The 119,530-nt window shown below is 39.8% G+C and overlaps 1 protein-coding gene across 3 annotated transcripts; it reads left to right on the top strand.

Moving 5' to 3' along the window:
- Positions 1–3,903: 3,903 nt before the first annotated feature.
- On the top strand, positions 3,904–116,200 carry pkd1a (polycystic kidney disease 1a). 3 transcript variants are annotated; one of them, XM_057842898.1, is made up of 55 exons: positions 3,904–4,450; positions 37,349–37,420; positions 37,501–37,569; positions 44,533–44,604; positions 44,723–44,886; positions 47,397–47,647; positions 47,741–48,001; positions 48,079–48,247; positions 49,615–49,792; positions 51,482–51,696; positions 54,107–54,228; positions 54,319–54,469; positions 57,003–57,265; positions 59,035–59,409; positions 62,614–63,090; positions 63,202–63,333; positions 64,632–64,807; positions 65,706–65,836; positions 65,919–68,542; positions 68,773–68,970; positions 69,083–69,382; positions 69,481–69,899; positions 70,636–70,786; positions 73,836–73,988; positions 75,765–75,905; positions 76,532–76,850; positions 76,926–77,142; positions 78,115–78,274; positions 78,370–78,522; positions 78,622–78,766; positions 79,231–79,560; positions 79,699–79,787; positions 79,877–80,192; positions 82,069–82,246; positions 82,326–82,590; positions 82,667–82,862; positions 87,472–87,642; positions 87,729–87,872; positions 87,937–88,147; positions 88,879–89,005; positions 89,094–89,204; positions 92,203–92,252; positions 92,338–92,546; positions 93,924–94,002; positions 94,087–94,202; positions 95,352–95,554; positions 98,358–98,552; positions 98,638–98,777; positions 99,218–99,348; positions 99,487–99,643; positions 99,780–99,951; positions 100,038–100,328; positions 105,767–105,901; positions 106,130–106,456; positions 111,994–116,200. In XM_057842898.1, exons 1-55 carry the CDS (start codon positions 4,176–4,178, stop codon positions 112,870–112,872), a joined length of 13,755 nt encoding a protein of 4,584 aa, XP_057698881.1. In that variant the 5' UTR covers positions 3,904–4,175; the 3' UTR covers positions 112,873–116,200. The 3 variants fall into 3 exon arrangements, with proteins under 3 accessions (XP_057698881.1, XP_057698880.1, XP_057698882.1); XM_057842897.1 differs by having other exon boundaries at positions 69,080–69,382; positions 111,994–116,199; XM_057842899.1 differs by lacking the exons at positions 3,904–4,450; positions 37,349–37,420; positions 37,501–37,569; ... (5 more) ...; positions 49,615–49,792; positions 51,482–51,696 and adding an exon at positions 53,311–53,690 and having other exon boundaries at positions 69,080–69,382; positions 111,994–116,199.
- Positions 116,201–119,530: the final 3,330 nt, after the last annotated feature.

The following is a 119,530-nucleotide window of genomic DNA, read 5'->3' on the forward strand; positions in this document are numbered from 1 at the left end:
TCAGAAGTCATGGGTTATACAACATGACAATAACCCAAAAAAATACCTCAAATAGCACCAAGAAATGGTTGGAAACAGGTTGGAGAATTCTGAGGTGGCCATCGATGAGTCCGGATCTAAATCATATTGACCACGAAGGAGAGATCTCGAAATTGCTGTTGCAAGAAGGCACGCTTCAAATCTGTGAGATCTGGAACAGTTTGCAAAAGAAGAGTTGTCCAAAATTCCATCTGATAGGTGCACGAAACTTGTTGATGGTTTTCGGAAGCCATTGCTTTCTGTTATTTCTTCTATAGGATGCGCAACCAAATATTGAGTTTTGGGTGCCAACAATTTTGTCCAGTCTTTTTTTGCATTCTGTGTAAAATTGTGAACATTTTGGCTTTTCTCTTCAGCTTGTTTTGTATTTTTACCATGCACATCCAAGACATGAACACATTGATACTGAAAACATTTGTAATTGCATTCATTTCTGCGAAAAATGCTGTATTTTCTGGAAAAATTCAATGAGTGCTATTAATTTCGTCCATGAATGGAAGTTTTTTCAGTTATCTTTCATTTATTTATTTGGACAGACAATGTTGAGTAGTCTTAAGACAAATGTTCATTTTTTGCATTCCTGGATAGTTAAAGATCATTAACATGTGTGTATTTATTGTGTATGTTCAAATATTGTGATTTAAATTTGCTAATAAAATCCATACATTTATTCTTGTAGTTTTCAAAATGTTTCTTTGGCAGTTTTTGAAAACAAAGGTTTGAATTGAACAGTGTATCACCTGAACCAGTACACATCAAAGTTAGTAAAAGTTACAGATTTATTTTATTTCATCAGTTAATTTGATTCATATTCATGAGAAATGTAGCCCTGACCCCCGTTCACCCAATCTGTTTGGTCTTATTAATGTCCCGTCCCCAGAAAATGTGTACATGCAGGTAGTGCTGTTACATTGTCCCTACCAATGTTGAGACCAAATCTATGCCCTTGATGCAGAGCAGGGGTCGGGAACCTATGGCTCGTAAGCCAGATCTGGCTCTTTTGACGCCTGGCTCGCAGACAAATCTTTATTCATAAAAAAAAAATAATAATAATAATAATAATAATACAAAATACATAACTTATGTAATACTCCTTTGTGCACTCCGCGAAACGGCGAATGTCGCCGGTCATACGCTGGTGTTGTGCAGTAATGAGCAGACGTGACTTTTGCGGCATATGTTAACTTTTTTAATGCGCCGACAACACTCCCACATTTCGCAGTAGATATCATCAAATAGCAACCTAGTGTGCTACGTTAGATCCCCCCAAGTCTCATGCCAGTGGCTGCGTAAGCCCAGTGTTATCAAGGGACACGTAGTTAATATATCACAACCTCCGACTAGAAAGCCGGTTCGCAGTAATTTTAGTGGGAAAGTTGCAAACATACATGTCATTGTGTCTATCTATTTATTTATCTATCTATCAATAGAATAGGCCTCGCAGATGAGGCAGAGACACTGTTCAAGTAGGGTTGCCGTATTTTGCTTTCGAAAATAGCGGCCTATGTGCGCGTGTGCGTGAGATCAGGAATCGTTTTCAGTTTCGTTTTCCGCGTTTTCATCTAATTTTTGAAACCCTTTTAGATGGCAGAAAGAAAAAAAGACAAGGAGTATCATACATTTCAGCAGGACATAAGGACATAAATGCGCGACCATTTTTTCTCTCGCTTTGGATGAGTCAACAGACGTAAGCTAGTTATCACAGTTCAGCGTGATTACAAGTTTTGAAACAAGACTGGTACACAAGACTTTGAAAGGGACAACAAGAGGGGAGGATTTTTTCAAGTCCTTCACGGAGTTCGGTAAAGAAAAAAATCTACCAATGGATAAACTTGTTTCGGTGTGCAGTGATGGTGCGCGGTGCTTAAGTTTCTTAACTCCTGCATGAACCAGACTACAAAGCCATCAGCTAAATCATGCGGCACCAGAAGTCACATTAAAGAACGTATGACACCAAAGAGCATGTTTATTTCATATTTCACACGGTGGTTTGTGCTCCTGAATGCAATAGACCACTTGGATGTGTGTGGAAGCGAGCGTTTTATATGTTCAATTTTTGAATCCCCCGCCACTATAATGAGTGACTTCCGGCTTCAGTCTCGGGTTTAGGACGAATACTAATGTCACGTCACCCGGGTCAGCATCTCACAATACAGCATTGCTTTATAGCATGCAGATGGACTGCGGATTCAGCGGATTTTGCGGATTAATTCGTCTATTTTTCATATCACGCCAGCCAAACGGCTGCAGAAAATTGCTGTTGCACCAGGGAGAGGCGAGTGAGCCTTTTTGGGTTTCAAAAGGTTCCCATTCACCACGGATATTGGCTAAATCAAGCCCTACTACTGTGGGACCATTGGACTTACGAGGAAGTGAGCAAACATCGTACTTTGTATTATGTCAAATACTGGGATCATGGGAAACGTTTCAATACGGAGGTGGATTGCATTTTGTGGCTGACTGTCCACCGGCCGATGACCGGTGGCTTGTCGCACACCCTACTGCCGGGAGAGCACTGTACTCGACTCTTTGTGTGCCCAGTGTTCTGTCAAATTTTCAACCCCATCAGGAATTACAACATTGTGTTAAAAATGGCCCCGAATACAGCGATTACAACGTAAACACTGCAAACTTTCTTTAAATAAAGGACTATTTACTTACGTTTGATCATGGGCTGACATGTAGAGAAGTTTTCCTCAGACATATCCTGCCATGTTAGCTGCAAAGCAACTGCATCTCGCTCTCTGTTATGTCTTCGCCGTGTAGTAAAGCATTATCTTACGCCATATTCGTGTTGACCATGTGGCAGCTTCGCTCTCCTCCGACGTCGGTCGGTTTGTCCGGCGGTACTCTCCAGGTGCTTCCCCAGCGAGCTCTCCGGTCCGTAGCAGGGCAACGAGCCGTAACTTGCTCGGCGCCGGGCGGTTTGCTGATCAGCGAACCCAATCGACAACCCCGCCACCATATGATATAATCCAAGCTAGTTTTGTGTGATTATTTTATTCGAAACGCGAAAATAAGACTTTGAGACGTCACTCGGTTCGGGTTAGCATGTCGGCTAGCTGTCACGCCTCTTGGTTTGTTTACATTCTCCGAAGCCGGGCCACGGAAATGACAAAAGCCTGACTAACTACGGTGGCATAAAATATCGTTTGGGAGGTGCGACAGTAAAGGTGTAGTCGACAGTTATTTGTCATGACCATACCATTTATTTCGCAATTGGGGAAAATACTTCGATAAAAAGAATATTCTGTAAAAATATTGAAGTATAGAGACTGAAACAATGACATTTTGCGGCTCTCTTTGTCGCATTTTCCACGTTCTGAATAATTTCCCCTCAATGGGCTGAATCGTAAATCAGATGAAAACATTACCCTGCCGACGTCATCCACCTGTTGGGGGTGCTAGAGCCCTATAATAGTAGGCGTGGCTAAACGGCGGATTAAAAATCTAATTTCTCGTCATTTTTGCTTTGCCAAATTGTTGTATATAGTCAAATCGTCTCAAAATATGATTTTTATTCATATAATAATGCTATTTAAGACTTTTTTTATCCTGTTGTGCGCACTTTAATTGTAAGAAATAATCATCATTGATTAGCAACAGCATAACTATGTTATTAAAAAGAATTCAGAGATTTATTGTACTTTTAAAGTGTTGATATTACACAAAATGCACACCTTACTTTTAGTTTAATTTTAAACATATTGTATGGCTCTCACGGAATTACACGGAATGGTGTTCGTGGCCAAAAAGGTTCCCGACCCCTGATGTAGAGGCATTCATTAGTAGAGGTACCACTGTACTATACTGTTAGGGTAGCTCAGTGGTCGTTTGCGGAAGTGCATGAAGTTTAAAGAGGAGGAGGAGGAGGAAGAAGAGAGAGGAAGTTCCAAAACTTTCCCCCCCTCTCTTCAAGGAAAATTCGTGGAGGCGCTCCGTTATTTTTCAGAGGAACGGGGAAACTTGAGCAAACTTTGGAGAAATACACGCGCTGATTTACTCGTCCAAAGTCGGATCCTTTTTATCTCTGGGCTGTCCTCACATGAAATCCGAGGGCAAAAAGTGTGTTTGCTTTGGTCCTTCCCAGCCTGAGAGGACTTCAACCATCAGAGGCGATGAGATGTGAGTGAGCTATGCCTTGTGGAAATGGAGCGACTGTAACCAAGCGCAAACATGGCGTCTGCGGGCCAAGCTTCTACTTCTTCTCCAGCCTGTTGGTGGCCCTGTGCTGTCTGGAGCCGTGGAGCCTCGGCTCGCAGACGGCCACCGGCAGGAGCTGCACACCGTGTCCCGTTAACTGCAGCTGCTCGCCGGCGGGGCCCCAGCAGAGCTGCGTGGTCAACTGCTCCAACGTCGGCCTGGATACGGCCCCTGGAGCGGCAGATATCCCGCTGTTCACCACTGTACTGTAAGTCCAATTAACCACACTTTTGTTTAAATGCGGGAATTCACTCGGCACGCCACGCAAAAGCAAACCTATTTCCTTTCCAGGAAGAGCCAAGGTATTACAGTAATTACTTTTGCGTCATCCAGAACTTTTATTCCATTTCATTATTTGTATCATCGTTTTCACACAACATTACAATTTCACTCCTGTCACTGAACTAGTAACATTAACTGTACACTGTAGTTACTTGGTTGGTTAAGCTCCATCACGAAGAAGCCACGCAAGTAACATAGCCGTCGTGGCTAACATCGTCTTTTTTTTCATAGTACAGTCACTTCAACATTATCGTGAGGTCAGTAAGGATATGTATGGCTTTGTATGGCATAGTCATCAAGGGCACTGAAACATTTTCATTCTCTACCAGCCCTCCCAGTTCAATTGAATTACACGTCTGTTGCCGTCAATGGCACTAAAGAGGAAAACTGTTGCACTAATTATGATTTAACTATCAAAAACGCATCCAATTTTGCTCGCATATAGTGACAGACAGATGAAATGATGACAGAAGATACAATTAGTCCGTTTTGCTGCCGTTCAAACAACAGAATTAGTCCATTGGCAATTTAATGGAAATCACCATTTTATGATTTTAATATACGAGTACATTTTTTTGGGTGAAATTTTAGTTTGATATGCTCTAATGTAGAACATTTGTAATGGTTATAAAGCCCATGTTGTCAAATCAAATTAAATTAAATCAAATCAAATTTATTGCTATAGCCGTTTACAAAAACCCTCCTCAAAGTGCTTTACAACAACAACAACAAACATGGTTCATGATAAATAAAAGGCAGGAAAGTACTATACTATGACAGAAATAAAAAAAGAAAAATAAAAGAACAACACAACGTGATAAAAGTCAAAACAGCAATAAAACCGATAAAATCCAAAAACATTAAAACCCTTAAGAAATAAAACCAGGCTACCCTAGTCTGGGGGAAAAAAGTCTAAAAAAAAAAAGTGTGTCTTTAACCGGGATTTTAAAAGGCCTCGATTCGTAATGGTGCGGATTTCAAAGGGTAGGCTATTCCACAACCTGGGAGCAGCAATCGCAAAAGATCTGTCACAGTGTTTAAGTCTCGAACTCGGAACTTGCAAAAGAAGCTGGCCAGTAGAACGAAGAGCCCTGTCAGAGTTACGGAGGGTTAAAATCGCTGATAAATAAGAAGGAGCCTGGCCATTAATAGAATTAAAAACAATCAGTAAGTGTTTGCAATCAATTCTAAAATTGTAACTCTAATACTGTATAATATGTATTCTAGCTCTGGACTGTAGGTTCTGTTAAAATTTCAACGTTTAAACAGATTGGAAAATTGTGGCTTGAAACCGCATGAAATTATAATTCACATTCTTTTCAAGTAATGTTTTGTGAGTGACTGAGCCCTCTATTAGAGGTCATGACGCCAGAGTCTATTTTTTTAGTGTGCATACATGTCTTCTTGTGGTACTTCAGAGTGAAGTTTAGCTAGTCACCAGAAAAGTGAAACTAGACTTTGTGGTGTGGATCAGCTTGCCACTCTCCAGTGCTTCTGCATTAAGAACATTCTGTTCTGAGCAGACGCAAGCCATATGTTGTCAATTATTTATTTCCTTTCGAACCACCTATTCTCATTTAACTTGAACTTTCAGCAATATAAACACAAAGGCTTCATTCAACAAGCACTAGAATAAGCCACATATAAAATTGATTGACTGTAAACACTGTGTGGACTCATCAACCATTAATATCCTGCTTACACCTTGAAGTCAGGCAGCAATATATTAAACATTAAAGTTCATTCGTAATTGAGTTGTACGTGCACACCATGGTCATGCAATGCAAAATTATCCATTTAGGTAATGCATGGCTTTTCTACTGCATAGTTTCAAATAAAAATAAAGAACTTGAGTTAAAACTGTGGCGCTGAAGCAGGTGTTGATGCCTGTTCAAGTAAGCACATTTATTTAATTTTGAAACAATGGCAATTATATGTCATGTCAATGACAAAAATATGTTTTATGTTATTGTGAATCATAAAGATATGCTTAGCCTGCTTCCACCCCCCTAGGGCACCAGTCAGGTCACAGTTTACTTTTTGAATGGTATGAAAAATGAAGTCCAGAGGTGAATACAGTTGAAACAGTCGCTCCACCAGCAGTGAATACGATCCCAACATTTGCTCCGAGTCCATTTATTTCTATACATATACACCCACATTAGAATAGGGCTGAACGATATGGAAAAAACTATCATTGCGATTTTTGGGGTATTGCGATATAATAAGATATAAGCAGGGGTGCACATAAGTGGTCCGCATGCGCGCATGCATACTGGACGTAGACAAACGCGCTGGCCCTCAACGGCTTCCATACGCTTTTGCGTACCGATGGCTGACCACTGTGTTTGCGGCGGACACGAGAAATTCATTTCTCAAAATGTCAAAGAGGCAGGCCCCACTGAGTAATTATTTCCGTGTTCCCACATCCCTGTCAAAAGACAGACAGACGACAGAGACGTCACCGGAGCTACCGAATAAAAGGACTTTTGCTGAGAAGTGGCTGCAGGAGGTACCATGGCTAGAGGCAAATGATGCTTGCACGGAAATGTGGTACAAAATTTGCCGTGAGAATCCCAATGTCACTGATTAGAGCAGCACATTTTATGTAGGGTCAAAGAATTTCAGCCATCCAAACTTTGAAAAGCACGAAAAAAAACTGAGCATGTGGCAATTAAGCAAACTATCGATGTCAGACAGGACCCCGCTCGCTCTATGGACAAGTGGAGGAATAAAGTTAATGAAGACTAGCGCCATGCACTGACAAACGTGTTTTTGCTCGCATTTCACAAAGCTAAACATGCACGTTCAATGAGCTCTTATGAAGAGGACATCCCACTTTTACAAAGGCTTGGAGTTAATGTGGGAGCCGCATAATGCCCTTTATTTTGAATTAGTGCTTTTAAGTTTATTTCTTTACATTTCACTTCAAAGTAATGGCAATTTTGTTATGCCAGTTGATGTTAATCAAGCATTAATTGTTAATATAATTAATTAAAGGTAATTGACTCTAAGTAAAGCTTGTCATAATTTTATCGCATCAGGCGGGTCGGCTCTCAAGCTCAATGAGGACCAAGTCACATCTCCAGGTCCTCCTCTGGGAACTTGGGCAAAAAAATATGTGCACCCCTGGATATAAGATATAAGAATTTTCAGCAGATAACTTGAATATCTGTGTGTGGGATAGGCCTGAATGATATTGGAAAAAAATAACATTGCAATATACAGTATATTGCCAAGGTTCCACATTTACTTTTTGCATTGGTTGCACTGGTGGAACTTTTTTCTTAAGGTGCACCAGCACAATAAAAAAAACAAAAAAAAACAAACACCTTTAACCCCATACTTTTAATAACTCTTTATAACATTCATATAATTCATTTATTCATTCATACTCCTCACGAGGGCTGCGGAGGTGCTGGAGCCTATCACAGCTAACTTCAGGCAGAAGGCAGGGTACATCCTGAACTGGTTGCTAGCCAGTCGCAGGGCACATATAGACACACAACCATTCACGCAAACACTCACACACACGGGCAATTTGGAGTGTTCAATCAGCAAGAACCCCGAGAAAACCCACGCAGGCACAGGAAGAACATGCAAACTCCACACAGGAAGGCCAGAGCCTGGATTGAACCTATGATCCCACAACTTTGAGGTGGACGTGCTAACCACTGCGGCACAAATTATTTTTGAACAAGAATAACTTAGAAAAATGCTTGTCTTTATTAAATGCTTAATTGAGTGAGTTCATTCAACCTCTCACACCTCCCTTCTGCTAAGCTGTGCAACCAAACCGTATTTTTTTTTGTCACCAGTGCAGCTTGCGTTTGGTACTTAAAGTTAACGAAGATTTACAGGTTTGTAGTTTTGATCCGTCCATAGTACCTCTACAATCAAAGACAACTTATTCATTGTGTAAGTGAGAGGCTGTTCTAGGCAGCGTGAGTGAGTGTGAGTGAATTTGTGATGCTGTACGTCATAATGTAGCAGAAAAACGAGTATGCGTGTTAAAAAAAATATATATATATATTGCAAGTCCTTGCAATGTGAGTATTGCACATCTGCACTACACGAAGATGTTCAAACGATATATCGTTCAGGCCTACATATATGTGTATATGTATAAAAATATATACAATATTGTATATACTGGACTGTCTCAGAAAATTAGAATACACAATATTCTAATTTTTTGAGACAGTCCTGTGTATATATACAGGACTGTCTCAGGAAATTAGAATACACAATATTCTAATTTCCTGAGTCAGGAAATACACAATATTCTAATTTCCTGAGTCAGGAAATTAGAATATTGTGTATTCTAATTTCCTGAGACAGTCCTGTATATATACACAGGACTGTCTCAAAAAATTAGAATATTGTGTATTCTAATTTTCTGAGACAGTCCAGTATGTATTGTATGTATTGTATATATTGTACAATAAATACCGGTATATACACTATACAGTGTATCACAAAAGTGAGTACACCCCTCGCATTTCTGCAGATATTTAAGTATATCTTTTCATGGGACAACACTAACAAAATGACACTTTGACACAATGAAAAGTAGTGTGTAGCTTATATAATAGAGTTAATAGAGTTAATTTATTTTCCCCTCCAAATAACTCAAAATATCGCCATTGATATCTAAACCCCTGGCAACAAAAGTGAGTACACCGCATGGGAAATACATACTACATTTTCCCTCCAAAAAGTCATGTGACTCATTACAGGAGTGCTGTCAGCATTGCTGCAGAGATTGAAGAGGTGGGGGGGGCATTCCCACCACCATGCTTGACTGTAGGCATGACACACTTATCTTTGTACCCCTCACCTGGTTGACTCCACACATGCTTGAGACCATCGGAACCAAACAAATTAATTTTCATCTCATCAGACCATAGGACATGGTTCCAGTAATCCACATGCTTTGTTGACATGTCTTCAGCAAACTGTTTGCGGGCTTTCATGTGTACTGTCTTCAGAAGAGGCTTCCTCCTGGGGTGACAGCCGTCTACACCAATTCGATGTACAGTACGGCGTATGGTCTGAGCACTAACAGGCTGACCCTGAGTGTTTGGATATGAATGGCTATATTTTGAGTTATTTTGAGGGGAAAATAAATTAACTCTATTATATATGCTGCACACAGACTACTTTTCATTGTGTCAAAGTGTCATTTTGTCAGTTTTGTCCCATGAAAAAATATACTTAAATATCTGCAGAAATGCGAGGGGTATACTCACTTTTGTGATACACTGTCTATATTATATATATATATATATATATATATATATATATATATATATATATATATATATATATATATATATATATATAGAGAGAGAGAGAGAGAGAGAGAGAGAGAGAGAGAGAGAGAGAGAGAGAGAGAGAGAGAGAGAGAGAGAGAGAGAGAGAGAGATATTAGGGGTGTAACGGTACACAAAAATCTCGGTTCGGTACGTACCTTGGATTTGAGGTCACGGATCGGTTCATTTTCGGTACAGTAAGAAAACAAAATGCAAAATATAAATGTGCTAGTTGTTTATTACCACACCCTTCAACAATAGGAACAGTAGCCTATACAAAGCTAGAATTCTGCTCAAAAAGTAGCGGGTATTTAAAGATAGTCCAACAACAATTTGCCTTTCAAACCCCGCGTATTGGTCAGCTTTCTTTCTGAAAGAAAGAAGAAAAAAGAAGTCCTGTGCTAAAGAGAAAAGCAATCCCAATGACAAAGATTTTAACATGTATTTTACAAATGAAATGTCTCAATGAACCATTTTTTTTGTCTTATGAACGGTTTTCAAAAGCTTTATAGTTGGAGTTTCTCAAGTTGAAGCGCCACACAGAAATTAATAAATTTAATTGTGTAAGCAGGATCTGTGTATTATTCTTATTATTTAATTACAGGTGTTTTGGCTCATTTCAATTTATTTTATTTTAATGGGCTATTATTTATTTTATTATGTGTTTATATTTTACAAATGTGATGTAGTATTCATTTATATTGTATATTTTATGTTGTATAACTTTAGTTCCTATATGAATATTAGTTCCTACATGTTTTGTTGTGGTAGGAGGGTTTTGTATTGAACACGGGGCTGTGTTGGTTACTATTATAGCAGAGAAGACAGCAGTAAATCAACAAAGACAAGTCAACTGTGCTCCGATCTACCACTCAAGAGATCTGATGGACTCAAAAAGTAGGTTACGATTGCATATTAGTTTGAAAATCGACCGGATCCACCGTATTTTTACACGACTGACTTCCGGTCCTAGCTACCGGTGGGAGTATTGACGCAGGCGGGTCGCATCTCGCGTCAAATACTAAACTCTGCCGTTGTTTTCGCGTGCTTCATGTTGAGTTGTTTCTGGGACGCGTCTAACATACGGCCGCACTGCGACTGGTGTGCACTGGCTGATTGACGTTAATGCCCGCGTTTCACTGCGTTGTCGCGGCGGCCACGTTGTCGCGCCGTTTACGTTTCTGGGTTATACTGTCCTACCGTGTTGGTCCTCATTATAGTAGAGAAGACGGAGTAAATACAATCTACTCAAAGACACTGTAACCCGATCGATTCACAGCCTCAAAAAGTAAGGGTTACGTTACGTCAGGAACTCGTTCGGTACGCCTCCGTTCCGAACCGAGCACCACGTACCGAAATGGTTCAATACAATGACAGTGGGGAGAACAAGTATTTGATACACTGCCGATTTTGCTGATTTTCCCACTTGCAAGCCATGTAGAGGTCTGTAATTTGTATCATAAGTTCTCTTCAATTGTGCGGGACGGAATCTAATACAAAAATGAAGAAAACCACGTATAATTTTTAAATAATTAATTTGTATTTAACTGCATGAAATAAGTATTTGATACATTACCAGCTAGTAAATATTTCGTCTCTTAGTTCTTTTTTAAGAACCCTTCCTGTTCTCCACTCATTACCGGAAGTAACTGCACCTGTTTGAACTTGTCACTTGTAAAAAAGACACCTGTTCACATGCTCAAACTAACAAACTCCAACCTCTCCATAATGGCCAAGACCAAATAGCTGTGTAAGGACATCAGGGATAAAATAATAGACCTGCACAAGGCTGGGATGGGCTACAGGAAAATAAGCAAGCAGCTTGGTGAGAAGGTAACAACTGTTGGAGCGATTATTAGAAAATGGAAGAAGTTCAAGTTGATGGTCAATCTGCCTCGTTCTGGGGCTCCATGCAAGATCTCACCTCGTATGGCATCACTGATCATGAGGAAGGTGAGGGATCAGGCCAGAACTACACGGCAGGACCTGGTCAATGACCTGAAGAGAGCTGGAACCACAGTCTCGAAGAAAACCACCGGAAACACATTACGCCGTCATGGATTAAAATCCTACAAGGTCCCGCTGCTGAAGCCAGTGCATGTCCAGACACGTCTGAAGTTGGCCACTGACCATCTGGATGATCCAGAGGAGCAATGGGAGAAGGTCATGTGGTTGGATGAGACCAAAATTGAAGTTTTTGGTCTAAACTCGGCTCGTCGTGTTTGGTTGAAAAAGAAGGATGAGTACAACCCCAAGAACACCATCCCAACCGTGAAACATGGAGGAGGAAACATCTTTTTTTGGGGCTGCTTCTCTGCCAAGGGTACAGGACGTATTGAGGGGAGGATGGATGGGGCTATGTATCGCCAGATCTTGGCTGACAACCTCCTTCCTTCAGTGAGAGCCCTGAAGATGGGTCGTGGCTGGGTCTTCCAGCATGACAACGACTCAAAGCACACAGCCAAGGCAACTAAAGAGTGGCTCCGTAAGAAGCATCTTAAGGTCCTGGAGTGGCCTAGCCAATCACCAGATCTGAACCCGATAGAAAATCTATGGAGGAAGCTGAAAGTCCGTGTTGCCCGGCAGCAGCCCCGAAACCTGAAGGCTCTGGAGAAGATCTGCATGGAGGAGTGGGCCAAAATCCCTGCTGCAGTGTGTGCAAACCTTGTCAAGGACTACAGGAAACGTTTGGTATCTGTAATAGCAAACAAAGGTTTCTGTACCAAATATTAAGTTCGATTTTTGTGATGTATCAAATACTTATTTCATGCAATTAAATGCAAATTTATTATTTAAAAATCATACAATGTGATTTTCTGTTTTTTGCATTAGATTTATTCATTTATTTTTATTTATTTATTTATTTTATTTTCCCTTCAGGCATGACAAATCCAAACAAACATACAGCATTTATATGTGTTTGCAGTTAATTCAACCCGAAAAGAAAAGGGCTGACGGGAGAAGCCGAAGCTTCCGTCCCTCACAGATGAAAAGAATTTATGATACAAATTACAGACCTCTACATGCTTTGCAAGTGGGAAAACCAGCAAAATCGGCAGTGTATCAAATACTTGTTCTCCCCACTGTACATGTACCGTTACACCCGTAATATATATTTATATGGCGGAAAACATTCAGGTGACTTGAAGTTCCGCTCTGAGACCCCCAATTTGGCCAACTTTCAAAATTGTCCGATACGCATGTGTGATACATCATTGGAAAGCTTAAAATCTCAATTTTCTGGGGGAAGAAAAATTTTGAACAGGGGGGCATTTAAAAAAAAAAAAAAGAAATTTAAACAGCGAAGCCCTATTTAGAAGTGAGAGCACGCGAGAGCAGAATTAAAGACGCCATGACTTTAACCGATATTATCGCGTACTTACCTTATTTCAATCCAAAAACTCCATGTAGCATGGATCACTGAGTGAAGACACAGCTGTGAATTAGTGTTGTATCGGTCGCGAACGATTCGTTCTTTTTGAACGAATTGTTTTGGTGAACGAGACCGAACTAATCATCATCTGCACTGATTCGTTCTATGAAGGTGGTGCTTGTTCGCTGCGTGGGAGGGCGTTGAGCAAGCGGCAGCGTCTTCTGACATCGCACACGACCAATCAGACGCCAGCCTCATCGCGGGCAGGGGAGGGAGCGGAAACAGAATCAGGGCGTTTGTCACTCACGTCCACGTGTGGCCAATAAGCAGCCAGCGTGCAGGCAGGGGGGCAAGACTGAGTTTTGTCACTTCCCGTTCAGTGACTCGGTCCTCCGGTTCCTGACCTAGCTTGCTGCTAACTTGATTTTCCAGTAATGACTGCGGTGAACGAATCAGAAAATGAAAGGAAATGACTTTGTCACATATTTGTTAACGTGGAGCCTATCAAATGCTGCTCAAACAGACAAAAACACCACACAAATCTAGCGAGCATTGTTTAGAGTAGTACTTTTCTCAACAAACTCGTGACTGCCTATGACGACATACTGTACTATCAAATTTACAGTAATTTAAAACACGGGTAGCTACGAGGCAAGCAAAAGCTGAGCTGCGGTCGCGTGACGGCAGTGAAGCGGGCAGAGAACTGTCACTATATGGAGGCTTCATGGCAGCGATATTTACCTCATATGTGCACAGAAAAAAATATTTAGTATGATCACCATGATACTGATTTGCAATGAAACTGTACTGTATATACATGTCAATTTTTTCCCGAGTGTTTTATTTTTTTTTTTTTCGTGTCAGCGTGTCGGGTGTTGGTTGGTTTGACAAATTATGTCAATCCGTCCATCATGTACTACTCAAGCGCCCAAAACAACGCACGCAGACACGGGAGATGTCGCAATATGTCTACATTTTTCTTAACAGACTAATGAGAGTAGAAAGGCGACATCGTAAAGAGCTAACAATTATTTCTCGTCAGCATTTGACGATCTGAGATGCGGGGACGACAGGGGAGTTGACCGGATTATTTTTTTTATTAATACCAGTGCAAAAAAACAATATGATCACCATAATACTGATTTGCAATGAAACTGTATATACATGTAATTTTTTTCCGAGTGTTTTTTTTTTTTCGTGTCGGGTGTTGGTTGGTTTGACAAATTATGTCAATCCGTCCATCATGTACTACTCAAGCGCCCAAAACAACGCACGCAGACACGGGAGATGTCGCAATATGTCTACATTTTTCTTAACAGACTAATGAGAGTAGAAAGGCGACATCGTAAAGAGCAAACAATTATTTCTCGTCAGCATTTGACGATCTGAGATGTGGGGACGACAGGGGAGCTGACCGGATTATTTTATTTATTAATACCAGTGCAAAAATTCAACACGATCATCTTAATACTAAAAAACAAAAATACAACAGAGCGACATGTAAATATGATGTGTTGGTCGTTCCATATTCAGGAATTAAACTTTCGATGTATTTTTATTTTCGTGACAGCAAACATGCTGTATATGTGATTGTATGTGTGACCAAGAACCTGCTAAAGAAAGTCCGTGCGCCCCCGCCCCCTACTCCCCTCACAAAAGGAAAATGTTTAACCGTGTCCTAAATCGAAATGCAAGCACGAGCCATGACTTTGAGCCCATAGAACTAGGACAGACGACGCGGAAGTTCTCCCTCGCTTTTGCAGCAGCAGGAGGGAGACGAGGCTGTCTGTGAAAGCAGAATGATACCGCCTGTCACTCATTTCTGAAACTACGACGAGTGGTCAATGTGGAAGAGAGGGAGGGACCAAGCAATGTCACTTCCCGTTCAGTTATACTGCGAAGCGGTCTTTGGTGATTCGTTCGGCAACGTCACTTCCCGTTCAGTAACCGAACGATTCGTTTGGGCGGGGAGGGAGATGAGGGGGCGAACGATTCGTTGAACGATTTGTTTGAACGAATCTTTTTACTGAACGAACCGGAATGGATTCGTTTACTCAAGTGAACGACAAATCTCGTCACTACTGTGAATGGCCACAGCTTGATTCATTTGGGATTTTATGGGTGAAACATGGTAATATAACAAGGGTCGTGATGCAGAAATCGCAGACATCAAGGAGTGGTCGAGAAGAAGACGCAAACCAGTGTTGTTTTTGGCAGCCATTTTAATTTTCCTCTTAGTCTTAGTCTTTTTGACAAAAATACTTATTAGTCTTAGTCATATTTTAGCCATTTATAAATGTGTTCGTCTTCATCTAGTTTTAGTCAACGAAAACTCAGAAGAATTTCATCTAGTTTTAGTCGACAATTTTAAAAATGTTTTCGTCGATAAACTATAAACAAAAGTTTTAGTCCGTGAATAAATCAATAAACACACGGAAGGTTTCCAACAATTTCGAATGAACATTGACAGACGAGCACATAATTGTAGTCTACAAGGACATCAACATCTTCATGATGATAATACATACTCAGCAGCAAAACAGCACATTATTTGCAATTAAACTCACCAGGGCGCCACAAACTGTATTTGAATGTTTTCCTAGAAGTTTAAGAAGACACAGAGTCACCGCGCAAAATGCTAAGGCTAACGCGAACACTATGCTAACTAGAGCTGCAACGATTAATCGATTAACTCGCGTATTTGATTAGAAAAAAAATATTCAAATTAAATTTGGCTGCCTCGAGTATTCTTTTTTTTTTTTTTTTTTTTTTTTAAGTGTTTGCATTTCGTTTTATTGATTTGGGTGGATATACTGCCCTCTGGTCTGCCTCATTTTACATGGCTGAATCCAGCTGCTCCCTGTTAAGACCAACATAAGCTAAGTTTTTGTTTGAGCTAATGTTTTCTAATGCATTCGTACTTTAGTTTAAGGTATATTTAGCCATTTTTTGTAGGAATATGTGTTTTGAACTGTTTGTTGAGAGCATTGTAAAAAAAAAAAAAAAGTTGGCATTTTATAGCATTTAATTTTTCTATGTAAGTTAGCCAATTGTTTTTTTGTTTCACATATAGGCCTATCCTCATTTATTTATTTATTTTAATACCGTTTGAGGCTCAAGTCAGGTATTTTAATTTTTTATGTTCCTTATCCGATTACTCGATTATTCGAACTAACTAGTTCATTGATTAATCGACTACTAAAATAATCGATAGCTGCAGGCCTAATGCTAACGCTACAAGCTAGTTTAGTGTGTGATGATCACTCAGCACAGACCTTAATAGGCTAAAACAACATGGCATAGCCAAGATAAGAAAACAAAACTTACCAAAGGAGCCTGGAATGGGTACACGCTTAAGCCTGTGTGTGGGGCCAGGGGTGTGGGGGTAGCACAAATGAAAACTGGCATCCATCTCGTTATGTTTTTATCTCCCAAAACATGTTTTCAGTACGTCATCGTGATGTCATCGTCGTGAAAATTTTTTCGTTGACGAAATATTTTCGTTATCGTCATCGTTGACGAAAACGGATTCAATTGCGGGGTTTGCTGTGCAACCATATAAATGGAGAGCTCTCTCGCCGATGACATCAGGACTCGCACACGTCACTTTGAGTGTGCGCAGCACTGCTACTAAACATTAAAAACAGCAAACATGGCAGAACTTCAGCTTTAAATTACTATTTTTATAATATTTTTTATTTAAATATGTTTAATGGTTGCATTTTTGTGCCTTCTGGAGCAAAAGAAAAATGCCATTGCGTTGAGTGGGCATGTATGTTGTCTTCCGGCTGAGGAGGTTGTTGGTGTAATAGAAGTGCATCTTTTGCTGTCACCTTGTTAATCTGCACTGCCCCCTAGGGCCTGGTGTCAATACTACATCGTTTTCACACGGAATTGCGATATCGTTCGAATGGAGACGGAAACATATAAATGTACACATGAAATTTGTCATATTCCCGGCGCGTCACCATGTAACCTGCTCCTGACTATACATTTGAGATCTACCAATTCATTGCGATTGACGTATTGGGCATCTCTGCTGTAGACAGGCTATCTGCACCAACTTGTCATTCCTCTGGATGTTCAAGGAGTCTGCATGGCGCAAAGTGGTGTACCAAATCAACAAACATAAAAAACTTAAAAATCAGGAGACCCCGCATTAGTATTTCCTCATACAGGTTTATGAAAATGGAGCACTTGTGTCATCTATATTGTTGAATCTTCTGCTGTCCAGAGCACTTTGGAGGTTGCTATGGCAATCAGATAAGTACACATAAAGACACACACTGTCCCTCCCTCCCCCAAATGAATGTATTATCACAATTACCTTTGAGCACACACGTACCACTCACGCATAATATCACACAGGCACACGCTTAATTCCTTGGCAAAAGTAATAACAACCTCACTCAGTGAAGTGCAGACATTGAAAGGGGAAAAAGTCAGAGGGCCATCATACAATATATTGCCTGGTTTTTATTGCACAAGAACAAAATATCAACCATATACAACACTCATTGTATACTTATTGCTGGGGCTGTGATGTATAGAACTGCTGCCAATATTTGATTACTGTCATAAATATGGAAAGTTGTTAACCAAAATAATAAATCGATAATAATGTATGCACCTACAGTATCAGTATGATGCAGTGCAGCTGTACATCCCTCTAAGTGACTGTATTAATAGTAATACAACTCTGTCATTGTGAAATTGCTTTGTAAAATTTGCATCTACATCTTTTTAATCAAGCCTGTTGGTGTTGATAAATCCACCAATACTTAACGTCAACAGTTATGTCCAGAAGGGCATGAATTATTAAGTGTAATACATGCATTTTTGATTGCTGTCCTTATTTGGAAAGTATTATTTTGAGAAAGAGAATTAATCAAGAGAATTCTTATGTTTGAATAGTGGTATGAGTGAACATTGTGAGTCATCCTTATATTACACATGAAAAATCAATGCACCACAGAAAGGAGGAGAAGTGGGATCTATAATACTATACATTCATTAGTTATCTATATTCTTAATCATCGAATTCAACACGAATACATGTATAGTATTGCACATCCCGCTTCTCCTCCTTTCCGTGGTGCATTGATTTTTCATGTGTAATGTTAGAATGACTCACAATGTTCACTCCCATCCATCCATACATCCATTTCTGGGCGCATAGTGTAGTGATGCAGATGGTTATTCACAAGGACATTGTTGCCAACTGAATCTGAGAACTGAATCCACACTGGCTGCTCAAAAGTCAGCCCAGCTTACCTCTGCACATAGGTCCGCATAAGTGACTTTAATCCATGACGTTATATAGACAAATGTATTACAAAGTGGCAAGTGTTGTGTTAAATATGGACGGATACAAAATACAGTATGTCGTTGTTTCCCAACCTTTTAAGCATGGCACCCATTTTATGTCGGAAACATCTCATGGCTCACCATCCCAAAGAATTCTACTAGTACTACTGAAATAATGATGATTCTGACCTGATTTATTCACAAGTTTAGTGTGAAGTCTTGATCTGAACACAAGCTCACAGGTAGCCATGAATTATTCTGTCGTATGAGTGGCAACATGAGGATACATAGGCCTAGTGTAACATTTGCCATCTAATGTAAGAACATTTATCGAGCTGTGTCCAAATTCAGGGTCAGCACCCTTCTAGGCTGTGTCCTCCTCCGTTGGAGAAGGGTTCTGATCAACCTCGTTCAGCAGGGTCCTCCTCCAACGGCGCAGGAAGAACCTGCTGGACGAGGTTGACGAGGATCCTTCTTTCGGAAGGATCCTACTTCTGGAAAGATCCTCCTTTCTCCTCGGTAACCAAATGGCACGGTCGAGCCCATAGCTGTCAAGTCTCCAGTGTTGGCCAGGAAAACATTGTATTTTACACCTTTTTATGCCTCAGATTCTGATCACTTAACTAGTTAGTAAGATTTTGAGTTGTTTTAAGTTGTTTTTCAGATACCTTGTAAATTGTAAGGGATACTAGAGCTTGGTTGGGGTGGTGGTGCAAATTTCCTTAATTTGGCGGGTATGGTCGAGCCTTCGCTGTATTTCCTTGTTTCATCACGTAAAAATGAAATGAATGATCTTTTACATCAAACAAAGTATGATAAAAATATCTAAACCTATGAAGCAACATCTGAACTGCAAATATTTTATAGTGTCAAGCTGACCATTACTAAGCTTTAATAGTCCAATTTTAGGGGTTTGGTTTAACATACGGTGTACACTACAATAAAAATATTTATGAAAAATTTGACATGTCACCAGTAGATGCCGCAATGTGAGATAATTACTTCCAACCGTGGCAGCAGCACAACAAGCATTCTGGGATATTGCGCTGCATCCTCCAAACTGTGCTCAAATTGGCCTAGGAGGAGGAACCCATATGAATGTGTGTGAGAGGAGCATCCTCCGAGTGTAAATGGATTGGGACAGGTCTTCGAGCAGTTCTGTGACATACTGTAACTGGCTTTGAAATGCAGGTATGTGCAGTAGGGATGCAACGATACAGTTAAGTAACTGTTCGATACGATTTTCGATACGAGGGACAAGATTTGTGATTCGATACATTTAATGACAAAAAAAAAAAATACAAGTGTTTTTTTTAATTTATTTATTTATATATTTTTTTAGTTTATTTTGCTAAAAAGCAAAAATAACAATGCCATCATATAAACATGCATTATAGTCAGGGGTGCACATATTTTTTTGCCCAGGTTCTCAGAGGAGGACCTGGAGATGTGACTTGGTCCTCATTGAGCTTGAGAGCCGACCCGCCTGATGCGATAAAATTATAACAAGCTTTACTTAGAGCCGATTACCTTTAATTAATTATATTAACAATTAATGCTTGATTATCAACTGGCACAACAAAATTGCCATTACTTTGAAGTGAAATGTAAAGAAATAAACTTAAAGCACTAATTCAAAATAAAGGGCATTATGCGGCTCCCACATTAACTCCAAGCCTTTGTAAAAGTGGGATGTCCTCCTCATAAGAGCTCATTGAACGTGCATGTTTAGCTTTGTGATATGCGAGCAAAAACACGCTTGTCAGTGCATGGCGCTGTTCTTAACTTTATTCCGCCACTTGTCCATAGGGCGAGAGGGGTCCTGACATCGATAGTTTGCTTAATTGCCACATGCTCTGTTTTTTTCGTGCTTTTCAAAGTTTGGATGGCTGAAATTCTTTGACCCTGCATAAAATGCGCTGCTCTTATCAGCGACATTGGGATTCTCACGGCAAATTTTGGACTACATTTCCGTGCGAGCATCATTTGCTTCTAGCCATGGTACCTCCTGCAGCCACTTTTCAGCAAAAGTCCTTTTTTTTTTCGGTAGCTCCGGTGACGTCTCTGTCATCTGTCTGTCTTTTGAATAGGGTTGGGGAACACGGAAATAATTGCTCAGTGGGGCCGACCTCTTTGACATTTTGAGAAGTGCTTTTCTCGTGTCCGCCGCGATTACAGTGGTCAGCCATCGGTACGCAAAAGCGCATGGAAGCCGTTGAGGGCCAGCGCGTTTGTCTACGTCCAGTACGCATGCGCGCATGCGGACCACTTATGTGCACCCCTGATTATAGTGCATAATATTTATGTGCTTACTTCTTACTGATCTGAAGAAATTTTGTATAAAATTGCTGTGGGGCACACTGCTGATAGCTATTACTCTCCGATAGAGCTGAAACGAATACTCGATGAACTCGAGTAACTCGCGTTTAAAAACTGATCCGAGTAATTTTATTCACCTCGAGGAATCGTTTAATTTTGCCAGCTCTAAGCATCATGTTTTGCCCGGACTACTTTTAATGCGGGACAACGCGCTGATGTCACGTGCGTAGAGGAAGAAGCAATAAAAAAATATAAAAAACCTTTCTGCAGCCGACAGCCGCTCCAAACTATGCCGACGTTTCTAAAAACTAGCCCGCATGATGTTACGGTGGTAGCAGGTAGCATCTGATGCGTCTCATAGATATCACATGTATGTTGAACTAGATCCGAAATGACAGAGTCAGCGGTGTAAGTAAACAGCCGCCATCTTAAAGCAGTACAATTCTCAGCGCTAATAAATAAGATTAAGTTACTGTCACTCACTCACGTAATGTTAGCCATGCGGAGGGCTAGGTTTCTATTAAGACCACTGTCGATGCATGGCTAACGTGTCTTACATACAGGCTTTATTTAATCTGTGAAAACATAGCGCTGTAGAGTGACGAGGGTGTAAAATGAAAATATGATAAAGCTAACTGTCAATTTTAGCTCAGTAGTCATTGCTGGATAAAACACCAAGTAGCACTGGTCCCTAATGTGCTTCAATACAGCAGGTATCATACTAAACGTTGACAAAGAGTCACCCGCTTCGTTAGGTTGCAATTATTTCTTTTTTGCGAACTTGTGGAACGACAGCAACAACAGGAAGGCACGTCTCTCGATCTCCCGCACCTCCCTCACCCCCGCACGTCACGTGGTGCATTCAGGAACGCATGCAAATATCACCGCCATATTATAACCTGATATGTTACAATATTTATTTTGAACACTGTAAAAACTCAAAATCCTATCAGGACTTACAGTTTAGACTAACTTAAAACTTAACTAGAATTTAAAAATGACTTGACACAAATGGAAATTCAATTGAAACACGTGGGAAAAACACTTAACTTTTAAGTGATGTGTGTTATCAAGCGTAATGGCATTTTTAGGTAAGAAAAATGTGTATATATATTATAAGAGCTAAAGGTTTTTGGAGTGAAAGCAGTGAATTGGTCTTTTTTTTATTCTAGTCACATCTGAGAGGCAATTGTTGGCTGTTTTCAACAATGTACATCGAAAATAAAGACATTGATTGACTGAAAATGGTTCAATATTAGATGAAATGTCTTCTTTTCTCATGTATATTTATAATTGCTCTTTACATAAAAAATATATGTTTTATCCGATTACTCGATTAATCGATAGGATTTTCAGTCGATTACTCGATTACTAAAATATTCGATAGCTGCAGGCCTACTCTCTTAGCAGGTATGTTTACCACATGAGAAAAACATCCTATTTGTGGTTTGAGTCCATCTGTGTTACGTACTGAATTAACAATATTTCCAGCATTATCTTTTGTCACTGGTATGGATTGATTTGGCCTGCTTAACTTCCATTCAGTCATGGCGGTTTTTAATTCATCGATGTAGTATATGGACTACTCGTCCCATGATCACTCTGGGCTCACGCAGCCAATGGCATGGGATCTAACGTAGCGCATCTAGGTTGCTATTTGATTATATCTAGTGTGTGCGCACGAGTGTTGTCGGGCATTAAAAAAAGTTAACAAACGCCACAGAAGTCACGTCTGCTCATTACTGCACACCAGCATTTGACAATCGAATTTCATAAACAGGATGAGTTTGAAGTCCAGCGCTCTTAATTTGCCACTCATTGTTCATCATGTAACCGTGAGTTATCCCTCTTTGACCCACGGTCTTAACCTGTCTGTTGTCAAAGCGGGGTAATTTGTTGCTGCCTAATCAGCAGCAATATAATGGCGGATTTTGTTGAACATATCCGTATAGACAGTCTTTGTATAATACGTTCGAGTGGGGATATCATCTCAGTTCACCCAAAATGTTGCCAAACAACGGAAACAGTGCTGCTGATTGACATAGTTATTCTTGTGGGCAAAGCGCTGCTATAAATTGTGTCAATCACTCATTTCTTTTATGTAAACAAACTACCGGTAAACAACAAAATAGTATAAGAGCCCAAATACACCAGATGCATAATCGTTCCGGTTCCGGTCCGGCTCAGTGTTGACTGCGTTCCACGCAGTACGTCAAAAACAGGCAAATCATACCGGCTGAGCTCGGCTGCAGTCTGCCAACTCCGTTCTCTCTTGAGCGCTCGCGTGATCGCGCGCTATAATGTGCCATTTAAAACAACGAAAAACACACGGAGTCTATACTCATCAGAGAAGCTGAGAGAGAGTACATTTTTTTCTTTGCATATTGATATTTTAGTTATGTATGTCTCTTAATTCCAAATTGACTGCATCATGTTGAGATCAGGGCTCCGTGTGTGTGGGGGAAGGGGCCCGATTATGCCCTTGGTTGTGTCGGTGGGTTTATATCTTTGTGCACATTTAAAATTTATGGCACATAACATCTCATAGAGATGTTATAAACAACTGTTAAATAATCTGTAATATTTATAAAATGGATAGCGAATTATATACTACACGAACTAAAAAACAGCGTACTTGGAATTGGTGTCTCAACACTGCAGATTCCTGTGCCCAGCGCAAACTGTTGGTTTTCCTATGAAAAGTCAAGTAAAATGTAGGAAAGAAAGAGAAACGTCTTGAATAGACCACCAGGTCGAAACTTGTGGGTGTCTCTATTGTCTTTCGTACTTTTCCCCCTCGACTCTGTATACAAACAGACATTGTGTGTGCGCCGGGCACGAGAATTTCTGCAGTGGAACCACTTCCAGATACGCTGCTTTTTTTTTTTTTTACGCTCAAAGTTGTCAGCACGTCGTGTGTTTGATATCATTGCCAGAAAAACACACATGATAGGACACCTTGCAGCTTCGCTTTTAATGCTATCCTTATAATAACGATCTGCTGCATCGTATATCACTTTGTGACTTTCCACCTCCATGATGAAACATTCTTCGTCTATGTTCGCTGGTGTTTAAATCATGAATAAGCAACTGGGCTGTTACGTCCAGGCCCAGCTCCGCCCATTTTGTCGGATGCGTGTCCGGCAAAAATAGAAAATAGCCTATTCCATCTGGCGGGCTGCGGCACGCTGGAGATGGTCCGCAGTCAATCCGGAGCACTGACGCGGCCAGTATACGTTGAACAATAGGATATAATTGGAACGGATTGGCTCCGGCGCTATTTTTTACTGGAGTCGGACCGGAACCACAACGATCATGCATCTGGTGTATTTGGGCCCTAAGGAGGAGGCAGACAGCAATGAAACAGTTTTCTATATCAAACAGTTGTTCATAAATACAATCCAATTTTCAATTTCAAAGCACACTCTCTTTTATGACAATTTACAGTTTGAGTTTGTGTTGAAAGGAGACTAAGCCAGGGGTGGACAAATAAGATTTAGAAGTTTTTTGAGTGAAAGCAGTGAATTAGTCTTTTTTTTATTCTAGTCACATCTGAGATGCAATTGTTGGCTGTTTTCAACAATGTACATCGAAAATAAAGACATTGATTGACTGAAAATGGTTCAATATTGGGTGAAATGTTGCAGCCCTACTCTCGACACTTTGTGATATTATTGATTCAGCAACCCAACAGAAACAGTTGCAGCAGTGATCACGCTCTCTCTCTTGCTCTAATCACTAGCATGCACCCTCATCTTTACATTACACACAAACAAGGACCCAAACGGGACTGCTCATTGCTACCCGTAAAAGTTGATTATCAAATTATTTGGCAACAAATGTATTAATCGATTAGTTGTTGCAGCCTTAGAGGTTAATGTAATATTTGGAGGCAACTAGAGGTCACTTTAAGCATAATTTGATGTGCAATATATTTGGAGAACCGGACACAGCTTCATTTAGCAGGAAAAAGTGTCCAATGAACACATGACAGCAGTGCAGTGTTTTTTTTTTCATTCTTCCTGCACGTGTCGACGACATGGTCATTGTGTGTGCATGCCTGTGTATGTGCATACGCGCGTGTGAGCCTTTATTTGAGTGAGTGTGTTAAACCGCTGCGCACAGCTGCCCTATGTGTTCCAGCTGGATACCAGACAGCGCATGCAGCAGCAGCTGGAAAAATGGACAGAATGTTCTGGAGAGGAACAGAAAGTGTTTGTGACCCAACCAGGCTGTTGAATTAAACATTAAGAAGTTATATTCCAAATGTCTTCATTCAGCTGGCTTATAGTTCTTCCCCATGCAGGTGACAAAACCACATTCCTGGGAGATGGTGTGTGAATGACAGGCATACCAATAAAAGAAACTGAATGAGGTCTGAATTTGAGTTTTCATCTTTCGGTTTTCAGCCTCAGTTTTCTAATAATCGTTTTTTCGGGGATCGGAATTTTCATTTCGCTGCATCCTATTCATCCTTTATGAAACTGAGAAGTAAGGTAAAGTAGAGCTGCAGCTATATAATATTTTAGTAATCAAATATTCCACTGAAAATTCCATCGATTAATCGAATAATCGGATAAATCTTTTTTTTTTTTAGGTAAAGAGCAATTAGAAATATACATGCTATATTTTGAGTTATTTTGAGGGGAAAATAAATTAACTCTATGATATAAGCTGCACACAGACTACTTTTCATTGTGTCAAAGTGTCATTTTGTCAGTGTTGTCCCATTAAAAGATATACTTAAATATCTGCAGAAATGCGAGGGGTGTACTCACTTTTTTATTCACTGTACATGAGAAAACAAGACATTTCACCGAGTATTGAACCATTTTTAGACAATCAATGTCTTTATTTTCGATATACATTATTGAAAACAGCCAACAATTGGATTTCAGATTTGACTATTAAAAAAAAAAAAAAAAAATTTTTTTTTTTTTTTTTTTTAAATTTATTTTCCCTTCAGGCAAATTCACTGCTTTTACTAGAAAAACTTAAGATCTAGGCATCTTAGGCACCAGTGCTACTTGGTGTCTTATCCATCAATGTCTACCAAGCTAAAATTGCCAGTTAGCTTTATTTAGTTTTTATTTTACACTCTTATCACTACAGCACTGTGTTTACAGATTAATTAAAGCCTGCATGTAACACACGTTAGCAACGCATCGACAGTAGTCATAATTAATAGAAAACTAGCCCTCTACAGAGCTAACGTTACGTTTAGGGCTGCAGCTATCGAATATTTTAGTAATCGACTGAAAATTCTATCGATTAATCGAGTAATCGGATAAAACAAATATATTTTTAGGTGAAGAGCAATTATAGATATACATGAGAAAACAAGACATTTTATCATTTTCAGTCAATCAATGTCTTTATTTTTTATGTGTATTGTTGAAAACAGCCAACAATTGCATCTCAGATGTGACTAGAATAAAAAAAAGACCAATTCACTGCTTTCACTCCAAAAACCTTTAGCTCTTATAATATATATACACATTTTTCTTACCTAAAAATGCCATTACGCTTGATAACACACATCACTTAAAAGTTAAGTTATGTGTATTGTTGAAAACAGCCAACAATTGCATCTCAGATGTAACTAGAATTAAAAAAAAAAAAGACTAATTCACTATATATATATATATATACACACACCTAAAAATGCCTTTACGCTTGATAACACACATCGCTTAAAAGTTACGATTTTTTCCCACGTTTTTCAATTGAATTTTTATTTGAGTCAAGCCATTTTTAAGTTCTAGTAAAGTTTTAAGTTAGTCTAAACTGTAAGTCCTGATAGGATTTTGAATTTTTGCAGTGTTCAAAATAAATGTATGATACAGGCTGTATTGGAGCACATTAGGGACTAGTGCTACTTGGTGTTTTATCCAGCAATGACTACTGAGCTAAAATTGATAGTTAGCATTATTGAGTTTTTATTTGACACCCTCATCACTCCACAACGCTATGTTATGTTAAAGCCTGTATGTAAGACACGTTAGCCACGCATCGAAAGTGGTCTTAATTAATAGAAACCTAGCCCTCCGCAGGGCTAACGTTACGTGAGCTAGTAGTGACAGTAACGTTAATCTTATATATTAGCGCTTAGCGCTCTTTGTTAGCGCTTAGCGCTCTACTGCTTTAAGATGGCGGCTGTTTGCTAACACTGCCCAGACGCGGCCTAGTCTGTCATTTTGCATCTAGTTCAACATACATGTGATCTCTATGAGACTCATCAGAGCTAACTGCAACTAACGTAGCATGTGCAGGCTAGTATTTTGCAACGTCGGAGTCGTTTGTAGCGGCTGTCTGCTGCAGTAAGTTTTTTTTTTTTTTTTGCTTCTTCCTCTACGCACGTGACATCAGCGCGTTGTCCCCCATTAAAAGTAGTCCGAGCAAAACGTGATGCTTAGAGCTGTCAAAATAAACGAATACTCGAGGTGAATAAAATCACTCGGATCAGTTTTTAAACTCGAGTTACTCGAGTTGCTCGAGTATTCGTTTCAGCTCTAGTTACGTTAGCAAGGTATAGTGAAGTCAAGCTTATGTATTAGCGCTACGTTAAAATGATTATACCTTGTCCCGAGTATCGCTCCTCCGTTGTGCCTTCGGTGGAGCGCAGGCTATGCGGGCGGGTCATGCGGTGGCTCCCGAAAACTGGGTCATCGTTTGCGGGGTCCAGGGGGTGCGGAAGCGTCGGTGTGGCTGCAGGTAGCTGGGGCCGGGCGGAGGTAGTGTTATGCAAGCGCTGTCTCACAGTGAGTACATGAAACAGTTTTCGCCTTGTTCTCCAACTTAAAATGCTCCCACACTTTTGACATTTTCTGCTTTTTCTTGGTGCCTTGCTCTTCGCTTTCGTCGGCTTCGTCATTGTTACCTCTGTATTCATTCGTGGTTGGAATCAAATATATCCGCCACCTCTCCCTTCTTCCTCTACGCACGTGACGTCAGCATGTTGTGCCGCATTAAAAGTAGTTCGGGCAAAACGTCAGGCTTAGAGCTGGAGAAAATGCCTCAATTAATATTCAAAATCGAGTACTCGAGTAATCGTTTCACCTCTAAGGTAGAGTAATTAAGTTACTGTTTGAATAACGTTACTAGTACAATAAGCTGAGTATTATTTATTATTTTAACAATGAACTTAATTAATGTAATTGATTTCCTCTTTCAAGTACCTACTCCAACGCTTTTATCATAAGAACAGATAATTTGCAAATGTGCTGAATAGCCATTGAAGGCACTAAGGCTGTGTTCAGACCACAGGCATAACTGATTCCAATCGGATTCCTCCTCAAATTTGATTTTTAGGGCTGACAGTTCACACATATTTTAGAAAGTGTCCAAATCAAATCTGGGCCTGTTCAGACTGGACGACATTATTGACACACCTGACAGTTCACTGTGGCAACAAAGGCGTCATCCAGCATAGAGGGACATCACGAACAACCAAATCCCATCTGAGCTTTTCAGACTGAGAAGCATCTTATGCAAATCTGATATGAAACTAGCTCCCGTATGTGGTTTCAATCCGTCTTACAAAAATCAGATTTCTGTGCTTTGTGTCTGTTCATACTAGAAAAGAGCCATCGAGTTTCAATCTGGATGGGCTAAAACTTTTACCTGCCAGTATGAACAAGGCCTAAGTCCTTGTGGGAGAGACATACCAACTGATCAGCAAATCTGAATGACTGACATCTGCCTGTGCATCAGTAGCTTTATTTAGAAATCAATCAATCAATCATTCTAAGACGCTTATCCTCACGGGGGTGCTGTATCCTATTCCAACCAACTATACACAGTAGGCGGGGTAATCAAATCAACATTCCCTATTAAAATGATTAATTTAGGTCATTCTTATGTCAAAATATCAAAATATAGATTAAAAAACAATGGTGTAAAAATCCAAGCTACAGTTGGGGCACAGACTACTAGCCAAATGAAAAGAAAGGGGGGGGGAAGCCTCATAAAATTGCCCTCCAATCCATCATCTTCGAATGTCAAATTCATTAAATGCTTTAAAGCTATACGAACAAGGAAAACAAGGAGAGTGGAAAGAAAGGATGAGGCAGCAGCAAAGGGAAGGATGGATGAAAGCGACCACAGAACAGTCTGTGTTTAGTGGGTTAGTGGAGCGCTGTTCTCCACTCATGGAGACTTTGACCACTCCACCACCCTGATGCAGTAAATCTGATCGCTTACAGTATACGACCAGAACTACTGCACATACTCAAGACTGTGACTTTTTTCTATTCGCGCTCTGTCATTTAACTCCCATTAATATCACCATGAGAATTCTCGCTTTCTTTGGATATGTTTCTTTTCCACGATCCATTTTCTTTCCTTACTGTGTGTATCTGTACACGTGTGTGTCAGCGCTCACGTCCACCAGCTCAGAATAAGTGGCACCAGACAGGCCATATAAGGAGTGGTTAGATCATTGGCCACACCGTTAGAAAAACAGAACCATATGTGTGCTGTGGGTGTTAGTGAGCAGCAGTGTAGCTTGAGTGTGCCTTTGCCGAGTGTGTGTGCACACTTTTAATTAAATCCATGTGTGTCTAAAGGTAGCAGAAAGAACAGGAGTCTGTTGCTAATAGACATGGTGAAGGTCAGATTATAACACTTTCTCGCTTCTTCATGTATCTTCCTACAAGTGTTTTTAATTGACACGAGGTGAGAAAGAGTGTTCCTTATTCGGAGAAAGTTTGAACATGCACACAAGGTGTCTAATGCGCAAACTATCAGCTCGTAGATCAAGCGTCTTTGTGCTCCCTTATTTGATCTGCTGAAGACTTTAGCAGAGGAGAACGCTCTCTCGTTCTCCATCTTTCTTACACAGCCAGTCTGGAATGTACAGATGTTTCCTTCTGGGAATGGGCGTCCCGCTCCTTTCACACACACTAGAAAGAGTGAGTGAGGGATGTGTTCCCATGCACTCAAACTCTCATTTGCAAGTATTTTTTAATACCCCCCTGAGGTAATATTAGTGTCTACTGTGCACACATAATGAGGGTAGAACATATTCGACAGAATGGGCTTTTTATCAGTTAATCATACGTAACTTGAAGCCAGCAGCAACGTGTTGCCATGCATTCACACTTTTGCTTTCTCACGACTGTGTTTTTATCTTTCCTTTAAACACCCCATCTTCCCCTGTCCTCACGTGCAGCGTGGACTTTCACTCTGAAGCCCAAAACAAGCTGAAGTCACTCGACTGTGTTCCACACTGAACCGCCTTGTTTGTGTTGGCAAAGGTCTCCCATTGGGCTCCTTTCACTTCCTTTGTCATGATTAATCTATCACCAGAACCCTAACTTGTGTGACGACATTGTAGCAAAATGTGGTATTGCTACAACTCTATGGAGGTAGATTTGTGTCTTTATTATTCAATCAAAAAAAGTTGCTTCAATCAAATGAAAAGTTGCTCGAAACAAAATATATATTTTCAATCAAAGAAAAAGTCACTTAAAAAAAAAAGTGTTTGAATGCAAAAATAAATTTGAAACTCAAAAAAATGTATTTGAAAACTATTTTTCTTTGATTAATTTTTTTTTTTTTTATAATTTAAGTGAAGTTTTTTTGATTGGAACAACTTTTTTGATTGAAGTAATGTAATTTTGCGTTTGGACCACATTTTGGCTAGGACATTTGTGTTTTTATTATTCAATCAAAAAAGAAGTTGCTTCAAACAAAAAAATATATATTTTCAAAAGAAAAATCACTTCAATCAAAAATTTTAAAAAATTCAACCGTAGAAAAAAAGGTTTGAATGTGAAAAAATATTTGAGACTCAGAAATTCGCATTTGAACACTTCATTTTTCATTGAAACTGTTTTCTTTGATCGTAGCAATCTTTTTTGTGTTTGAGCCATATAATGGGTAGGACATTCGTGTCTCAATCATTCAATCCCAATAAAAAGTGCTTCAATCAAAAAAACCCTCTTTAATCAAAGAAAAAAAATAATTTGAAAAAAAAAAAAAAAAAAAAAAAAATTATTTGAAATATACTTTTTTTAAATTGAAGTGTCACTTTTTTTGAAAAACAAAAAGTTCTACTCTCTTTTTTTACAATGGAAAAAGTTTTGAACGCACTTTTTTTTTTTTTTGAAGTGGAAAAAGTTTTGAAGGCACTTTTTTTCGATTGAAATCATTTTGACACAAAGAGCCAACTTCAACGCTTCTTCCGACATGTTTGAGAGGCAGGTGACTACGCCATTGGCATTGAAGCATGAAGCAAGAATAATGGCCACCAGGGCTCCATCCAGCCATCGGACTCTGCTCGAGTCCAAGCCGAAAATAGGGCACCGGTACGGGGGTGTGACATCGACATCTCACCGGAGTGCCCGCGATGTATATATAAGCAACTTTTTATTTGATTGAAGCAACTTTTTTTTTTTGGGATTGAATAATAAAGACACAAATCTACCTCCATACAACTCTGACTCATGGCACTGATTTTATGTTGAAAAGTATAGTTTTTACTAAAATGACGTGTGCAAAATTTGCTGGTGCATCATAAGCCTTAAGATTGGTACACATTGAGATAGGTATTGTTACGATGATGACCCAAGTCCCAATCATGGCAACATCACGGGCTTTATGAGTCTTAGTTCATTTCATAACTGCCACAAAGCAAAGCAACAAGATAATCCAAAGGTACAAGGATATAGGCAAAAGAAACAAAGGTATATTTACATTTTATCCAATTCAACAATGCAACATTGTACATTGTGGTTGCCTTTGCAGGAAGCTAACGTTAGCTAGCATCACGCAAGAGTTACAATGTCTGCAGTGTCGTGGAATAATTCTTATTACCAAGTCAATTTTATTGTACATGGGAATGCTGTGGTTTAACGTTAAAGAGGAGGCTTGCAATATGCGCAAACTGAGCATTTCACAAGGTGGAAAGGATAGAAGTGCGTTTAACATAACCACTTTAACCCTTTAACACCTAAGCCTATTTTGGCCAAATTTGTATGCATTTGATGTTGCCTTTATATTTCAAAGAAAAAAATGTTCACAATGGCCAAGTTGGGTCCCTTTTTTCAAGACACCTTGAACTTCATGTCCAAATTGTTGTTTTCTTCACTGACCAATTATAATCCACATTTTGGACCCAAAAAGACAAAAAAAATCCCAAAATCTTTTTTCAAAAATTTGTAATGTTGACGCCCCATTGACAACCAACCGTTTTGAAGCTTGATAATATTTATTCAACTTGTCAGGATAAATATTCAATAGAAAAAAATAAAATAGTGAGTAGTGATGAATGAATAATGAAATGAATAGTTTTATGTTTGACAATTCAACACAAACAGCAGGTATGGTCATAGGCGTTTTTGGTCTTTACACATACTATGGTCAAAACAGGTTATATACAGTGCAAAATAGTGAGAAAAAAATATATAAATATATCATCTAACACAAAAAAGGTTTGGAGGATATGTCTTTGTGAAGTTAGGTGCTGTACCCATTACCTTATCAAAAATATATACCTACATGCAATCAAGCTTTTCGAACACACATCTATATAAAAATTTTAAACATTTTAGTGAAGAAAAAAAATATATAACATTGAATAAAAGTATTTTTAAAAATATTGACAAGTAGTTCAGTTGAATGAAAAATTTTCAGGCATGCGAACCAATTTTTTTTTTTTTTTTTTGTGCGCACCCAATAAAGCTTCTTCTTGAACAGGTCACGGACAATGTCACACAGCCTACTCTTGCGCCGTTTGCGTGCTGCTGTCACTTCTACTCGCCGAGACGCCGGCTCATCCGAAGAAAACAACGACAATTACGGCTCACCTTGTTCCTTAAGTTAATGAAATAATGCATTAGCTTGCGCTAAATTTAGTTTTAGATTCATTCTGCACGTTTCAAAGTCGCTCACTCAATTCAACCGGCCGTTGCTTGCTTCACGTCTCCTTTTCCTTAGTTGGCGCCTCGCTCGGAAATTAATTAAAAATGTTCACTTTCGGTTCGTCCTTCCTAACATCACAACGGCTCTTGGGATATGTAGTCTTTTGTGCTGCTTTCAGTTTTGAAAAAGGACAAAAAATGATGGAAATATGGAGATAGATACATGGTCCATGCAGCGTTTTAATGCATATTTATGAGTGCAATAAAACTATCAAACTCAAATGACATAATCTCCCGTTTTACTTCGTCGATTGACTTCAAATAAAAACAGGTGTGGACATCAACTTTCGCACTTTCAAATGAGACCAACCAGCAGCACGTGGGTGACGTAATTACAGCGTGACGAAGCTTCAAAGACGATATGAGTAAACGCGTCGCTGCCGACACGTTCAGTGTTAAAGGGTTAATATGCCACCAAAAAATCAAACATGCAGCAGCAGCAGCACAATACTCCAAGTTAACTATAGCCACTAGAGGTGGGAATCTTGGGGAACCTAACGTTTACGATTCGATTATAAATCGATTATTGATGCCCCCCCCCAGCTATTAGCTGCTTTTAATGTTTTGTACATTAGTTACAAAAATATACAAAATCCTCTCAGGCTTAAATAAACTACTATATCAGTATCAGGTTAACAGTTCAAAACAGTAAATAAAATACACAAGTCCCCATTCTGTATCAAGAGGTTTAAACTACATTCAATTTAATGTTGTGAATCAACAGTTAAAGTTGGTAAAATTGCTCCCGTTATTCCATAATTTCCCTTCAGTTTACTTTTGACATGTAAAAAAGTTTCATCAGTTTCATGTAAACTGTTTCATCATTTGAAGATAGATTCAAGCCAAGATTTAGGAGTATTTTAGATAAAAAGTTAATTGGTTCGCTCGGAAGGTTAGCTACAACAGCCTTCCAGAGAAGTCTACTGCTTTAAGATGGCGGCCGTTTACTAACGCCGGCGAGTCTGTCATTTCGCATCTAGTCCTATATACATGTGAATGATGTGCTACCGTAGCATTGTGTGGCCGTAGTTTATCGGCTGCAGTCAGGTATTATTGTTTTTTTTTATCTAGCGGCATGAGTTGAGCATGATGTTTACTCTCGGGCCGTTTCTCATTGCGTCCTGAAGACCACACTGTCTGTGTTTTAGTTCCGCTTTACTTGGCATATATCAATAATCGAAATTTGGATGTTTGTGAATCGTTATTGAATCTTTCACGGCTGAATCGCGAATAATCTAAGAATTGGAAATTTCGCACACCTCTAGTAGCCACTCAGGTAGACAGTGAGCCAACTTACATATATATAATATTCAAACATAATTTGTTATCAACCTTATTTTAATGTGCACTGATGTAAAAAAGATACATACACACACATATATATATCTATCTTTTTTTTCTTCCTTTTTTGCACTCTGCAGATGCTCAGAATCTCGTACTTGTACGATTCGTACTCAGATTCAGATTCAGATTCAGAGTTTATTTGTCATTGTCAAGATAACAACGAAATTCAGATTGGAGTTCCAACAATAATACTATGAGTTAGTTTCCATTAAAGTGCTTGGTGCAGAGCAATATAAAGGTAAAGTGTCCCCAGTGCCCCCACAATCCCACCATAAATAATAATAAATATTGATAAATTTACATAACCATTCATGCATCCCCCCCCCCCCCCCCCCGCAGTGTCAAGTGCGTATTAATGACAGTATAACCATAGCAGCAATTTCAGTGTACTTGTGAATTCAGCACTCTGGTGCAAAAGTATGTAATCATGACATCACTGATAAAATGCTATATTACTATGATGCTTATCAGCTGGTGAGATTAAGGTGAAAAATAAAACCGGGATCGTACGAAAAATTAGAAAAAGAGTGAAAAGAGGAAAGTCAAAATACGGTCATAAATGAGTCATTAATCAAACTGGGTACGGGAAAAAAACTTACAGAAATTGGTTCTGTGTTGTGTTAATATGAAGTCATTGTGGCAAGATTTCATAGCTCGTAAGTTCAACCCTTAAGTTTCAAACATACTAATCTTTGTGTTGATGTTACAACTTTTTTCATGCTTGTCAAACTGAAAGAATCTCTCATTGGTGGAGATCTTGGCCCGCTCTCTGTTCTGGTGTTCTTCAAACTATCCCATACCAAGATAAGATTGAGCATTTTGGTAATATGCTCTAAGCCACGCTTTACGTCCCACAGCTCATAGTGCGGTAGACCCACCCATTCATTGTACGTGAGTCTTGTGCTCACAAGGTCGGCACAGACCACGTACTAAACATTCCCTAATTAAAAAATATTTTTTTACTATGTGTTTTGGTTGGGTCAGCAGTCAGCACACGTGAGACTTGTCTCTATACAAATGATACACATATAAAGCCTGTAGAGACAACCCCAAAGTCATTAATTGTCACTATTTGGTAGAATGTTCAGCAATCATATCTATAATTTTTCTCGAGTATTTTTACTTTAGATATTTTTGATATATATATACAGTGCTGCTCGAAAGTTTGTGAACCCCACAGCGATGGTCAGATTTTTTGTAAAAAAACCTAAAATAACCTTATTAAATGTTAAGTTATACCCAAATCCACAATACTGACATTCCAAATAATGGACTGAAACAAAAGAAATAGTTATATTGTCATTCTTTATTTAACAAAAGTGGTTGATTTAAGAAAAACTCAGATATCATGTGTGCAAAAGTATGTGAACCCCTTCAGTTAATAGGATATTGCGCCTCCTTTTGCAGAGATTACCTCAACCAAACGGTTTCTGTAGTGACTAATCAGCCTCTCACATCTACTTTGGGGGATTTTTGCCCATTCTTCCTTGCAGAACGCAGTCAGTTGAGAGAGGTTTGATGGGCGTCTGGCACGAACTGCTCGCTTCAGGTCCCGCCACAGCATTTCAATGGGATTTAGGTCAGGACTTTGACTGGGCCAGTCCAGAACACGAATCTTCTTCTTTTTCAGCCATTTCTTGGTTGTATTGCTGGAATGCTTTGGATCATTATCATGTTGCATGATCCACCTTCTGCCAAGCTTTAACTTCAAAACAGATGGCGTCAGGTTATGTTCTAGGATTTGACAATATTCCTCAGAATTCATGATTCCCTGGACTATGTGGAGTTGTCCAGGTCCTGAGGATGAAAAGCAAGCCCAGATCTTGACATTCCCACCTCCATGCTTCACTGTTGGGAGAAGGTTCTTTTGGTGGTATGCAGTGTTGACTTTTCGCCAGACATGGCGGTTTTGGTTGTGACCAAACAGTTCAATTTTGCACCTACATCAGTTGATGAAAACTCTTTTTAATTTAGTCTCGACAACACAACTGTTAAAAAAACACAAAAAAAACTACTGAATTGATTGATTAGGAAATCAGGTTGAAATAATAGAAAATTCCAAAATGTTGAGGGGGTTCACAAACTTTTGAGCAGCACTGTATATATATATATATATATATATATATATATATATATATATATATATATTTTAGTTTAGTCCTCTATTTTTATCTCCCCCTCTGTGCTGTCTTCCCCCCAATACAGAGTAAGCACTATATTAAGAAATAAATGGTAAATGGTGTTATACTTAAGCAAATTTATCATCATGGAATAAACTATTGAATATTTTTTTGCAAGATTTAAATTCTGTCACCTATATAACTATCAGACAGTTGCATTACATTAGAGACTTGAAACCTCTGCTACTATCAGTTTTAAATACTGTACTTTTTTTCCCTCCCCATTTTATAGATGGCTGCCTGAACAGGTTTTGTATTTGCAAACTTTATTGCTTTTCCTGCTGTCACTGTTTTTCCTAACCACAGTATGGATGATGCTCCTTTTGTGGACTGCTCTTGCTTACTTATGCTGGCGTTCACTTGAAATAGCACGGTTTTGTTAGCGACTGACATGGGTGGGGCTGGTGTGTACTCTGTATCTCATGAAGGTGATTGTGGGTAAAACATATATATATATTTTTTAAATTAATTTTTAAATCATCTGCACTAAAATAAAAAGCTCAAATTCATAAAATTTATATATCGCCCAGGCCTACCTATTTTAGTTAAAATCTTATCACACACATGGAAACTGCAATATACCTGAATACTGTATTACCTTTTTTGTTGGTTAATTCAATAGAAAAATGTTATAAATCCCTTTTGAAGCTTGTTTTTGATTCAATGAAAGGGTAATGTTTTGTTTCATTCATCTAATTTATGTGAAAATGGAAATAACTGCCTATATTAGTTCATAATTGTATTGTTTCAAACTAAATTTGAATTGTAATTAAATTGTGTGTTCTGTTCTTTGGTTTTTTTCTTTGGTTTGGTTCTTTGGTCCTACTTGAATTTGTGCATACCCTGCAAAGAGTCAGAAATGCTTCAAAGTTAGTGTGCATAGACACAAAGAAAGCTCAGCTTTTAATATCCAATTTTTCTGTGTCTGTTCTGACCCCATCTCATTTTCCGTACATAAACGCCCCACATAAACATGCTTGATCAATAACAATTACATGTTTTACTGTATATGCACGTGACGAGCCTTACACTACATCTTTTGCTGTTGTTTCTTTTCCGCAGAGATCTCTCCAAGAATCACATCACGTCCCTTGATACAACCTTGCTGAATCGACTCCCTGGCCTTCGGGAGCTGTAAGTATAGACATGTTTTTTTGCCAGATACATGTTATCTCCGCACCATTCAGTCAGTCACATGGCTCTCCATTTTACAGATATCTACAAAGTAACAGGATTGTGATTCTGCCCAGAGGAGTATTCTGCTATGGGCCTTTGACAGTCCTGTGAGTACAATTTCAAGCCTAAAGACAAAATTTGGGATAAGAGGAGATAAAGAGACAGGAACATCCACCTGGGCCTCTATGAAAATGCTTATACACAGGCATGAAAATCTCTCACCTTTCGGCGAAATTCGCCGTTTTGAAGTCAAAAAGGGCGACCTACGTGAATTGCGTAGATCCGAGGAGAAATTCTTTTTGGGAGGAGGGGGGGGGCGGGAGGTTTTATTTAATTATTATTATTATCATCATGTGATTAACTTAGTACGTAAACTGAGCACTTAAGAACACAGTCAGCAAATCCTTCTAGATGCTTCGCTGACGAGAACCAATCATCGGCCCAAGCTGCGTTCCATTATTCCAAACGCGCGCACTCCTTACGCGTGTACATGGAGTGCTCGGAGAGCCTTCGGTTGCATTGCAAAGCTGCGAAAACAAAAAGCAGGCCTTATCCACATCGGGGCAGACCAGAGCGCAGCATACACACTTGCCTGTATTTGCCAGCAGATTGAATTTGGTGAGTAATGGTTTCAATCGTTTTCACGTTTTGCGATATAAAAAAGTTACTGCCATTCGTTGCAGCTTGCGTTGAACACTGCCAGAGCTAGCCAAATCTCCCATGAAAAAAAATAGCTCCCAATAAATTGGCGTCAAGCTTGTGTATTTAGCGGTAATATAAACGAAGAAACACTGTTGAGTCAAATTAAGCGGCATTCTCTCGGATGGAGGGGGCGCCTCACATCGCTCCCGTCGTCCGCCGGAGACACGTTATTTTCGGCTTGGATTTGAGCTGACGGCCGGTGTCGGCACAACACCGGCCCGACGAGTGGTGGGAATGAGTCCTGCTTCTTAAAGCTTTTCAGAAATACAGGGATCCCTCGTTTTTCGCGGTTAATGGGGACCAGAACCCGCCGCAATAAGTGAAAACCGCGAAGTAGCGCCCCAACCCCCCCCCCCCCCATTTTTTTGTGCGTGTTCAATGCATTTATTCAGATTTTACATTGGAAAAAAGAACTTATTTGATTGAATAATAAAGACACAAATGTCCTAGCCAAAATGTGGCCCAAACGCAAAACATTACTTAAATGGAAAAATTTGTTTCAATCAAGAAAAATAGTTTTCAAATGCTTTTTTGTCTCAAATTTATTATTGCAATCAAAAACATTTTTTGTAATTGAAGCTACTTTTTGGGATTAAAAGTATATACTGTATTTTGATTGAAGAAACTTTGTTTTTGATAGAAGTAACTTTGTTTTTTGATTGAATAATAAAAACACAAATCTAACTCCATCGTTATTGAGTGAGAAAGAAATTAAGAAAGCTTTAAAACTAAAAGCCACCGGGGAATCTGTTTGTTTTTTTAAATATTTATATTTCATTACATAGACATGCGTCGTAGGGAAGGGAGATTGAGGGATAAAAAAAGGAGTTAGATGAGGCTGCTAAAGGCAGTGGATACCTCATCAGCTGGGTGAATAGCAGACCTGGTAAGAACAAGTTTGCAAGGATAGTCGGGTATTAAATCCAATTATAAACACAATTACAATGTTGTTTTTCTATAAGATTTTTATGTCATTGCTTTTAATCATTAGGTGCTAGAGTTGTTAAGTATGGATAATAATGAAATAATAGTTTTGAGAAAACTGTGCTGTTGGTGGCTCAGTGACCATCTGATGTGGTTTGTTCTCAGATGAACAAGTTGAGGAAGGAAGTTTTGATGCAGAGGTTGAAGGAAGAAAAGAGGCAGACTGACTGAGTCACAGCCAGAAAGTGTTGATGACAGTTTTGATTTCTATTCACTGTTGCCCCCTCCCAATTAAAGTATGTCGCAGTCGCCAATTATTATCTAAAGCTGGTTAAAATTGAAGTTATGTTGTTTTAAGGTGTATTAAATACTTGTTCATGTGCCCCTTTTGATCTACGAGCACCCACCCCTCCACCGGTCTCTGCATGGCCCTGCTGAAACACAGTGTGGGTCGACAGAGCTCAATATTTTGTTGGGGTGTACAATACAGTGTACTGGAATATATTTCCTCCACACCCTTCTCACCTTTTTAACCCCTGACCCATTTTCTGTATACAGATTCCATGATATGGGAAAATTCTTGGCCAAAACCGAATATTGGAAACACTTGGCCGAAAAACCGAAAGGCCAAAAAGTACACATGCATATAATTTTTTTTTTTTTTAAATAAAAGTATTTTATTTCATTATTTTCCGATGACTGTGCCCTTTGCCTTGGCATTGGTACTGCAACCCCGGAGGCTCGAGAAATTAACTTTGAAAGGTGACAATTCTGATACCCCATGGGAGGGTGCGATGATGGTTCTAGGAATTTTCTGAAACAGTGTCCAAGAAGGGGTCCGTGTAATCCTCCAGGGCCAAGTGTCGCTGCCATCTTTGTTCACTGTTTGTTTTGGTCAACAAGGCAATGCGCAGATTATCCTGCATGAGGCGTTAAAAACATCCGGTAAGAACTACTACTGGTAAAAACCAGTCAAGTTTGTAATAATTTGAATTTAATCATAATGTGTGCAATTAAGGATCAATAATTGGAGCAATAAATTTGATCACTTTTTTGAAAAGCCATTTTAAACACAAAAGTGGCATTAATACTTAACATGCTCTAGAAACAACATTATCTCATTCACTCTCACTTCAGAAAAGAAGGATTTGCCGATTGCCATGCTTTGTAATAAAATGGGAACCGGGGCACTTCAGGGGGGCCAGTGCCTCTGTGCACCCCCCCCCCCCACCCCCTTTGAAACTGCCACTGGGAGAGTGCATTCCCGTTGGCGGCAGTGAGCACTGGCGTCGTCATAGCATTCTGTTCGGTGGTCGTAGACACACACGTCACAGCGAATTTGGGACACCTGAAAAATGGGTCTCACGCCTCCGGATGCTAACCTAAATGAGATCTCGATATGAATTTGTGTGGAACTGTAGTTCACCTCAAAGAGCAATTCCGTTTTCGCCAAAACTAGTTAAGCTCTTTACAAGGCTATTACAATCTCTCCTACTTCCTAAAATAAGACTACTCGCCGTGCTATAAACATATTGTAATAATCGACAACAAATGCACATGTATGCATTTAGATACTACTAAATTGTATACTGTTTGCTTGATTAAACTTCAAACTACTCGCGCACAGGCTCAAATGCACTGTACCCGATGTGACACGGACATCAATGGAAAGCAATTTCAGAACAAGCGTGTAGCAGCGATGAAGCAAATTTATTTCGTTTTCCTTCATTTAATCATTTATATATTTCTTTGATACCTCAAAATACTTCCAAACCGCAGACATGTTGGCTGTGAGCCAGTTATTTTAAGTTCACTAATAGTGTGCTCCAGTCAAGTTTGGTTGCTGAATTAATAATATTAAGTGTCGCACGTTGGATTGTCTTGTTTGTTGTTAGATCCAGTTTGCCTCCATCATAGGTGAGTAAATGATTGTATTCTTTTTTTGATGAGACGCTACTACTTAGCAGTGTGTTAAGTGTCTGTCTGTATTGTGTTTTGGAGAAGCATATTAGCACTTGAGTAATTGTTAAAAGTTGTCTCATTTCTCTTTATAAAGACTCTACACACATAAACCCATTCATATAACAGCTTAACGTTTCAGCACAATATCCCACTCAAACTTGAAATTATCAATATGAGAGTGTGCTTTGAAATTGAATTTGCATTGTATTTATGAACAACTGTTTGTTTGCCATTTTGCATTTCACATACTCTAACAAGAATGGGTAGTTGTGCCATTGGCCAGTACAACAACACAAGAGAACTAAGGTTCTTCACACTTCTTGGTGGTAAACTGTCGGCCTTTTAACAGAAAACCGAAAATGCAACTTTAGCTATTTTCGGCGCCGAATTTTCGGTCACATCTCTAGGAAAAACCTAACCTTCAAGCTTTAAGTTACTACATGAGTTATTTATTATTATTGTTTTTTTAAAGTGTTTGTCAAGGTTTTCCCAAAAAGGAGAATAGTCAGAATACAGGAGAAAAACCTACAACAAGCTGCATTTAAACCAACACTAGATAACATTTCAACCTTAATAAAATATTTTAATAACATTTGTAATTATATGTCGACAGACAACTAGTTGAATGACACATCTTTCATACTGTATCTTTAGGGGGTCTGTATCACTTTTCACTGGCACTAATTAACTTTGAGGAGGGTAGCAAGAACCTTCCCACACAAAAAAACTACAAATGTGCTGACTGCTTTACAGCATAAGTCAATTCGCTCTTTCCCTATTTATTATAAATGCAGAAGTTGACGCGAGCACTTTCGCGCAAAATTTGCAAAGATGGCAGGGCAACAAAAGAGACAAAAAATTTTGTCTCAGGAGGAAAAAAAAGATAAAAGGACGTTCAATAATAAACATTGGCCCAGCTGTCATTCGCTGGCGTGACGCCAAACCCCCCACCGAACTCGTCAGCGTTGACGAGTTTAGGTGGGGGGGGTTAGCCACACGAAGCCACATGGTTGCTAACCTTCACATGTCATCATTTAGCCACAAATGGAGTCATTACTTCATCATTATTCATCCTTCACACAGCCGCTGGAAACAGAAATGTCATTTAAGCCATCTGCAGGCGACTGGGAGATGAAGATTTTATGACACTTTGCGCTTTCTTAAGGCAAAACACTACCACTTTTCTCTACCGGCGTCACTAAAATCGACCAAAACTGAAAAGTTACCAAGTGTTGCTTTAGGAGATACTTTTGGAATTCTTACTTAAGGTACAGGTTTTATTGCTAAGTGAATGACATCCACCCAACCTGCTTTGTGTAATATGTTTTAACGTGCTTATAAATAAGGCAGTGAAGCCAACAAAACTGTTTGGCAGGTAGGAGCTCAAGCACCTGGCAAAAAATTTATCCTACTAAAGTTTTTCTTTTTTTAGAAAAAAAGTTAACCTGGAGAAGTTTGCTTAGGTGTTGTAAAAAAGTTAACTTTTGTTTCAATGTGATATGTTATGTGTAATCTTACAGATTTTATACAAATAATAACATCTTTGCTACTCATCTTAAATCCGACCCTCATGAACGCTGCTTGTGTGTGTGTGTGTGTGGGGGGGGGGGGGGGGAGTGCATGTAGGGGTGTGTCTGCATGTGCGTCCAGACTTGCTTGTGTGTGTGCATGTATAGTGCTAGTATTCTTGTAATGTGGTTTAGTGTGTCAAAACAGCAATCTTTCATGGGCTTGGAAATTTCATGACCACCAATAAATGTTAAAAGTTTAAAAGTCAGCCAATAAATAATGCTCCTTTGAAAAACTTAAAAAGTACACATTTGTATGCACGTAATACTGTGCATGATTTTGTGGGATTGGATAAAATCAAATTGGACGAGCACAAAAAATGAGAGTAATGAAAAAAATATACTTTCAAGGGTGATTTTGGAAGAGCATACTCTAGACAACAGAACATTATACTCAAGAATTTACAGTACAGCAATTACATTCAGCGTAATGATTATTTGTTTTCATTTATTAATCTGTGCGTCAATCAAAATATGTCTTTTTGTCTAACTGGTTTATGGAGCAAAAAGGGTTAGGGCTGCTACAACATGCTGGAACAGAAATCATTAACTCATTTAATTGCTTACACACGCACGCAACCAGGCACACACACTAATCATACAAATTGAACCACAGTTAAGATGAACTACAGCTTACTGCTCCAGGCTGGCTGCACACAGCCATCCATCCATCCATTATATTATTTCTTCCACTTCTTTATTTCTTCCACCAATTTAAACATTTTTGAGTGAATTTGTGCGATGAGGCAGGACTGTGGTGGTTTCCATCGGCTCTGTCCAAAACCACCATAACAATGTCCCCGTTATGTAGCCTGCTGGGCTGAAGGATGGAAAGGAGGAGGTTGTGTAGCAAGAACAAGGAAGGCTGAAAGAAATAAATGTCTGGTGGATTAAGAGAATGGACTTTGCTGCAGATTTTTCTGAATAGTTGTTGATGGAGGTAATTTTATTAGATGCAGGCACATCACTAGGGATGTCCCGATCACCTGATTTTGAGAATCTGCCCATAAAGAGTCCTGATCTGATTCCGGAAAAAAGTTTTGGTTTTTTTTTCTTCTTATTTGAACAAATTATTATAATATATATAATATATAAGAAGCCATTTTTTCTGTATGATTCCCTTAGTTCATACATTGTATCTCAGTAAAGTGGATTGTCACACTTGTTTTCATCGTGGCCAACTTGTAGTTAGGGTTGTCCTCATGTACGAAGCAAAGTTATAAAAAGTGAAACCACATCAATTTCTTATCACTAGGGAGTTAAGGTATGCATTTTCTCTTCATACATTGTTTTGAAGTTCACGGTTCAGTTCACATTTGGTATAGTAAAGGAACACAATGGAAGAAAGCTGCCTGTATTTTTTGCAATTTGGAACATATTTGATGACATTTAACTTCCAATATCAGAATGTTAAATCTTTGCTTTTTAGGAAAGTTCTTGAAAATACTTTGTTTTGTTTTTAGAATTTGATGGTTTGCAGACAAGTGAAACAGTTTGAACAGCGTGAATTATTAGGCTATAAACCACTAAAAACGGCATTTGGTAATCATTTGGCTTCATCTGAAGAGACTTGAGAGGCTGTTTGAATACCATATTAAGTTGCTAGTGTCTTTTTACACTGCACATTTGCCTACCATTTCAAATGAGCGTTCTCCCCACGAAGTATCGCTCGCCATGCCATCTCAAAGCCAGCAAGGTTTTGCGGGCCACATAAAATACTGCGAGTGCCTAAACCTAGTCCACGTGTCTCTGACTGTAGTGTGTTTCCAAAAGGGCATTTCATTTGTGTTTGCGGGCCAAATACGTACACTTATTCTGAGTGTCATGCCCATTAAAAATGATGAGAATAAAGTCGTGGACAGAAACAATTTTACTCCCAACGTCAACATAAATTTTCTGTTTTGTTTCCATTAGGGATCTGAGCAACAACCAAATCACTAAAATAGAAGAAAGAATATGTGACGACCTGTGCAATTTAACACAAATGTAAGTAACCCTACACCTTCTTTATTATTAGTATTACTCAGAAATGCACACACAGGAAGAGTCCTTCAAGTTTTCAAAGCCATGATTGTACCTTTTTATGGCCCTTCTTTTATTGCAGTGACCTAAGCAGCAACCCCTTTGACTGTGACTGTAAACTATTCCACTTGGTGAACTGGCTCCAGGATAAAGGGGTACGAGTTCGAAGGCCTGACGACATGGTCTGTAACCACCCTCCTGAGCTGCGTCACAAACCTCTGCTCAATGTCAGAGTGCTCACCTGTGGTAAGAAAAAAAAAAACCACTCAAATGCAAGATGATCTTCCCAAGGTTCCTGCCGGGTCTTAAAAAATCTTAAAGCATTGAATTTATGTATTGGGAAATAGTATCTTTAAAAGTCTTTAAAAAAGTATTGAATTTTCATATCTTGGACTTAAAATTTATTATATCAAACTTATCCGTGTTCCAAGTGTAATTTGTCATTTTTATTAAATAACGTAGCCCAAATAAATAATAAATAAATAAATATAGATAAATATTTCATTTTGTTTAATTGTCTGTTTTTCTTGTACAGCTGAAACACCTTTTAAGCGCAACGTCCGTCTCGCATTGCTGTGCAGACGGCTCGTGTCTTATTCGCTCTTAAATATCTATCACATGTGATCAACTTAACATATAATTACAAGTATTTGTGATAAACATATTTGACTTATGCACTCTACACACTATTAGAATTCACTCGTCGTCCACTCGCCATTACGATCACATCTGCACTCATACGTAAACACACTCAACGATTAACATACTTTTTAACTATATTAACTCACAATACACATCAAAAAAATAAAGCAATTCACTAATATACACAAAGTTTTTTTTCTCTCTCACCTGAAATACAAGAAAAATACTTTTTTAAACTCAATGTCTGTCTCGAATGGCTGCGCGGATGGCTCATGTCTTACTCGGTCTAAAATGTGAATACTCATTCCCCATGCACGCCAAGTACCCAATGCTGCCCAATGCTAGTTCAAAACCATCAGTACAACATTCTTTCTGACTGAAACTTATGTGTATATTTTCCAAAAACACAACTTAACAAAATGAAACATTTTAAACATAGGTTGAATCAATCTGTGGACACAACAAAATATTAAAATGGGATATTGTGACTTGTTAACCCAAGTCAAAAAAACACTACACGGATGCAATTTTTTTTACACCCCATTTCATATGGGGAGAGATAGGGAAATGTGAATTCAATGAAGCGTGGTTGAGTAAACAATTCTTTCGCCTTTGGCTCAAACCAGTGGATAGCAGTGTGTTCGAGGCTTTTTGTATCGTATGCAAAAAAAAAAAATTCATCTTGGTACAATGGGCATGCAGGCGCTAGAATACCATGCTAAATCGTCCAAGCACATAAACTCCATGAGAGGAAAGAAACAAACTCCCTCCATTGCCGGCGTTTTTAAATCTGCCTGTTTGAGCCAGCCAGCTGCTCACAAGCCTGAAGAGACAGAAGCTAAAGCCAGCCAGGAGGCTGCTAATATAAGCGAAGCGACAGCAGCTAACACTAGCCAGCTAGCTGCTAGTGCTGCAGCCCCGCTATATCCCAGCTCAGCTACGATTGCTAGCGGATTTGCTAGAGTGGATCTACAGACATCGTTTGGGTCAACAGCAGTTTTGTTTTTCTTGGTCGATATGGCTGTGAAACATGTAGCAAGTATTTTTTTTTAATGGTCTTAATTTGGTCTTTAAAAGTCTTAAAATTAACTTGAGGAAACCTGTAGGAACTCTTGTCTTCCTGTCTTTCCAGCCCAAAGATTCGCTTTTAAAAGGATTTAGCTTTATTTGCATATTGGCTTATTTATGCTAATCTATCTAATCAAAATCCAATGAGAATGACTCAAAGCCAACTTGGCTTCTTCAATGTTAAATGTGAGAATTTGCAATGTTCCATTCACATATAACTGCTACATGGCTGTTTATTATTCACACTATGCTTTTTCATGGATTTTTTTGAAGCAATTAATTTTAATGAATTTTTACATCATACTTACTGTAATGCCCTCCATGTGGGAAAGCAGCACAAGAGTCGCCAATGAACTTTGCACATCAGAAAACAATGAGCACACTGATCTAGAAACTATTATAGGACACGACTCACGCCAGGCAAAAAATCACAAACATCATGTGCCACCATACCAGGTTCTTCCTCTTCAAGGCACATAGTCTGTAACTGTGTTTCCAGTCACCGCAATAGTGAACATGAAGTCTTGCCTTGAGCCCCTTTCAGACATACACTGAACTCCTTTATGTATTTCCCGGGTCCACTGATACGGAGATGATAGAGAGATTAACCAGGGTGCGTCCTTGTACAATGTCCGGGATTTACCCGGGACAAGGCACGTGTGAAAGCAGCAGTTGAATTCCCGGGTCACGGCGCGAAGGCTGATGATGTAAATATCATGGCGGGCTGATCGTCATTTCCTCTTTCTTCGCAGTAAGACAAAAAGCGGTAAATATATATCGCAATTATCAACATGACAAACTGGAAATAGCTAAACTAGGAAACATAACGAAATTAAATTGTTATTAGATCTTCGAGCCGAGGAAGAGACAGTTCATCACCCCATCTTTGTTTATTTTGTTGCCGATGCCAACCAAGAATGACATAATCTCCGGGTTATAAAATCCTGCTAAGTATAAAGGGGGAAAAATCCTGGTATAGTTTTTGCAGTGACAAGATTTTTTTTTTAATGCAGGTCAAATTCTGAATTCACTTGTCCTTTTTTCAGGACTTAACTATGCCGCATGTCTTGAGGACAGCAGTAGCGGAGGAGGGGGGCGGAGTGAGCTTGTCATCTTTTCGTCATCTACACCAGGCAACTTTACTCGTGAACAGTGTAACAGCATGTGCTTCGCTGCATCGCACCGCTATGGCGGCCTGGGAGCAAGGCAGGAGTGTCTATGCAGTACAAATTCGGAGCCCAACTTCATCAGTGAATCTCAGTGTTCTGCTGCCTGTAGCAATCCCAGTGTCATGAAGGTACATGCTGACATTTCTTAATTGTAGTTATATTATGTTTTTAGACTAAAACTTATTTTTGCTGTGTCTGGTCGGGTGCCTTGTGGGTTACAGGAATGTGGGTGGACTCTGGCCCATGATGTATTTGCAGTGGACTTCTCCATCTTACTCAAGGCCCTCCCATTGCAAAGTGTTCACGACCGCATCAATTTCTCAGCTGTCTCTTCCGTAATGCCAGTAGCCCTATCCTGGGAGTTTGGTGACCTCTCCCCTCGCGTCAACACCACAGTAACAAAGGTCACCTCAGCAACGCACAAATACGGACTTCCAGGACAGTATGTGGTCAGTTTGATAGCCTGGGCTGGGCACAAAGAGGTGAGATTTACTTTTTGTTAATCTTTTATTTGTTTTGGTTCTACATGTAATTAAACAGAAAATGTATGTATGGTTAGGTAACTACACGAGGCGAGGTATCGGTGGCGTTTCCTTCTAAGCTGGAACTGCACTGCCCCCCTCTTACTGTAGTCAATGGCAGCCTAGAAGTCACACTTTTCAGCTGGGGAGCTCTTGGCCTTGATGTTGACTGGAAGATTTCAAAAGATGATGTGCAGGTCGCTAAAGGTGAGGGGAAAACTCCATCAAATCCATCTAGCTCGTACAGCACAAGCACAGAATGTTAAATATGTACAGCTTGCATTGCCTACAGAAGGCTCTTTAGTTAAATTGTATATGCATGACAGCAGGCTTCAGAGAACAGGATGGACACCCCTGAGAGTTCGTTCTGCCGCATAACACTTCATCTTTATATCATGCTGTTGGCTTGCTCGAAGTAATCTTGGCTTTACAATTATGGAAAGGGTGAGTTGTAGTCAATCGTTTTGAAACAGGCTTGGTTCACATGTACTTTTCCTTCATATGTATAATTCATCCTGGACTCCATTCCAACTGAGATAGAGTGAAAGGCAAGATGAACCATGGACTGCTCACCAGTCAACCACAGGGTTGACGGATATACTAGACAGATGGGCATTAGATAGTCTTTAGTGAAAACCTGAGAGAGTGTGCAAAGGAACAGCTCCCCTCAAATGCAACAACCGAGTGGCTCTGTGTAAAGGCTGGAAATGCATCACAGTTGCATAAAAAGTTTTATTGCCTTCTATTTCGTTGTTCGTTCAAGTTTATGCATTCTAATAATTTCTAGGGTTTCCGTGGGGTGCTAAAATGTCTTAAAAGTCATAATATTATTAATGTTGATAAATTGACTTGAAAAAGCCTAGCATTTTGTCTGGTAGGTGCTGAAATGTGAAAATGTGCTGCTTTGACTGAAATTGGAAGAAGTTTTCACACAATCTAAGAGTTTCTAAGTTTTTAGTGATGTTAGCTATAAAGTCTGCATCAGAAGTGGCATTATTAATTCTGTTCTAAGTGGTCTTAAAAGGGTTTTTAAAAGTTTTAAATTTCACTTGGTTTAAATGGTACACTGTAAAAATAATACTAATAATTTAATAGTTGGCAGATCTAAAAATTTTAAGGCAACCTAATTCACATGAATTTTCAACTTTTGATGGAAAACTTAAAAAAACAACAAAAAAGTGATCACTTAAACAAAATGGTTATCAGTTAAAACTCAGCATTTTAGGTAAACTGGGCTTCAGTTCTGTACTATGAACTCAACATTTTAAACGAATCCTCGAATCAGCAAAATTTGATTTGAAGCTTTTTTCTAATCGAAATACTTGAAAGAGGGAAGTACTGTAAAAAGTACATTACTGTAATATGTTTAGAACTTTTGTTCAAAAAAAAAAAAAAAAAAACTTTGGGGGGGGTTTAGATCGGGACTCGGTATCGCCAGATTCTCAAAATCAGATGACTTGGACTCTGACTCGTGCAAAAATATGCGATCAGGACATCCCTAGTTCATTGTTCACATACTATTTTCTGATCTTTGAACAGAAATAAGCAATAATTTGTTTTTTTCCGTCTGCCAGCTTCTCCGCACTGTCCAAAAGATGGGGTCTACCACATCGAGTCCTCGTGCTGTTTCCAGATTGTTCCAGGGGAGATGAGTTGGACCGATGCTCGCCGACAATGTTTAGACCGCGGTGGGGATCTGGCAATAGTCAGAGGTGACACGCTGCGCAACCTGCTGGCTCATAAAGTCACACAGTGAGTGTTTCTCTCAAGATAAGTGTTTAAGCATTATCTTTGGGATCTATTTTTACATTGGCTCTGGTGTGGAGTATTGGTGTTTGTTTGACTGTCAAATGTGAAGTAGTGTGTTTAAACTTGACTGGCATTGCATTTGTTTGGAAAGTAGATTATATGAAGTGATTAGTACAATATCAGGTGAGTAACACTGGAGTCATCTTGTTACAGTTGAGACTACAACGTTGGTGTTTAGCTTTGAAGGTCAAGACCACCACATCTGGAAAAGCACAGCTGGATAATAACTGATGACACCCTAAGAGGAAGAGACCTCAAGTGTATTAGTGTGTGAGTGTGTGCGTTCGTGTGTGTTTGTATGTGTGTGTTTATTGAGAGATTGTTGCAGAATGAAGTAGAAGAGAGAGGAAAAAGTTTCTGTAATGGATTTTTCCCCACTCAGTCATGCCGCCCCCTTGCTTACATAAGGAAATTTTTTCATTCCTTTTTTTCCTGACTTGTTTTTTACCCTTAAGACCTTTTTTCTCTACTTGCATTTTCATGTCCACTTCAGACGTCTGACAGATGTGAAAAGTGGACGACATATCTGGAAAGAGGCAAAACAATGCAAAGTTATAAAGAAAGAAATGCCTTTCTCAAGACTTGACTATATGCCAAAGAAAATGTATTAAATATTTTACTTTTTACTTTGATTCTTTCAATTTGCCAATGGCAAACTTCAATATACTTGGTTTTATTGACCTTTTTCTCCACAATTAAAGACCAGAAAAAAAATTTTTTTTTTTTTTCAATATATTAAATAAGATTCTACTGGGATGCACATGATACATGTTTTCTTTCCCTTTACCTTTTACTTCATATTGAAATATTAAAGTACCGTATTTTTCGGACTATCAGTTGCAGTTTTTTTTTTTCATAGTTTGGCTGGGGGTGCGACATACTCTGGAGCGACTTATGTGTGAAATTATTAACACATTATTATATCATTTCACATGTTATTTTGGTGTTTTGGAGTGACACTGATGGTTTGGTAAACGTGTTAGCATGTTTTTTATGCTATAGTTATCAGAATAACTCTTAATAGCTATGTTACGTTAACATACCGGCCACGTTCGCATTTCGTTGTCGCATCATGTAACATTATCATACTGTACACTTATTCAGCATGTTGTTCTCTATTGTATTTTTATTTTAAATTGCCTTTCAAGATGACATATCTGTTCTATGTGTTGGATTTTTAAATTTCCCCAAACATGCCACTTATACTCCGGTGCGACTTATGTTTTTTTTTCCTTTTCATTGCGCATTTTTGGGCTGGTGCGATTTATAGTCCGAAAAATACGGTAAATTGAATACGAGGAAAACGTAAAAAAGTAAAACCTTGGTGTGAAAATGCCATGTATTGAAATACAAAGGTCACACTAAGACACCCCACTGGATAGCAATCAAAGCAGACTGTCAAGTGCTGCTCTTAGCCCTGTCATTATTGATTGGACACAAAGTGGCACAATTTGGTGATTGCAAATTGACACTAAACTATCAGCCTGTCGCTATCTATTAGTAATTTTTTTTTACTCTTCAGATGGTATTATTTCCCTTTGTTAACATTTTAACTCTATCTGACACTCACAGCTAAGAATTTGAACATTATTATGTGTTATTCAATATGTAACCTGTCTCTAACATCACCAGGGAACGAGGAGTGTGGCTGGGCTTGAGCAATGTCACTTCCCCGGGCAGACTGCGCTGGGTCAATGGCTCTGAGGCCCAGAATGGAGAGGAAGGCCTGCAGCCTCGTTTCTCCATCTCCCGTGGCAATTTTTGTGTTTCCCTTGATCAGCGAGCTCAAACCAGTCAGCACCCATGCAACACCAAGCGTGCATTTGTCTGTCAGTATAGCCCTCAAGGTATGTTTTCAAATGTTCATACTAGTTCTTAATACATGACATGTTTTTGATTTTTTAAAATTTGAACTTAATACTAAATTACTTCTTACTCACTTGACTGTAAAGTAATTGCTTTCATGGCTCGGTCAGACACTGCTTAGCTCATTGTCTGCCACTGACGGTGCTGGACATCCAATCCCTTTGAAGTGGGAGGGTTAAAAGCTAATGAACAAACGCTCATTCCCTCCCACTTACACTGCGAATGTGCAGCTTAGTCAGAGGAAGAACAAGTTTTATTTTTTATTTCATTGACAGCACTAGATATCAGATCCATTGAAGAGTGCAGGCTGGCAGCAAATAAACCGGCCACCCTCTCACTCAAAACGGATTGGACTAGTGATAAAGTAATTTCAATTCACAACAGAAGGATGACTGACTTCACATGATTGGACTTTCATCTTGGGAAGAGCGATAAGTCGATAAATCGCATATTTTTGCATCTGAGTCCTAGTCACCTGATTTTGAGCGTCCCGATCCGATACGAAAAAAACTTTTTTTTTTTGTTTCTGTTTTTATTGTAACAAAAGTTCCAAACATGTTACAGTACTGTACATTTTACAGTACTTCCTCTTCCGCTTTTTTCCGGGAGTTTTGTGGAGTAAGGCAATGCCATTATATTTCTGGATTATTTTGTTACTTTTTAGCCCTTAAAGAGTTAAAAAAAAAAAAAAAATTGGCCTGAACAATATAGGAAAAAATTAGCATTGTGATATACGTATATTGCCAAGGCTCCACACTTCCTTTTTTGAATCAGTTGCACTCGCGCGCCTAACTTTTTTTCTTAAGGTACACTAGCACAAAATGTAGGCACTAAAGGTGGGATTCTTGGGCCACCAAACGATTCGATTACGATTCAGAAGCAACGATTCGATTATAAATCGATTATTGAGGACCCCCAGCTATTAGCTGCTTTTAATGTTTCGTACATTAGTTACAAAAATTCAGGCTCAAATAAACTACTATTTCAGTATCAAGTTAACAGTTCAAAACAGTAAATAAAATACTAAAGTCCCCATTCTGTATCAGCAGCTTTAAACTACATTCAATTAAATTAATGTTGTGAATCAACCATTAGAGTTGGTAAAATTGCTCCCATTATTCCATAATTTCCCTTCTGTGTACTTTCGACATGTAAAAGTTTTAAAATTGTTTCATCATTTAAAGATAGATTCAAGTAAAGAATTTGCCGATTCAGGAGTATTTTCGATAAAAAGTTCATTAGGTTCGCTCGGAAGGTTCGCTACAACAGCCTTCCAGAGAAGTCTACTGCTTTAAGATGGTGACTGTTTACTAACGCCGGTGACTCTGGCATTTCACATCTAGTTTTCTAAACATGTGCTAACGCCGGCGAGTCTGTCATTTCGCATCTAGTTCTATATACATGTGATATCTATTGTAGCATTATGTGGGCATAGTTTTGAGCAGCTGTCGGCCACAGTCAATTATTATTGTTTTTTTAGCTAGCGGCATGAGTTGAGCATGATGTTTACTCTTGGTCCGTTCCTCATTGCATCTCGAAGACCACGCTGACTTTGTGTTATCGTTCCACTTTACTTGGCATGTTTCAGTAATCGGAATTTGGATGTTTGTGAATCGTTCTTGAATCTTCCACAGCTGAATTGCGAATAATCTAAGAATCCGAAATTTTGCACACCTTTAGTAGGCGCACCCACATTTTTTTATTGCATCACCTTTAACACCATGCTTTTAATCACTCTCTACAACATTCATATAATTCATATGAGTGACTTCACTCAAATTCCTTCACACTGCCGAGAACAGCCTCTCGACATTGATGATTAACTAAACGATGATTAACAAATTTGTGCCTTTGATCGTAGAGCTAACGAGGCTTCACTCCCTAGATCAAAGCCACAAACCTGTCAATCATCATTAACTTTACCAAACTTCAGCTGCACTGGTGACAAGAAAAGAAGCAGGAGACAGGCTGAGAGGTTGTATGTGCATGAAGCAGAAAAATATAAATCATAGACTTCATAATATAATTAATTATGAAGTCTATGCATAAATACATTTTTTAAAACTAAAAACCTGATCCTTTTCACCTGATTCCGATTCTCTGATAAATGGCCTGATCGGAACGATTTCCGTGATCGTATCAGGACATAACTAGTTTAAAGTGCTTTTTCTGTGTTTATTTACACAAAACAAAAAACCCAGAAATTTACCAATTTCCCTACAAAGTAAAAAACACACACTACTCTACCATTTAGAAATTTTTAATTAAATGCAGGCCAACTTTGAAACTTCTTCCGGAGACTTTTCAAATTGAAATTAGTTGTTTATTTTTTCACATTGGTTAAAATTACTAATTTATTATTCACTTTGTTGTTGTTTTTCCCTCTAACAGTCCGAGTTCCAGATGCAGGGGTTTACATGGTTGGCCTGGCGGTATTTCCCTCTCATAATTCGTTGCTTCGAGTGTCTGTTGTTCCATTCTCGACTGCGCAAACAGCCAGCACTAGCATAGAGGTGAGGAGAATTGGTAGTTCTACCCAATTTTAACCCTCAAATCAGTCTCTTCATGACATGTATCTATATTCTTTGTTGTTTCTCCTTTAGTTAATGCTGTTCCCAGCTCTAAGCTTTGTTCAGCCAGGTCGCCTGTCTTCCCTTGAGCTTGTAATGCAGGAGCGCAGCTCACACGTCCATGTCCGATTCCAAGTCTACCGACCACAATGTCATTATGCCGGCCTGCACCTGCTTCTTCCAAGTGAGTCTCACACACAAATGACCCGTAAACAGACAGCCTTACATTCCTGTTGTGCATCAGCGGGCGCTAAAAAAATGCACCTGCGCTCACACCTAGGTACACATGTGTCGTGCTTGTCTTAAGTTGTTATATAGAAAAACAGTAGGGTTGAATGCTTCCTGCCCTTTTTCTTGTGCATCTGGAAAAAGGCACAGACGTGCTGTAGGAAGATCAAAGCTGTGACTGCATGCAAGATTTTTTATGTTCATTCCACATCAGTGACGTGCGGTGAGGTTCGTGGTTGGTGAGGCACTGACTCCTTAAGTGTCAGATTTACAAATATATAACCAAAAAGGATAGCTTATTCAATTAACTACTGGTTATTTCATATCTCATCAGCATTCTTCACAAAACACACACACACGGTACATATTACAGATACGTAAAGGTAGAAAATAACGTGCATTTGCGCTACACTCTCCATGTGTTGGAATTTCCATCGCAAGTCTTTAGTTCATACAACATAAATGAGTACAGAGTGGTGTACAAAACCACAGATTTCAATTTTGACCTTTTGTGAAATATTCAGTTGTTTTTAAAACTTGAATCTGATACTTAAATCAATTTAATACAGATTGCTCAACAAAAAGCATGAAAAGAAAAAGTATATTTTATTTAAGGCCAAAATTTAGTTTTAAAATATTAAGATTAAAATGAAAACTGTGGTCTTACCTTTATTTGTAGATGAAGTCCATGCGCCTGCCCTTCGCCACAAAAACCTCAGTTACTTTGTTGTAAAAGTCCTCCTTATTTTCCTTTAGTTTTAAAAGTCTCTCCGCCTCAATGGAGATGATCGCCAGGGAGGAAAGTTGTCCTGAATCGGTCCTATTCCGACTGTATCACATCACCGATTGCTTCAATTAGATCGTTCTGTATTCTATTTGACAAGCCAGAAAACACAGTGGATGTGTCCAAATGTCTAGCTAACCTCTCATCTTTCTCAGCAAAAGCGTATAAAAGTTCGACATAATTGCCACGATTAGTAGAGCTTGCCCTCTCATCGTTACCACGAAATGCTAACTCCTGCTTAGCTAAGAAGCAGGTTGCATTAATGAGGTCTTTCAAAATCTCGCGGTTCTCCTTTACCCTAGCATTGTGGGTGCTAACGTTGAGCCGCCGCTGTTCGTTCAAAGCCAAATCGATCCTTGAGCTTCCAAAAAATTTTAAAGCAGTCTGGCTTTGAATGTGAGTGTACGATCTCTCATGTTTGCTGAGACTCCGTGGTAAATTTTTCATGTCACAATATCCCGTGTTAGTCCAGACATTGGCACAAGTTGAGAACAAAAGGCATGGGAAGCAGTAAAGGCAGTTTTTCGAAGGACAGCCACACAGCCAGTCTTTTCGGGTGTACCACTCCGTTTGAAAAGAGCGAGTTATCTTAGACTGTCCCGTAGTTTGAAGCAAACCTTTTAGCTCCGGCGTTGGTCTTCCTCTGTTAAGCAGGTCCACTTTTGACTGAAAGTCCAGTTTTGAGAATTTTTAAAGTTTGGATATATAATCCTCTTCCATTTTGGGAGTCCGATGTCGACGTAGTAAACAATACAAAACGGCTCGCCGCAGTGCACTTGATTCGCCTGGTGCCATTACCTGTTGGCTCACGTTCGCCCCCTTTCTGTGCGGCAGCGTACTATCTGCCGCAACCTGTGCCTTTTCACTGCGGTTTTATTTCCCATCAGCAAAACTAAATACGTCGCTAACAAACATTAAACTTTAAGGGTTAAAGACATTAGCCAGACTGTGGAAAATCAGGTCAAATAAACGTATCTGGAAACATTATAATGGCGACATGCAGATGTACGGCAACCAGCATGCTCCAATTCCATGTATCAACCCAGTTTGTTATGGATTGCGCAATCAGAGGTGAGGCTTTACTAGTTGCTGCCGCACCTCTCGTTTCATTTCGTTATTTGAACAGGAAATGGGCAAATTCAGCGATTTTGACTATAAAAAAATGTTTGAAATGAGTCATACATTAAGAGCAATGGACAAATATTAATATAAATTTGATGCTATAATTATTTTTTTGTCATGATGACAGGTGAGGCTCTGCCTCACCTGCCTCCCCTGACCGCACGTCACTGTATATTGTTAACATCATGTGTTGAAGTGTGTAGGCGTTGTAAAACTAAAAAAAAAAAAAAAAAAGCTTACGAGCCGAACCATGGGGGAAAAAATGAATTTATAATCCATAAAATACATTAGTTTGTCCAAATCTTATTTTTTCATCTACATATTATGGTTTGATTCTAGAATGTATCTCTGACAATAGACAAGGGTTCACTGTTACCACCACCATAAAGTACAATAATTATAAACTAATTAAATTTGTTAAATTAGTAGGTGTCAATAAAACTTATAATCATCTTTATAAAGTTGTCTTTATAAAGGTAAGTAGCTTTTGTATTGCAGCACATTTAATCTGACTTAACATAAGGTCATGTGTATACTTTGTAAAAATTACTATGAGTGGTCTACAAATTATGTTGTGCTTTAGGTTGTCACGGTCCAGTTTGCTCACCAGTGGCTATATGTGTTGCGGAGGACACCAAAGACAATAATCCACGCTCTTGCCCCCGACTACAACAGTGGTGTCCATTCCAAAACCGATGCCTGGACCTCTCTAGTCCTTGTCCACCCTCCTCCTGTCCTAATTGCACCTACGCTTTCCACCTTCCACCTGGTGCTCGGAGACCTCAATATATCCTGCAAGATGAGGTGGCTTTCACCCTGCCCGCAGGACCAGCTGCACATGCTCTGGTGAGATAGTTATTTAACCAAGAATCATCATTTTCAGTGATCATCTTTGAATCTGATTTTTTTTTTTTTTTTTTTGTAAAAATATTTAATGACTTCCAGACGTAATTCGACAATGTTTACTGGGAAATTAGATAAACAGCTAAGGGATTGCAGCTGTTTGCTATTCTACTACAGAGTTAAGTTGAGCTGAGTATTAGCTTTTTAATTGAGTGGACACTGAAAACTTGAACACAATCCTTTGGAGGGCACTTTTCTTCCTTTACTTTTTTCACTTTTCTTTGTGATTTTGATTAAATTTTAAACGATGGTAATAATAATAATTAAGAAAGGAATTAATCTGTTGTATTGAACGCCTGGCTTTTTACAGGTAATGCTGTTGAGACATTTCAGTACTTTTCATGTCAGGGTTTCCCCAGTAAATTAGGTACATTAGTACCTGGCGGACCACCAGTAGAGGTGTGAGAAATTTCCGATTCTTAGATTATTCGCGATTTGCCCGTGGAAGATTCGAGAACGATTCAGAAACATCTAAATTCCGATTATTGAAATATGCCAAGTAAAGAGGAAGTAAAACACAGTCAGCGCAGTCTTCAGGACGCAATGAGGAACAGACCGAGAGTAAACATCATGCTCGTCATTACCCGGATAATGACAATGCTCAACTCACAACTCTGGTTCAACTCATGCCGCTAGTTAAAAACAACAATAATGCCTGACTGCTGCCGACAGCCGCTACAAACTACGTGCACATAATGCTACGGTGGATATCACATGTATAAACAACTAGATGCGAAATGATAGACTTGCCGGCGTTAGTAAACAGCTGTCATGTTAAAGCAGGAGACTTCACTGGAAGGCTGTTGTAGCGAACCTTCCGAGGGAACCTAATTAACTTTTTATCTAAAATGCTCCTAAATCGGCAAAATCTTGACTTAAATCCTATCTTTAATTGATGAAACGGTTTCAAAACATTCACATGTCGAAAGTATACAGAAGGGAAATTATGGAATAACGGGAGCAATTTTACCAACTTTAACTGTTGATTCACAACATTAAATTGAATGTAGTTTAAACCTCTTGATACAGAATGGGGACTTGAGTATTTTATTTACTGTTTTGAACTGTAAACCTGATACTGAAATAGTAGTTTATTTAAGCCTGAGAGGTTTTTTTGAAAATATTTGTAACTTATGCACGAAACATTAAAAGCAGCTAATGGCTGGGGGGGGGGGGGGGGGGCATCAATAATCGATTCATAATCGAATCGTAGCTTCTGAATCGTAATCGTAATTGAATCGTTAGGTGCCCAAGGATTCCCACCTCTAGCCACCAGGTTTTTCTTGCCCCCCACAGTCACAGTTCCACAGTCACAACTTTGAATTCTGACTGTGGAACTTGTAAACCGGTTGGCAATAAAACATATAACAATTAAGTGTAGGTAATAAATCATGGCTTTCCCCGAATATTTTAGTTTTTTGTTCAATTATGTTGCCCTGCGATAATTTCTGAATATAAAATGGGTGTCTTGGCTTAGCAAAGGTTGGGAAAAACTAATTTAAGCAATTAACTCTTTGGCTGCGATTGACAGCTATTGTCGTAGGGGGTTTTAAAGTAAATTTTCTTTTACTAACTACCACAACATATTCTGAGAATCTTTTACACATACTTGGACTGGCAGGGAATGAGTTAAATTCAAATATGGGTATTATCTTTTTGACCTTGATGTACATCTACTTTTGAACTTCACTCTCTTCAATTGTGTTCCTCAGGTGCAAGAGCAGTTAGAAGACCTCTTGGTTTTTGCTGGTGACATCATTGGCCTTCAACACGATGCTGGACCAGCATCCCTCCTTCACTGCCAGTCCAGTCCCAATTCACTGTGGCGACAGTCTGTTTTTGTTGTCAACCATTCTGAATGGAACTTGATTAACACCAGCAGAGAGTCAGCAGAAAGTTCAGCTGGCCACGGTCTTGACCCTCAGCCCCATCTCGTCCTGGAATCATTGATGGAGGCTGGTGGAGGAGGCTGGCTGGAGGAAGTGGTATGCCCCATCAGAGTGCTGTATGTGGGACACAGTGAGATCCTGCTGCAGGGTCCAAAGTTATCTGCTGGTCTATCCCAACCAGGACTCTATACTCTGCAGGTAACAACATAAAAATATGTTAGATCCTTGCCTATATTTGACCCATACTGTATCAATCAAGCTCGAGCCCACACACGGAGAGTATCTACTTTTACTCATGGGCCATTCCAGAATTGGGAACATTTGGGCTTCAAAATTATTGAAAAATAAGCCTTCACTTTTCTTATTTTCTGCTCCATAGTCATGATTAAAATTAGGTAATAAACTACCAAAGAATTGATTATCTCATCTTATGACGCAATGGTAGTATGTCAAGTACATGTTTGGGAAAAAAATATATTTATTTGTTTATGTTATTTGTTTGGCCTAAACACAGCAACAGGGTTGCAGAACCGTATTAATGTTAGCTTTTTGTTGTGTAAAAATATGAAAATAAAAGCGAGGATATAAATTTGCTCAACCAATTATTTTGGAAAGCTGTCAAATCCAACGTATCATTGGATTCACTGCTTTCAACTTCTGTCTTGATTATGGTAACACAGTTAAATGCATATTATGGAACAAATGTTCCACAAAGTATTTTTACATTTGAAATATTGTGTTTATTAAAAAACATTTCTTACACAAATTATGAAAACTTAAGTAGGATTCTTTTCTCAAGTGTTTTTATGACTCAATAGTCATGATCTGAAATCATTACAGAAATTCCCTGAAGGGGTTAAAGCAAATGTTCCTTTAAGTCAGTAATTCTCAAATAGTGGGGCGCGCCCCCCCAGGGGGGCGCAGAGCGGTGCCAGGGATGGTGCGTGTGACCTCGGGGAAGATGCTTTTTTTTTTTTTTTTTTTTTTTTTTTTTTTGCGCCGTACTAGAATAAAGTGTACTTGCGCATCCACTCAGTGGGTGGCAGTGGCGCTCTTAATTTTCAAAGTGCGCGCAGTATTTTTGAAGTAAGCAAGAGCACACGGAAGAGACTCATGAAGAGCTGGAGAGCTGTGTGCCGTTTTCGAAAGCCATTTTCCGGCCGGACTCACGCAGCGACCCACCGTCTTCTCCGGTTCTCACGTGTCCGCCCGAGAAGTGCCATTTTCGGCTTGGGATCGTCACGACGACCACCCTCACCTACGGTTCTCCCTCGGCCGCCGAGAATGCGCTTTTTTTGGGTCGTTTGCCTTTGACATTTAATACAGTGGTAGATGAGGAAAGACCACTGTTTGCTGTGTCTAAAAATGATTATAGTGGACAGCCCGAAGCCAAATCAATTAAGACGCCACTTAAAGACATTAGACCCCAATCTCATTGATAAGCCGCTTGGTTGTTTTTCAGCGAAAACGTGCCGAATATTGCCAACAATCGTCCCACTTTGTCAGTGTTATATCAGTAAACCAGTGAGCACTGTTAGCATGCTCAGTGCAAAATAACCCCACACCATTGCAAACTGGAGGTGATACTGTGAGCAGTGAGCAGCGAAAATAAAAACTGTCCTTCTGTCCAAAGACACTATTTTTTTCTTCTTCTTCTATTCAGTTTTGTTTTTTCGGTCAAATTTTTTGGCATATTGTCCTCATGAATTAATGTTTCAAATCAATTTGAATTTGTTATTATTTACATTTTTTTCAGTATCAAATGGTCAAAAATGTACCTTCAGTGTATTTTTACAGTTTGGATGTGACTTTTTTATTTTTTTATTATTTTTTTTAATTCAGGCAAATTGATGCGCGTTAAGTGTTTTCTGTTACAAACAAAATGTTAATAAAGTTATGCTTTATAAGTTGATCTCTTATTTTCTCTAATAGAAAAAAAAAGGATACAATGTGAGGCAGAGGCGTACTTATAATAGTAAAATTATAGACAAATGATACTATTTATAGTGGCGGCAGAGTTTGGGAGGGCGCGAAACATTTACGTCTTCCTTGGGGCTGGCGTAACAGAAAATAATTGAGAAGCACTGCTTTAAGTACAAAAATGACACATTCCATTTAAGCTGTTTTAGTTGAGCTTGTTTGGTCATGAATGGGGATGGGATAAAAGAAAGACCAAAAGAAAATGGCTTATAATATTTTTAATTGATTGAACACACATTTTATTGGGGAATACTCCAGACTTGTTTTTAACAAAATATATATTTTCAAGAGTTCTTTTGTCTTATTTTTTAATATATATATTAGGGCTGTCAAACGATTAAAATTTTTTAATCGAGTTAATTACAGCTTAAAAATTAATTAATCGTAATTAATCGCAATTAATCGCAACTCAAACCATCTATAAAATATGCCATTTTTCTGTAAATTATACATATATTCTGTAAAATAAATTGTTGGAACGGAAAGATAAGACACAAGATGGATATATACATTCAACATACGGTACATAAGGACTGTAGTGGGCATTTCACTCTACTGTCATTTAAATCTGTCTATGCTGTCCTCAATCCGAAGCGTCTACTTTTTCCAAAGCTAGACAGCTAGTGAACAACACCTTAATAATCAGACTTCTTCCTTTTTCATCTGATTTATTAATAAAATGGCCTCAAACCATTGTCCTCTTTAGACCGTCGTAAAACTACAAAAAAAAAGTACACAAGCATTGCATTAGCAACGACGTTAGCTTAGCACGCTATACAGGTTCACTAAACATAAACAAAAAGCGTCTCATACAAAAAATATAACATTTCGCTTGCTAACATAATATGCACATTCTTTACAACAACCATACTTACGGACAAATCTTGTCCAAGGATCATATAAGCACAACATTACAACGTGGGCGTCAGCCCGAGACGTCGTGCAGCCATATTGAACTGTCAAGAAAGCAATAAACCATGTCGCAAAGCGACCACACGAGTTCGCTGTTGGACAGCACAAAAAGCCTTGCTGTAAAACTTACCAAAAGGCAGAATACTGTCTGAGCGGGACATGTGCGTTAATTGCATCAAATATTTTAACGTGATTAATTTAAAAAATTAATTACCGCGCGTTAACGCGAAAATTTTGACAGCCCTAATACATATATATATATATATATATATCTTTAGATTTGGTCTCACAACAAGGGAATTAACCAAAAAGCTACATGTTTCAGTATTTTGTATTTGAATTAGTTAAAAAACATTGAAGGGTGGGATGCAAAATGTCCTCTAATTCTGGAATGACCTTCCTACCAGTGTTGGTGCACACTAAAAGAAAGAATTTGAACTTTGGTTTAAGCGAGCTTTTGTAATAAATTCTAACATAAGTGAACCACTGACTTATTTAACCTTTTTCTAGGTGAGTTCTGCTGAACCATCATATCCAGCTTCAGCATCATGCCCATTGCTTGTGGTTCCTCCTTTGGGCTTAACCATTTTGCACCCACCTCTCTGGAATGGCAGCCTCTATCTTCAGGCTAATAGCACTCGCGTCCTACTCCATGTCCAGTCCCGTTATAGCACGAGGGTATCGCAACGGGGAACTAATCACAGTGTTACCTTTCAGCCAGACTGTCCTTCAATTTTTTTATCCAGCCCCACACTATGCAAGCCGAGGTCACATTCAGGGACAGAGGTCACAGAACCAAGCCTGTATGCAATACTGGATCTAAGCTTGGTTTCTAAGGAGCAAAAGGATCTTATTCATGTGGAGCTGCATGCCTATAATAATATGACAGAATCTAGCTTGGCCGTGGTTGTTCATGTGGAAGTACCACTGAAAGGACTAGTGGTTAAGCCCTATCCTGCTCAAAGGGTGCTGATGGAGTCAGTTGTGGTAAGTTATTGGATTTTTATCTTTACTACTTTCAGTAGTTCGTGTTGTCGTCATCACTTTGCTTTTTTATTGCCCCGTACCTTTTCATATTCCTGCTCATTTCTGTGTTAGAGTTACACAGCCGACGTTCTTGAAGGCTCCAATCCCACATACAGATGGACTGTTGATGACAAGCCCTACTTTACCTATTACAACACAGTCCTTAATGTGATCTATCAACATGCTGCCGTGTACAAGCTCACAGTGAGTTTCTTCTGATTTTTCAAGGCTGAAAAGAATTCAATTGTGGTAATCTGTTCACATATTGTCATTAGTAGTTGCTCCGTGTTGTTTTTGGCAGTCCTTTTTATTTTTGCCTTAGTTTTCGTCTTTTGAACGAAAATACTTATTAGTCTCAGTCATATTTTAGTCATTACAAAATGTGTTAGTCTTCGTCTAGTTTTAGTCGACAATTACTCAAAGTCTTTTCGTCTGTAAACTTCAAAAGTTTTAGTCCACGAATAAATAAATAAATAAATGGTTTCCAACAATTTTGAATGGACATTGACGAACGAGCACATAATTGTCGAGTCTACAAGGAAATCACCTTTTTTGTGATGATCATACACACTCAGCAGGAAAACAGTACATTATTTTCAATTAATTAAACTGGACGCCATGAAATGTATGTAAAAATGATCACTCAGCACATGCCGTTAAACGCTCAAGCCACATGGTATATCTAGCCAAGATGAGAAAACAAAACTTATCAAGCAGCACCTTACATTTGTTTCACAAAAGGCAAATCTGGAGAGGACCGGTGTTCTGCCAAAATATTCGACACCGGAAAAACGTCCTACAAAAGGCGAATTTGACACCCAAAATACTTCTCTGCGCTTCCAGCTTGTTTTGTTTAGATGCACACAGGAAGAACAAACTAAAACATGCCTTAACAAAATACTTAAACATAGTAATATCAAATAGGGGCGTTTAAATACGCTACGTGAGTAATGTGGTCAAGAGATCAACACTGCTTTAAAGCTACCTCAACAAACACAATGCCTGAAAGCATGAGGAAACAATAAAAACTAAAAACAGTAAATCCTCGCCGTTTTTAACCGTTGTGCGCATGGGGGTTGCGCAGCACGTCACACGGGTGACATGTCTAAACACTGCTACAATGCGTGCTAACTATACATACGATAAGAAAACGTCACACATTGTGAACTTATGATGGAAACTATGGCGAATTTTCATCTCATTCTCGTCTCGTCAGACGAAAATTGGTATCCATCTCGTTATGTTTTAGTCTCCCAAAACACGTTTTTAGCTCATCATCGTCACATTGTCATGACAAAATTGTTCATTGACAAAATATTTTCGTTATCGTCATCGTTGACGAAAACCATCATGCAGCTAGCTACACTTATCTGAACTAATTAGATCAATCGATTCATTGGAAACAAATATTGCCATCACAAAAATGCCTAGAAAATTGTGCCATTTGGTATTATAAGTCCTGCCTTACACAGAATTAAAATCCATCGTGGCATTTGTTCCAGGTGACGGCTATGAACCATATCAGCAGCCTTACAGAGCATTTCAACGTCACTGTGGACAGCCTGCAGCCTATGACCAACCTCGCAGTGAGGGGTGTACCACATGTGGTCCCTCAAGGCTCCACTCAGACGCTCACCGCTTCTGTGCTTGTGGACATGTCTGTGTCGGCGACCTTTCGGTATGAGCAGGGGAAAAATGGATGAATGGATCTTTTCTTATCCTCTATTTGTATACATACAATACCGTCCCACTTTCTAGCCACCTTCCGCTTTGCTCTTTTTTTTCCTGCTCTCACTCACAACTTTAGATTTATAACGATGTGGTTAGGGAAGATTGCTGACTCCAATTTTCCCTTCTACTCAGCTCTTTTCCCAGTACAGTTTCCCTGGTTTCTTTCACTTTTTCCGCATTTGCTTTCCTCCGTCTTCAAATAACCACCATCCTCATTGTGGGCTAGTCTTTCTCTTGGTCTCCCATTGCACTGAACTGTCTTGGCCCAATGAGATTTATTAAATTTCCACTTCTCTAAATCCCAACTCTCCATTGCATTGTCAGAGACAGTTCAAATTATATCAAATCAAAATCAAACTTGATTGTATAGCACCTTTCACATGCAACAAATGTGCTCCAGATACAAATAGGTCACGGCCCCAGGAACAATCTAAAGTAGACCCCCCCCCCTTAATATTTAACCCATTGCATGCCATTGGCGATTCTAGACATCTAAATACATTTAAACTGAGAGCACTAGCTGTGAATGCTCATCTTTTAGTGCCATTGACTGTGCTAGACGGCAGCCAGTGAGTTAAATTAATACCCTATAAAGTGAAAATAAAAAAAGTCCGAATTAGTGCATGAACAGAATAGGTTGTTGATATTTTTTTTTCTTTTAATTAAAGCTTTCATTTATTTTTGGTCAAGGATGATGGTTTTCCGATTCTAGTTTTCATAATTTCGCTTGTTTTCGTTAACGGTAAGATTGCCGTGTATGCATGTGCGTTTTTGTGGGCTGCGTGGGTCTAAGTGCTTTTTACCAAATACTGTGTACAAACTTTTATTGTTTTACACTGCTACAGGTGGTCTTTTGGTGATGGGGGATATAAAGAGTTTGAAATGAAGCCTCCCTACGCTCCATCCCTTTTTCAACCAGACTCCCCTCATCAGGTCCTCCTAACCAACAACATCACCTATATCTACTCCCAGCCAGGTATCTTGATGTCCATTGTTTGGAAAGAGACAAATGAGTACTACTCAGTTCACCTTTCCTTTCTTTTTCTTTGACTCTGCAGGAATATACAGTGCACTGGTCTCAGTGTCCAATCGATACGAAAATATCAGTCAAAGCATAAACATGAGTGTCTACAGCATCCTCACTCGTGTTGATATACAAACTGAGCCCCAATTTCTCCTTGCTAGCAAATCAGCATATTTTGAAGCTCATCCTTTGCCCTCACCCTATGGAATTCACTATGATTGGAACTTTGGAGATGATTCTGCTCCGTGTCAAGGTCGGCGTGTGGCGCACACATACACGCGCAGTGGTGCCTTCAATGCCTGCGTGTCTGTAAACAACACCATTAGTTACAACATGGCCTGTGCTGAGATGTTTGTATTTGAAGAGATAGAAAAAATGACAGCCAAGAGCTCCTCACCTTCAGAATTGCATACTCCCACTATAGTGAAAGCAGACACTGTATCTGGCAATAATATCACTTGGATATTTTCTATGGGCGATGGCAGCAATTACACTACTTCCGAACCCCAGGTGTCGCACAGTTATCTTAAAGATGGCAACTACACAGTAAATGTGACGGCTGCTAATGCTGTGAGTTCTGGCTGCATACTTCTCACAGTGCAGGTTTATGTGTTTCAAGTTATCAGGATCGAACCTTCCGGATGTGTCCAAGAAAACAGGCCCATCAACTTTGATGCATGGATGTCTGGCAATGTTTCAGCCAGTCTTTTTGAATGGAGCTTTGGAGACGGAAGCCCTGATGAGATACACCTCGGGAACCCCAGAGTCTTACATACCTACAAGATGTGTGGGAACTACCATCTTTCCCTTAATCTTTCCAGTGGGATCAACAGGGCTTCCAAGGCACACTTCTCCAAATGGGTGTGTGTGGAACCAGCCTTAACCAGCATCCACCTTAACCTTGAGAAAACACACTATGCCGTCGGAGAAGAGATCAGGTTACAGGTCAGAGCAGAGCCGCAGTTTACCTACAGCTATCTGTGGAACTTTGATACAGGTGAAGAACCCTTACTGATTCACGGTTCCGGGAATGTCTTGAGAACATATGAAAATCCAGGTCTGTACAGAGTGACAGTGACTGTCTCCAATAACATCTCCACAAGTAATTCCAGTGTTCTGGTTGAGGTTCAGATGCCTATAGGGCCCATTATTATTCTCCATAATGGCACTGAGTACAATTACCTTAGACTTAGGGAACCCTATTTCTTCACAACCCCGCTCTCTTCTCCTGATGTCAATCACACATGGAACTTTGGAGATGGTAACATTTTTACAGGGCAAAGTGTCCACTACACCTACAACATTTCTGGAAACTACAACATTACACTGACAGCAGCCAACTCTGTCAGCAGGAATCACACTATTTTACCTGTTTCTGCGCTTTCACCAATTCGTAACTTAACTGTCAATTCCAGTCTCATAAATGTTCCTCTCAATGCCTCAGTCCACTTTGAAGCTCAATTTTTGGAGGGAGATGATGTCCGATTTTCCTGGATCTTGTGCGACCACTGCACCTCAATTCCAGGGACCCACACCATGTTCTACACCTTCCGCTCAGTTGGCACTTTCAATATCATTGTGACAGCAGAGAACCACATAGGGACCGCCCAAGCTAATATTTTCCTCTATGTTCAACGTGAATTGGATGGACTCCAGATTGTAGCCAAGGCGGAGGCGAAAGAAGGTGGAGAAACAAGAGTGGATGGTTGCTGCTTTGCTACCAACCGTGTTCTTCACCTTCATGCAGACTTAAAAGAAGGAACCAACATGACTTTTAATTGGAACATCATCAATGAACTACAGCCCATTAACTCCAGGTACAACATCAGTGCCAAGACTACGGAGGTCAGTTTCTCCACACCGGGACCGTGTCTCATAATTCTTGGAGCAGCTAACCTTCTGGGCCAGCTGTCCACCAATAGAACCATTCACTTCTTAGAGCCAGTCGGAAGAGTGTCTCTGCAGATCAGCAACAACCCTATAGCTGTCAATGCTCTTACCAATCTGTCAGTGCCCATTTCGGAGGGCTCAGACCTACAATATCGCTGGTTTGTAAATGGAGATAATATGCAGTGGAAAGAGCCCTGGAGGACTCAAACATTTCCAACTCCTGGTCTATATCTGGTCACTGTGGAGGTCTTTAATGAAGTTAGTTCCAAGCTCATGTCTGAGAGGATAAGCGTCCAGGAAAGAATCTCTGGGACTGACTTCATAGCGATTGATGCCATTGAGCAGAGTTACATAGCAACAGGGGTCCCTGTCACACTCCATGGAAAGGTGGACAAGGGAACCAATGTGACATGGACATGGACAATCGATGGAACAACAGAGATCGGACAGAGCACGACGGTGGTGTTCCTGGAGCCAAAGACAGCTAGTATTACGCTGAATGCCAGCAATGATATCAGTGAGCAAGTAGTTCCAAAGGAGCTCTTTGTTCAGGACAAGATTCAGGGCTTGGAGCTGCGGGCAAGTAAACAGATTGCAGTAGTCGGTGAGAGGGTAGAGTTCACCATTTTAATGGCAGCAGGCTCAAATGTTGAACTGATCCTCAGCATCAGCGGAGATGCCACTGTTTCACCTCAACTTAATCAAACGTATGTGCACGTATTCAGCCGGGTAGATACCTACATGGTCAACCTCACTGCTCATAATCAGGTAAGGGCATTTTGTTGAAATCACACCTTTGCAATAATGTTTGATTTTGACTTTTCTGATCTCTTATTATGCAAGGTCTGTAGAGTGTGAGAGATTTCAAAGCTGTCCATTAAGTCTGTCATGGGAGCCCTTCACTCTTTTAAAGATCTTAGCCCTCTTTTGTTCTTCCTAAAAATTCATTGATGTCTAGGCATTTCAACTGAATTCAAATGCGTTTTGTATTAACCCAGGTAAGCTCCAAGAGGCGACACCTCCAGGTTGAAGTGATGGAGCCAGTACGTGGATTGTCTATCCACGGAATCGCAGCAGCGATCCCTGTTGGTGTAAAGAGATTATTTACCGCCAGCATCAAAACGGGCAAGCCCGTTGGTTATCTGTGGACTTTTGACCTGCACCACCTCCACAAGACATCACATTTTGGACAAGAGGTAAGAGTGCCCCAAAACTGAATCTACATCGTAATGGCTGCATTCTGTCATCACGTCTTGAGCTCAGACATTTTCAAATGGTAATTTTTCGCAATGTTATCACAAAAAGCAGGTGTCCTACATCCCAGAGGAGGCAGGTTTATTGACCATTTACCTGAGGGCCTTCAATGCATTACATGGTCAGAACATCACTGAGCACATCCTTGTCCAGAACCTATTAAAGGCTGCAGTCCTAAATGCAACACCTCAGGACACTTTGGTCAATAAGACTGTCACTTTGGTGGCTTCTGTCACACCCAAATCAAATCCTCTAGAATGCTTCTGGGACTTCAATGATGGCTCTACTCCAGTTCACACCAGTACTACAAATGTGGGCCATGTGTTCCAGAACCCAGGAAACTACATAGTCCAAGTATGTTTAATAAATGGCCTATGGATTTGTCTTTGTAAATGATTGCAGTCTGCTAGGTATTTGCACTCACCCGGTGTTTTTTCCCCCCTCTCTGCCAGGTCAACTGTAGTAATCTGGTGAGCTGGGTGTGGGGTCAGGTTGAAGTAAACATCAGTGTCCTAGAGTGTGAGGAACCAGAAGTACAAGTCATTCAAGCCCCCCGTCTCGCCATCTGGCGATCCCAGCCCACTTTTGTCGAGGCCACTGTGGACCTGAAAGGCTGTGTTATTTATGGAGCACAATATTTATGGCAAGTCGTCACAACACCATCCTGTGACAGTAGTGACCACCTTCCCTCTCAGCCATTACCTCAGACAGAAATCCTTCTCCCAGTGGAGGTGGATGTACGGCGACTACAGTTGTCGTTGCCCAAGATGGCGCTGGCTACAGGGAACTACACTCTGGTGTTTTCTCTATCGTATGAAGGTGTGCCGGTGAGAAAAGCAGCCTGTCTACAACTAAGCATCATGGCTGAAAGGTCAGTGAAAAATGTTACTGATCTCAGTTTTTCTGTCAAGTTTTTAAATTATAGGATCTGTTTTCTTAAATCATATGTGACATAATGTACTTAACGTGTTTTTTTTTTTCACACAAAAATAAAATGATAATAAAATGAAATATTGACATACTATGGTATATGAAAGAAACAGGCATGACTGCAATGTTAATGAAACATATTTTTATTTTCCAAAGGACATGATGGTTAGTTGTGTGCAAGTTACACAGTAAATAGGTAAACTGTAGAGAGAAAAAAACATGACCCAGTAGAGAAAAGCTGAGAACAGTTTTGGATTCCACATCCAAAAATCAGTTTAAAAAAAGCTGCCAGACTTAAAACATTGCCATTAAGGGCGATTGATGGCAATTGACTTAAACTCGAGGGCTTGCAGTGAATCAGTGCAGTGCAATGTAGTGCCATTAACGGCAATAGACAGCCAATCCATTTTTAATGGGAGGGGCAGGAAGTGACTGTCAGCCCTCGCAGTCAAAATAAAATGGATTTCTATCGTAGTCAAAGGCAGCCAGTGAGTTAAGGAAAATACTATATTTGCTGGTGATGGCCAGTGGAGTGAAATGGAGGTCACATTCATTTTAATCAGTGGAGGTGTGGGATTAGCAGCAACAGCAATAGATCATCTATTATTTGTATTATGTTTTAAAAAATTATATATGATGTTTTACAGCAGTTTGATCCCTCTGCTGTCCCCTCACAGGCTGGTGCCCATCATAGAGGGTGGCACCCATAGGGTATGGTCGAGGACCCAGGACCTCCAGCTCAGTGCAGAGCAGTCCTACGACCCCAATATGGACCCCGACAGCCAGTCACTACTCCACTACCATTGGGAGTGTGTAAGCACATCAAAGGTGAGCTCATGCAAGTACTGTACAATACACAATTTTAGGGTTATGTGTTCCGTCATTCCTTCCGGCTGTCTGTCAGACCACGAGATAGTATTATTCCTTCCAGAGCTTTCAATTAGGTTTATGCTACTAGCAATTAGCTAGAACGTACCTGATCTTACTTTAGCATTCAATTTGGGTAACTTCCGCTGCATTAATGTTCCTTAGTAAAACCTCTCTCCTTGAAACAAAACAGTGCAAACCCCCACTGTTACATAAGTACTTTTTTTTTTTAATTTGTTAAATGAATGCCGTCTGTTACTCACTTAAACAATGACATATGTGCGCCGTTTATATTAGGTAATGCTTGACACTGTGACTCACCTTTTTCGCCTTTTTTTCTCTTTGTCTTTCACTGCACATTTGACTTAAATCTTGTGGAAATTGAGTTCCACAAAAAAATCTAAATCACAATTTTTGACAGTAAATTCACAAGACATGCTGTTGTTTGGCAGTAACTTACTGCTCTGGAAAAGTTACATAATTGATCATTTGGTTCTGAGCATTAAATGAATTAAAAAGTTTATTTTTCAAGGCACATTTTTGCTTTTGCGTCATGACTGTGAACTTGTTTCCTTTGTTGCAAAATCAACACTTAACTAATTAATCTCCCTTAGCAGTATCCAGTGCTAAACATTGATTCTTCTAATCATTATGTAATTGCCACCATTTTCTGAATACTTATCGGTAGGGCTGGGTATTGAGACTTGAAGCGAATTGCGATATTGATCCAATATGCAAAGACATATTCAGGGTATACGCGGGGTCTTAAAAATGTAAAAATCCAAGTTTTAAATCCAACCTTTTGAAAGCAAGACCTTAAAATGTCTAAAATTCTCCTAATAGCTCACAAGAGGTCCTATAGCAACACTAGGTAACTTTTTCAACCTTTATAAAATATTTTCATAACATTTGTGATAATATGTTGGCTGACAACTAGTTGAATGACACCTCTTTTATATCTTGAAGGGGTCTGTATTGCTTTCACTGGCACTAACATTAACTTTGAGAAGGGTGGCAGTAACCCTGCCACAAAAAAAAAAAAAACATCAAATTTGCTGACTGCTTTACGGCATACGTCACTTCCTCCTTTCCCCATTCATTATTAAAACGTAAGTTGATGTGAATGCTTTCACGCGAATTCTGAAAACATGAAAGAGCAACAAAAGAGACAAAAGTTTTTTCTGAGCAAGATAAAAAGGAAGGCTACCAGGATATACAGAATAAACATTGGCCTGGCTTTCACTTGCAACGGAACTCCTCAGCGCTGACGAGTTCGGGTGGGGGGGTTTAGCTACACTAAATCACACGGTTGCTAACTGTCATATGCTATTGTTTAGCCACAACTGGATTCATTACCTAATTACTATTCATCCTTCACACATCCTCACGCTGGAAACAGAAATGTTGTTTAATCCATCTGCAGGCGACCGGGAGATTGATTTTAGATTGATTGATGATTTTACGACACTGTGCGGGTTTGGGCTGGTCTTCATGGTAAACGCAGCGCTGGTCCTCATGGGGGAAACAGTCTTCCTTATGGCAAAACACTACCGCTTTTGTCCACTGCAGTCACAAAAATTTACCAAAACTGAAAAGTTACCAAGTGTGCCTTTAAATACGACAGTTAAAGATCTTAAAAATCTTGACCTTACATTTCTATCAAACATGCATCAACCCCAGTCTTGGTTTTAAGTGTTTCGATTTTTAGGGACACTGTAACTACAAAGCGGAACTACCTGTGCTGCCCGGTCAGAATTTATCGAACACCACCAGCTATTGCTGCACTGCAAAAATACACTTCCTAAAAACTAGTTAAATTCCCTTGTTTTCAGCAAAAATCTACTCTAAATAAGTGAAATTATCTGCCAGTGCTTCAAGTAAATTTAACTCAGATTCCTTGAAATAAGAAAAATAGCTAGCTGAAAATAAGCTTAAGATATATTCTAAGCAATAAATTACGATATTTAATCTTCAAAATGCTTTAAAATTTCAGAAATCTTCTTAATTCAAGAATAGCTATTGTACAAAACATTATTTGAGCGCAAATGTGTCTTTATTTAGGTAAAAAATGACCCATCTTTTAGATGTACGGGCTTTATAAGAACAGTAATATTTACTTAAAGTAAGTGTAATCTGACACATTAATCTGTTCACTCATCTTTAACACTCAAAACAAGATATAGAAAATGATAAGACTAGATTTAAGAAAAATAATATGATTAAGATGTTATAAATTAGCAGTGTGTGCATGCGCAGTTGTTTGTACACAGCTTAGTTAGCTTAGCAGCGGAGAACATTTTAATTAGAACCGAATTACAGTACTTGCATCCATGGATAAGTGGCCGACAGCCGTTGGCTGTAGATTTACAAGTCTTGATTCATTCATATACTTTGCAAGTAATTCCGGGCCTCCAATTTTCCTTCAAGTATTTTGTACTTTTTTTCCGGTATTGATGTGAAATCGGTTTTAAATTGTTTTTATTATGGTCTTTAAAAAAGTCTTAAATTTGGCTTGTTGAAACCTGCGGAGACCCTTGAAAGAAGCATGGCAATATATTGGGCAATGTTTGCCATGTTTACAGATGAATGAAAAATTGAAAACTATGTTCATTACATGCAACTACAATCATTTTTTTAGGAATTATAGCTAGCTAGCTATAGCCATATAGCTAGGCCTAGGCATTTGATGTGTACGTTATAACAAGCATGTGAATATCAGTTAAAATTTTGAGATTTTGATGATTGTAGTTGAGTCTGGCATGCCCAATTCCATGAGCCGTCAAAGGTTGCTTCAAACAAGAATCTCAAATGCGCGTGACCTTGACCTGTGACGCCATAGATGGCATATGTGAGAAAAACTGATGAAAAAAAAAAAAAATTAATGTTATGTATTCCTCAAAAAGATACTGAATATATGCAACACTGTATACTGGAAATCAAACGTCATATTGCCGATACGCCGATAATGTTGCCCAGCCCTACTGATTAGTCTCCACCCTAATGTCTGTAGGGTCCAGAACACTGCTCCAGCCTGAACTTCGGCTTGGGCTACAGCGATCCTGTACTGGGAATATCTGGTTCTGAGTTAGAGGAAAATGTTGAATACACCTTCAAACTGTCTATCAGCAAAGATGGAATGACACCAGAGTCCACCACACAAACTGTGAGTTTTCACCTTGTGTAAATACAGTGGGGCAAATAAGTATTTAGTCAACCACAATTGTGCAAGTTCTCCTACTTGAAAAGATTAGAGAAGCCTGTAGTTGTCAACATAGGTAGACCTCAACCATGAGAGACAGAATGTGGGAAAAAAAACTGAAAATCACATTGATTGATTTTTAAAGAATTTATTTCCAAATTAGAGTGGAAAATAAGTATTTGGTCACCTGCAAGCAAGACAAGATTTCTGGCTGTCAAAGAGGTCTAATTTCTTCTAACGAGGTCTAACGAGGCTCCACTCGTTACCTGTCTTAATGGCACCTGTTTGAACTCATTATCGGTATAAAAGACACCTGTCCACAATCTCAGTCAGTCGCACTCCAAACTTCACTATGGCCAAGACCAAAGAGCTGTCGAAGAACACCAAAAACAAAATTGTAGACCTGCACCAGGCTGGGAAGACTGAATCTGCAATAGGTAAAACGCTTGGTGTAAAGAAATAAGCTGTGGGAGCAATTATTAGAAAATGGAAAACATACAAGACCACTGACAATCTCCCTCGATCTGGGGCTCCATGCAAGATCTCACCCCGTGGTGTCAAAATGATAACAAGAACGTCAGGCAAAAATCCCAGAACCACAAGGGGGGACCTAATGAATGACCTACAGAGAGCTGGGACCACAGTAACAAAGGCTACTATCCGTAACACATTGCGCCGCCAGGGACTGCCAGCTGCCAGACGTGTCCCCCTGCTGAAGCCAATACACGTCCAGGTCCGTCTGCGGTTCGCTAGAGAGCATTTAGATGATCCAGAAGAGGACTGGGAGAATGTGTTATGGTCAGATGAAACCAAAATAGAACTTTTTGGTAGAAACACAGGTTCTCATGTTTGGAGGAGAAAGAATACTGAATTGCATCCGAAGAACACCATACCCTCTGTGAAGCATGGGGGTGGAAACATCATGCTTTGGTGCTGTTTTCTGCAAAGGGACCAGGACGACTGATCTGTGTAACGGAAAGAATGAATGGGGCCACGTATCGAGAGATTTGGAGTGAAAATTTCCTTCCATCAGCAAGGGCATTGAAGATGAGATGTGGCTGGGTCTTTCAGCATGACAATGATCCCAAACACACAGCCAGGGCAACAAAGGAGTGGCTTCGTAAGAAGCATTTCAAGGTCCTGGAGTGGCGTAGCCAGTCTCCAGATCTCAACTCCATAGAAAATCTGTGGAGGGAGTTGAAAGTCCGTGTTGCCCAACGCCAGCCCCATAACATCACTGCTCTAGAGGAGATGTGCATGGAGGAATGGGCCAAAATACCAGCAACAGTGTGTGAAAAGCTTGTGAAGAGTTACAGAAAACGTTTGGCCTCCGTTATTGCCAACAAAGGGTACATAACTAAATATTGAGATGAGCTTTTGGTATTGACCAAATACTTATTTTCCACCATGATTTGCAAATAAATTCTTTAAAAATCAAACAATGTGATTTTCTGTTGTTTTTTTTTTCTGTCTCTAATGGTTGAGGTTTACCCATGTTGACAATTATAGGCCTCTCTAATATTTTCAAGTGGGAGAACTTGCACAATTAGTGGTTGACTAAATACTTATTTGCCCCACTGTACATCCTCTGATTAAGCAATTCTACCTATAGGAAAACCACTAACTCATTGGCTGCCATTTTTGGCAATGAACGTTCAATCCATTTGAAATGGGAGTGGCTGGCAGTGAGTAAATTTCGCAATTGTGTGTGTATGTGGTTGTGCGGCTGCTTGGTTACAGGTGCTGGTCCAGAGTGGTCACATTCCAATGGTGTATCTGGAGTGTGTGTCCTGTAGGGCCCAATCCATCTACGAAATCAGCCAAAACTCGTATGTCTACCTCCGAGGAACCTGCACGAACTGCCAAGGCTTTCACCGCGGGGTAAATACACACAAGCCACAATGGAACACATAAACTATCATAATCCCGCTCTGGCTGTTTTAGTGAAATGAGGTCACTCTTACACACAAACATTATAGTGAGGTCATTATTTCCAGCATCTTCATTTCTACCCTTCTCCTCCTCCTTAGTTATTCCAACTTTTCTGGTGCAGGTATTAGTGAGTGGGTGTGAGACTGAGGTCATTGTATAAGTAGAGCCAGGGAGAATAAGTTATATCCTTGCTAAAAATGGAAAACAATCGGAAGAGACAAAATACTCACTGAGTCACTCAGCGCTCAAGTTTATTTAGCAGCTGGTTGTGCTTATGTAGCTTCCCTGAACTCACACCTCATTGTATCAGGTGTGCATATAATCAAAGTTGTACAGTTTAAAAAAGGAGGAGGAGTAAAGAGGCATTAAAGTCTTCTTTCAATATTTGCGACTGTTTTACGCATGCGATAGGTAAAAATGGGAGTGTGGACTGGTTAAAAAGTGTGATCTAAGTAGTTTTTAAATGGTTACAATCACTTTCTGCAAATGTTTTTGAAATTGGCCTGTCTCGAGTTAGTCACTTCCTAGTTCTAAATTAAGTCTCAACATCGCTCAGTTAAATTTGTCTTTTTCAGAGATGGACTGCCATGACACTGCAGAACGAGACCCTGATCCTGGACTCGACCTCGATCACCACAGAAAAGGACTGTATGGACCTGGTTTTGCGGCAGGGTGCCCTTCGCCACGGAGACTCATACATTTTCACCCTGCACGTAACTGACGACATGCTGGATGGCGAGGGTGCCGCCTCCATCACATTGCACCACAACATGCCTCCAGCTGGCGGGGTGTGTCACCTCAGAGCAGGAGAGTCTGGATGGGATAGTGCTGATGCAGATGTTGGAAGTTTGACAATTCGAACACTGCTGGACAAAGTTCACTTTAACTGTTCAGGTAGGTTCTACACACATCACATTGCTCTTGGTTTGGATCTGGTATTTCATTTTCTAATTTTCATTTCACCCGCAGGTTACAGTGATCGAGGAATCTCTGAGACCCCTTTACTCTACAGTTTGTTGGTGACCCGCTGCAAGGAAGACTATTGTGAGGAGTTTTGTGTGTATAAAGGCAGTAGTCCAGAGCATTCAGCCTTCCTTCCCCCTGGCTTTAAATCAGCTCGACACCGTGTAGCTGTTTCCATCACAGTGGAGGATCTTCAGGGAGCAACAATCACTGCCCTCAACAAGTAACTATGTTAATTCAGGGTTGAATAACTTTCAAGCGATGCTTGTATAAAGCACAAACAACGTGGTGAGATGGCAAGAACTGCTATTGGTATACTGGTTGTAGTCGTTAGCTCGTCCATTTAGCTTTCTTTATTCGCAATGAGCTCGCGTCGACATATGATTACGTAAGGAGAAAGTGCTGGAACTTATCAAAACTAATTACACCTACGTGCCAACAGGGGGCAACAAAACACCAGAAACACAGGCAGGCAATGAGTGGACATGACAGGACTGCCATAAACGAAAAACCAATGTCGATATTATCCGATCGGACAACTCTAGTTAAAAGTAATGTTTTTTTAATCCCAAAAGATGAATGAGAATACTGTACAAGTTTCATGAAGGTCATGAGTTCAATTATACTACAGTGAAGAGCACAATTATTGTATTTTTATGAATATAAGTTGTACCTTAGTATAAGTTGCACCAGCCAATAAAGACAAAGAAAGAGGAAATTAAATACAAGTTGCACTAGAGTATAGGTAGCATTTTTGGAGAGAATTTTGTTTCATCACAGACCAAGAACAAACATAAATTATAGTAATAAAAATAAAATGGAAGGTAACTTAATAGGCTGAATAGGCATGTGTTAACGTAGCATACTGTATTACCAGTTATTCAGCAAATTATATCCTAAACAACACGAGATCATTTCATCATTTCACTTCATTAGCAAACATTAGATTTCATTCCAAATCAGTACAAAATCAATTAGTCTTCTCCTTCAGTATCACCTCTGAACAACTCCACCAACTCTGGAAGTAGAGGACGTGCCTAGAGCACGCTTCTCGTGGCTGTCAGTGTGAGAGACAAAAAAACACATAAATGTCACACATGACTATAAGTCGCAGGCCGAGCCAAACTATGGGGGAAAAAAATGACTTATTGTCTGGAAAATACAGTATTAGAGTTATTTTTGCACTTGTGAACAGGTCTATTGAAGTGGTGCTGCCGGATCCACCGCCTGAGTACAGTAGCCTTCCTCACTGGCTGTCTGAACTGACTGACAGCAGACTTAAACAGCTGTTGGAACAAGGAGACTCCCAGAGGGTCAGGGAGCTATCCTTGGCTCTTATTACTGTCCTAAATGAGGTAGGAGAGGTCTAAACATAAAAATGTGAATGAATGTATGCATCTGTCTTACTCTGTATTTGACCTCCACAATCATGTCATGTATGATGTAATAGTACGAACAGAGCAGGGAGTCCAGACGGGTGTTTTCAGCGGAGCGGGTTTACCGAGTCAGGGTCCGTAGCAACATTACTAGGGCATTGACTGCACTGGATCTAAACACTGTTAATGACATTCAGCAAACCTCTGCGGCGCTGGCACAGTGCACGGTGAGTAAGAGGCATATGTCTGAAGAGGGCTTAAAAGGAAAGAAGGTAGCAATCTAGAGAGCATACAAGTAATAGCTGTTGTTCTTTACGTGTTTTTAGGCGGTGAGTCGAGAGTTTATCTGTGAGGAGTGTCAGAACAGCACTCTGAATAAACTTGAGTCCATGTTAGATATTCTGCAAAATGACACCAAGCAAGGAACAGTTACTCCAACTGAGATAGCTGATAACATCCTGAACATCATGGGTAAGACATCTGTGTGGTTAGTCTTAGTTGCTGTACTCAGGTTATGGTTTAGCAAAAATTAGATGTACTTATATAGCTACCACAGCACGCAGAATTAGGCTTCCATCAGATGAAAATTAAATTCAGCATGGAAAATATGCAACACATTGATACTGTTGTAAAAGTCTAACTGTAACTGTAAGTCAACTGAAATTGAACATGAATAATCACTATTAAAGTGTTCAAACTATCATCCAATTCTGATGCCATTTCTGTTTTTTATGTGGGATGTTATCTATAAAAATGTTGTGATAAACATGAAGTTAAACTCCTTTTGGATATTAGGATCATCATTTGTAACTGCTCACATACAGTACTTGTGATCTTTTGTTATTCTAATCACACAGTGCAGCTAGTAGAAAGAAAATATATTCCAATTACTTATTTCCTAAATATCTTTCCTCACATATATTCCAAAACTTCAGGCGATCTGATCCATCAAGTCAGCCAGTCGGCGTTTCACTTCCAACCCCCCTTCGTGGATTCCCCATCAGTTTTCTCGACTTCCCCTTTGACCCCCTCTGGTGCATATCACGGAGGCATCCATTTGGACCCATCACCTTCCTCCTCAGAGCCACATCCGTTGAGAGTGGCCGCCAAAGCCTATAGCCTATCTTCAGTCCTCATGCTAATTCTCATGCACGGCCGTGTCCTGAACGAGGAACCACTTGTGCTCAGGGGAACAGAGATAGCTGCCACGGGAAAACTGGCTGACCCCCAGAGCCTGCTGTGTTACCACGGCAACAGCAGTCCAGGTGGGCCTGTTTATTCATTGTGGACCAATGACTCACGTCTGCTTTCATCTCCTCTCATTCTGAAGAATGTTGTGAATTCCAGGGAGAGCTGTCAGGATCAATGTGTCATAATAGAGCTATTTTGTCTATTATCCCTAGAATGCCAACAGTTCTCCATCCCCAGAGCATTCAACAGTAGTCTTGGCAGAGCAGCTGCAGGAAACAGTGTCATGCAGTTACTTCTTCGAGTAAGTACAGTAACATTTAAATGTGTAACATTTGTAAAGACCAAACTATAATCATAATTATCACGTGAACACCCTATTTTCCTCAATAGTTGGAGTCCAACCCATTCCCGTTCAATTATGTAGCCAACTACACAGTGTCCACTGAGGTGGCATCCATGGAGTTTCGCACTGAAAATGGGACCCAGATTCCCATCTCCGGACTGGATGACAATCTTGCCATCACTGTCGCCATAAACAATGGCACTAGTGGAGAGCTGGGCACAGATTCCTCTGGTGCAGGTGGCGTGCCTCCAGCCGGAGCTGTAAACATCAGCCGGTGCAACTCTGTCATCGTCAGGGTGATCACAGGCAACAACAACAGGCAGGCTGGACTCTTTATACAGCTCAACTTCACTGCTTTGGAAGGTTAGTACGCTGTGAAAAATACAACCTCTTCAGAAGTAGACAATAAGGGAAATTAGCCACTGGCCCCACTATCAAAACCAGTGGCCCAGATCAATTCGTCAGTTATTGATCCCAATACTCGCGAAAAAGAACAATTTGCTTGAATAACATGGATAACATTCATTTTTTGGGGGGGTAGATTTAATGAAAAGTGCAGCAAAATGGTGCAGAAACATGATTCTAGTGCAAGTAATCCTATTCCAATTCCATAATCAAATCCATAACCATACCATAATCACTCTAGTATAGCCAACATTTTTTCTCAAGAGCTCTAGGGATAGGCCGGCCCTCGGGAGAGCCTCATACCTGGGAGAAACTTTCCTGTCTTCTCCTTACAGCCATCTGGAAGTCTCCACCAGCTCAGTTGTCGTGGCAACAATTTAGAAGTCATAGAGATGACTAAGGCAATTATGGCTAACGATTTTTCACGCTAGACGATATTATTTTCTCAGTAGTGACGTGGATGAATTATAACACATTATGTTCATACCGTAGGTTTGACACTCGTTAACTTTTCTCTAACTTGCTTGTCTGCATATGTTGGCATTGATCTGCACACCTCACAGTAAACCTCGTTTCTTGTCTCATAGTAGCCGAGCCAAGTCCAGTGGTCTAACCACTGGGGCTGAAACTTTTCCTCCCTTTTCTTTTTATTTTGGATTTCGCATTCCCTCAACTCCTCCGCTGACTTTCTCTTTCCTGAGTGATATTTTTTACCCCCCGGTGATTGGCCAGGTGCTGGGGGTTTCAGAAACATGTTGTCTTGTAGTGTAACATTAGGTGCGTAATGAGGTACTGACAATCAATCATCAGCAGTAATAAGGTTGCATGCGTTCACGCGGGAGTGACCGAGCGAACCAGGTGTGTTTACGCCCCTCGGAGAGCAACGGCTGGCTGCAAAGACTGTAAGCTTGTCTTTGATCGGGATAGCGTAACATCATCAAAACACAGAACCACTGGGAATTAAAGTGAAATACTTTTTTTTTTTTTTTTTAATCGACGCATTATTTTTACTGGCCCCACTGGGCCAGTGGTATGTCCGGGCCATTTGTATTGTCGACCCCAGCTCCTATTAGTCATGCTAAGTAAGCTTTCAGATGGACACAACTCCATTTTTTTAAAAGTTCTCATAAGTAACCTGTTATTTTTAGTATTCATAACTCAAGTTAATATTGAGAATTAGATCAAATTAGCTAACTTAACTTGCATGCTGAAGTTTGTTATTTCTATAGAACTTTGATTAGTGATTTGGAGAGTTCCTGGACCCCAAACATCAGTGCTACCAACCCTAAAACATAACAAAAAGCCATTTGCAAAATAATTGTTTGCCTGATTGTTGATAATATAAGTAGTTGACATATAACAATGACAAAGAACTCAAAGTCGAAGAATAACTTTAAAACATGACAAATGACAAAATAGATACTGGGACAACTACCCTTATATAAAATGTCTATAAAATAAGATTCTATTGTTCATGTATTGCTGACCTGTCTGAGGTCAGGTCCAGTCGAAATCAGTAAGTTCATGTAGAGATGAATAGGATATTTCATATTCATTTGTCAATTATGTTTTCTATTATTGCAGACGTATGTTATTAGTCCATTAAATATTGATGAGAAAAAAACTGAAAATCAACAAAACATCAACTCCTAAGTAATAGTTGACAGTGATTCATCATTTCTGCCATCCCTCTCTGGTAACTCATTGGCTTCCATTGACAGCGATACTGTATATTCATTCACTGCTAACCCTCCCAGTTCAAATGGATTTGATATCTACTAGTTACAAACTAATTAAATATTACCTGACTAATAAACTGTATGTCTATTCCTAGATGCTGGAGGCGAAATCGAGAATGATATAAACTCTGAAGAGCCGTACATCGAAGCCTACCTTCATTCCCATGAGCATCCAAGTGAATTGAACTGCACCGAGAGAAAACGTATTACTCTCAGTATGACCCGAAGCCAGGACTTTGACCATAGGAAGTACACTTTCTTTCTATCGCCTGAGTAAGAACCCTCCTTAAAGATGCATAATTACATGGTTGTAAATTACAATTACTTTACATTTCTGCCGTCTGCTCGGCAGGAAGTATGACACAACGCAGGACTACTTTATCAATGTGAGCACGCCCTGCGACACCACCTACTGGTCTGCCGGCGTTCATCTTGAGGTGGGACTATTTGCCTCACTGTGCCAGTACTTCAGTGAGAGTGAGAAACAGTGGCGGACAGACGGCATGGTGCCCCTGGCGGAAACCAACTCCAGCAGAGCCGTTTGCCGCACCAGACACCTTACTGCCTTTGCCGCAGGCCTCTTTGTACCACCTCATGCGGTCAGCTTTTCAGTGCCAGTAAGTACTAGATGCAACCAAAAAAAGTTGTTATTGTGTTTAGGAAGCCGAAGAAGTTCATTCTCATGTTTTGTAGATGCGGTCTGGCCCACCTAGCTTTGTGGTGTTGCTGGTGTGTGTGCTGGGCTTTCTCTGTTATGTTGTTGCTGCCGCCATCTTGCACAAGTTAGACCAGCTGGACTTGCGCCGGGCTGGTGTGGTTCCACTGTGTGGCACAGATGGGCTTTTTAAATATGAGGTTCAAGTCAAAACTGGCTGGACTCGTGGGGCAGGTAAGCTATAAATGAATACATATTCCATACAACCAGATGAGGGTAGTAACACGTTACATTTAGGCCTTACATTTACATGAGTAACTTTCTGAGAAAAATACTTTTTACTTGAGTAGATTTGTGAAGAAGAAAACTACTCATAGTCAGCAAACTTTGGCCTGCACTACAGTCGCTACTGTTTTTTCCTCTCTTTATTTTTACCAGCACAGTGGCTTACCCAGTCTCACCAATCAGATGCAGCAACAATAATCACATGACTCCATTATACCATCAGATGTATCAGACGTAACAATACACATACATCACCACACAAAAGACAAGCTTGCGGTCCAGTCTTATGATCACGTCAGTGTTCTAACAGTACAATAAGTGGCACCGTAAAAAAAAAAGTATTTGTATTAGAGTGCTGCCATTAAAAATAAAAGTGCATATTTCAAACTCTCTCCTGTTTTTATTTTGCATAGATAGACTGCTGCAGAGCGAGTTTCATGGCCTAATATGGTGGTCTAATAGGTTATAGTATAATAATAGCAACAGTTCATATAGACGATCTTATGCTGAGAAAAAAAAATGCTATCGTTTTAAAAATAAAATTATATAAGGAATTACTCATTACTTGAGTAGTTTTTTTCATCGAATACTTTTTTACTTGTACTTGAGTACATTTTTTGGATGAATACTTTTACTTGTCCTTGAGTAATATTATTTTTGAACTAACGCTACTTTTGCTTGAGTACAATTTTTGGCTACTCTACCCACCTCTGCATACAACTTTGTTTTTTTTTGCCATGAATAGGGTTGGGCATCGTTTGAAATTGAACGATTCCGTTCAGATTCCGACTCCACGTTTCGATTCCGGTTCCGAACATTTCTCGATTCCGATTCTTTTAAGAGGCATGGTAAAAAAAAAAAAAAAAATGCAGGGTAAATTTTTTTTTTTTAAATAAAATGAACTTCTCTCGGGGCTAATTTTAACTCTTATCTAAATATCAGTCTTTGAGCTCGAGCAATTTTTTTCCCGCTCGGCGCTCAGGGCATCGAAACAAGGAATCGAAATTTAAAAGTTCGAACGATTCCAGAGCATCGGAATGTTAGAACCGGTTCCCATTGATGCTCAAAGCTCAACCCTAGCCAGGAACATTAGTTAACTAGAACCCAGGCCCGGATCTAGGTTTACGCACCAGAGTGGGCACTAAGAAATCTTAAGGGGGCACCCCCAATGCAGGCTTTTTTTTACCCTCTGCATTTCTTTAATTTTTCTTAAATCTAGTCGAATAATTTTCTCCATCTTGTTTTGAGTGTTAACGGCTGGTTAACAGATTAATACATCAGATTCTTCTTAAGTAAATATTACTATTGCTACAGTATTTGTTCTTATTAAGGCCATACAACTACAAGTTGGTCATTTTTCACCTAAATCAAGAGAAAAATGCTTTCAAATAATGTTTTCAACAATATCTATTCTTGAATTCAAAAACATTTCCGACAAGTTTTTAAAGCTTATTTTCAGCTAGGTATTTTTCTTATTTCAAGAAATCTAAGTGAGTAAATTTAATTGAAGCACTCGCAGATAATTTCACTTATTTCTAGTATATTTACACTGAAAACAAGGGAAGCTTTTCTTTTTTTGGGGGGGGGTTTGGGTTTTGCAGTGCATATGTAATGGTTTCATTGGTACACCGTTTGATTAAACCTTTGTTTTTAAAAACTACTTAAGAAACATTTTGAAAACTTCCAGAATAAGTGTCTGGATTTTATGAGCAAATTTAAATTGCAATATTTAAACGCAGAGGTGGGTAGAGCAGCCAACATTTTTACTCAGCAAAGAGTAGTGTTACTTCAAACTAATATTACTCAAGTAAGAGTAAAAGTAGTCATCCAAAAAAATGTACTCAAGTACAAATAAAAAAGTATGCAGTGAAAAGAATACTCAATTAAGAGTGACATTTTGAGTAACTGCTTATTTTTGTTTATTTATTTATTTATTTTTACAATGGTATATGAACCGTTGTTATAATGATACTGGACAATAACACATTACATAACCGCATAAAGCCAAAGAAATACAAAAAAAAATGTATTCCAATGAGAGAGGAAAAAAAACATAAACGAGGCATTCTTCGCCCAAAGAGCATGAGTGCCCTCTGGTGGAAAAAATAGTTCCTAGTTTGAATAGTGAAGAGTTTCTTCATTATTACTATTTAGAAATTAAAAGGAGCATATATCCGGTTATCCTTAGTCAAAAAAACTGGTATAGAGGTTAAAATCCGCACTTTTGAGTCCTGTTGAGAGCAGCGCTCAATATAAAATACTTCATTTTTTTACGGTACTAAAGACCACATGATTGAGCAGGCTGGCGTGAAGCTAGGACGGCAAGCTTGCGTCTGATTTGTATAATGGAGTCATGTGATTATTTTTGCGACGTCTCATTGGTGAAATCGGTAGAGCTACTTGGTACTCATACAGCTTTTACAGCTACTCGGTATCGCTGGCAAAAACACTTTTTTATGTTCTGTCGGGAGGAAAACGGCTGCCCACCCAATAATATGGTATTGGTACAGATATTGTGATATCTTTTTACTTTCTTTGACCGAATACTTAGTGTAACGACCCCACAGTATTATTGCAGTTCTATCAGCTTCCTACCGTCAGCGAACGCCTCTGGCACGGATGGGTGTGTGGTTGGATGAGTAGGAGTGGGCGGGGCGAGCGGAGGGTGCGTGTGTGTATGTGCCTGGAGGAGAGAGAGGAAGCGCGCGGATAACAAACGAGGTTGGAAAAACAGCTTGTTTAGGTGATTGCTTGTTCGGCGTTGTTGCGGCCAACAGTAACCGTTAATCCTGCTATAAAAAAGTTGGTGAGACCAACTCTCCGTGCGTTCTATATATCCAGTGCGACGCTACAATAGATATTCCCGACATTTTGATTGGGTGGCACGACTCACGTCTGGGTGGGCCGTGCCCACCCCGGCCCACCGATACATCCGGCCCCGCTAGAACCTAAGCTAAATGAGTTTTGGCAAGACACAAAGTACACTCTGGACAAGCACAGGAAACAGACTCTCATGTGAAACGATCTATATTCACACCTATTTGTGTTTATCTGTGTTGAGGAAAAATTCTTCTATCACGATATGGGCCAACTTATATCACATGCCACAATTTAGTATATTTTTCATTATTTGATTAAAAAAAGTAGAAGACAAAGAAGTGATCATTAAATAGTTGTTTGCCTTTGTTAGTGTCTGAGTCTTAACACATTCCCTGTCAGAGATCACTGCTAGCCCATCCCAATTCAAATGAATTGGACGTTTATCGCTGTCAGTGAAACATGATCAATCACATCCAGTCATCATGAAAACTTACTTGTGTTGCTGCTAATTCTATTTCATGTCCCTCCACCCTCACCTCCAATGGCAACCAATGAGCTGATTTATATATAACCTATTTGTTTGTGTTGTGTAGTCACTTATCACACCTGTTTTTGTCTTGTTTTGTTTTTTTGTAAAAAACCGTGTTGGTTTGGCAGCCCTTTTATTTTCTATCTTAGTCTTATGGACGAAAATACTAATTAGTCTTGTCATATTTTAGACATTTCAAAATCTGTTCATGTTCATCTAGATTTAGACAACGAAAACTCAGACAAATTTCCTCTAGTTAAGTTGACAATTGCTCAAAATGTTTTCGTGTGTAAACTTCAAAAGTTTTATGCCATAAATATTAAATGAAAGGTTTCCAACAATTTTGAATGAACATTGACAGACGAGCACATAATTGTTGAGCGTACAAGGACATCTCCATCTTCGTGATGATAATACACACTCAGCAGGAAAACAGTACACTATTGTCAAAGAATTAAACTCACCTGGACGTCACAAACTGTATGTATAAAACGCCTTCCAATAGTTAAAGACGACACTCACCACGGTAAATGCTAATGCTAACGCGAACGCTATGCTAACACTACAAGTTACATTTAGTGTGTGATGATCACTCAGCACAGACCTTTAAAGCCTAAAGCAGCATGGCATATCTAGCCAAGATAAGAAAACAAAACTTACCAAGCAGCACCTGACACGTGTTTCACAAAAAGAGCCCGGAGTGGACACACGCTTACTATCCGGCCGGTGACTAAGTGTGTGTGTGGGAGAGGGGGGAGTGACACGACCGAACACTACTACGATGCGTGCTAACTACACATACGATAAGAAAATGTCACACATTGTAAATTTATGAAGGAAACTGGCAAATTTTCATCTCGTTCTTGTCTCGTCAGATGAAAACTGGCATCCATCTCGCTATGTTTTAGTCTCCCAAGACACGTATTGAGCTCGTCATCTTCACGTCATCATCATGACAAAATTGTTCGTTGATGAAAATAACACTGCTCTAAAGGGCCATTTAGTGGCCATTCTGCCATTCTGCTTCATTAATTTAAGAAATTTCACTGTAGCACTGTATTTGTATATTATTCAGATTGACCATAGTGACAATAGAACGAAATTATGACGTTATCGTTTTGGCGATATATCATCATGTAATCCAGCACCAATGTTCATATACTGTATGCGCAGAGATGAAATTCATTGCAAATACGTGTACAATTTCAGGCACAACAGCTCATGTTGGAATCAGTCTGTATGGCCGTGAGGGTCGCACCGGACACCGCCATCTCGATAGCAAGGGGGCCTTTACACGCAACGCCCTTGACATCTTCCATATTGCTACTGACAATAGCTTGGGCAGTGTGTGGAAAATGCGCATTTGGCATGACAACAAAGGTAACTACATAAACTAACTGCGTGAAGCCGCCATGGATAAAGTTATCTTTGTCATATATTGAAAGAAATTGTTTACTGTCCCTCAGGTTTGTCCCCAGCATGGATGCTACAGTACATCTTGGTCAAGGATTTACAGACAGGAAGCAGCTACTATTTCCTGGTAGATGAATGGCTCTCGGTAGACAACGAAAAAACTGATGGTCAATTAGAAATTGAAGTGGAAGCCTCAGGTAAGGAAGTCGGCCATGACTGCATACCAGTAGTGACTGCTGACTTCATGTTTGATTTCTTCAGAAGAAGGATCGCTTCGCCACTTTCCCCGCCTCCTGCGGTGTGAGCTTCAGAGGGCGTTGTGTGAGAGTCACCTGTGGCTGTCGCTATGGGAGAAGCCCCCTCGCAGCCCCTTTACTCGCTTGCAGAGAGCCACCTGCTGTGCTTTGTTACTGCAGTTATTTTTGGCCTTCAACACACTGTGGTACAGCATAGTGGTGGACGAGAGAATCAGGTGTGTGCACACTTTGATCTAACCATCTTTTGGTCCCATTTTAGGGTATTTTACTAGTGTGTTGTTGTTGGTGGTAGTGGTGGGTTTTTTTATTTATTTATTATTATTTTTTTTTTTTAAATTTATGCTTGGTTATTGTGTGTACTGTGTTCTTTTTTATAGCTCAGCCACAATGTGATGGGTGCTGTTTTTACAATTTAGTCCCTTTGAATTTTTAATTCAAATTATAAAACTCCAAAAGCAAAATTTTAGGGGGATTAACTACCTTCATGAAATGATCTACTGGAATGCATTGTTTTAATGTGCATTTATTGACAGATTGTCATCTGTCAAATCAGATTACATTTCCATTGACATATTTAAAATGGCATGATATGACTTGACAAAATGTGTTATGTGGGGTGAGTAATCACATTCTGTAAAGAGCTATCAATAAGGTCCCACAGCTATATGTTATATAATGTGCGAATTGCTTGTCTGTGATGGTGTGAATTTTTTTCTCTCTCCAGAATAATATTCAATTTAAAAAGAAAAAAAAAGACTAGTCAGGCAGTTTATTAACAGTAGCAAGTTTGATTTTAATCTCATCCAGTTAATGAAATTGGCAGCATTTAACAACATGTTTCTAATGAATTGTTCATCCAGTTAATGAAATTGGCAGCATTTAACAACATGTTTTTAATGAATTGTTAATTATAAGATGATGGACATTTCGCTGTTGTATTTTGCAGCTCACAAGCCATAGGGCAATTATCTTCACTAAACGGCGAGACTCTAGCAGCAGGCGTGGTGACATGTCTGATTGCCTACCCGCTCTATCTCCTCGTCTTTACACTGTTCAGAATGAGCCGCAGCAAGGTACTGATGCCAAACCCACATATACTTCATTTATAGAATGTCACGCATAAGCTAACTATTTTTTTGTTTTTATTGTGCAAATATTTAGTGTGTGTCAGTGGAGCAAGTACCTCCACCAGGGGACCAAGAGTCAGTGGAGATTGATTACTTCCTGGACAACTCCATAGCTGGAAGTTCTTTCCTCTACTTTGACGGCGAGGTAGATTCTCATGGGTGAAAAAACAGGGATGTCCCGATCACTTATTTTTGCACCTGAGTCCGGGTCACCTGATTATTAGAATCTGCAGATACTGAGTCCCGATCTGATACCAAAAACTTTTCATTTGAAAAAAGTTCCAAACAAGTTACTGTACTGTACTGTTTACAGTACTTCCTCTTCCGCTTTTTCCGGGAGTGTTGCAGAGTATAAAACGTGTATACAGTGGGGCAAATAAGTATTTAGTCAACCACCAATTGTGCAAGTTCTCCTACTTGAAAAGATTAGAGAGGCCTGTAATTTTCAACATGGGTAAACCTCAACCATGAGAGACAGAATGTGGAAAAAAACAGAAAATCACATTGTTTGATTGAAATAATTTATTTCCAAGTTAGAGTGGAAAATAAGTATTTGGTCACCTACAAACAAGCAAGATGTCTGGCTGTCAAAGAGGTCTAACTTCTTCTAACGAGATCTAATGAGGTTCCACTCATTACCTATATTAATGGCACCTGTTTTAACTCATTATTGGTATAAAAGACACCTGTCCACAATCTCAGTCAGTCATACTCCAAACTCCTCTATGGCCAAGACCAAAGAGCTGTCGAAGGACACCAGAGACAAATCTGTAGACCTGCTCCAGGCTGGGAAGACTGAATCTGCAATAGGTAAAACGCTTGGTGTAAAGAAATCAACTGTGGGAGCAATTATTAGAAAATGGAAGACATACTAGACCACTGATAATTTCCCTCGATCTGGGGCTCCCTGCAAGATCTCACCCCGTGGCGTCAAAATGATAACAAGAACGGTGAGCAAAAATCCCAGAACCACACGGGGGGACCTAGTGAATTACCTACAGAGAGCTGGGACCACAGTAACAAAGGCTACTATACTATCAGTAACACAATGCGCCGCCAGGGACTCAAATCCTGCACTGCCAGACATGTCTCCCTGCTAAAGCCAGTACACGTCCAGGCCCGTCTGCGGTTCGCTACAGTGCATTTGGATAATCCAGAAGAGGACTGGGAGAATGTGTTATGGTCAGATGAAACCAAAATAGAACTTTTTGGTAGAAACACAGCTTCTTGTGTTTGGAGGAGAAAGAATAATGAATTGCATCCGAAGAACACAATACCCGTTGTGAAGCATGGGGGTGGAAACATCATGCTTTGGGGCCGTTTTTCTGCAAAGGGACCAGGACGACTGATCTTTGTAAAGGAAAGAATGAATGGGGCCACGTATCGAGAGATTTTGAGTGAAAATCTCCTTCCATCAGCAACGGCATTGAAGATGAGACATGGCTGGGTCTTTCAGCATGACAATGATCCCAAACACACAGCCAGGGCAACAAAGGAGTGGCTTCGTAAGAAGCATTTCAAGGTCCTGGAGTGGCCTAGCCAGTCTCCAGATCTCAACTCCATAGAAAATCTGTGGAGGGAGTTAAAAGTCCGTGTTGCCCAACGACAGCCCCAAAACATCACTGCTCTAGAAGAGATCTGCATGGAGGAATGGGCCAAAATACCAACACAGTGTGTGAAAAGCTTGTGAAGAGTTACAGAAAACGTTTGGCCTCCATTATTGCCAACAAAGGGTACATAACAAAGTATTGAGATGAACTTTTGGTATTGACCAAATACTTATTTTCCACCATGATTTGCAAATAAATTCTTTAAAAATCAAACAATATGTTTTTCTGGGGTTTTTTTTCACATTCTGTCTATCATGGTTGAGGTTTACCCATGTTGACAATTACAGGCCTCTCTAATATTTTCAAGTGGGAGAACTTGCACAATTAGTAGCTGACTAAATACGTATTTGCCCCACTGTATTTTTGTTTCTTTTGGCAATGCCATTGTATTTCTGGATTATTTTGTTACTTTTTTAGCCCTTAAAATTTATATATGGCGGAAAACACTCAGGTGACTTGAAGTTCCGCTCTGAGACCCCCAATTTGGCCTAATTGTCCTATATGCATGATACCCCTTTCTGGGGGAAGATACATTTTCAATAGCAAGGCATTTAAAAAAATATTAAACCCCTAAAAAAATATTAAACCCCTAAACCCTAACTTGAGGTGAGAGCATGAGAGAGCATAATTAAAGACACCATGATTTTAACAAGATATTATCACGTACTTACCTTGTTTTGATCAAAAAACTCTGTGTAGCATGTCTCACCGAGTGTCTTGAAACAGCTGTGAATGGCCACAGCCGGATTTATTGGGGATTTTATGGGTGAAACATGGTAATATAACAAGGGTCACAATGCAGAAATTGCAGACAGAAGGAGTGATCGAGATTTTCTTTTTCAAATATTTACCCTTTTAAGCGTTTTTTCAATTTCCTTTGTTCGGATTTGTATTTAAAATATCGGGGGAAATGGAATGGTAACAAAAAAAAATACAATTATGTGATGGTTATGAGGTAGATATCCCTGACCTACAGTATTTATAGACACTATTTTTTCATTGTGACATAATGTGTTTAAAAATTTGAAATATGCAAGTGAATAACTTTATAAAGTCGTTTTTTTTTTTTTTTACTAAATATTTGACATCAATTAGTGATTCTAAGCTAAAAAAGAGAAATTTCGAATAATAAATATTATTACTTACCTTCTTTTTATGGCTGGGTTGAAAAAAAAAGCGGTTGCGTGGTGTCTGTAAACGGGGGTCTTCAGGGTAAAACGGACAAATTGAAAGTAGTTGGGGGGCTTAATGCGCCATGAAACTGCTATGGCAGAATATAGCCATATTGTTCTATCAAACACGACAATTCTTTTTGCTTAAAATACAGCAGTTTATTTTAAAGAGGGTTGCAAGAGCAGAAAGTGCTTTTTCAGGCTTGTCTGTGTTTTCCGCCATGTACATACAGTATATATTTTGAAAAACCCAATCCCTTTCACCTGGGACATCCCTATGAAAACCATTTTTCAGAAATGATAGGCAGGATGTTTGATTTTCGTACCTGTCTCTTTTTGTCTGTAAATCTCTGCTCCTCAGACCAACTCCGAAGAAACCAATGTGGATTTGCCTACTCCGTCCACCAAAAGGTTAGTCACTCTGTGAAAGTAACACTTCTTTTTACTTTCAAATCCTTTATTTAAACTGTTAATATATATATATTTTTTTTTTCAGTATGGAGAGTTGGGGCATGGCAGAGGAGGAGAGTGATGACCGGGACTGGCCAGAGCTGTTGGGTCATGTACCTGTGACAGGAGGGGCGGGACATGGGGCGGGGATGCCGAGGCTCAAGAGGGGACAAGGGAGCAGGCACCTTGGTGTGGATATGACCTTTAACCCAGAAGATGAGGATGAGCAAAGGCACAAATATTTTACTTCCTCAGGTAAAAGATGTGTACTTTTCTCTTGAAATCTTATCATTATCATTGAATTTAACACATTGGCTGCTGATAAAAATAAATTGGACATCCATTGCCGTCAATGGCAGTAAAAAAAAAAAAAAAGTTGAAAAAAAGATTATTCCATAAATACATGAATTTGGGTGACTCAATGCGGACATTTTGGGAAATTTAAGCCAGGTAAGTTTTCTGTACTTGTGCTGCACTCTAAATTTTTCTTGTATAACATCACAGTGTGGAATGTTATTGCCTGCTTTGAATCTCTTTTAAATGAAATGAGTACTACACACATAACAATTTATAAGGCAATGGACAATTTTTGGTCATTAAAATGAATAAATAAATAAACACCTGCCTTTCATAAATTATATGCTACAATATTTGGAACACAAGTGTGGCCTTTACGATCCACATTGCCTGCCATTGACAACGATACAGATCCAATTCATTTAAACGTCGAGGACTGGCTGTAAATGTTTTGGTGCCATTTATTGCATTAGATGTCCAATCCATTTTGACTGGGAGAGAGAGGGTCACCCAATCAAAATGGATTGGACGCTGTTAGAAATTGACATTTTGACATCCACAGGACCCCATTAGATGTCTAGTGTGATTGTATTATTTACCTATTCTGCATGTTCGTTTATGACCGTGGCATGAACGGAAAGTACTTATAAGATATAATAATAAATTGAAGAAATGGATTTACAAACTTGGTGTAGTAATACTCTACTAGTGTAATGATGGCAGAGATTTTGTAAATACAAACAAAGTGCATAATTCTGCATGATAGGTCCTTCTTTTGGCGCACACAGGAAAAAAGGAAAGATCAGTACTTTTTCCAGCCAGCACGCAATCTAATAAACTCCAGAGGCATGGTTATTTAACATTCTATTACAAGTCACAGATGACGTGTGTCTTTGGCTTTTCTCTGGAGGTGGCCCCCCCTTCTCCCTCGCGTCTGCGTTTGCAGCAATCGTGTCCTGTTAGTTTACTGAGTTCACCGATTTATAGGTGCGCATGTATGGCCCAACTCGGTGTGAAGAATATCAGAACCCATGCGAATAGATTCGTAAGCAAGTGCCATCAAACTAATAATACTGATTATTAGATTATCAAGTAATATGAAATCATAGTGTTAACATACTAGGTTTATATGTACATATAAAGTAAGGTCACAGAGCTAATTTTATTTAATCCCAACATGGATTAAAACCGTCAATGGCTGCCAATTTATGTTGTAGAACTCTCCTTTTTTTAAAAGATGATTCTTAACTGCAGTTCAGGAGTGATTTATACCAACTTGACAGTTGCTTTCATGACTGCGATTCCAGACTGATGTTGAGTTGCTTTTCCTTGCAGATGAGGACCTCATCAAACACATTTTGAGCGATGGCCAGAATTTCTTCCCGCAAGCAGATGAAAGTGAGATGGCTGATCTGTAAGTATCTACGCAACAGAATGCAAATAATTCCCTGTATCTTCTGAAAATGAATTCTACTTCCCTTCTACGCTTGTGTGTCAGGTCAAGTATTTTGGAAGACAATACAGAGGTGATTCTACTCCAGAAAATCAATGACCCCCTTCCTCTGGAATCAGTCAGAAGAGAACCTCCGAAAACTGCTTTCTCCTCCAATACAGGTGAGTGTGGGTTTTTAAATGCTGTGTGCATGTTTGTTTATGTGATGATAGGAAGTACTAGTATATTTTATGTTTCTCTGTATTGCTACTTTAATGTTGGCGCCATTTGCCAAACAATCATGGCAGTCAAACTAAATACACGCATTTTTTTAGACAGAGAATTATTAGATATTGTTTGGTTTATATACCGTAATTTTTGGACTATAAGGCGCACCAGACTATAAGCCGCCACCCACCAAATTTGACATGAAAACGGCATTTGTTCATATCTAAGCCGCACCAGACTATAGGCTGCAGCGGTCCTCACTGTATTATGGAATATTTACACCAAAAGTTAACACTTTATTTGACAGCGGCATCATAAAACTGTCATAAGACCAAATGAACCGCCATTGCTTCAGAAAGCATCATTTGGCCACCACTGCTCCCTTGGGGGAGACAGTCATCCTCTGCTGCCACCTGCTGTCAAAACTGTTGTCGTTCAACATGCCTCCTGGTATGCATTGCGGCGCTGCAGATGTAAATAACAATCAAAATTCATGTTCTGTGCTAATTATGTCTTCAGTTACTGCTCCAGTTGTTTCCTTAATTGCTAGTTATGTTATTTGGTAACACTTTATTTGACAGTGGTGCCATAAGACTGTCATAACACCATCATACTTATGACATGACGCTGCCACGAGCATTAATGAATGCTTATGACAGATGTCATTTACTGCCATCTGGCAAATTATGTCACTTTTGAATGGGTGTAAACTGTCCGAGCTGCATATAAATGGAGTTTGTGACATTATTTGCCGGATGACACTTAATGACGTCTGTCATAAGCATTCAATAATGCCAATGACAGTGTCATGTCATAATTATGATGGCCTTATGGCAGTCTAATGACGCCGTTGTCAAAGTGTTACCTATTAACCCAAATAAATCAACAAATAAGCAGCACTGGACTATAAGCCACAGGATTCAAAATGAGGAAAAAAAACTTTAAATTACGGTAATTAACGGTAATAACTCTTTGCTGAGTTACAGAGTTGACATGGCTTGGTTCTTGTATGTGACTTTAAAATTGTCCTTTTAGAATATTAAATTAGCCTTTTCTGTCCAGTCAGTATGTCAGTATGTTATAAGACTTATGCTCTTCTCCAGTTGTGGCAGACGTGTGTCGTCCTAGACGGTTCCCTCCCTGGTGTGGACGCGCGGCCCTGTGGGGGAGCTGGGCTGCGATTGCCCTGGCCAATAGTATATCCATTTGGGCGGCCCACGGCTTCAATCAGAATGTTGCAATGATGTGGCTCATCTCCAGTTTTGCTAGCTTCCTATGCTCCTGTTTTCTCCTGGAACCAATAAAGGTAAGACCCAAAGGGTGCATGGAGAAAATTACTATGTAAAACACTCACTTAATTTGAAAACTACTGGATATTAGTACTGTATGTTATACTGTATATACATAGAAAGAAAGAAAACTGGATATTTCTTCTCAATTTTGTAATAGCACATTTACTTGTGTGTAACATACTTACAGCATATAGTACTAGCAGTATGTTCCATCACCTTGTACAGTATTGTGGTGAGAAACGTAGAGAAAAATGAGAAAGACCGTTTTTATGTTTCACACTAGCTGCTCTTGTGCTCTATACACCCCACGACCCCAAGAAACAGCCCCTTTATTGATCAGAAAACACCAGAACATAACAACAGTAACCACTACTCTCAGTCATGGTTGCCACAACTACCCGTGAACCATTCTGGGCATGCATGTGGGCATCCTGATACTTTGCTTCCCAAAAGGTTATCATACACCCATGCCAAGAATCGAGATATCGTTTTAAAAAGATGTCAATGTTTAAAAATAAAATAAATAAATAAGGAACAAACAAGTTGCCACTAAAATCTTCAAAAGCACCATAATCATGTCTCAGTTAACTCTATAGCTGCCATTGACGGCGCTCAACGCCCAATCCAATAAGACTGGGAAGGGCGAATGAGTGTTCGTTCATTCGAAACCAGAGCACTCACAGATTCAGTCACGATTTTCGGGGCATTCACGGGTCACTTTTTGTTCATTTTAGGGCATTTACAGGTCACTTCCTGTTAGGTTTGAGTCACTGCCTATTCATTAGGGAGATACCCGAGTCACTTCCTGTTCTGTTACCTAAAATCAACAGGAAGTGACCCATAAAATGCCCCAAAACCAATAGGAAGTGACTGAAGATCTAAATGACCGTACGATCTAAAAGATCGTAATGACCTAAAATGGCCCAAATTTACGTCGTTGCTTGGCATTGGCTGCCACTGCTGGCCATAGAAGTGGGAGGGGCCCGTTTGAAGTGGGAAGGGTTAGTTCGCTGCCACCCTCCCAGTTCAAATGGATTGGACATCTACTAGTGCTAAACTTGCAGCAAAAGGATGAGGATAGCTTGTTTTTCTGTTTATTAGTTGTTTTGTAGAATATCCTAGAATGATTGCTAATTACGACTAATATATCGATAATCGTTGTATCCACATATTGTGAGATAATCGTTATCGTGAGCTTTGTATTACCTATCGTATCATGAGATACCAAGAGGTTCCCACCCATAGTCGCTATAGTATGAATATCCAGCCGCAGTGAATCCCTCAGTAATATTCTGTAAAATTGTACATTTTTTAAAAAATCCAGCGTCTTGCTGTGGAGCACTTGAAGCCACGACGTATCATCACAGCACATATATATATTTACACATGAATCCGTAAAGTTTGAAAGCTAGCCGCAACATTGAGATAGCAGTCTTTTGCCCTAAAGACTGCGTGTCGCCTCCACAGTCAGGGATTTTCTGTGTAATTTTTGGAGTTTCAAATTAATTTTCCTCACTAAATGGAGGCCTACAGAAATCAAACCCACTTCCAGAAACATAAAGTACAACTGTGTAAAATTTTGTCAAAATTCGCCCAGCCGTTTCTGAGTCCATAGGGAACGAACGCACACAAAAACAGACACACACACACAGGCAAAGTTCCATTTATGAATAAATATAGAAATGTATATACTACTACTACTTGTATTACTACTAATAATAATAATACAAGTAACGCTGCGAACATATTTCCTGTTTGTGTATTGGATTAAGTAGTAACTGATTTAATCAAATCTAACAATGGGCTAAAACATTTGCACAGTATTTTATCTTCATAAAATGTGTTGAAAACATTGAGAAAAAATTTTTGGGTCTTTACTGTGTGAGAAATCATGTATGTGCTACATTTGCTCATCCAGTGACGCCCTAGTTTACAGTGGGGAGAACAAATATTTGATACACTGCCGATTTTGCTGGTTTTCCCACTTGCAAGCCATGTAGAGGTCTGTAATTTGTATCATAAGTTCTCTTCAACTGTGAGGGACGGAATGTAATACAAAAATCCAGAATATCACATTGTATAATTTTAAATCATAAATTTGTATTTAACTGCATGAAATAAGTATTTGATACATTACCAACTAGTAAATATTTCCGCTCTTGGTTCTTTTTTAAGAACCCTTCCTGTTCTCCACTCATTACCGGAAGTAACTGCACCTGTTTGAACTAGTTGCCTGTATAAAAGACACCTGTTCACATGCTCAAACAAACAAACTCCAACCTCTTCACAATGGCCAAGACCAAAGAGCTGTGTAAGGACATCAGGGATACAATAATAGACCTGCACAAGGATGGGATGGGCTACAGGAAAATAAGCAAGCAGCTTGGTGAGAAGGTAACAACTGTTGGAGCGATTATTAGAAAATGGAAGAATTTCAGCCCCGAAACCTGAAGGCTCTGGAGAAGATCTGCATGGAGGAGTGGGCCAAAATCCCTGCTGCAGTGTGTGCAAACCTTGTCAAGGACTACAGGAAACGTTTGGTATCTGTAATAGCAAACAAAGGTTTCTGTACCAAATATTAAGTTCAATTTTTGTGATGTATCAAATACTTATTTCATGCAATTAAATGCAAATTTATTATTTAAAAATCATACAACGTGATTTTCTGTTTTTCTGTGTTAGATTCCATCCCTCATACTTGTTCTCCCCACTATAGTTAATCCCATATATGATTCTTGTAATGAATACTTCGAGGCACCACCGTTTGCGTATCTGTCCCACATTTTTAACCTAAACACACTTGCATTTGTCCTTCAGGTGTTGTGTGAGGCCATCTACTATGCAGTGTTTGTGTGTCGCCTGCGCCCTGAGGACCAGGACGTACTGGTAGAGTTCCCCACGGTGGAGAGGGTGGTGCAGCGAGTCCACAGGGTGCGCCCGCCTCAAGGCTACGCGCTGTCCCAGGACCGGCACCAGGCCCGCAAGGTCCGCATGCTGCACACTATGTTGAAGGTAAGCAGCAACACTTGACATGTGGCTTATTGTGGCCTCTCGATGGTTTGAATGGTAACATAATTGTTGTCGTTTTTATTTTTAGAACTTCCTAGTGTACATGTTCTTCTTGTTGGTGGTTCTTTTACTCAACTACTCGGATTCTGCCAAAGAAACACACAGCCTGAGGCTGCATACTCAATTACAACGTGTGCTACATACACCTGAGTACCACAACATCAGCAGGTAAAATTATGATTCTGTATTTGCACACATCAGATTTAACAATGTAAATTGGACTGTAGTTTAGATTTCTGTCCTGCTGTGAATTTAAATGAGTTTATCGCTATTAGACTTTCAATCTATCTTTCATTCGCTGCCAAACCTCCCACTTCAAATGGATTGGATGTCTAACGCTGTCAATAGCAAACAATGAGTTAATCAGTGTCTAAACAAGTCAGGATAGCAATTACTTTACATTACCGTTAGTAGGCAATAGTTTAGAATGAAATAAAAAAATAATTTGTATATTTTCTTTTAAAAATTCTGTATCGATACAGTATTGGCATTGCCCGGAGTATCGGAATTGTTATCAGTAGATAATAAAATGTTATCAGTGCAACAATAATTATCATTGCCGTAATGTCTTGTAATACTTACTAATCTATGTTTCCAACGGAACTTAGCCGCCATGATGTTCTGGCTTGGCTGAACCGATCCTTGTTACCTCGCCTTCTGAATGACTCCGCACTCCTTGGACACACAGGAAGTGTCTTACTCGGCACCATGAGACTCAGACAAATCAACTACATGCAAGGTGAGATGCCATTACTTTGGTTTTTGTGGATTTTAAATCAAAACTCATCTGGCAAATGCCTTCCAAATACAAACTATGCAAATATTCTTAACTATTTTGATTTTTTTATTCTTTCATTTCTATCTGGTTCCCGATCAGGGGACTTGTGGGGACAAGGGTGGCCTAACATTACAGCTTCTGGTGCTGCCGTTCTGTTGAATAACTCCACAGACTTGGTGCTCCAGTTGAACAGAAGTCTGGAAGAGGCCAGTATCTCCCTGCAGCAGCGTCAGCAACAACACTGGCTTGATGAAAGGTACTCTAAATACATTACAACTATTGGTGTTAATAGACGTCCAATCAATTTGGGCTGGCAGCCAGTAGTATTTGTGAAAAAATGAGTGATTTTAATTGTGAGAAATCACTTCGGTTCTGTAATTGCTTGTTTGCAGGAGCCGTGCTTTGTTTGTGGAGTTCTCACTGTACAACATCAACACAAAACTCTTGGCAGTGTTTTCTTTCCTCTTCGAGTTCCCAGTTTCTGAGCGTGCTCAGTCCAGCCTCGACCTCGTAGTCATCACTCTGTGGCCAATCACGGGGCTGGATCTGCAGCTTCTTTTAACGGTAACCACTGACTGGCCATCCATTAGAAGTGTACTTTCAGATTTTCATTGTGCGAATGAAACTTCACGTGGTTTCCTGTTCACCAGATGGTCCTTCTTATCCTGGTGTTCTATTTCCTGGTGCGGGGGATTTTGGGATGCCTCCGCGAAGGCTACTCATACCTGTTGTCCACCTGGAGACTCCTGGGCATCTGTAAACTTACCATAGCGGCATCTGTATGCGGCCTGCATCTGAGCAGGTGCGTCATGGCCCAGCAGCTATGGACGCTGTACCTCCGTCACCCACGAGATGCCTTCACAGACTTCTACCCCCTCGCCAAACGAACTCAGATGTATACAGTCATGGCGGCCTTGCTACTTTTCATTTTGGTGCTCAAGGTAAGAATGTGATACATCTCAGTTAGGAACAATGTATGGTATTTTTTAGATTATAAGTCGCACCAGCCAAAAAATGCGCAATGAAGAGGACAAAAACATAATTAAGTAGCACCGGAGTATAAGTCGCATTTTCGGGGGAAATTTATTTGACAAAATCCAACACCAAGAACAGACATGTCATCTTGAAAGGCAATTTAAAATAGAAATAGAATACAGAACAACAGAATGAATAAATGTACGGTATGCTAATGTTACATGACTTATAAACAACAAACTGAAAACGTGCCCGGTATTTTAACGTAACATAGCTACAGTGGGGAGAACAAGTATTTGGTACACTGCCGATTTTGCTGGTTTTCCCACTTGCAAAGCATGTAGAAGTCTGTAATGTGTATCATAAGTTCTCTTCAACTGTGAGGGACGGAATCTAATACAAAAATCCAGAAAATCACGTTGTATGATTTTTAAATAATAAATTTGCATTTAATTGCATGAAATAAGTATTTGATACATCACAAAAATCAAACTTAATATTTGGTACAGAAACCTTTGTTTGCTATTACAGATACCAAACGTTTCCTGTAGTCCTTGACAAGGTTTGCACACACTGCAGCAGGGATTTTGGCCCACTCCTCCATGCAGATCTTCTCCAGAGCCTTCAGGTTTCGGGGCTCCTGCCGGGCAACACAGACTTTCAGCTCCCTCCATAGATTTTCTATCGGGTTCAGATCTGGTGACTGGCTAGGCCACTCCAGGACCTTAAGATGCTTCTTACGGAGCCGCTCTTTAGTTGCCTTGGCTGTGTGCTTTGGATCGTTGTCATGCTGGAAGAACCAGCCACGACCCATCTTCAGGGCTCTCACTGAAGGAAGGAGGCTGTCAGCCAAGATCTGGCGATACATAACCCCATCCATCCTCCCCTCAATACGGTGCAGTCGTGCTGTACCCTTGGCAGAGAAGCAGCCCCAAAAAATGATGTTTCCTCCTCCATGTTTCACGGTTGGGATGGTGTTCTTGGGGTTGTACTCATCCTTCTTTTTCCTCCAAACACGACGAGCCGAGTTTAGACCAAAAACTTCAATTTTGATCTCATCCAACCACATGACCTTCTCCCATTGCTCCTCTGGATCATCCAGATGGTCAGTGGCCAACTTCAGACGTGTCTGGACATGCACTGGCTTCAGCAGCGGGACCTTGTAGGATTTTAATCCATGACGACATAATGTGTTTTCGATGGTTTTCTTCGAGACTTTAGGTCCAGCTCTCTTCAGGTCATTGACCAGGTCCTGCCGTGTAGTTCTGGGCTGATCCCTCACCTTCCTCATGATCAGTGACGCCCCACGAGGTGAGATCTTGCATGGAGCCCCAGAACGAGGCAGATTGACCGTCAACTTGAACTTCTTCCATTTTCTAATAATCGCTCCAACAGTTGTTACCTTCTCACCAAGCTGCTTGCTTATTTTCCTGTAGCCCATCCCAGCCTTGTGCAGGTCTATTATTTTTTCCCTGATGTCCTTACACAGCTCTTTGGTCTTGGCCATTGTGGAGAGGTTGGAGTTTGTTTGTTTGAGCATGTGAACAGGTGTCTTTTATACAGGTAACAAGTTCAAACAGGTGCAGTTACTACCGGTAATGAGTGGAGAACAGGAGGGGTTCTTAAAAAAGAACTAAGAGCGGAAATATTTACTAGTTGGTAATGAATCAAATACTTATTTCATGCAGTTAAATACAAATTTATTATTTAAAAATTATACAATGTGATTTTTTATGATACAAATTACAGACCTCTACATGGCTTGCAAGTGGGAAAACCAGCAAAATCGGCAGTGTATCAAATACTTGTTCTCCCCAGTGTATTAAGAGTTATTCGGATAACTATAGCATCAATTGCAAGCTAACAAGTTTACCAAACCATCAGTGTCACTCCAAATCACTAAATCTAATGAAATCTGTTACCGCCAATGTTGAAACGCAGTTGCGGTTTAGTGTGAAAATAATAATGTGTTAATAATTTCACACGTAAGTCACTCCAGAGTATAAATCGTACCCCGGCCTAACTATGAAAAAAACTTCGACATATAGTCTGAAAGATATAGTAGTCTGCTTTAGATTCCTAATATTTTTATGAAGATTCAGTATGGAGGTGTTCATTAAATACAAGTGTAGTACGGTATTTCTTAATGGGTATTTTGCACCTATAGGCAACATACACCCACGGTTAAGGATTTTGAAATACTTCACCATTTAGTCGGTTGTGAAAGTGTCTCAAAACTTTTAACCAAGGGTGTACACAAAGCTTCTACAGTGCCTTGCAAAAGTATTCGGCCCCCTTGAACCTTGCAACCTTTCGCCACATTTCAGGCTTCAAACATAAAGATAGAAAATTTTAATTTTTTGTCAAAAATCAACAACAAGTGGGACACAATCGTGAAGTGGAACAAAATTTATTGGATAATTTAAACTTTTTTAACAAATAAAAAACTGAAAAGTGGGGCGTGCAATATTATTCGGCCCCCTTGCGTTAATACTTTGTTGCGCCACCTTTTGCTCCAATTACAGCTGCAAGTCGCTTGGGGTATGTTTCTATCAGTTTTGCACATCGAGAGACTGACATTCTTGCCCATTCTTCCTTGCAAAACAGCTCGAGCTCAGTGAGGTTGGATGGAGAGTGTTTGTGAACAGCAGTCTTCAGCTCTTTCCACAGATTCTCGATTGGATTCAGGTCTGGACTTTGACTTGGCCATTCTAACACCTGGATACGTTTATTTTTGAACCATTCCATTGTAGATTTGGCTTTATGTTTTGGATCATTGTCCTGTTGGAAGATAAATCTCCGTCCCAGTCTCAGGTCTTGTGCAGATACCAACAGGTTTTCTTCCAGAATGTTCCTGTATTTGGCTGCATCCATCTTCCCGTCAATTTTAACCATCTTCCCTGTCTCTGCTGAAGAAAAGCAGGCCCAAACCATGATGCTGCCACCACCATGTTTGACAGTGGGGATGGTGTGTTCAGGGTGATGAGCTGTGTTGCTTTTACGCCAAACATATCGTTTTGCATTGTGGCCAAAAAGTTCAATTTTGGTTTCATCTGACCAGAGCACCTTTTTCCACATGTTTGGTGTGTCTCCCAGGTGGCTTGTGGCAAACTTTAAACGAGACTTTTTATGGATATCTTTGAGAAATGGCTTTCTTCTTGCCACTCTTCCATAAAGGCCTGATTTGTGCAGTGTAATATTGCACGCCCCACTTTTCAAGTTTTTTATTTGTTAAAAAAGTTTAAATTATCCATTAAATGTTGTTCCACTTCACGATTGTGTCCCACTTGTTGTTGATTCTTGACAAAAAAATTAAATTTCATATCTTGATGTTTGAAGCCTGAAATGTGGCGAAAGGTTGCAAGATTCAAGGGGGCCGAATACTTTTGCAAGGCACTGTAACCTTCAGCATTGGCAAGGATAGGCACATGTGAGCCATTCTACCGAACACAGGACAAACATTTAGAAATGAGATTTGGGGGTTGGGGTCTTATTATTTTTTGGGATAGCTTTCCAAATCGAAAAATATATATTTGAAATGGGATTAGACTCCATGAAGTATGCCCCTCAAATTCAACCTCTAAAAAATATTAGTAAATGCCAAATAAGATGATAGATAGAAGATATGTATGCCCTTCAAGCTGGAATTGAAGGTTTCTGAGATGAGTTTGTTTATGAATCGTCTTGTCGAGTTGTCCGATATTATCGGGTAGCCAGTAGTATCGCTTGTGTATTTGATAATATCGACATTGGTTTTTCAAGATCGATTTTGCCTTTGTATAAGGGCTGGTCACAGCTTAGTACAACAGTTATGCTTATCGACCTTTAGATATCACCAAACTAAGATGCTTTGGATTTCTTATCTGAGCATTTGCATTCATGGTGCAAAAGTTAAATTAACAATAAAGGATTGAATAATAATGAATATGTTAAGCCCACGACCGCATATATCGGTATCAGTTTGATATCAGAATCGGATTGTTGGAGTTGCCCAATATCGGGATATCGGTTAAAAAGTCATTATCAGACAACTCTTGTTAAAACAACTTTTATTAAAAAATCTATCTCAAGGGTGTCCAAATCCTTTTGACAGTGGCATCCTTCCTGTATTCCCAAACATGAAAATGATTTTTTTTTTTTTTCGTTCTTGTCACCTGTACATTAATGTACCATAAATATATTACACTAAACAGTCTGCGAAATTGTAGCAAATTGGTGGTGTTGCAAACTGAAGGAATCTGACCTTTTAGCAAGATTGCCAGAATCATGCCAGCCGAACCGCTGGAACCGCGCTAGCGCGATTCCACCGGCCCGGGCCGGCCGAAATCTGACAACCTGGCCAAAAGGCCAAAAGGCCAAACGCCGCGCATTCACTTTAGTGTTAATCCCTTTTACCGACTCCATTTTAAAACCTAGAAAAAGGCTTCGAAACCCCAAATTCACAATTTATTTCGAGTTGACAGCAATCATACATCACAGAGAGACCCAGGTGAGGATCCAGGGTCACCATATCACAAGTCATCAAAAGATTCCATACAAAATTGACAACCATTACTTAAACATTCAGTCTTTTAAAGGCTCTGGTGAGGCGGGCTGTGGTCCTGAAGAAGGGTGTGTTTGGGTGTCGTTTAGGATTATTGTCTGTTGTGGATTGAACAGGAGGAGTTGGGCGTTACTGTTGTCACAGCAACAAGAGTTAAGGATTTTGCCGACCCTCAGCGCCACATGAGTGCTGAGTGTTCACTTCTTGGTCACGGATTCCTCCGTATCAGATGTTCCTTGTGGCAGGACAAGATATCCCGCCATTTGTTCTGGACTCTCCAGAAGAGCTGATTGCGGGATTTGGTGGTGCAGATATGGGCTTGTAGATGTCTTGCCTATCACCTGGTTGTCAGCGTCAATCGTGCTCAGTCAGCTGCATGACGCGCTCGTTGGGCTTCCGTAGTCAGAAGGCATCCTGTATCTTTCTGTCTGTAGTCTTTCTTGGCGCTGCAAGTTCTAATCATTCCAAGTCCAACTGTTCATAATATCCAATATATTATGCTTGTTTTTCTTAAACTGTGATAAAAATGCTATTCATTTTAAATTGGCTGTGCTATATAATACAATAAAATACAGTCAAACAGTAAATACAAGCATAAGGTACTATTCCCTGATTGATTATATTAGGTGTGTTAGAGTAATACAAACGGTCAAACAGTAAATACCAGAAAAGATATTATTCCTGTCAGCTGAAAACTGAAAAAACTGAGAGATACATCATGTTAGGTGTAATTTGAAGGCGCTGCAGCAACATCTGCTCCATCATTATAGTGAAATCTGTTCAGACATTTATTACAGGTCTATTGTAAGCGATTGAACGATTTCCTTGAATACATTGTGTTCCCTGTGTGCAATAATGCAGGCTTCTCATCAGTTGCGGTTCTTGCGAGAGTGGGCCGTGTTTGGCCGAGCTCTGCGACGCTCCGTCTGGGAATTGCTGGGCGTCGCTCTAGCCCTGCTGCTGTTGCTCCTGGCCTACTCACACACTGGACACCTGGTCAGTGTTTGCTTCTATGTTGATTGGAAGATGGTATAACCATGAATATCCTTGTGGCCATTTTCATGTTGACTCATTTTAATAGAATTTAATAGCCTTCTTGTCTATTTTTTTTTTTTGTTTCACCTGAAATATTAATGCAAACAAACGAAAGTTGACTTGATTATTGAATTGGGGAATCTTATCTTTATTTTTTTACCCTCAAACCCCCTTTTTATCACACTCCAGCTCTTCCACTCGGTCTTCGATGGCTACGGTAGTGTCAGCGCCACCTGTCTTTCATTGCTCGGCGCTAGCGGCCGCGGTCTGTTGTCACCAGACCCTTCATGGACACTCACCGGGCCTTCCGGTGGCGTGTTCTCCCTGGTGTTCCACACGAGTTTTGCCGTGCTCCGGTTGCTGTTGATCTGGTTGGTCACCTCCATTTTACTGAGGAACTACCGGCGCGGACGGGCAGAGTTGTACCGACCCGCTGTAGATCTGCAAGACTACGAAATGGTCGAGCTGTTTCTCAGAAGACTGAAAATGTGGATGGGGCTGAGCAGGACCAAGGAGGTAATTAACTGAGAAATTATTTTGCCTTTTGTGGCAATGCTTAAATAAATTAAAGGTAGTTCCCAGGTTACGACTGAACAGACTTACATGATTTCGACTTTACGCCTGAGTTTCCTAGTTTTTGGGTTTTTTTTTTTAAACGTTGACTTTTATTTTGTGATCCATGCTTTTATTTTATAAGCATAGAACAGGAAGCTAGCACATGTAGAGACGCACCCCTCACATAATTGGATAGTTTTTTTTAATTTAGCGGGTGTTTTGAGGTGTTTAAAGGGTAAATATTAGATTGATTGATAATAAATGTTAGAATTCAGACATTTTGGCTTCAAATTGCTTGATAAGTAAGCCTTTTGAGATTTTACTACTGCTATTGGAATTTCTCACATTTCTGCATAAAATCACCATCAAATATTATCTGATCTTTGTCAAAATCACACAGATGAAAAAAACAGTGTCTGCTTTAACTAATACCACCCAAACATATATAGGTTTTCATACTGTTTTTTAATGAGGATAGTATGCAAACAATGACAGGCAGGGGGAAAAATAAGTAGGTGAACCATCACATTTAATATTTTGTGGCTCCCCCTTTGGCAGCAATAACTTCAACTAGACACTGCAGGCACTGCATCTGTATCTGTTCCTGTATCTGGCACATTGATCAGTACTAATCTTGGCCCATTCTTCTCTACAAAACTGCTGTAGTTCAGTCAGATTCCTGGGATGTCTGGCATGAATTGCTGTCTTTAGGTTATGCCACAGAACCCAATGGGGTTCAAGTCTGGACTTTGACTTGGCCACTCCAGAACGTGTATTTTGTTCTTCTGAAACCATTCTCAAGTCGATTTACTTCTGTGTTTTGGATCATTGTCTTGTTGCAGCATATCTTTTTAGCTTTTATCTGTCTGACAGACAGCCTCAGGTTTCCCTGCAAAACCTCCTGATGAACTTTTGAATTCATTCTTCCATTAATGAGTTAGGCTTCTTTTTTACCTCTCTGAGTATTCTGCACTGAACTTTTGGTGGACGGCCACTCCTTAGGAGCGAAGCAACAGTGCCAAACTTTCTCCAAACTTCTCTGACTGTCGATTGATGAACATCCAGACTTAGAGATGGTTTTGTATCCTTTCCCAGCTTTATACAAATCAACAATCCTGGATCACAGGTCTTCAGACAGCTCTTTTGACCGAGCCATGATGCACATCAGACAATGCTTCTCATCAAGACAATTCCCCGGTATGTGTTTTATAGTGGGCAAGGCAGCTTTAAAGCACTCATCAGTGATTGGGCACGCACCTGACTTAAACTGTAAAAATTGGTTTCAATTGCTCTTTAAGTCTCCTTAAGCAGAGGGTTCACCTACTTATTTTTCCCCCTTCTGTCACTCTTTGAATGCTATCCGCATTAAAATTAATGCTGATTTTATGCAGAAATGTGAGAAATTCCAAAAGGTTCAGATACTTATTCATACCACTGTACATGTTTTTGGATAGTTTTTTTTTTTTTTAATTCAGAGATTCTTTTGATGTATTTAATAGGGTTAATACCAGTGTTGTTAATTTTAATGTAAAAAAGTAATTAATTAGTTACAAATTACTTCTCCCAAAAAGTAATTGCGTTAGTAACTCAGTTACCTGAATTTAAGAGTAATTAGTTACTTGGCAAAGTAACTAGTGATAATTTTCATGTTTTTTTGTTTGTTTTTTTTTCTCAAAAAAAAAAAAAAAGGTCACACAATGTGAAGTTTAAAGGGTTTTTGGGACAACTGGCCCTAGCCCAATTCTTTATCCTCCACTTAACTCGACACAAGGGTATTGCGATAACTAGATAGTAACCTTTGCTACAGTATGTGTGGAAGTCATTTAAAGTTGTGAATCAACCGTTAAAGTTGTTAAAATTGCTCCCGCTATTGCATTAGTTCCCATCTGTCTACTTTCAACATGTGTAAGTTTTAAAACTGTTTCATCATTTAAAGATAGATTTAAGTCAAGATTTTGCCGATTTAGGACCATTTTAGATTTAAAAAAAAAAAAAGTAGGTTCGCTAGGAAGGATCTCTACAACAGAGCCTTCCTGAGAGGTCTACTGCTTTAAGATGGCGGCTGTTTACTAACGCATGTAGTCCTTAAAACATGTTGCCAATGCAGCCGTGTCTATCAATTGCATCTAGTTCTATAATATGTGATATCTACCGTATCATGTGGGCGTAGTTTGTAGGCTACAGTCAGGTATTATAGACCCTACTCACCAACGTCACAGAATGACGTGTCGCTGTGTCCGTCTGTGTTGAATGGCCGACGCTTCAAGGATAGGTGGATATTGGACTATTTCTTCAATAAAACACGCAACAACTGTGTCTGCCTCATTTGCAAAGAGACAGTCGCTGTTTTTAAAGAGTTCGATGTGACGTGATAATACTACCGAACAAGACACGCTGACATGTACAACATTACAGGGAAGATACGCAGCGAGAAATTATAGCAACTAGAAGCTAGTTTAATTTCACAGCAGCAGTATTTCGCAAGAGCCCGAGTGTCGAAAGAGAACGCCACAAAGGCGAGATTGTTGAAATTATGAATTAATGAAAAAAAAAATAAAGTAAATGTGACACACAGGAGGGCTTGCTAAAATTTGTTTAAATATATTGTTCTATGTGAATCAGCCAAGGTAGCCCCCTGCATTTTTACCACACCAAATCTGGCCCCCGTTGCAAAAGGTTTGGACACACCTGTCTAACTGATGATCCGTAGAGGAGGCCAGCTTCTTTCACTTGGTACCAGCTAAATATTATTCAAAATGTAATGATGATGGAAGAAATAAGCATCTTGAATTTGAAACTGTATGTTGTCGGTGATTAGCCTCGCAACGATCTTAATTGTGATTGTCAGCCCAAAACCCTCTAAATATATATTAAACGCATCTTACCAGATATAAAATGACTACTACATAATCTGTGGTAATCGTTTGGAGCCCAGTTTTCTCGTCGAATTGCAGCAGTCCATCTCGCTCTCCTCTCCGGGTCTCTCGGAATACGGTAGAACTTCAAGTCTCTCCGTCTATCTTCTCTGTTACTGCAACCAACCGCCACACACGCCTTCACCATTATGATTATTAATGTTAACGAGCAGAAAAACACGCCATAATAGGAGGAATTTACGAAGCGGTAATGCGTTAACATGACGAGTAGACGGACAACATGGCGCGGAGGCGTGGTTGTGACGTCATGTGAGTAGGGTCTATAGGAGCCACCTAGCAGCGCGTTTGCAACGGCGTCTTCCCCACTCCTGCTCTGCTCTCTCGTCTCCGTGAGTCCATCTCTGACTTTTTTTATTCAACCAACTTAGTAACGCATAGTAACGCACGCCTTTCCCGCCTCAGTAACGGTAACGGCGTTGCCAAGATGAGAAAAGTAATTAATTAGATTACTCACTACTGAAAAAAATGACGCCGTTAGTAACGCCCTTATATTGTAACGCCGTTATTAACAACACTGGTCTTATGCAGAAATCCAGGTTACATCGCCAACTCAGGAACGGAATTCATTCGTAAACCGAGGACTACCTGTATTTAAGTCATTTAAGAATTCGAGGACATTTTGGCTTCAAATTTCTTGATAAGTAAGCCCTCGCTTTTGAGATTTCCTCGCTTTTGAGACTTTACGACTGCTACTAACGTAATTTCAGTAGTAGAGGCTAGCTGTTTAGCTAGCTGTTGCTGCTGAATAAGGGGACACATTTTCTCATGTAATTATTACTTTTATATACAGTGCCTTGCAAAAGTATTCGGCCCCCTTGAATCTTGCAACCTTTCGCCACATTTCAGGCTTCAAACATAAAGATATGAAATTTAATTTTTTTGTCAAGAATCAACAACAAGTGGGACACAATCGTGAAGTGGAACAACATTTATTGGATAATTTAAACTTTTTTAACAAATAAAAACCTGAAAAGTGGGGCGTGCAATATTATTCGGCCCCTTTACTTTCAGTGCAGCAAACTCACTCCAGAAGTTCAGTGATGATCTCTGAATGATCCAATGTTGTCCTAAATGACCGATGATGATAAATAGAATCCACCTGTGTGTAATCAAGTCTCCGTATAAATGCACCTGCTCTGTGATAGTCTCAGGGTTCTGTTTAAAGTGCAGAGAGCATTATGAAAACCAAGGAACACACCAGGCAGGTCCGAGATACTGTTGTGGAGAAGTTTAAAGCCGGATTTGGATACAAAAAGATTTCCCAAGCTTTAAACATCTCAAGGAGCACTGTGCAAGCCATCATATTGAAATGGAAGGAGCATCAGACCACTGCAAATCTACCAAGACCCGGCCGTCCTTCCAAACTTTCTTCTCAAACAAGGAGAAAACTGATCAGAGATGCAGCCAAGAGGCCCATGATCACTCTGGATGAACTGCAGATCTACAGCTGAGGTGGGAGAGTCTGTCCATAGGACAACAATCAGTCGTACACTGCACAAATCTGGCCATTATGGAAGAGTGGCAAGAAGAAAGCCATTTCTCAAAGATATCCATAAAAAGTCTCGTTTAAAGTTTGCCACAAGCCACCTGGGAGACACACCAAACATGTGGAAGAAGGTGCTCTGGTCAGATGAAACCAAAATTGAACTTTTTGGCCACAATGCAAAACGATATGTTTGGCGTAAAAGCAACACAGCTCATCACCCTGAACACACCATCCCCACTGTCAAACATGGTGGTGGCAGCATCATGGTTTGGGCCTGCTTTTCATCAGCAGGGACAGGGAAGATGGTTAAAATTGACGGGAAGATGGATGCAGCAAAATACAGGAACATTCTGGAAGAAAACCTGTTGGTATCTGCACAAGACCTGAGACTGGGACGGAGATTTATCTTCCAACAGGACAATGATCCAAAACATAAAGCCAAATCTACAATGGAATGGTTCAAAAATAAACGTATCCAGGTGTTAGAATGGCCAAGTCAAAGTCCAGACCTGAATCCAATCGAGAATCTGTGGAAAGAGCTGAAGACTGCTGTTCACAAACACTCTCCATCCAACCTCACTGAGCTCGAGCTGTTTTGCAAGGAAGAATGGGCAAGAATGTCAGTCTCTCGATGTGCAAAACTGATAGAAACATACCCCAAGCGACTTGCAGCTGTAATTGGAGCAAAAGGTGGCGCTACAAAGTATTAACGCAAGGGGGCCGAATAATATTGCACGCCCCACTTTTCAGTTTTTTATTTGTTAAAAAAGTTTAAATTATCCAATAAATGTTGTTCCACTTCACGATTGTGTCCCACTTGTTGTTGATTCTTGACAAAAAAATAAAATTTTATATCTTTATGTTTGAAGCCTGAAATGTGGCGAAAGGTTGCAAGGTTCAAGGGGGCCGAATACTTTTGCAAGGCACTGTATTTGTATTTTTTTTTTTTTTTTTTTTATATTTATATACATATACGTATATATATCTTAAGAAGTCCTTTAATAATGGAATTGAATGTTGAGCTGCAATAGAAGTAAATTCTATGTGACACACTTCTTCCTCTGATGTCATTGTAGTTTCGTCACAAGGTTCGTTTCGAAGGAATGGAGCTGCCCCCATCTCGCAGTTCCTCAACCAGCGACTGCAAGTCTCTGTGTTTACCTCCGCTGGACCGCCCCGACTCTCCGTCCACCCCGGACAGCGTCGACGGCGGCTCTGAGGCTTCCTGGTGCCCGGCACCGTCCAGTCCCTGCAGCCTAACAGAAGCTCCCGGCGTCGGCCCGGGCCTCGGCATAGCTCTAGGCCCCGGAGCGCCCGCCGGCTGGAGGGAGAGGGCAGAAACCGAGGCCGCGCTCAAGAGGCTGCTGCCCACGTTTGATGCCCTGCTACAACAGCTGGACCGTGTCACCATCTCGACCGAGGACGTATTTCATATGGAATGCCAACTGGAGCGAGCGCAGAGGAAGAGGAGACGGCGAGGAAGAGCGAGAGGAGGGGAGAAAGGACAGCGTGAAAAAGGGGCGCGCAAAGACAGGAAGAGCAGCAAAAACAAGAACAAAGTGGGCAAGAAAGTCAAAAAAAGGGAGACGAGTGAACTTTCAACAGAGTGTCGAGACTCAGCCGACCCCAAGGCGACACCTGCTCCAAAGTCTAAAGCACTCCCTGTCCGCTCACCTTCCTCCAATACCTCTGTCACCGCCCCCCCGCCGACTCCAATAACTGCCCCCGCCACGCCACCCGTGTTGCCAGCCGATACCCCCTTTTCCCATTACCAGCCTCCCAAATTGAGCACGGGGCCTCCGCGCACCCCTACGGGCAGAGAGCACTTCCCTGCCGAGAAGGAGCCCCTACCCTCCTCAAGCCTGTTCAACCACCCAGCACACACCACGACCATCCCTACGCACAAGCGGAAACGCAAGCCTCCGCCGCTTAAAAACAAGGTGCACCCCAACTAAAAAGAGAGGAGACAATGGGGTTAAGGACGAGAGGACGGCACGGGGCAGCTGGTTTTGTCTCTGGACGCTCCTCTCTAAACCTCACGCGTGGGAAGGTGCCAGCCTGAGGTGGCGGTCGTCGTTCGATTCCAGCAAACACGGTGCGGGTCACCGACTCAAAAGCAAACACAGAAACCGTTATCGTTGGTTTCTTCCATGCCCCTTCCGCCCGCTACAAGTGACCCTGGAGGTTACTGACAGAAGCACAGGTCCGTGCTCACCTGAGGACTAATCATTAAAAATAAGGACTATTTTTCTGCGATGTGCTGTGTACATATTTTGCATAAGTAATCAAGAGGGCTTGGTACTATTCAGAGGTTGGTAGAGTAGCCAAAAATTTTACTCAAGTAAGAGTATGAGTACAAAAGTATTTGGTGAAAAGAATACTCAAGTAATTGAGTAACATTGTGAGTACCGTATTTTCCGCACTAAAAGGCGCACCTAAAAACCTTCAATTTTTTCAAAAGCTGACAGTGCGCCTTATAATCCAATGCGCCTTAATGAAGCTCCATCTAGTGGGTGTATAACACAACCACTACCACTACTACTACTATTACTACTGCACCTTATAATACGGTGCACCCTATGAAAACCGTTTTAAAACAGGCCATTCATTGAAGGTGCGCCTTATACTCTGATGTGCCTTATAGTACAGAAAATATGGTAACTGCTTATGAGGTTTGATTTATTATTATTTTTTTAAACGATGGTATTTTTTTAATCTGTATGAACTGTTATTGTACTTTGAAGAAGACCATAACCTATTACATAACCACATTAAGCCAAAGAAATACAAAAGAAAATCATTGAATTCCGTTGAGAGGGAAAAAAAAAGGAAAATTAAGCATCATTTGTCCAAAAAGCATGAGTGCCCTCTAGTTGAGAAAACATATTTCCTGTTATGAAATTTAAAAGGATCCTATTTCTGGGTTGCCGGCGACGCTCTACGTCAAATACAGTGATCCCTCGCTACTTCGCGCTCCAAACTTACTGCTCTCAGTCCATCGTGGATTTTTTCTCAATCCGAGCCGATCGCGTAGTCTCACTCTCGCTCCATCTCCCTGCTCTTTGACATCAGGCAGTGCACTAGAGTTGCTGATTAAAGTTAACGATGATTGACAGATGAATGTCTTTGATCTTGTCAGAGTCACGAACTTCAAAAGCCCTGCATGTGTCAATAATCGTTCAACTTGTTAAACAGTTTTTGTGGCAACTCATTGTGCGTAAATGCGGATTTGAGCAGATTTGAGTAGACTCACTCAATGAAGCATTTCATAAAGCCAAGCATTTTTCTGCCACTTTATTCTTGTTTAATTATAACTCGGTGGGACAGTAAGATTTTTTAAAACATATCCTATTATTTTATTTTTATTTTAGAAGTTTTTTTTTTTTTTTTTTTTTTTTTTAATACTTTGGGGGAAAAAGTTAAAAAAAAAAAAAAAAAGTCTGATATGTATCTTTCCAATGCTAAATCTGAATAAATACATTGAATACACACACAATTTATTTATTTATTTTTTTAATTTAATGTACTTAGCGGTTTTTCACTTATCGCGGCAGGTTCTGGTCCCCACTGCGGAAAACGAGGGATCACTGTAATTTTTTACAGTGATTTAAAGACACCACGTGATTGAACAGCCCGGGTTAATCATAGAACGGCAAGCTTGAGTCTGTTTGGTATAATGGATTAATGTGTTTATTGTTGCGACGTCTAATTGGTGAAATTGGTAGCTCTACTCTTGTCATCGCTGGTAAAAAAATTAAATTAAATTAATACTAGTATATAGAATAAAGAACAAAGTCTAACGACTAGTGTAGCCCAAAATAGCAGAGTAAGGGTAGCGTTTCTTCTTCACAAATCTTCTCAAGTAAAAAGTTTGGCTTCCTTAAACTACTCTTAGAATTACATTTTTCTCAAAAAGCACTCAAGTATATGTCACAGAGTAAATGTAAAGCGTCACTACCCACTTCTGGTACGATTTTTCTATTGTGGGTACTCGTGACCTGTCTGCATTTTAAACGTTTTTCACCCCAAATTTGCATGCAAGGCAAACGCACACGCCACAAATGTAGACAAACCTCTGCAGGAGCGTGGCTTCCACAGTTCAGGGTTACGATGAAAGGTATAGAAAGTGATGTCACGGAGAGCGCAGCGAGGGAAAAGTTGAAAATCAAAAGAACGTCAATGTAAGTTGAAAACAAGAAGGACTTTTACACTACTAGTATTTACAAGTTGACCCGACATGAAGCTATATTGATCAGTATGTTTCGGATTTTATTGTGTTTCATTGTTGTCATGTAAATGCACTTTTCTTTTAATATGTTGTGTTTTCTGATGTAATAAGCTTGGTATGGAATCCATTACAGAAAGCTTTACTTATACTGTAGCTGAACTATAAAATCGCCAAAGCTTTTTGCAGCATTTACGACTCACTACGCCAATAATTCATTTGTTTTGTACTTAGCACTTTAATGTCAAACAGACAAGATATCAAGGCTACATGCTTAAGTCATTGACTTTACACTTGTTTTAATGTCATGAAAAATGTATGAGTTATTAACACGGTTTTAAAGCAGTTATTTTTTTGTAAATCAACATATGTACTTTCTGTGTCCATAGGGCAAATCTCAGGGAACACACCGTTTTCCTCTAAAAATGTTTTTTCCCCACATGGAGAAGGAGTTTTAAACAGTATTGTGATGTGAAATAACACCACTTGATTTCTCCAAAGTATTGAAGTTTGAGTCCAAATGTTTTGCAGAGATTGTTGTCAGCCTGTAGATCGTTTTCCTGCCACATACGATCTCACAATTTAGATGATCACATGAAACTTATTTTTTACAAACTTGCTTATGTCTGTATATCTCGGTGCTTACTTGTGTATATAATTGTTTTAGCTTACAATGGTAAAAATGTTATCGTCCTTCAATTATAATGGGTCAGTTCAAGCACAAGTGTTAAGCTAACGACAAGTTGTCCACTTTGTTTTTTTTGTCCTATTGTCTCTGAAAAAGCATCTTGTGCAAAACTGTTAGCAATGTGTCAAATTGTCTGTTGTGTTTCATCTGTATTTTCCAGTTGTGGCAATTTTCATGCTTTTGCACTTGACAATGTTGAATAAACAGCTCAACAGTAAATGAAGTTTCATAAATCAGTTACCGATACTCGTTCTCCAGTCGCCTTGATTAGTTAAGAGTTACAATCAGTGGCCGGGAAAAGGGGTGCTGAGGGTTCTGCAGCACCCCCTTGTGTTGGGGAGAAAAAATGTTTTGGCAGATTCTTTTTTTGTGTGTGTGTTAAAAATAAATAAAACATTGAAACAATCGCGTATTTAACTTGAGGGATTAGATATATATGTTGAATTTTTTTTGTTAATAACACCACCTGACACCTTGCTTGCTTGTCGAGTCACATTGAATAAGGCGCTACTAGAACGAAAAAGTAAACTGTTGACAGAAAAGGCTTTAATATGCCACAAAAACAAATTAGTGTTTTTTTTTTCTTTACAAAAGCAGTGACATTTTCTAAAATTCAAGGTCGTAAATGAAGATGATTGTCCTTTGGTGTCTTCAGATAGGTAAGATGCTTGCATTGTAGCCATATTAATGTTTGTTATTGTTGTTGAGTTGCCGCCATGCAGAGCGCTGTTTGATATTCATGTGCAATTTATTTTTGTTTTGTTAAAAGGGGGTGTTAAACTGCATATGACATCAAAAAGCATGTTTATTTCATATTTTATGCTCCTGAATGAAACGGACCGCTTGGATGTGTGTGGAAGCGATTGTTTTATTTCTTCAATTTTTTAAATCCCGCGCCATGAAAATGAATAACTTTCTGTTTTGAGGAGGAATGCGAAGGTGACGTCACCCGGGTCAGCATCTCACAATACAGCATTGCGTTATAGTCTGCAGATGGACTGCGGTTTCAGCTGATTTTGCGGACTAATTTGTTTATTTTTTATGTCCCGCCAGCCAAATGTGCTGCAGAAAATTGTTGCTGCACCAGGAAGAGGGATGTGATCCTTTTTGTGTTTCAAAAGGTTCCCATTGACCGCGGATATTGGCCAAAACAAGCCCTACTACTGTGGGACCATTGGACTTACGAGCAGTGTTGGGAATAACGCCGTTATAAATAATGCCGTTACTTAACGGCGTTATTTTTTCAGTAACGGGGTAATCTAAGTTATTATTTTTTCCGCCGAAAGCGGCGCGTTCCTTACTTTGAATAAATTGAAGAAACTACCAGCCGTAGCGAGTCTGCTCTGTTTAGTTGTCATTCAAGACTTGGCGTGCGTTCAGGTTCATGGCAATGAAAATAGTTAATACACATAGCCTACCTTTGCAAGAACGATGGAGTTGCAGTTTGATACGGTCATAATGTGCAGGTCCTGCACCCATCCGCAGCAAAACTGTTCGTAGCTTTGTAGCGATTTGTAATTTCGGAATCGCTGATCAGTTTAGTAACATACACCAAACAATAAATACAGCAGAATGTCCATTTCGCGTAATTGTGGAAGCCTGTCGGCATCTTTACTCCATTTGTCTTTGGCTTGCCCGTAAGGGTCAACATTGTTCACATCCTTAAGTTTGATCATTATCTGTTCTTCGCCTTAGTAACGAGTTTGTCTCTTTATCGAACTGTTAAAAGTTTAATGTCCCGTGAGCCAGACCTGCTTCCAATATGGCTGCGTTGTTGTCAAATCTCACGTGTGTAGTATATGGACTACGTGTCCCATGATTGCCCGGGGCTCGCGCAGCCAATGGCATGAGACTTGGAGTGAACTAGCGTAGCGCATCTAGGCGGTTAGTTTACGATATCTAATGTGAAGCGCGCAAGTGTTGTTGTTGTATCTCGCCCTATGTTTGTATATGTGTATTTGTTGTTAATAAAGTTTTTCCTTTTTTTTTTTAAACAAACTTATGAGCTGGTGTTTTCACACACAAACTGGAACAGCGTGTGCAGCAAACACACACACGCAAAACAGATGCAGAGGGATATGATGGCAGAGCATTCAGAGGAAAATTTGTCCTTTACGAGGTGGAGAAATATAAACACTATTTCAAGTTGGTCGAAATTAAAGGAAAGAACGTGCATGTAAAGTGTAATTTATGTCCCGGGGCAAAGCTTTTGTCGACATCTGTGGTAAGCAATTCAAATCTGTTTATTTTTGTTGCACTTCAAGTGTAGGATAAATCTGTTGCTGGTGAGGTGCAATAAATATTAGAAGGTTCCATAACAAAACTACCTGTCTGTTCTTCTCTATTCAACTGACTGGAATACTGCTTAGAAAATTTCAAATTCTTTGACATACAACAACTTCTTTTTAAAGTAATGGAAATAGTTACTTTCCCTGGTAACTAGTTACTTTTACTATGGAGTAATTCAGTTACTAACTCAGTTACTTTTTGGAAGAAGTAGTGAGTAACTATAACTAATTACTAGGGCTGTCAAAATTACCGCGTTAACGGGTGGTAATTAATTTTTTTAATTAATCACGTTAAAACATTTGACACAATTACCGCACATGCCCCGCTCAGATTAACCCTTTAACACCGAACGTGTCGGCAGCGACGCGTTTACGCATGTCGTCTTTGAAGCTTCGTCACGCTGTAATTACGTCACCCACGCGCCGCTGGTTGGTCTCATTTGAAAGTGCGGAAGTTGATGTCCACACCAGTTTTTATTGGAAGTCAATCGACCAGGAAAAACGGGAGATAATGTCATTTGAGTTGTATAGTTTTATTGCACTCATAAATATGCATTAAAACGCTGCATGTACCATGTTTCTATCTCCATATTTCCATCATTTCTTGTCCTTTTTCAAAACCAAAAGCAGCACAAAAGACTACATATCCCAAGATCCGTTGTGATGTCAAGAAGGACGAACCGAATGTGAACATTTTTAATAAATTGCCGAGCTAGGCGCCAACTAAGGAAAAGGAGGCATGAACACCGATTGGATTGCGCGAGCGACTTTGAAACGTGCAGAATGAATCGAAAACTAATTTTAGCGCAAGCTAATGCATTTTTTCATCAACTCAAGGAATAGGAGTAGCTGTATTTGTCGCTGTTTTCCTCTGATTAGTCGGCGTCTCGGCGAGTAGAAGTGACAGCCGCGCTCAAACAGCAGAAGAGTAGGCTGTGTGACGTTGTATGTGACGCAGCTCAGTGACCTGTTCAAAAACAAACTTTATTGAGTGCGCAAAAAAAAAAAAAAAACTATCGGGTCGCATGCCTGAAAAAATTGAATTGAACTGAACTACTTGTCAATATTTTTGAAAATACTTTTTTTCCCAATGTTATATATATTTTTTTCTTCACTATGAATCTTTTCAATTTTTATATAGATGTGTGTTCGAGAAGCTTGATTGCATGTACGTATACTTTAGATAAGGTGATAGGTACAATACCTAACTTCACAAAGAGATATCCTCCAAACCCTTTTTGTGTTAGATGATATATATGTATATATACAGTGCCTTGCAAAAGTATTCGGCCCCCTTGAATCTTGCAACCTTTCGCCACATTTCAGGCTTCAAACATAAAGATATGAAATTTAATTTTTTTGTCAAGAATCAACAACAAGTGGGACACAATCGTGAAGTGGAACAACATTTA

This window comes from Corythoichthys intestinalis, chromosome 8 (assembly GCF_030265065.1).
Source record: "Corythoichthys intestinalis isolate RoL2023-P3 chromosome 8, ASM3026506v1, whole genome shotgun sequence".
Lineage (NCBI taxonomy): Eukaryota > Metazoa > Chordata > Actinopteri > Syngnathiformes > Syngnathidae > Corythoichthys > Corythoichthys intestinalis.

What these genes read in the sequence shown, in the direction of transcription:
- pkd1a (XM_057842897.1), top strand. Translation starts at nt 4,176, where the DNA reads ATGCCTTGTGGAAATGGAGCGACTGTAACCAAGCGCAAACATGGCGTC. An exon ending in TGTCAGAGTGCTCACCTGTG is followed by an intron (nt 44,887 to 47,396) that starts GTAAGAAAAAAA and finishes TCCTTTTTTCAG; the next exon opens with GACTTAACTATGCCGCATGT. An exon ending in CTGTCAGTATAGCCCTCAAG is followed by an intron (nt 51,697 to 54,106) that starts GTATGTTTTCAA and finishes TCCCTCTAACAG; the next exon opens with TCCGAGTTCCAGATGCAGGG.